Genomic DNA, 121,212 nt, shown 5'->3' with positions numbered 1-121,212 from the left:
CCACTGGAATGTGTTGGAGGGGCATTTGGTTGGTGATGACACACCCACTTGGCCCATGGACTGCTGACCCGTGGAAGGGAGCAACTGGAACAGGGTTGGACACCTCTCAAGTGGGGGCCATAGCAAGGGTCCGAAGGCTTGCTGAGCCTGAGGCAGCACAAACAGGGGAGCGGGGGAAGCAAGGAGGACTGAGAGAGATCAACATCAAACTACAAATGGCAGGGCTGCAGATGGAGCTCAGTGCTAGAACACATGCCCTGGGTTCCTTCCTCACTGCCCAAAAAATACATGAGAAGAAAACCAGGTGCACTGGAACATGCCTGTAATACCAGCTACTTGGAAGACTGAGTAGGAGGATCTCAAGTTCAAGACCCTTGGCAATTTAGCAAGACACTGTCTCAAAATATTTATTTTTTCTTTTTTTGGTGCTGGAGATCAAACCCAGGGCCTTGCACATGGAAGGCAAGCACTCTACCAACTGAGCTGTGTCCCCAGATATCAAAATATAATTTTAAAAAGGGCCAGGGGTTGGGCTGGGGATGCATGCTGCCTGGGTTCAATCCTCAGCACCACATACAAACAAAGATGTTGTGTCTGCCAAAAACTAAAAAATAAATATTAAAATATTAAAATTCTCTCTCTCTCTAAAAAAAAAAAAAGGAGGCCAGGGGTTAGCTCAGTAAATTCAATCTGCAGCACCACAAAAACAAAAACAATTTAAAAAACAATGAAATGGAACCAAAAGAAAACTTGTTCTCCCAAAACACACCTTTCAGAATCCAAATAAAATGTGAAATAAGATCATTCTCCTCAGGAGTACATCTTAGACAATGTGTCTTTTCATGGTGTTTTTCCATACATTAGACAGATAATATCATCATGGTTTGGAAAGAAAGAAAACAATGAATTAATACTTAGTTTCCTGTTCCATGAAGTGGCTCAACTATTTCCAACCTAGTCCTTTAGCTGCTGTAACAAGTCCAGGTGTCCATGTAGTGGTGATTCCCACAGGAGCACTCAGGCATCCACCATGCACCATGCCGAGTGGCCTCTCTCGGGTCCCTGCCTGCATGGTTCTTATGGTGGCTGCAAAAGGAAATGTTGGGGACCTCACCCCCAGAACTGTATCCAAAGACAAGATCATCTTGGCATAGCTTAAGAGTTTTCTAACAGATGCCAGCCAGCATCCTTTGTGATTGGATCTCAGAGATGGAAAACAATAGATGCCAGATTCATTATCCACAGGACTAGAGGAAAATATTCCAGGAAAACAGTTTAGTATGATTAAGATGATTGTGGTTTGGGGACATAGCTCAGTGGTAGAGGATTTGCTTAGCCTTTACAAGGCCCTGAGTTCAATTTCCCAACACCACACACACACACACACACACACACACAATTGCTTGTAGAAAATATATCTTTCACCAATGTCTTAATAATGTATCTCAATGGACTGCACCTATTTATACAAATTTCACTCAACACCCAACAAATATTTATTGAAATTACTTTTTGTGTTAGATGCTGGGGGACAGCTATAAATAAGATTTATAAGCCCCTTTCTTGAATAGTCCTTAGGCAGGTTGGGGGAGGAGACAATAAATAAAGGGACAATTAATTTCAGAGAGTGAAAAGTACCATGAAGAAAATACAATGATGTAATGTAGCCATCCTGCTTACCTGCTAGATAAGTATAGGATGTCCTATCTAATGTGAATTTCAGATAAATAAAAAATAATAAAATACCATATACATTCATAACCTCTTCACTCAAGCTAAGCAACATTTTACAGTTTTATTCAGATATTGGATTTATGTTTTTGTAATCAGGGTACCAATATACCTTTGTGTTCTTGTACTATTTATTTTATCAAATATGACCAAACAGGTGCCTTTCAGTCTCTGGAGTAGCTGTTAGACCAGGATGCAAGAAAAGACCACTGACTCCAATTAAAATCAAATTAAAGCAAGCTTATTATTTCAACCGGCAGGGCTGCCTCTCCCTCCCAAAACGGCAGGAACAAGACAGCAGCCGCAGCTTTCCTGCAGCCCAGCTTTATAGCCCAGAAAGTTACACAAAGGGGGGTTACAGATAACAGAACTCTGAGGAGCATAACACAAATGGTAGTTTACATTTTTGCTGGCCCCGACATCAGAATTTATGAAGGTCATTAGAGCCTCAGAAAGGGTTGTTATCTGGCCAGGGAAGGCCAAGATTTGTGAGGCGTCACTAGTTTTAGAGGGCTGCTATCTGGTCAGAGAGCCAGGCATGGGTGAGTTCAAGGCACGGGCAGGCATTCCAGGCAGGTTCAGAATTTGCAGTAGTTTATAGTAAAGCCAAAATTAGCTTTTCATGGTTTGTGGCGAGATGGCTCCCAATTTTAAGAAAAGATCAGGTTGGGTCTATCAGTAGTAAGCTAATAATTCCAAAGGATGGGCTCTGAGTGGAGGCAGCTGGGTCTGCTGAGGGAGGAAGGAGAGGTAGGCAAACTGAGGACTGGTTCCTGCCCCCCACCCCCACCCCATGCACACTCTCCGTGTTATCACTGGATCCTCCTGGGCTCCATCTCTAAAACCCAACCTAAGATTATTTCCTATGCACCATTACTCACCCTAATCCTGGCCATCCTATTGCTCTCCTGGATGCCTCCAACAGCCTCCTTACTGGCCTCTCTGCTTCAAGCCTTTCCCCATGCAGTTCATTCTCCTACGCAGCAATGTCAGGCCTTTAAAAATATAAATGTGGTCCTTGTTCTGTAATAGATACACTTAAGACCTGGTCTTATCAGACCTACATCACCTGGCCCCTGCTGGCTTCTCTATCTCCATTAAGGCCCTCCCAGCCTAGGTCATTCTGCCTCAGAGCCTCTGTTCTCATCCTCCTGGAAGTTCAAGTTTGCCAGGCTGACCTTGGAGCCTGTCTCCTTGTTGAAAGTCAGGTCAATTTCTTTTGTTGGGGGAGAGGGGCTTCTCTGATCGTCCCAATTATCTTTCAAGTCACTGCTTGTCATACCATCATACCATCTGGTTTTCTAAAATTTCTCCTTATAGCACTTACTAAGCTACGGAATTCTTAATGGATTTGTTTGTTACATTTCTCCCTTTAAAACAGAAGCCCCACGAGGGGCGGGGAGTTCCTCCGTCCGCTTCGTGCACGAACGTGGCAGTTATCCGAGCTCTACTACGTGTCCAGTCTGACATCGAAGTAGGTCACACAGTCCAGCAACCACTCGCTGAATCTGAATCTGCTTTCGTTTCATAAAACAGAGACTGGGAAGTCAATTAGAGCGGTCACGGCCAAAGGGCAATGTCACCTGTGACGTCAGCGCAAAAAACAGAGCCACATAGCGATTGGCCTTTGGCGCACAGGAGGGGCCGGCGCACTCTTAGCCTCGCCCCCTGTCTGGGCGCCGCTCGCGCATGCGCTTGGGGTACCGCTTCGCCGCCGCGCCATTTTGCCAGGGTTTGAATGTGAGGCGGAGCAGCGGCGGGAGTGGGTATTGCCGGCTACAGTCCGCGGCTGGGATTCCCTCCTGTGTCACTGTATCCCTACGAGGTGAGGCGCGAGACCTGCATGGCATAGCAGGGTGGCTCTGGGAGCCCGCTGAGGGAGGGATGAGGCGCTCCCGGCACTTCCTGAGCCCTGGGAACTGGGGTCTGTGCCTTGGGCCGAGAGCGGAATGGAGGCCTGTGCCTCGGGCCGCGCACTCAGGCCAGGGCTGCGCCTGCCTAGACGGGCTTCGTAGCATCCCGAGGCTTCTAGTCTCCAGCCAGGTCCGGCGGGCGCGGGGCCTGAGAGGGGCGAGGGCGGCTGAGGCGCGGCCTAACGTGGGCCGCCGGAGTGCCCGCCCCTTCCCCTCTGGCACCGCGCTGATTGGTTGCCCCGCCGCCTCGCCGCACGGGAAGGCCGCCCCTGATTGGTGGCGCCAGCGCGTCGGTTCTCGGCGCGCCGGCCCGCAGCGTGAGGGGGATCTGCGCGGAGAGGCCTGCCCGGCCCGGGTTGAGTGTGGGTTCCGGCGCTGCTCGGTCGTCCCTTCCGGGCGCTGCAGCGGCCCCGAGCTCACCCTTCTTTAGTCACGCTGTGCTTCGTTCTTCCCGGCAGTGGACGGGGCATTGCGATGTCCCTTCGCTGAGTTGTTTGTGAGGATTAAACTCTAGTCCTTGCGCTTGGAGCAGCACATAACTGCTCAGTAACATGGCATTCCCGCGTCTTGTGGAGCCTGGGCTCACTCCATCTTAGCCTCTCCCTTGGAGTGTAACTTGGTCACTTCATCTCCCGAACCTCCGTTTCCTTACCTGCAAAGTGGTGTGGATAACATGTACTTTGAAGGAACCGCTATTATTTACGCGGTTTATTCGGGTGCTGCCTGAGCTCTCCGTGGTCCACCGCTACCCCCGTCTCTTTTTCTCTTCCTTAGCAATTGGAGCTACACTGACCTGACTTTTCTAAACTATTCCCACCTCATCCCAACCTTAGAAGATTTGCATGTGCTTTCAATTGCTTGGAAATTGCCAACATCAGATCTTGCAAGGCAGGTTCCCCTTCCTTTACGTTTCCTTCACCCTAGGCCTCCCCTGATCCACTTACATAAGAATCTTTTTCCTCGACTATCCATCAACATTATCCCAGTTTTATTTACTTCACTGCATTTACTTTATCTACATTTGGTTATTATTTACTTGTTTCCTGTCTTAATTGCTAGGATGTAAGCTCTTTGGTGGTCTTGTCTCGTCGTGCTTACTGCTGAGTCCCACGTATGCTTGCCACAAGGAAGATGCAGAGGCATCATTCTTCCGTGGATGAACAAAAGGAGACCCTTGACTCTTTTTCTCATCTTTGACTTTTTTTGGTGCCCCCCCCCCCACGTGTTTTTTCTCCCCATAATTCCTGAGGCTCTTGAGTAAATCTTTACTGCTAATGACCTTTTATCTTTCCCTTCTTTTCGTCAATACAAGGGAATTCTTTTGTGTTTATTGTAATTTGTATCAGCTGGGGTCCGGGACAGAGAAACCATTTCCTATTCTGAATTGGATGAATGGGAGAGCATTTCTTTACTCATTTTATAACTTTATTAAACAACCACTTAGTCTCTGGGAATACAAATACAGAGGAAAAAACAAAAATGAACACCCATCTCTTGGAGCTTTTATGTGGAGGGGACAGGAATAAATTAGGTGATTTCAGATAGTGACAAGTGACAGAATGATGTGATAGGTAAAGAAGGCCTCTCTGAGGAGGTGACATTTGGAATGGAGATCATTCAGGGAAAGGTGAGGGAACTGAACTTTCCAGGCAGGGAATACAAAGTGCAAAAGCTCAAGGATGGAAATGGGCTTGGAATATTGGGATTTTTTTAGGAACATTCAGGTGCTATAGTGCTGTGTCAAAAATGGAGAATTATCCAGGAACCACATTATATAGGACTTTGTAGGCAGTTTAAGAAGTTTAGAATTGATTTTCACATGGTGGATTATAGTGATTTATTTATATATTTTTAAAGAGAGAGAATTTTAATATTTGCTTTTCTTAGTTTTCCGCGGACACAACATCTTTGTTTGTATGTGGTGCTGGGGATCAAACCTGGGCTTCTCTCAAGATGTAAGGCCTCAGGAATTATTCTCTGGTGTGAAGGAAATAATTCAAGGGAAGGGCACACATCTTGGTCAACTTTTTTGTGAGATGGATACCAAGACTTTTTCTTTTATTCACAAAATCTTTATAATTGTGGGCCTGTAGGAAGAGGCCTAACCATTCATTCAACAAGAAGAATTTGGGATTTAGATAAATTTATCATAATGAAATTGTTATGGTAACTTTTTTTAAAATTTTTTAATTGGTAGGGATTTCCAAAGATCCATGGAGAAAGTAAACTATCATGTTCTGATGAAATGAGTTTTTACATTTCTAATATGAGTGGGGTTTTTTGTTTTGTTTGGGGGGAGGGGTTGTTACCAGGGATTGAACTCAGGGTCACTCAACCACTGAGCCACATCCCCAGCCCTATTTTGTATTTTATTTGGTTGAAAGGTCTCACTGAGTTGCTTCGCACCTCACTTTTGCTGAGGCTGACTCTGAACTCACGATCCTCCTGCCTCAGCCTCCCAAGCCGCTGGGATTCTAGGCATGCACCCCCACTCCCCATATGAGTATTTTTATATCAACACTATATATTGCTAATATTTTGAAGTGTCAAAGTACCTTCACCTGTGGATAAATAGGATTAACTTAATTAAATCTTGGTCTTGCTGATATATTGTGAATAACTGAAGTGCTCCCTAAAATTCTCTTGATTTGTCATACTTTCTTAAATCAGAACTAAGCTAACTACAGATTTAGCATCCTTATCTGAAATACTTGGAACAAGAAATGTCTCCAGTTTCAGAATTTTTTTGGATTTTGGAATATTTGCATAGGCTTCACCAAGTTGAGCATCCCTGTCTAAAAATCCAAAATCCGATCTGCTCAAGATATGAAACAGATTTTAGAGCCTTTTCGATTTCAGAATTTTCCATAGGGATGCTCAACCTATGTTTGATTTTATGTACTTAACCACTGAGCTACATCTCTAGGTGCCCCCCCCCCTTTTTTTAAATTGAGACAGGGTCTCATTAAGTTCCTTAGGAGTTTTCATAGAAAGGGTTTGTTGACAAATATTTAGTCCTTTAACATGATTCTAGAACCTATGTAGTACTTTAACTTTTAGTGGTTGTAGCATTCATATTTACATTATACCCCAGGTGGGGTTTTTTTGTTTAGTCATCTGCATCTCCCCCACCCCTTACCCCCCCTGCCCCCCACAGAACCCAAGGCCTTCTACATGTGAGGCAAGAGCTACTTCCCAGCCCATGCCCCAGTTTTTTAAAATAGGCCCACCTTTATACCTCAAAATTTGTCATTTTAGGTGTTATTCTGTTGGATGGTTTTAGAATCACTGTTTTTACCCCTTGTCAGTTGACCAGAATAAATATGAAGATTAATGATACTTTGATGGGAAAGTCAGTCAAGGGTATCTAGATTTTTAAAATAGTAGAGCAAATAAGTGGTAGGCGCCCATCACTGTTGTAAGCTCCCTAGAGAGAACAGTGAGCAAACACAAAAAAAGTCCTTTCTGTCATGGAGTTATAGTCTAGTGGAGGGAGAAGCATGGTATGTAAGAAAACAAAATATATCCAGTAAAATTTACCTGGGAAATAAGCCAGGCTTGGTAGCATACACCTGTAATCCCAGCAGCTCCAGAGGCTGAGGCAGGAGGATTGTGAGTTCAAAGCCAGCCTCAGCAAAGCAAGGTGCTTTTTTTTTGAGACCCTGTCGCTAAATAAAAATACAAAATAGGGTTGGAGATGTAGCTCAGCGGTTGAGTGCCCCTGAGTTCAATCCCTGGCACACCCTCTTCCCACCCCCCACCCTGCCCAAATATTTACCTGGGAAATAGAGTAGGAGATGGAGAGTGACTAAGGTGGATGATCCGGAGAGGCATCTCAGAAAAGAGATGGCTTTCGAAAAGAGACCTGAATAAAGTGGATGGTGAGCCATGTAGTTTTTTAGGGGCAGAGCTCCCTGAGAGGGTCTAGTGAGTACAGAGCCTGAAACAAAAGAGTGTGAACAGTAATAAGGAAAAATCTCAGAATTCACTTCTGGAAGCACTTTTGAATGAATAGAAATAATCACTGAAGATAAGGTAGTTACCTGTTCATCTGGCAGGTGTAACTGAGTTTCTATATTATGCTGAGGCTGCTAATAATTGATTGTCAGAGACTTTGTAGGCAGTTTAAGAAGTTTGGAATTCATTTGATTGGGAACTCAGGTTTTAGTTGGGTGCCTTGACAATCGATTCATCCATTAGTTCATGTGACAAAGGCTCACCAAGTATCCGCTGCTTACTAGGTAATGCAAAGGACATGGGTGAACGGAGACAAAAAGCATGCCAAGCCCTGCCTATGGCATTTGTTTATAGTCTGGTGTGTGCAAGAGATAACAAGTCAATGATGATTTCAAGTGGGAATGAAGTGAGAAGGCCTTTTTGAAGAGTTGGTAGTGAGATGTGAGCTAAATGGTGCCCACTGTCAAGTAGAAACAGCATTATTAGAGATAAGAACTGTTTGGGCTGATTTGAGAGGCTGTTGTGATTGGAACATAGCAAAAACTAGGAAGAAGGTAAAAGAAGTTGACGTCGGATTGCATAGACATTGCCATAGAATGGAGTTGGGATTTTTAATACAAGTAATTATGAGTTATCTAAGAAATTTTAATTGGGAAATGTACAAGTGCTAGAACATAATTAGGAAAGTTAAAGAAATGCAGGTTTACTGAGGACCATATTTAAAAACTCAGATCTAATTAATCTGTACATGCTCTTCCCACCCGAGGCCTTTTTTGTTGTTGTTGATGGTGGTTTTTTGGTACGAGGGATTGAACCCAGGTATGCTCAAACATTGAGCTACATCCCTAGACCTTTTTTTAATTTTGTATTTTGAGACAGGGTCTGGCCAAGTTTTTTAGGGCCTCACTAAGTTGATGAGGCTGGCTTTGAATTTGTAATCCTCCTGCATCAGCTTCCCAAGCCATTGGGATTGTAGGCATACAGCACCATGTGTGCCCTACCCCCTCTCCCCCATTTCTATCATGCTTCCTTGCATGAATCCCAAAGGTAGAATAAATTTATGTAAGGCAAGGCAAAGAAAGGCCAGAAGTTTTTTTAAAGCACCCAGGCACACTGTTGTAGATGATTTTGCTTGGCAACGGCAAATTTTCATGATTTCATAACAGATTCAGCATTTCAATGCCAAAAAAAAAAAAAAATGGGATCGTGCAGTTGTGAGACTACATTCATCTAATCTCAGTTACTAGAGAGGCTGAGGCAGGAGGATCAAAACTTTAAGGCCAGACTCAGCAATGTAATGAGACACTCTCAAAATAAAATTTAGAAAGGTCACGTAGCTCAGTTTTACAGTGCCTTCCTAGTATGTGTAAAGCCCTGGGTTCGTTCCCCGTGGCCGCAAAAAAAAAAAAAAAAAAAAAAATGGAAAATGGATTCACTAAATCATTATTTTCCGAAGTTTGTTCCATAGGAAAGGGATTGTATGGCCAAGAAACCGGGGAAACTGGATTAAATAATGTAAATTGTACCTTACTGAGTTCTTGAATCCTTTAAAGTGCTTTTTAAAAAATATTTATTTTTTAATTTTTGGCGGACACAACATCTTTGTTTATATGTGGTGCTGGGGATCCAACTGGCCGCACGCATGCCAGGCGAGTGCACTACCTACTGCTTGAGCCACATCCCCAGCCCCTTTAAAGTGCTTTGTGTTGTGAATATCCAGAGGGTGACAGGATATAATAGGTAGCATTTTCCAAACTTTTGATATAAAAAACAAGAAAAGGTAATCTCAAAAATTGTATGTGTGGTTGATTGGGACTTGATGCTTACACTGAGAGGGTTTGCTCTGAGTCAAGCAGAGGGAACAGCTAGGTGGTGGAATCCTTTTGTGTGTATGTGGGAGGATTATATCGGGTTGAACCCAGGGGTGCTTAACCACTGAGCTACATCCCTAGGTGCCCCCCCCCCCCTTTTAAATTGAGACAGGGTCTCACTAAGTTGCTTAGGGCATTGCTAAATTGCTGAGGTTGGGCTCAAACTTGTGATCCTCCTGGAGGCCTGAGCTGCCTGAATGTCTGAGATTAAAGGCGTGGACTACTGTACTCAGCTTGATGGAGCCATCACTCAATCTTCTTGGTTTCCCTTGTGATTAAAAAAAAATTGTAATTAGGGAAAGGACTGAAGTAAAGAGAATAGGGATAGTTTCAAATAGATAATTGTCCTTAGAAGGTCTTGATTTCTGGCTGCTGAACAACCTGCATTGTGCATGCTCATGCACTGCATTATATATGATCCTTTCCTTATTTTTATTTTATTTTTTTTAGCTTTTTTGTTTGTTTCGAGATGAAGTCCCCCAACCTTGTAACAGTACTATTCAAAACAGTACTGTCCAAAATCCGAGTCATCTTTGACTACTTGTTTCCCTCTTCTCTGGCTGCCCTCTTTTCACATCAGCCTTTCTATTGTTTTCTCTGAGCTTCCACCCTCATTCAGTCCTCTCATTATTTCCACTTAAAGAGGTAGCTTTGGGTAGTAGACAGAGGGAAAACATTTAGAGTCAGACTGATTTACATCTGGATTTTGTTGTTGTTGTTTTGTTTTGTTACTATGGATTGAATCCTGGTGCCCTTAACCACTGAGCGGCAACCCCAGCTCTTTTTATTTTTTAATTTGAGACCGGCTTTCCCTAAGTTGCTGAGGCTGACCTCAAATTTGTGATCAACTCAGCCTCCTGGGATTACAGGTGTGTGCCACCATGTCTGACTATTAACTGTATGACTTGGGGGCAAGTAAGTTAAACCTGAGTTTCATTTTATGTTATATAAAGTGATTATGTGAAGTAAATGATGAAAAACATATTATAAAGCCTCCCTGCTTTATAATATTCTCTTATTCCCTTCCTTTGACTCCATCCTGTAGACCATTACCAGCCCAGAGTTCCTATGCTACACTTTCTTTAAAAAAAAAAACTTCAGTGGGGGGACTGGGGTTGTGGCTTAGCGGTAGAGCGCTTGCCTAGCATGTGCGAAGCCCTGGGTTCAATCACCAGCACCACATTTAAATAAATAAATAAATGGTATTGTGTTCAATTATAACTAAAAAAACAATCTTTTTTAAAAAAATATTTTAATATTTATTTTTTAGTTATTGGCGAACACAACATCTTTGTTTGTATGTGGTGCTGAGCATCGAACCCGGGCCGCACGCATGCCAGGCGAGTGCGCTACCGCTTGCGCCACATCCCCAGCCCTATAAAAAACAAATCTTAAAAAAAAAAACCTTCAGTGGCTTCCTGTTGTATATTGTCCTGAAACTCTTCATCCAAGTATTGAGAACCCTCCATGATCTGATCTTATTCTCCTTGTCCACTATTCCTCTCTTCCTGTTTCTTCCTTTACACTATTTCTTTTGTGAGATGGGTCCTCTTTCTGTTTTGCTTCTCTAAATCTGAAGATCTTCAAGATTCAGCTCAAGACTTAGATCCTGGATAGCCTCACTCCAGTGACTTTCTTCTTCATTTCCTAGTACTTGAGATGCTGTCTGTGGGATTCATTTGACACTTCAGGGGACAGATATGTCCCATAATTAATAATTTTTTTGTATGCACATGGTGTAGATTGTATGACATCCCTAGTGGAGCTTAGGACAATACCTTGTAATCAGACACAAATAGTTGTTTTTTTATTTTTTATTGTAATGCTGGGGGATGGAACCCAGGGCCTTGTACATGGCAGGAAAGGGGTCTACCATTGACTTACACCCCTACCCCTTGTTAGTATTTCTTTAGTAAAACAAATTTACATGATAAGTGAGATAAACAAAATTTGTAGTTTCAGGCAGTTTAGGCCAGGTTATGCTGGCAAATGAGTTTGCCAAATACTTGTAAAAAAGAAACAAAACTTTCCAATTTATTGATTTTTTTTTTTTTTTTTTTTTTTTTTTGCACGTCAAGATTGTAAAAAAAGGGGGTCTGGGGTTGTGGCGCAGTGGTAGAGCGCTTGCCTAGCATATGTGAGGCACTGGGTTCAGTTCTCAGCACCACATATAAATAAAATGAAGGTCCACTGATAACTAAAAAAAAAAAAAATAAAAAAAAAAAGATTGCAAAAAGGGATCATAGACCTATACTTGGCATTTCAGTTGTGTCTTGTCTTCCCAGCTAGTATGGAGGGTAGGAATTTAAATGACTTTTGTTATAGACATTTGAAAACTAAAATAAAATTTTTAAACTTTGTGACTATAAATATATAATACATATAGGTAATTGTAGGACATTAGAGGAGAAAATATGAAGAGAATAAAAATTTCCTGTATCCATCACATACGTGTTCAAACTGTTTACATTTGAAAGTGTAGGTTTGTTTTTGTTGTTGTTGTTTTGGTACATTTTTTATATATGTAATTGGGGGGGTACCTGGGATTGAACTCAGGGGCACTCCACCACTGAGCCACATCCCTACCCCTATTTTGTATTTTATTTAGAGACAGAGTTGCTTGGTGCCTTGCTTTTGCAGAGGCTGGCTTTGAACTTGAGATCCTCCTGTCTCAGCCTCCAGAGCCACTGGGATTATAGGTGTGCACCATTGCAGCTGGCTGACATAATTTGAATGATGGCACCCTTGACTTTTTTCCATTTTACATAAATTATGTATTTTTTTTTCTTTGTCATAGAAGCCTCAGGTTGTTTTGGTACTTGGTTTCCCTGAAAAAGCTACATTTTCCCAGTTCTCTTGCCAGCTACATGTAGCTGTGTGTCTGAAAGCTGCCTAATGGGATTTAAACATACATTGTAAATAGTTTTATTGCATTTATTTATAATTTACATTCTGTAAACTTTTTTAAGTATACCATTTAATGAGTTTAGCAAATTTTTTAGTTGTGTACTACAGACCAATTTTAGAACATTGCCTTGTCTAAAAGTCCCTAGTTTTGCACTTTAATTCTCACCAACAACTCAAAGACCACAAAGCTCTGATGCAAACATTTCCAAGATTTTTGGTTAGTATGTAATAATGTGCATGGCACAAATGACGCTTGTAATCTGTGTGGATGGTTCTTTTCTACGTGTATTTTTCTCTTTTTAATTGACAAAATTATAGATATTATGGTGTGTAACAGAATATTTTGAAATGTATATACATTTATAGAATGCCTCAATCAAGCTCATTAATAGATGGTACCCCACCCTACCCCACCCTTTCTGGTGCTGTGAATCAAACCCAAGACCTCATGTGTCCTCAGGAAACCTTTACCCAGTCCCATCTGTATGTGTGATAAGAATGCTTGAAACCTACTCAGTAATTTTCCAGTATACAGTGTATTACTATTAATTATAGTCTTCATGTTGTATGATCAATCTCTTGATTTATGTGGGTATTTCTATCCTATTTTATCACTTATAGTTACATAGGCCATTTATTTAGCTTAAAATTAGTAAGATTATTTGTGAAAATTTTGGTCAATCATAAGCTTATTTTGTGATTTTTGTTTTAAGCTTTAAGAAAAAAACATTTTTCTAATTTTTAAAATCATGATCACAACTTGTCATTTTCTGGGCTCTAGAATTATCTCCCTAAATGTAAATTTTTGGCATGTAGTTTGCAGTGAGTACTTGTCATTGCATATTGTACATAAAGGAATGTATTCTACCTTCTTTAATCTCAGAACTTTTTATCAGATCTTTATTCACTGCCTTTTTTGTTTGTTTAGAACCCAGGGTCTCACTAAGTTGGCCAAGGCCTTGAACCTGAAACCCTCCTGCCTCATCTTCCTGAGTAGCTGGGTTTACAACTATGCACCTGGTTTCTGCTTAAAATTTTAATTTTGCAACTGGGGATGAAGGTGTGCTTATAGCCCCAGCTATTTGGGAGGCTGAAGTAGAAGAATCACTTGAGTTCAGAAGTTTAGTACCAGCCTGGGCAACAAAGCAGAACTGTCTCAAACTAAAGAAAAATGTTAATTTCTTGCTGTGGGACTTATTAAAGCCATTGCTTGAGAGTAATTTTTCACCCTTTACTGGACTTTTTAAATTGTGTTAAATCATGTAAACTTATTGGTTATGGAATGTTTGTTCTCACTTATCTCAGAATTTTATCACTTTTTTTTTAAGAGCCCATCTTCTGAATTTTTGTCTTGGTTGAGTCAGGCTTATTTATAGCCCTTATTGAAAACAAATGCATGACTTTCAGAGAGAAAATCCATATATGAAAAGCTTCATATATGTAAATCACTATGTCCCCAAGTACTTCATTTTTTTATTTTTATTTTTTTTTTAGATTCTATAGCAATGGAGCTCAGTGATGCAAATCTGCAAACACTAACAGAATATTTAAAAAAGACCCTTGATCCTGATCCTGCCATCAGACGTCCAGGTAAAGAGAATAAATGTTGCTTTCTGGTTGAGTAATTCTTTTTTTTTTTTAAGTTGTTGATGGACCTTTATTTATTTATTTTTTTATTTCTTTGTATGCGGTGCTGAGAATCGAACCCAGTGCCTCACACATGGCTAGATAAATGCTTTACCACTGAGCTACAATTGCAGCCCCTGATTAATTCTTTAAAGGGAGTTGAGGGTAATCTTTATCTGATTGGTTGTAAATTCAGAAGATGAAAGTTTTGCACTTGGATGCTTTTGCTTAGTTTATTGTGTGTAGTGAGTGGCTGCTTATAACTGCTATTTCGTGGTGTTTTCATGATTTCTTTGTTTTTGAGTAAAATCACTTTTGCTTGTCATTTTCTGGGATAAATGGTACTATCTTAGAATGCTTAGAAAAGTATTTGTTCAGAATGCTTTGTCCCTTAGCTTTCCTGAAAAGCCTTGCTTAAAACCTGCCTACCTTATAGGTAAAATAATTAGGCATAGAGATAAGAGTAATTCTTAAAAAGTGATTAAGTGAATAGAGCCAAATAATCAGATCTTGTCTCTTTATCCTCCTGTGCATTTTGACTTAATTAGTATCTTTTCTAAGACCTAGATTTTTTTTCCCTTCCTGAGTTTGACCAGTTCCATTACACACTCCATATAAGCTTAGAATTTCAACTACAGATGTTCAATAGGAGTCAGATGTGAAGATAAATGAGGGAGATCAGCCAAGTTGGGACTGGTAACATCTTATCAGTACATGCCCTGGTTAAGGGACAAATATTATTTGGAACCAGCTAAATCTGGAGATTCAAGCCAATTTTATAAGATCACATTTCCAACTTTGCTTGAAAATTAAGGATATTTATATGAAGTATCCTCATATTTTGATGAAGGGTACTGGGGATTGAACCCAAATGTGCTTTATCAGTGAGCTACGTACATCCCCTGCCCTTTTTTCTTTCTATTTTGAGACAAGGTCTTGCTAAGTTGCTTAGGGCTCTGCTGAGTTGCTGAGGCTGATCTTGAACTTGAAATCCTCCTGCCTCAGCCTCCCAAGTCACTGGGGTTACAGGCATGCCCCATCCCATCTAGCTCTCATTTAAGTGATAGCAACTAACTTCAGGGGAAAAAAAACCCAGAAACAGGCCAGGAATGGTGGTGTGCTCCCAGTGACTCAGGAGGCTGTGGCAGGAAGGTAACAAGTTCAGGGTCAACTTACAGCAACTTAGACCCTGTCAAAAATTTTAAAAGGAGGGACTGGGATTGTGGCTCAGGTAGAGTGCCCTCTAGCGCATGTGAAGCACCGGGTTCAATCCTCAGCACCTCATATGAATAAATAAAATAAAGGTATTGTGTCCACCTATAACTAAAAAAATTATTTTAAAAAAACTTAGGAAGGAGTACTATGGATATAACTCAGGGGTAAAGTGCCCCTGGATATGTGTGTGTGTGTGTGTGTGTGTGTGTGTGTGTGTGTATGTGTATGTATACATACACACATATTTTTATTTATTTTTAATTAATAATTTGAGACAGTGAAAACTAAATACACTGCTTCTGGAGAACAGATAGGTGTTATGAGCAGTCAGTTGGTGGTCCTTGATGTAAGACATTTTAACCAGAAATACTCCTAACTTGCTTATTTAGAACTTTCTCTCTCTTTTTTTTTTTTTTTAACATTTTTAATATCTTTATTTTATTTATTTATTTTATGTGGTGCTGAGAATCGAACCCAGGGTCTCCCATGTGCTAGGCGAGTGCTCTACCACTGAGCCACAATCCCAGCCCCAGAACTCATGCTCATAAAGAAGACTTTGTGCCTTTCTTTTTTGAAGGGGTACTGGGGATTTAACTCAGGGGCACTGGACCACTGAGCCATATCCCCCCAGCCCTATTTTTTGTATTTTATTTAGAGATAGGGTCTTACTGAGTTGCTTAGGGTCTTAGTTGTTGAAGCTGGCTTTGAATTTGTGATCCTTCTGACAAGGCATCCCTCCACACCTGCCCTCTTACCCACAGCCACTGGGATTATAGGTGCATACCACCACCTCTGGCATGTGGGTGATTTCTGAGAAGGCAAATTGATTTTCTTATTAGTGCTTAAAGAAGTAATGTGTCCCTCCCTGGCCTGGGGTTGTGGCCTAATGGTAGAGTGCTTGCCTAGCATGCGTGAGGCACTGGGTTCAATCCTCAGCACCACATAAAAATAAAATAAAGCTATTTTATTTGTCCACCTACAATTAAAAAATAAACATTAAAAAAAAAGGAAGAAGAAATAATGTGTTTCTGAATAAAGGTAAGTTAATGACTTTAATCTTCTTAGAATTTCTTGGAAAACTTTTGTCAACACTGCCTATTAAAAAATATTTTTAGGGAACTGGGGGTGTAGCTCTGTGGTATAGCACTTGCCTAGAACATGCAAGGCTGAACAAATTTTTTTTTTTTTTTTTAAACAACCAGAGATGTAGTTCTGGTAGAGTGCTTACCTAGCATGCTTGAGGCTGTGGTTTCAACCCCTGGCACTATAAAAATAAAATAAATGGATGTAAATGTATGTGTTTATACATGTGTATACACAACACAAACACACAGAGTTATGTATGTATATCTTTGAAAGGTTAGGGTACTATGCTTTATGAATCCAGGACAAAGTGTAGAAATAATCCCCCCCCCCCCTTCATTTTGGTGGTGCTGAGGATCAAACCCAGGGCCTTACATGTGCTAGGCAATCAAAATCTTTATAGAGTGTTCTGGAAATGGAAATGTGTATGGATCCTAGTTTATAGGTACTTCAACTGAATGTGACAGTTGCATGGATGAACTGGAAGACCTATTGAGGCTTCTTGAATATGGGGAAACATGTCAGTAGAGTATTCTATAAGTTGAAGAAAATGGAAACGGAAAGGACTAGAAAACTTGTGAGAAGATTGCTTCCACAGTATTGATCGCAATTAGTAAAGAGATTTGGGCTTTTCCCCAAATCATAAATAAAGTGTGTTGGCCCTATATGAAATGCTGACCCTTAAAAAGGTAGTCAGACAACCAAAACCTGTACTCATACAAAATCACAGTAATATTTCCTCCCGAAAACATTTTCACATCACCAATCCTCATTCTTCAAGAAGGGCATAATATACACAAATAGGGAAGGGTTTGAGGATGTTTGTTAAACTCTTGGAACTCCATCCAGAAAAAGGGAAGATGTTAAATGGTGCTATTAAATTCTGAAAAATAAAAGATTAAGGGTGGCGATTTTCAAAAATTTTTGGAATTTGGGAATGGTTATTCCTTATGAAACAGTAGGAAAAATTAAAACAAATACTGTCTTTCACTGAGATAAATAAATCTTGGAAATTTATCCCAGAGTGTTAAATGGTTTGAAAATATCTGGGTAAAATCTTGGTGTAAGTTCATTTCTAATACTCAGGACTAAGTTTAGGGCTAGTATGATAGAATTAAGATTAGACTAAAACTTTTTCAGTGAAGAAAGCTTCTTAGCTCAAACTTTCAATGGCTTGACTGCAAAATGAGGATATCAGGGCATTGGTGGTGTACGCCTGTGATCCCAGTGACTCAGGAGGCTGAGGACCGAGGATTAAATGTCCATGGCCATCTTCAGCCACTTAGCAAGACCCTGCTTCAAAAATAAATAAATAAATAAGTAAAATGAAGATGCTACCACCTTTCTGGGTAATAGTGATAACTTAATGAAATAATGTATATGGGTAAAGCACCACACCAGAACCACATGGCTAAAAATAAATTTTAGCATGAATTAACTCAAAATATTTGATTTTCATCCCAGTCCTATAAAAGAAATGTTAGTATTAATATTACTAATAATAATCCTTTCTAGAACAAGACAGAATATGTGGCTTTCACCTTAAAGTTATTTAATCTCTTTGGGAAGCAGTTTCTTCGCATGAAGTGGTCATCCAGTGGGACATTTCATAGTTGTGTGAGAATCAGATTAATTAATGGATGATAAATTGATTTGGAAATTGAAGCGTTATATAATGCCATATAAACATTGTAGTAGATAAGAAACATGAGGCCCTATAGACCTTCAGTGGATTCTAAGGGACAATATCCTAATATTTAAATTTTTTGATCCTTTTACTTAAAGATATACATAGTTCATATGAATATAAAGTGCAAAGATTTTGATTATTACAAGTCTTCTAACATGAAAATTCTTTTACAGCTGAGAAATTTCTTGAATCTGTAGAAGGAAATCAGAATTATCCACTGTTGCTTTTAACATTATTGGAGAAGTCCCAAGATAATGTCATCAAAGTTTGTGCTTCAGTAACATTCAAAAACTATATTAAAAGGAACTGGAGAATTGTACGTATTTTGTGGATGTGTGTTTTTTAAGATTTATAAAAACCAGTGCTCTTAAGAGATTGAGACACAGATTAAAATTAAATAGGATCTGTTCCCCAAAATTTAAATTACTTCATTTGAATTTTTACTGATTCTTTCAACTCATAACAGGTTGCTGAAGTGTGTGACTTGATTTAAATCTCCTTTATGATTGAAATTTAACTCTAGGTCACTTCCTATTGAAGAGATGATATGTGAGAAGAGAGTCTAAATGAATAATTGAAGTAACTGATGTTGTGAACTGGGAAAATTAAAACTGAAAAAAATCACATATTGGAATTTTAAGCTGAGTATAGTGGTATGTTTCTGTAATACCAGCTATTTAGGAGACAGAGGCAGAAGGACAGGATCAGCCTAAGAACACTGTGAGACCTCCATCTTAAAAAAAAAAAAAAAAGCCCCCCCCAATAGAATGCAAAATAATTTAGATTTTTAATTTTTTGTGCGGGGGGTGGGGGGCGGTGCTAGGGATTGAATTCGGAGGCACTCGACCACTGAGCCACATTCCCAGCCCTATTTTGTATTTTATTTAGAGACAGGGTCTCACTGAGTTGCTTTAAGCACCTTGCCATTGCTGAGGCTGTCTTTGAACTCTATTTATCTATCTATCTATTTATTTATTTATTTATAGAGAGGAAGATTTTAATATTTACTTTTTAGTTATTGGCGGACACAACATATTTGTTTGTATGTGGTGCTGAGGATCGAACCTGGGGCTTCACGCATGCCAGGCGAGCGCGCTACCGCTTGAGCCACTTCCCCAGCCCCTGGCTTTGAACTCTTGATCCTCCTGTCTCAGCTTCCTGAGCTGCTGGGATTACAGGCATGCACCACCATGCCCAGCTAGATTTTTAATTTTTGGTAAAAGATTTTGATTGCCCCCTGTCTTGTAGGATATGGAGATATGTTCTAATTTATTACGGGGAAACTTTCTTGTGCTACCAGTTTAACAGTTTATGTGAAATTATGAATAAAGAAATAGGGAAATAATAAATTTTCCCTACCTTCACACACAACAATGATTCCCAAATGAGAGGGTAGTTTTGCCCACTAGGAGGCATTTGGCAATATCTGGAGATGTCATAGTTGTGGGCCAGTACTAGCCTGTGGTGAGTAGAGGCCAAAGCCTGCTTCTGTTCATCCTGCAGTGTACAAGGTAGCTCCTCACAACAAAGAGTTATCTGGTCCAAGATATCAATGTGCGTGGCCTGCCTCTCGTCCAGCGAGGAGGTCCACGGAACAGGGTAGAGGAGAGTGTGGCTACAGAGTCGCTATCAAGACCTCCCGAGGCCAAGCAGGAAGCAGGTCTGATTTTATTGCACAGTTACCATGTAAATATACTCAGGTAGCAGCTAACCAGGTTACAGGCAGCCACCAATAGAATTTCTGGCCAACTGTTCCTACAGCGACCAATCGAAGAGCGAAGAGCAGGCCATGGAGGAAGTGCAGGGAATACAACGTGCAATCTCTGCCCCAGGGGTTAAGGGCTAGTGGTTTGTCGCTCACATGCCTAGCACTGGGTAGTGGTTTGCCACTCCCTTAACATATACCATATGCGCAGTACTCCATGCACTTGTCCCCACATCAATAATTCTGGATTTGAGAAACCATTAAAATTGACAAAAATTCTCAGTTCTAAAAGTCAGCTTTAAACTTGCTTAAATATTTAGGATCTTTTTTCTTGATCCTATAGATTTCACAAAACAATTATAGTCAGTCAACTATTACCACATAGGTGAAATGATTTGGTAACTCTTAAAATGTGTGCTTAAAAGTCCATTCCTCTACTCTTAGGCATGCTAGTCTCTCTGTCTTGGTTTATAAAACTAGAGAATTCTAGACCTCTTTGTGTGATACAGTCTAAGAAGAATTTTAACCAGGGCTAGGGTTGTAGCTCAATGGTAGAGCGCTTGCCTGGTAAATGGGAGGCACTGGGTTCAATCCTCAGCACCACATAAAAACAAATAAAATAAAGGTATTGTGTTCATCTACAACTAAAAAAATATTAAAAAAGAATCTTAACCATGTGTTTTGCTGGTTAGTTTATATATAGAACTGAATTGTTTTTGTCTTGGTAGTGCTGGGGCTTGAATCCAGGGCCTCTTTCATTCCCGCCACTGAGCTAACCTCCTTCCCAGAACTAAAATTCTTAACTGGCATTAGGCAGTCAGAGAATCTCATTATTTATATTTGAAATATTTAAATTTGGGAAGGGGAGTGTACATTTTAGGGAGGAGAAGGTTCATGTTTTCATCAGATTATCAAAGGAATTTGTGACCCATTTATGTAGAGGGAAACTAAGGAAAACAGCCTACCTTTTTTTTTTTTTCCCCTGGAAAACTGAGAAATTAAAAGTGTTCTGTTTTTTACCTACAGACTTATATATATGAATATGGATTTCATGGTACTCATTGATGTTTTCTTTTAGGTTGAAGATGAGCTGAACAAAATTTGTGATGCTGATCGAGTAGCCATTAAAGCCAACATCGTGCACCTGATGCTGAGCAGCCCAGAGCAAATTCAGAAGCAGGTAATGTGTCTCTGCTTTCTAGGTAGGCTCCTGGGTACGACAGTCATCTGATTCATCTGTTCCTTCCCCAGTTGAGTGATGCTATTAGTATTATTGGCAGAGAAGATTTCCCTCAGAAATGGCCCGACTTGTTGACAGAAATGGTGAATCGCTTTCAGAGTGGAGATTTCCATGTTATTAATGGAGTCCTTCGTACTGCACATTCATTATTTAAAAGGTATTAATGTAGAAATTCATTTTCTTTATATGCTTTTTCTATGATATTTGCTATATAGTTATATTTTTGTGACTGTTCTTACTCCTTTGAGTAATACCATTCTAAATTAAGAGCATAAATCTTTTGGTTCATTATTATGTTTGTTTCTTCTCAAGTAACATGTTTATTTTATATTAGGCTATTGCCTGTGAAATAATTAGTTTTGATTCCTTTAAAAAGAAAACCAAGAATTCCCTTTGAATTTCAGGAAACCATCTAGTCATAGATGTCTGTCTACTCAAATGTTTAATGAACATCCGTCTTTGAAGACCTAAAGTGAGTAAACAAAATTTGTAAATTTATCTACTTTACCTTAATTTTCTAGATATCGTCATGAATTTAAGTCAAATGAGTTATGGACTGAAATTAAGCTTGTTCTGGATGCCTTTGCCTTGCCTTTGACTAATCTCTTTAAGGTATGGAATAATATCTTAGAGATATTTTTAAATAACTTAGTATTTTAAAATTGCTTAAATTTTTGTGTAAATTTTGAAATGCTTGAAAGGTTATTTAGTAGAGTGGTTTTTCTTATGGAGGCAACATTTATTTTGAAAACTTTCAAACCATTCAGAAGTAGAGAAGATGATGTAATGAACTCCTATTATGTAAGTATAACAATTACCCAATATTTTGGGTTTTTTACCTATTCCCCTACTTTTGTAGGAATATTTAAAAGCAGGTCCTAGGCATCAAATTATTTCACCCAAGTAATTATGTATCTCTAAAGAAAGAGATCCACATTTTGATTTGAATAGGTATTAAATTAATTATTTCATTTTTCAGTGCATAAGCTACTTTCCTAAACATGTTTTTGGTTTTTGTATAAGATTTGAAAAAGATGTTAATTCCTTTTTTACAGGAAAGAGGGTTTACACAGCTAATAGGGGCTGATCTTAAACCTAGTTGTTAGGGTTTTTTTATTTTATTTTTTATTTTGTTATGTTTTTGTGGTACTAGTCATTTAACTCAGGAGTGCTCTACCACTGAGCAATATCCCGTAGCATTTTATATTTTCTATTTTCAGACAAGGTCTTGCTAGGTTTCCCAGGCTGGCCTCTTACTTGCAGTCTCCTGCTGTAGACTCCCAAGTCAGGGAGTTATAGGTGTGCACCACTGCACCTGGCTCAACCCTAGCTTTGTTTGTTTATTTGTACCAAGGACTGAACCCACAGGTGTTTTACCAGGAGTTATAGCCCCCTACCTTTTGAATTTCTTTATTGATTTTTATTTTTTAAATGTCTTTATTTTATTTGTTTATTTTTATGTGGTGCTGAGGATTCAACCCAGTGTCTCACGTGTGCAAGGCAAGTGCTCTACCACTGAGCTGCAGCCCCAGCCCTATTTTTTTTATTTTGAGACAGGGTCTCGCTATGTTGCTTAGGGTCTTGCTAAATTACTGAGGCTGGCCTCTTAATTTTGATCCTCCTGCCTCAGCCTCCTGAACTACTGGGATTACAGGCATGCACCTGACTCATACCAAGTCTTGCGCTAACTCCAGAAAAGCTGTTCATTTCTTACTTTCAAAGGAAAGGTTAGCTGGATGTTTGGCACTTCCCTGTAATCCCAGTGACTTGGGAGACTAAGGCAGAAGTATAGCAAATTCAAGGCCAGCTTTAGCAACTTTATAAGACCCCATCTCAAAATATTAAAAGGACTAGTGATTTCTTTGGTGGGGGGGTGACTCAGGGGCACTCAACCTCTGAGCCACATCCCCAGTCTTATTTTGTATTTTATTTAGAGATAGGATCTCACTGAGCTGCTTAGGGCCTTGCTAATTTGCTGAAGTTGCCTTTGAACTTGCAGTCCTCCTATCTGAGCCACTGGGATTATAGGTGTGTGCCACCACACCTGGAATTTAAAAGGACTAGTGATGTAGCGCAGTGGTAAAGCAGCCTCGGTGCCATCCTCAGTAAAGCAAAAAAGGAAAGAAAAAACATATATAAGAAGGTTATGTAATATTCAGTAATGTAGAGTATACACAGGGTTTCATAGTACATTTTTAATAACTATAATAAAATTAAGCAAAGTGGGATAATTGATTCTCCCCTATTAGATTGGTGAAGATGTTTATTTCTTTTTCATGATGTCAAAAATCTTAGCCAGCTGGGCTTACTGGTCTGTGATCCCTGCAACTTGGGAGGCTGAGGCAGGAGGACTGCCAGTCTGCAATTTAGTGAGGCCCTAAGCCACTTAGCAAGCTCTGTCTTGAAATAAGAAAAAAAAGAGCTGGGGACATAGTAGCCAAGGAATAAAGTAACCCCAGTACCCTACACATACACATACCCCACCCCCTGCAAAAAAAAAAAAAAGTCTTAACCATATTACAGTGAAATATTCTGTGCCAAGTTCATTTGGTATAGAAATTGTACTACTTTTCCAGAGAGGGATATTTTGTTGAGAAAAGCTTTTTTTTTTCTTCCTTTTTTTGGTTAATTTTGCTTGGGATTTTATCAATTCTGTAGATCAATTTGGGAAAGATATTAGATCTGTAGAGTATTTAATTTTTAATGACTGGGTACACCCGTTTATTTAGTTCTTAATTTTTCTCAACATTGGGTTATAGTTTTCTTAGTAGAGGATGCCGTATGTCTTTTGTTGGATTTATTTTGGAGCATTTTATTTTTTTTTTTCCCAGATAGTGTTTAAATGGTGTTTTAAATTTTACTCTTGTGATACATAGGGTATATACATAATTTTATCATTTTGTAGAAGAATGTGGGTTTTTTGATTAAGTTTTGCGTATTGACTTTATGTTTAGTTACCTTTCTAGGTTAACTCATTGGGTATAACTGTTTAGCTGAAGGTTCTTGTGGATTTTTTGTGAACACATTTGCATTATCTGCAAATAATGATGGTTTTATTTTTTCTTTTCCAATGCTTGCATACTTCTTTTACTTTGTTTTAGTACATTATCTATGACCTTCAGCACAATGCTTTTTGAATTAAAGTGGTAATAGAAGGCATCTTTGTATTAGTCCTGATCTCAAGAGAAGGCTTCAATATTTCACCATTAAGAATGATATATGCTGTAGTTTCATTGAGAAACTCTTAGTGTTACATCCCCTAACTCAAGAATATAGGAAGTGATATTTGTTGAGTGTCTTTTACATAGTAGGTGTACACAGAGTAGGACTTCTTATGTATCTTTTCTCATTTGATTCTCATACTTTCTATAAGATAGGCATTATTCACATGTAATGGTAAGGATATTAGGGCTCCTAGTAAAATAACCTAGTTTCTTCAAATAACACTCCTTATGAGTAATAGAATCTGGATTGTATGCAGATCTATCTTTCAAAACCTGTGCTTTTATATAGTGCTGTCTTGGTGTTAACTTTTATTAGAGTCTTGCACTGTGGAAGTAGCCAAAAATTTTGTAGATAAGCCTATTATAGTTAGAATAATGAGCAAAATTAGAAACAACATGTCAGGTGGCAGAGAAATTATTTAATGAGCATAAAAATGATTTTGTGTAATATATTTATATATATGTACATAGGTGATTGGACTGGTATAATTCAGAATATTAGCATTAGATTTTTCCGAATGATGTTATGGATAAGTAAAAAATGTATACTTGTTTTTCAGTTACTTAATCATAAACTGTGATTTAAAGCAACATTTTAGAGAAGAAATAGGAGTAGTGTCAGCAGAAAACAAGGGTATTTCACTAAGATGAGTGTGTGGGGTTTAACACTAAAACCATGTTCCTAAATTCCTTTCCAAGGCCACCATTGAACTGTGCAGTACCCATGCAAATGATGCCTCTGCCTTGAGGATTCTTTTTTCTTCCTTGATTCTAATCTCAAAATTGTTCTACAGTTTAAACTTTCAGGTAAGTTTCATTTAATTTCTTTCTTTCTTTTTTTTTTTTTTTTTTTTTGTGATGCTGGTGATTGAACCCAGGGCCTTGTGCATGTGAGGCAAGCACTCTACCAATTGAGCTATGTCCCCAGCCCTCATTTAATTTCTTGTTTTTTATTTTCTTTTTCTTTCTTTCTTTTTTAATATTTACTTTTTAGTTGTAGTTGGACACAATACCTTTATATTTATTTATTTATTTATTTATAAATGTTTTATTAGTTATTGATGGACCTTTATTTATTTGTTTGTTGATATGTAGTGCTGAGAATCGAACTCAGTGCCTCACACTTGCAAGGAAAGTGCTCTACCACTGAGCCACAACCCCAGCCCCTTTCTTTCTGTTTTTGATGTCAAACATAATCCAGTGGATAAAGACTTCTTTGCCAGTATGAATTTTTCTGAAGGAAAACTTTTTCTGGCTCTCCTTTTTCTCTCTCCTTCCTTCTTTCCTTTCTTTTCCTTCCCTCCCTCTTTTCCTTCCATCCTGCCTTCTTTCTTTATTTCATGAGATTATGTCTTGCTGTGTTGTCCAGGCTGGCCCCAAACTCCTGGACTCAAGAAATCTTCCTGCCTCAGCCTCCCAAGTAGCAGGAAGTAAAATATGCACCACCATGCCACGCTCTTCCTATTTGTCATGAACTTTATGCAGTTTTGTTTGGTTCAATACTGGGAATTGAACCCGTGCCTTTCACAAGCTAAGCAAGCACTCAACTAATGAGCTCTTTTTATTTTGAGAGAGGATCTCACCAAGTTGCCCAGGCTGGACTTGAAATTGTGATCCTTCTACCTCAACCTCCTTAGTAGTTGAGATTATAGGTGTGCACCACTGTGCCTGATTCAGTATTTTATTTTATACAGTATTCCCTAAATAGTCTAATGGATGTTTCATGGGAGAAAATAACTTTCTTATTTTTTTTTTTTTTTAAAGAGGGAGTGAGAGAGGAGAGAGAGAGAGAGAGAGAATTTTAATATTTATTTTTTAGTTATCAGCGGACACAACATCTTTGTACGTGGTGCTGAGAATCCAACCCGGGCCGCACGCATGCCAGGCAAGCGAGCTACCACTTGAGCCACATCCCCAGCCCCAAATAACTTTCTTTTGGATCCAGTAAATTAAGGGAGCCCCACATCCCATGTCACCCTTTTAGAGTATACTATTTGATTGAAGGCACTGAGAAATTAGACCTCTAAGGTTTCCTCTTTTGTTCATTTGCATGGACATTAACATTAGAGCAACAGTATTTTGGCTAGGGATCCCTGGCTAGCTTGTACAAAAGGGCTTTTATTGGAAGATATGGGGGAGATAGAAGACTGAAGTACCAGGCTTCAAAGAGGATAAGAACCTTTGTTAATAGCAAGAAAGGCCTGGAGTTGTTCTGTGCTGAAGCGCTTGCCTTGCAAGTTTGAGGCACTGGGTTTGATCCTCAGCACCACATACATATAAATAGATAAAGGTATTGTATCCATATACAACTCAAAAAAAAAAAAGGCCTGGTTACTGTGTTGTTATTGAGATTATAGCCTCCAATCATTTTTTTCTTTTTGAGATTCATTAATTTTAAGATTTAGAGCTCCAGGACCAAGCTAAGGGTGCTAACTGACACAGGGTGCTGTATATTAAGAAAAAGAAGGATTTGGTCTTTTTTTCTTTTTTGACTATCGTGATTGAGCCCAGAGGTGCTTTACCACTGAGCTACATCCCCAGGTTCTTGATAAATTGCCTAGTATGGCCTGAAGCTTGAGGTTCTCCTGCCTCAGTTACTATGCACAGCTAGGATTTGGCCTTTTTATTATTTATAGGCAGTAATGAACTTATCCTCACATCATGACTACGCTCATAGTGGTAATGCGTTACCCAGAAGAAAATTGTATTCTCTTGGGTACAGTAGAAGAAAACAGCCCAAGTGATATGCCCCACATACGTGTTTAGCTACATGGCAGTCTGAATTTTACTTAAATGAATACTGTTTTATATTATACCTTCTTTTGAGTTCTGTTTCTTTTTTAATAGAATTGGATCTTTATTTGTTTACATGTGGTACTGAGAATTGAACCTAGTGCCTCACACATGCTAGGCAAGTGCTCTGCCACTGAGCCATAACCCCAGCCCCTGAGTTCTGTTTCTTAAAAGTCAGGAGAAATGAAGCTTGGGAAACACAAGGAACCCAAAGGAGGCATCATCTCTCTTAGGGGGTTGTTCCTAAGAAGGGAGTATCGTACTGTGCCCCAGGAAATCAGCAACTATATCAGATAGTGTGTTTGAGTCTGAATTGCTCATCATCTTACAGTAAGTGCAGTAGTTCAGAAAGAAAAGGGGCATATTGGTAAGCACTGGGCTTTTTTTTTTTTTTTTTTGTACTGGAGATTGAACTTAGGGGTGCTTAACCACTGAACTGCATTACCATTCCATTTTATATTTTATTTAGAGGCAGGGTCTCACTGAGTTGCTTAGTGCCTCAATTTTGCTGAGGCTGGCTTTCAATTCTCCTGCCAAAGCCTCCTGAGCTGCTGGGATTATAGGCGTGCACCACTGCCCCCAGCAAACACTGTCATTTAAGGAAAGGCACTGTATAGTGTGGCTAGACCTTGAAGAAGTAAATAGATTGGGATTGGGTAGAGGGTATCAGCATTTGTGATGAAAATACACAAAAAGAGGAAAAGAGTGGTTTATTCAGCTGCCACAGACCTAGCTGGAGCAGAGAATTCTTGTTACAATAAATAACGTTTTTCAACAGCAGTTTGGACTTAAGCCCATAGGCATGCATAAAATGTTTGTTGTGATAGAGAAATTTATTGAATAGTATACTTATTAATTTTTAAATTGAAAGTTTCAAGTCAATATAATTATTCTTTAGGATCTTCCTGAATTTTTTGAAGATAATATGGAAACTTGGATGAACCATTTTCATACCCTGTTGACACTGGATAATAAGCTTCTACAAACTGATGTAAGTATTTAAATTGTTGCATAAATAGCATTTTTCTTTCATTAAGAGTTGTTTGGGTACCCTCTGAAAACCTGTTTGCTCCAGAATGTTAATAGATAGAATTCTACAAGTGCAAGTAATTTCTTCTGTTTCATAGTCCATATTTGGTTATGTATGTTTAAAAAAAAAAGTCATATTTTGGACCTGGCTTAAGTTACAGTGTACAGATAAGGCTATTTTATTACATTATTGAAAGTAAAGCTTTAAAGTAGTCACAAATATTCTATGAAATAAGTTACTTGTCTTTGAATATTCTTACAAAAATTTAGACCTATAATGTTAGCCTCTTTTTAAAAAAAATCATAGGTTGGGCAACGGGGAAAATTGCAAACGTTCATAATATGTAAAGTTTTCTGATCTGGGTTTTGTAGTATGTACTTTTCAACATATAGTGCTTATTTTGTGCTGCCCATTTGCTCATGTATTAATATATTCCAGATCTACTTCTGCTGGGCCTGGTGGTGCATGCATGTAATTCCACCTACTTGGGAGGGGAAGGCAAGAAGAGTGCAAGTCAGAGGCCAGCCTGAGCAATTTAGTGAGACCTTATCTAAAAAAATGAAAAGGGTTTGGTATATAGCTCAGTGACAGAGCACCCCTGTGTTCACCCCTAATACCTTTAAAGCAAACAAACAAACTTTTAGGGGCTGGATTGTGGCTCAGCGGTGGAGCACTTGCCTACCACGTGTGAGGCATGGTTTCCATCCTCAGCACCACATAAAAATAAATAAAGATACCGTGTCCATTTAAAAAAAATAAAATAAAATATTTAGAATGTATAGCAAACCAGATAAAACAAATCAGAATTAGCAGTTCAGATTTTGAAGGTGGGATACACAAAGGAAAACAGACCATTGCTGTATTAAAAAAAAGTCTGCATTTGAGTAAGTTAAAAGAAACAAAAAAGATGTACTCTTGTAAAATAATTATGTTGGTCCACTAAGAACATTGTTGAAAAAAAAAAAAATTCCACTCCTTCAAAAAACAAAGATTTTCTTCACACTTGTATCTGAAATAAATTTAGGTTTTAAGGAACAAACTGTGATGTCTGGCCCAAATCACTGTCACAGTTAGGTTAGGGTGAAGACATTTTCCATAACTGGCCAGCTAGTAAACATTTTCTGCTTGGTGCAGCCAGATGGTTTGTGTTGCTGTGACTCTGCAGTTGTGTGAAAGCAGCCAGAAACAGTGCTATAAGGTATTCGAATGAGCATGGCTGTTTCTTAATGGTGGTTTACTATTTTATAATCAAACACTGTGTGTGAGAATCCTGTAGCATTAGCTTTTTTGTGGGTAGGGACAAAAGATGTGCAAATGCACATGTTAATATATTTGAAATGATAAACCTTTTTTGGGAGAAGGCAACAAGGATGTATCTTAACTATTACAGAGAGTGTGATGTGCTCTTTATCATTCAGGTTTCTATAATAGGCTTTTTTTTCAGTGTGATATGGAAATATTTTGTAATTCTGCAATCAGAAAAAAAAGGATTTATTTAATTTGAAAACTTTGAGGCTACTTGTTGTGATTAATAAGAAATATTTCACTGGATTTTTTTTTTTTTTTTTTTTTTTTTTTTTTTTTTTTTGATACTAGGAATTGAATTTAGGAACATTCTCCTACTGAGATATATCCCTACCTTCTCCAGTCCTGGGTTTTTGTTTTGTTTTGTTTTTAATTTTTTTTTTTTTTTTTTTTTTATGTTTTAGTTCTCGGCAGACACAACATCTTTGTATGTGGTGCTGAGGATCGAACCCGGGCCACATGCGTGCCAGGCGAGCACACTACCGCTTGAGCCACATCCCCAGCCCCTTAATACTTATTTTTTAGTTTGACACAATATCTTTATTTTTTTATGTGGTGCTGAGAATCGAATCCAGTGCCTCACGCTTGCTAGGCGAGCGCACTACCACTTGAGCCACATCCCTAGCCCTTTTTTTTTTTTTTTTTTTTAATTTTGAGACAGAGTCTTACCAAGTTTTCCTGAGGCAGGGCTGAAACCTGTGATCCTCCTGCCTTACCCTCTCCCGGGTTGCTGGGATTACAGGTGTGAGCCAATATACCCATCAGATTGTTGGCATAGATGTAGTTTACTATAATTGATTTAAATTTAAATTTTAAAAGTCTCATTCAGGGCAGGGGTTTGGCTCAATGGTAGAGCGCTCATCTAGCATGTGCAAGACACTAGGTTTGATCCCCAGTACCACATAAAAATAAATAGGAGTCTCACTCAGAAATTACTCCCCTTATTTATGGTAGAGAATATGGAAACTTGAATAAACTTTTTGTAAACCATTAAAGTCACATGTTTTGAGTTTTATCTCTTCTTTTATGTGAGGATGAAGAGGAAGCAGGCTTATTGGAGCTTTTAAAATCACAGATCTGTGATAATGCTGCTCTCTATGCACAAAAGTATGATGAAGAATTTCAGCGGTACCTGCCTCGTTTTGTCACAGCCATCTGGAATTTACTAGTTACAACAGGTCAAGAGGTTAAATATGATTTGGTAAGATGGTGGTGGAGAGAAATGAAAGATATTTCCTTTCCCCCCTACCCTTCCTCAAAAATGAACTGTTTGGTTTTGTTTTTAAAATATTCTTATTTTTTTTGCTTTGTTTCAGTTGGTGAGTAACGCAATTCAATTTCTGGCTTCAGTTTGTGAAAGACCTCATTATAAGAATCTGTTTGAGGACCAGAACACACTGACAAGTATCTGTGAAAAGGTTATTGTGCCTAACATGGAATTTAGAGGTAATTAAAGTGTGTTAGCATAAACTTCAAAAGTCTTCCCTTCATTTTTTTGAAACATTCAGTCTAATTGATTACAAGATGATATTTTCAAATAAAACTCCTTTCAGGTTATTTATTGCCTATTTTCTAAACCAATGCAGAAAATGGGGCATCTGTGACATAAGTCTTGCTGTAATGGGCTTGCTGTAATGTAAGGTTTGTTTTTGTTTTCTTTTTTTTTTTTCATAAAAATATTAAGTCTTTGAATATCTTACACAGAAGAAATATTAGGTTCTCAATTTATGGAAAAAATTCGGTTTTGTTGATTTAGTGCTTCACCAAGGCAATACCTGTTTTTCAAAGAGTGGAAAAGTGATTTAACTAATTATATACAGATCAAAACCCACTTAGTTTGTGTTTAAAGTTAAATAGTTCTAAGAGCCTCTATTTGTATGTATGCCTCTTCTCATAATTGTAAAGAAAAGTAGTAAAGATGGAAGGAATTAGGTTTTATATTACAGTAAGTGATTACTTATCAGTCTGGAACAAAATGGTAAATTAAAGACAGTAGGTGTGAGGTTTTATTTCCTTCTGTGTTTTCTTAAAACTACATTTAAAGGACAGATCTTTAGTCTGATATTGTCTGCTATTCTGCAACTTGTTTAAATGACTTATCAAAAATGGTGAGTATGATTATTTTCGTTTTTGTTTGTTTGTTTTAATGTCCTTATCTGGAACAATATAAAGTCAACATTCCTGGATTGATCTCCAACACCCACTTTTGAAAGTTCTTTTTTTTTTTTTTTTTTTTTTTCTCCTTTTTAATTTTTAGTTGTGGGTGGGCACAGTATCTTTATTTTATTTTTACGTGGTGCTGAGGATCGAACCCAGTGCCTCACTTGTGCTAGGCAAGCGTGTACCTACCACTGAGCCACAACCCAGCCCCCCCACTTTTGAAAGTTATTAGTGAAAGTCAATTGAAGGGACACTCAGTGTCTCAAAGCTGTGGAGATTACCTAATACTAGTTTTCATTGTGATGGTTTCTACTCAAGGTGATGATGTAAAGAGTATTTGAAGAAGTCATTAGATAGGAAAGTGTGCTTCGCTGTATCTTCTGGAAATGATTGTAAATTTCAACTTTCTTTGTAGCTGCTGATGAAGAAGCATTTGAAGATAATTCTGAAGAGTATATAAGAAGAGATTTGGAAGGCTCTGGTGTGTATTTTTTTTTTTTTCCACTATAAATCGTTTAGGACCACTTTTAAGTCTATTTTCCATAGGGAAGAGTAGGAGCTAGGATAAGGATTTGTACTAACAACGGTATTCCTCCTTTAACTTGAACAGCTTTAAAAAGCAGCACTTACATGCTCTGCCCAAAAGTATCAAATTGAATCATTTGCCCTATTTTATATTCTAGGTAATGTTTATGATAATTCTATGAACTCCTTGGTTTTATTCTCATTTTGTGTTTCTTATGGAGGGAGACAATATTCTTTTTATGATTAGCATTGTTGACAGTTATTGGGTGGCAATTTCTTTTTTATATAAGCTGGATCACTTGTTTGCTGGTGCTTTCTTTCTCCCAAGATATATTTCCTTTTGATTTTGTAGATATTGATACTAGACGAAGGGCTGCATGTGATCTGGTGCGAGGATTATGCAAGTTTTTTGAGGGACCTGTGACAGGAATCTTCTCTGGTTATGTTAATTCCATGCTCCAGGAATATGCAAAAAATCCATCTGTCAACTGGAAGCACAAAGATGCTGCCATTTACCTGGTGACATCTTTGGCATCAAAAGCCCAAACACAGAAGGTAAATCTTTTCAGTGTAGTTATCTTTCTGTAACAGAGGTCAGTAACCACAGAATTAAAAAAGAAATAATCTCTCTCTCATAATACAGTTTGTTTCACAAGATAACCTATTGGTTCTGATAAAAAAATATCAGAGAAAGATAGCTTTCTCTTGATGTATTAAGCACTTAAGTTTCTTTTTTTTTTTTAAACATTTATTCATTCATTTATTTATTTTTATGTGATGCTGAGGATGGAACCCAGTGCCTCACATGTGCAAGGCGAGCGATCTACCTTTGAGCCACAACCTCAGCCCCAAGCACTTAAGTTTCTTTACAGATGCCACATTTGTTATTGTTATGTTTATACACTGACACTCACTGTATAAACATGATTAATTTGAACTTAGCTATTCAGTTTAGACAAGTTTCTTTGTTGTCTGTTAAGATAATCTTGTTTTATATATAAACTGTATTTTGAAGTGTTCATCTGCTTTTTTATTGTGCTTTTCAAAAATTGATTAAATATCTGTTTTGGTTATATATGCAGGCATTTAGTGTTATTTTACCCTGTTACAAATTTCCTTTTCAGCATGGAATTACTCAAGCTAATGAACTAGTAAACCTGACTGAGTTCTTTGTGAATCATATCCTCCCTGATTTAAAATCAGCTAATGGTGAGTTTTGTGGAATGTTTTGTTTCTTACAACTTGTACTATACCTGAAATTTTTGTTTGTATCAGTATACTATGAAGTTATGACATAATAAGAATTCTTTGTGTTACCATGATACTCAAAAAAAATTTAAATTTGTTGTTGTTGTTGTTGTAGATGGACATGATACCTTTATTAATTTATTTTTATGTGGTGCTGAAGATCAAACCCAGCGCTTCATATATGTGAGGCAGGTGCTCTACCACTGAGCCACAATCCCAGCCCTGAAATTGACTTTTTAATACTTTTTAATGTGTGTAGTACTCAATATTGAACCCAGGACTTAGTGCTTACTAGGGAAACCTCTACCTCTGAGCTATATCACCAGCCCATTTGAAAAAAATAAAATAAATTTAAATTTACATTTCTTGCTAAGTTATCCAAGCTGACCTTAAATTCATAATCTTTTGTTTTGGGAGGGACTACAGATATATACCACCTTGCCTGGCTCTGAAATTAACTTTTCTACTTCTTCTCTTCCCCACCCCCATTTTTTGTACCAGAGATTAAATCCAGAGACACTTAACAACTGAGCCATGTCCCTGGGCCTTTTTTTCTTTTCTTTTGTTTTTTTTCTCCTTTCTTTAGAGAAACAGGGTCTCACTGCTGAATTGCTTGGGGCCTTGCTAAGTTGCTGAGGCTGGCTTTGAACTCAAGATCCTCCTGCCTTAGCTTCCTGAGCTGCTAGGATTTTAGATGTGCCCGACTTGAAATGAACTTTTTTTATTTTTATTTTTTTTATTTTTTAGTTGTTGATAGACCTTTATTTTATTTACTTATTTATATGCGGTGCTGAGAATCAAACCCAGTGCCTCACATGTGCAAGGCAAGCACTCTACCACTAAGTTACAACTCCAGGCCCTTGAAATTAACTTTTTTTTTTTTTTTTTTTTTTAAATGAGTTGTAGATGAACAGACAGTATCTTTTCACACAGGATCGAATCTACTGCCTCACACATTTGAGGCAAGCACTTTACCACTGAGCTATAGCCCCAGCCCTTGAAATGAACTTTTGATAGAGAGTATGTTGTTTATTTGGAAGGAAGATAGGGCTAAGTGGACTGAATCTTAATTTGTTATCATGTATCAACAGGAATTATTCTGTGGTTTCCTTTTCCTTACATTTGAAAAATGAACTCTTTCCAGGCGCGGTGGCACACACATGTAATCCAAGTGGCTCAGGAGGCTGAGGCAGGAGGATCCTGAGTTCAAAGCCCGTCTCTGCAACGGCGAGGCTCTAAGCAACTCAGTAAGACCCTGTCTCTAAATAAAATACAAAATAGGACTGGGGATGTGGCTCAGTGATCGAGTGCCCCCAAGTTCAATCCCTGGTACCAAAAAAAAGAAAAAAAAAAAAAGAATTCTTAAAACTTGAAGTACAATTTCAAAGTGCTTGTAGCTGATAAATAAAAAATATATGATATATTATTATTATTAATACCTTTATTTTATTTGTTTATTTTTATGTGGTTCCCAGGATTGACCCAGTGCCTCACGCATGCTGGGCAAGCGCTCTACCATTGAGCCACAACCCCGGCCCAAAACAGATAAATTAACAACAGTTTTCCTATTTTTATGAGTGTGTATTATTCTAGATTAAGATAATCCCCCCCCCTTTTAAAATACTTTTTTAGTTGTAGTTGGACACAATATCTTTATTTCATTAATTTATTTTTATGTGATACTGAGGATCAAGCCCAGAGCCTCACATGAGCTAGGCGAGTACTCTACCGCTGAACCACAACCCCAGCACCCCACTCCTTTTTATTCCCCCAATATTGGAGATTTATACTGAGATATATTTCCAGCCCTTTTTATTTTTTTATTTTGAAACAGGGTCTCAGTTGTCGGGCTGGTCTCGAACTTATTATCCTCTTGCTTCAGCCTCCTGCGTCCCCGGGGGATTATAGGCATGCACCACGGTGCCTGGCAAAATAATTCCTTTTTCAAAAAAAAATTTTTGGAAAATTTACATGTACCTAGATGTAGACAGGGTATTATAATGAGCTTCTGTGTGATCATCATCCCTCTTTAATAACTGGCCAGTGTTTTATACCTTTCATGATTTATTTTCCCACCACTAGAGTAATTTAAAGCAAATCTCAGAAAGAATGATCTGGATTCAGTATAGCTGGTATTCTGGGAATGTATTTGCACATGGCCCAAATGACTTTTTTTTTTTTTTTTTTTTTTTAAGTTGTTGATGGACCTTTATTTTTTTAAAAATTTACTTATATGTAGTGCTGAGTATTGATCTCAGTGCCTCAATTGTGCTAGACAAGCACTCTACCACTGAGCTATAGCACCATTCATTTTAATGATTGTACAAGTAATATGTGTTCTTCTGTTTAGAAGCTTAAAGGCAAGGGGAAGATAAAATTGTTTATAATCCTGCCTGAATTAGTGGCTACATAGTAGGTCATGATATAATTAAGTATATTTTAATTACTTGACATTTTAGTTATTTTTTAAAATTCATTGTTGTCACTCATTTGGAGAGTAACTATCCTTATCACTTACGTAACTTTAACTTATTTTTTTTTAATAGTGAATGAATTTCCTGTTCTTAAAGCTGATGGTATCAAATATATTATGATTTTTAGGAATCAAGTAAGTGCCTTTTTATTTGTTATGCCACTTAGGAGTTTTATCACAAATACCAGCTTCTCTAATCTGTGCCATTACATTTGATATCTACACCTAACCAATCCAACCTTAACTCTTTAATAACTTAGGATTTCAGATGATGCTTGATTTTCCTTTGGCATCTTGCCTTTTTATAATGGCTTCGTTAAAAATTGGAATACAAACAGTGTTCTCACTTTACTTATGATTATGTCTCAAATCTCTTAATTTAAAGAGATCCTTTCCCCTCCCCCTTGTATGCCTGTTACTTGTCAGTCATTCATCTGGAACGTCTCCTGCACTCTGCTGATGGTTGATTGCACCCCCATGGTACTCTAGCTTGTTCCTCTGTTTCCCTGCATGCTTATGTATTGGCAGAGTTGGAGATTTGGGAGGAATGTGAATGTATTATAAGTACCCTTTGTTTTCATGAGGACATATACAGTGACTTATGTTTACTTTTAGAGTGATTGGTGGATTCAGGTGAAGAATTTTCCATTATCAGTTTTTAATTTCATTTTAAAAATCAAGGTATACTTTGTATAATATGAAATTCACTATCTTAACATTTATGTACTTCAGTGGTATAGTCATTATGTTGTACAACCACCACTTCTATGTTGTAGTAGATATTAATTACCAGTTCGAACAGGAAACTGGTAATTAAATAAATTTTTACCTGCCTTTTCCCTCCCCCATTAGTTTTCGTAGTAATGAGCTGGTGCCTTAGCAACCCCAAAGGATGACAGGTGAAGGTTTTAAGGGTATTGCAGTTGTCCATTTTGGGCCTCTTCACATAGGTTTCTGTGTCTTGTCCTCAACCCAGGAGCTTTTAGTAGCCTCTATTCTTTTGTATATAACAAGATATTCCAGGCTCTTGTACATTTCATGGCCAAACCTAAATTAGCTTGAGGCAGGGGCGTGTAATGGTCAAAGATATCTGTGAAAATTTCATTAGTAGTCAGAAAAATAAATGTGTACTTTTAATTCATTTATATTTTGTCTTTTTTTAAAAGGTGGGAGTTTTTATTTAGAGATCATTATGTCTGAGTACTAGGCACATTACTAAAGAATTACCACTGGTTCTAGGCTTTTTCATAGAGGAGAGCCCGAAAATACATTGACAATGAAATAAAATTGTTCCTGATTCAATTTAAGATTATATAAGGTATTTTAAAACTGTTAAAAAAGTTACATTTATGTCTAAATTACTTATTTGCCTATCCTAAAATGCATAAGTAATTTCAAAATAATTACCAATATTTTCACTATACTAAGACTATTGAATGCAATTTGATTTTTTTTTTTTTTTTTGTGGTCCTTTATATCCTTGGGATATTAGCCAATATACATATAGTCCCCCCCCAAAAAAAATAAAAAGAGGATTAAATTATCTTGAAATTATTCAATAAATATGACTCTTAATATTAGTGAAATCTTAGTCTGCTTCTCCATGATCTTGCCCTTCTATGGCATGTTCACTTCTCTATAAGATTTTGCTCTGATGACACTTTTGTGCTCAGAGAAAGAATTGGAAGATAAAGAAGGCCAATGGAGTCCTGATGTGGAGGTAGAAATTCTGACTTCTCTAAATTGTCACCTCCCATTATAACAGAGCTAGAAGAAGAGAAGAAAAGACTTGTTTCTAATATCAGTAAATCCTTGTCTTCAGATGATCTTTTACTCAAAGATAGCACTCTTGGATTTAGAGCATGTTTATTATCTTTTAGGTACCAAAAGAGCATCTATTAGTCTCTGTTCCTCTCTTAATCAATCATCTTCAAGCTGAGAGCATTGTCGTTCACACCTACGCAGCCCATGCCCTCGAAAGGCTGTTCACTATGCGTGGACCTAACAACGCCACTCTGTGAGTTCTGAATTCTAAGTGGGTTAGATATTTTTAGCTTGGGGCAGGGGTGTGTAATGGTCGAAGATAGCTGTGAAAATTTCTTTAGTAGTTAGACGAATGTGTACTTTGTCTTATTCCAATAGGATTTGAAGCAGCTTACCAAATAGATACCTGCTTGCTTTATTTATTGTTTATTTAAGTGCTGGGGGTTGAAACCAGAAATGCTTTTCCACTGAGCTACATTCCTAGAACTTTTTATTTATTTCGAGACAGGGTTTCACTAAGTTGCTGAGGCTGGCCTTTGAATTTTGTGTTCCTCCTATCTTAGCCTCCCAAGTCTCTAGGAACATAGGCATAAAATAGGTGCATTCTGACAATAAAGTTAAATAAAGTAGAATAAAGAAAAATAATGGTGGTAAGATTAATAAATAGAACTGTGTATCTGAAGATCCTATATAGTAAAAGAAATTCCCAATTTTACCTGGAGTCTTCTAGCAGCCAAGGGAAAGAGGGGAAACAGGGACCTAAAATACTCACAGTGTCTATGCGATTCAGATGAAAACAGTTCCTCAGAAGCCTTTCAAAAGGAGGTCTTCAGTTAAGAGTGCAGTGAGTTAGTGGTACTCTCAGTTCTGAAAACTCAAACGTTGAGTCAAAGTGATTCTCTGGAGACCAAGAAAGGCGCTCTTCTGGCCTGATCCAAGGATGGGATGTGGACGAGCGCCTGTGATCCCAGCGACACACCGAGCCCAGACAGGAGGATCACAAGCTCCAGGCCTGCCTGGGTAATGAAGCAAGATGCTATCTTAAAAAGATTTAAAAGAACAAAAATAACGACGACGAAAGAAAAAGGGGGGGTGCCACTGGGGGTGTATATCATTGGTGGAAAGCCCAAGGTTCAGTCCCCCTGTACTTCCCACCTAGTCCCCCAAAAAAGGCTGAGGAATGGTGGGCTGCTCGTGTTGTGGCCATTCTGCACAGTGTGTTCATTGAGATTGAGCTCTGGGCAGGAGACGGAAGACAGTTGCAATTCTACCAAGAACTTGGTGTAGACGCTCTTTGGTCACTTGAAGGGTTGAAAGCACATCCTTTTGAGAGAGTCAAGCCATTAACCTGTCTTCGGGCCCAGAACTGATGCAAAAAATATCTGTTCCACCCCCAGGAATAAACAGACACAGATCCCTGAAATTTGAGGGATCTGCTGAGGAAATTTGCTGTTCGTGTTCATTGAACAATGATCCAACGATGCCCTTTGCAGTTTTAGATGGTTTTGGGTTCACCTGGTTTCTTGGTTTGATCAATTGTGTTTCATCCCACATGTGCCCAATTTGGAGCTTAACATAAGTACATGTAAAAAATTCTTCCAAAGCTGTCTACCAACTGTTGGTGGTGGGAGATGGCTCAGTTTTCTGCCAAGAAGTATGATTTAGTAGTTGCCAGGGGTATTCCTGTGATGAGCTCAAGAGTTTGTAGTGACTGAAAGCTGTTTTTTCATCTATAGTTTTACAGCTGCAGAAATCGCACCGTTTGTTGAGATTCTGCTAACAAACCTTTTCAAAGCTCTCACACTTCCTGGCTCTTCAGAAAATGAATATATTATGAAAGGTAGGCCTTCTCCCTGGTGTACAGATGTGACTAGTGTCTGACCTCAGAGCACAAGGGTAAACCCTCAATATTGTTTACCTAGATATAGGTAGGTTTAAATATTTTAAAGTAAAAACAATGGTTTGTTTATTAATAACTGTTCTCAGAACCATTTTGCCTACGCTTAATACTGACTCCCTTACAGAAAACATAGCAAACTGTTTTTTCTTTCCTATGTTGAGTTTGTGAGGGCAAATATCAGATCATATGGCAACTTTGCCTGTGTGCTGCGCTAGGGCTCCGTGAAGCACGGGTGCGCATGACAGGCTCCCAGGGGTCCCTTAGGAGAGCGCCCTGGTGCCAGCTCTAGCTCAGGGATAAGCTTCATTCTCTTCACTGTTGCATCCCAAAAACAGAGTATCTGGGTCACGGGAAATGCTTTCCAAAGAAACTGGCCCTGATCCTTCCTGCTTGGGTCATGACTCCTAGAGAGTCTATTTGTGCATCTCAGGGTGTTTGTGGGTTTCCAGCGCCTTGAGCATCTATGGTCTTCGTCACTGTGTTTCCCCGGGGGACCTGGGAATGTGCAGTGTGACGCCTGCTCTACCGCACAGCTGTGTGGGTGAAGCAGGACTCTGCCAGCCCAGGGCAGGCAGGCTCACCCGTCCTGCAGCCCTCTAACCCATCAGGGAACCATACAAGCAGTGAGAAGATGAGATTATTTATAATCATGCCTAAGTTGGTGGCTACACAGTAGCTCATTTCTCCCGGAAGTGCTGTCCAAGGTGAGGTGTCGGCGGGAGGCAGAGGTGTGCGTCTTCAGCTCAGCCTGAGGAATCAAGCCTGTGTGCATTTAGAGGCGAGAGATTGCTCTCTGCCCCTTAACCTGGCACATGCTAGGTGCCTGGCCATCAACATTTATTCTGGAAGTGACATTTGTGGAAAGAGAACTGTCACACACAGTTAGCTTACAGATACATTTCTCTCCCATGCCAAATTGTTTTAGGCATCTGTTAATGAGCAGCATTTTTGTAGTATGGACTCTGGCTTTATATGTATTTTCAGATTTTTTTTCTTGGATTCCTAATCTCTTTTTGAGGGAAACAGGCGCTTTCGCTCTCCATCTGCTCCGGGCCAAGGTCCTTCAAGCTAGGGCTAGCCATTTCTGCCCGTGGTGCAAAGTGAGAGGCCTGAGACAGTTCCTGCCGACACCTGGCGGCTGGTCCTTCCCTCTCTTTGTCCGCCTCTTGAGTCATCTAGTTATTTTTTATTGTTGCTTTTAAAAATCTTTACGTTTTCGGCCTTCTGGAAGTACTCAGTATTCCCCAGCTAAATTTTGTTGTCAACCCCTGTCCTAATAACAGGAGGGGAAATTTACTTTTAAATGCAGAGAGCTGTTTTGGGGGGTATTTGAGGAGTTAGTGGCTTTCCCCCTCCAGTCAATGTTTTACCCTAAGGTTTAACTAGACTCTTTGTTTTGCTCTTTTTGTATTTCACAGCTATCATGAGAAGTTTCTCCCTCCTGCAAGAAGCCATAATCCCCTATATCCCTACTCTCATCACTCAGCTTACCCAGAAGCTGTTAGCTGTTAGTAAGGTAATGGCCGATTTTGAAAGTGAGGTGGTTTTTCCCTTACTCCAAACTGTTGGGGCCCTTGAACTCAGGCCTAGGTGAAGTGTGGGGGAGGGTCTGTGCCTTCTACCAACCAGCAGCTGATGTGCTTTTCTGAAAGCCAAGGATAGAACAGGTTGTCTTTTAAGTATAGACTCAGATTTTGTTCTCATTGTAACACCTTTGTGTAAAAAATCAAGAAAGTACAAATGAACTAAAATTTAGATGGGAGAAGGTAAGCTTTGTATGGGCGTAAAAGAGAGTATTTATCTATAAAATGACAAACCAGAGTCTCTTGTTCCTTGCTCTTACATCCCCAAAATGAAGTTCACTCTTTTGGCCAAAATTTTACATATTTTGATTCATGTGTAAATATTAAAACTAAATTTTAAAAATAAAAAATGATTTTGAGGTGGACAATTTTTACAGATGCTAATTTCTAGCTACGCTATGACAAGATAAATTCGTATGAAGTGTGGGAGGGACTTGAGAAATGAGTAGTTATTTTTCAACTGAGTTTTAGGTAAAGAAACTACTTGGGCCTGGGGGCATGGAGGGAGAAGAGAATAGATTCCCTGTCTCTGCCCGAGCCCGAGTACACTCTGGTCTTTGGCTTAATGTGCTTGGTATGCGCTCCTTACAAGGTGAATTTTCTTTGGAGGAAAATAATTTCCTTGCTTAAAAAGAAAACTGAAAACTGCTGGGTATGGAGGTCATCCCTTTGTGACACGGCATGAGACCCACTGGTTGTAAGATTGGTGCGGAGCAGGATTTGGTATCCCAGCTCTGCTCGGGTCCTACATACACTACTGTCTCCAAGAGCACACAGGCGTAAGACATGTCTTCAGGGTAGGGACTGAGGCTTCTGTAATCACTTCTCTTACAGTGGACTTTTGACCATTAAAGAAAAAATCCAGACAGGGCTGGGGGTGTAGCTTAGTGGGAGCGAGTTTGTCTAACATGCTTGAGGTCCTGGCTTCCATCCCCGGTGCTAACAAGAAGAAAGAAACTAATCCAAACAAATAAGTATTAATTTAGTGGACTTTCTTTCCCTTAATACTCATTTTTTAAGAGATGTTTTAGAAAGGTTAGGTGTGTTTTATGTTTAATGATATTTATTATAGTCACTTGGATTATGAGAGTAATAATTAGGTTTGGGGGATTCTCTTGGGTTTTTCTGATTTCAGAATCCGAGCAAGCCTCACTTCAATCACTACATGTTCGAGGCTATCTGCTTGGCCATAAGAATAACCTGCAAAGCCAACCCTGCTGCGGTGGTGAACTTTGAGGAGGCTTTATTTCTGGTGTTTACCGAAATTTTACAAAATGATGTACAAGGTAGGAAACCTGTGTTTTTGGTGATGGGTGGAAGCCAGATAGTGGCACTTTGCGGCTCTGCTAGGTGCGCCTGCGCCCTGGAGCCACTGCCTCTGGGGCTAACGGCTGCTTCTACTTTGTTTGACAGAGTTTATTCCATACGTCTTTCAAGTGATGTCTTTGCTTCTGGAAACGCACAAAAATGACATCCCGTCTTCCTACATGGCCTTATTTCCTCACCTACTACAGCCAGTGCTTTGGGAAAGAACAGGGAACATCCCTGCCCTGGTGCGGCTGCTCCAGGCGTTCCTAGAGCGCGGCTCCAACACTATAGCCAGCGCCGCGGCCGACAGGATTGTGAGTTGGGCGTGTTTATAATTCCAGTTTTCAAAGGTAGCTTGAAGAAGCTAGGAATGGCAGGATTTTAGTTTTTCTTTGTTTAAAATAATTAAACATTATAAAATGGAAGTAATAAGTAGAAAATGTTAATGTATGGTTTAATCCTTGAGTTATTACTTACGAGTATTAATGGCGGGGAGAAAAAAGGCAGAAAGATTAATTTCAAGAACTTAACTTAGGGGCTTTTTACAGTGGGATTTCCCCCCTACCTTTCAGAAGAACTAAAGAGAAAAGGAAAAGTAGAATATTCAGTGTGAACCCTTTTCAAAGTATGTATCGCCTGTTTGGGAATAATTAATCTTTACCTCTTAAATTGTTTATCTTTTGATCTGTTGTAGCCCGGGTTACTGGGTGTCTTCCAGAAGTTGATTGCATCAAAAGCAAATGACCACCAAGGTTTCTATCTTCTAAATAGTATAATAGAACACATGCCTCCGTGAGTACGACTGCATGACCTTGTGCATTTCATCAGGCTTTTGTTAGGTGCTCAGAAAAATGCTGGATTTTCATTGTTGTTTATTCAATTCTTTAGTGAATCTGTTGACCAGTACCGGAAACAAATTTTCCTTCTACTGTTCCAAAGACTTCAGAATTCCAAAACAACAAAGTTTATCAAGAGTAAGTAAATTATTTTGGGTGATTTACAGCAGCAGATGGAAATTAGCCTAAAACCCTTAAACTTTGCGATTAGATAATGTACTTTTTATCCTTTGTAAGCTTTGCATAGAAAATACCTTGAAAATGTGTTTTGCTAACTGTAGTTTCAAACGGGTTATTATGCTCCATAGTTTGCTTTATATTAAGTTTAGGTATTAAAACCCTTTTCCAGTAGAAATAGTGTAAAGAAATACAAATCAGAGATTGCACATAAAGGTTTAATAACATAAAGACAGAAATCTCTAGGTTAAATGGCCTCAGAAGATAAATGCAATGCCAAGGGTAGTTGCTGGTTTAATGATTCCGCATGGGTGGCGAGTCCTTCTCCTGACATTCTGCATTTTCTCTTAACAGGTTTCTTAGTTTTTATTAATTTGTATTGCATAAAATATGGGGCGCTAGCATTACAAGAAATATTTGATGGTATACAACCAAAGTAAGTTGGGTTTTTATTAAATTTTGTTTTTTAAAAGAGTATGGTTTGACCAGTATCTATTTAAGGGGTGATTTCATGGTTCTTGGTGTGGGGGGTAGTTAGTATCTTTGTTGTTTCTAAAATATTCTTAGGTGTGGGATTGTAAAGAAAAAACCCTGTGATCATTTTCCTAATTCTCAAAAGATCCCTAACCTCTGGTATTCTCTCTGCTATGTCAGATAACACAAAGTACTGTTATCTTTATCTCATTTTTTTAGTTGTAGTTGGACACAATAAATACCTTAATTTTATTTATTTATATGTGGTGCTGAGGATTGAACCCAGGGCCTCTCACGGGCTAGGCGAATGGTGTACCACTGAGCCCCAGCCCCTCATAGAATTTATTAAAGCATAAAGTGTGAAGGATTTTGCATCATTTAGAATTGTTGAAAACGATTACTTCCAGTGTGTTTTATGTATAATGATTGGCCAAGTCATTTTTAAAAAAATAATGGGGCTGGGGATTTGGCTCAAGTGGTAGCTCGCTCTCCTGGCATGCATGCGGCCTGGGTTCAATCCTTAGCACCACATACAAAGAAAGATGTTGTGTCCGCCAAAAACTAAAAAATAAATATTAAAAAATGCTCTCTCTCTCTCTCTTTTTAAAAAAAAAAATAATAAGTCATTAACATGGACACTTAAAGTTATATAAGCAAACAAATTTGTGAAGTTTATGATCCAGAAATGTTTTAAAACCAGTCACTGCTGATGGTGGAATGATGGGGTCATTTGTTTTGGGTTTTGTTGGTTTCGTTTGTTTTCAGCACAGGGGATTGAACCCAGGGTGCTCTACCACTGAACTGGGTATTCCCAGCTCTTATAATTCTTTATTTTGAGACACAGCTAATTTGCCTGGGCAGGCCTTGAACTTGCCATCTTCCTACCTTAGCCTTCAGAGTCACTGGGATAGATTCCAGGCATCACTGTGCTTGACTGATTGGGTGGATGTTTGTTTTTGGTACCAGGCATTGAACCCAAGGCACTTAACCACTGAACCACCTCCCCACCCCACCCCCTCCTTTTTTTCCCTTCTTCTTTTTTTTTTTTTTTAATATCTTGCTATGTTGCTGAGGCTGGCTTTGAACTTGTGAACCTCCTGCCTCAGCCCCCCACAAGCCACTGGGATTGTAGGCTTGAACCACTGTGCCAGGCTCTGATGCTGTAATTTAAAAGCATAAAAGACCAGAACCAAACAAAGCTGCAAAGCTTCTCCTTTGTAATCGTGTAGGTGATGTTTATTTACAAAAGATGATGGCAGTTGGCCATAGGGTAGAGGTTGATAGGGAGGTTTTTGATTCAGCTAACCAATAATAGGAGTCTTTTTATTTAGCAGTTTACTCACTTCATAAGGAGTCACTGAGTACAAATAAGAAATATTCAACTCTATTTATAGTGGTAATATTACTTAACGTTGAGTGTTTATTTTGCTATTGGTTAACAGAATGTTTGGAATGGTTTTGGAAAAAATCATAATTCCTGAAATTCAGAAAGTATCTGGAAATGTAGAGAAAAAGATCTGTGCTGTTGGTATAACCAAATTACTAACAGAATGTCCCCCAATGATGGATACCGAATATACCAAGCTGTGGTAAGTGCTCCATGCCGGTGTCTTTGTGAGATTACAGCCCCTTTCCTGTGACTGCAGAATCAACCAAGCCTGTTCCCACAGGGCAAGACAGTTGGGTTCTGATCTTAGCTTTTCCCCTGGTACTGTCAGGTCTAAGCCATGGGTTGTGCATCCCTCTGAGCCTAGAAGGGTCCTGTTCTATGGTTATTCATTGGTGGTGGTTCACGGGCCTTCTTCAAGATGATTTCCAAGGCTGTTTTGTGACAGCCTTAACCAAGAAAGCCCCACCAAGTCGGCTTTTGAATTTAGAAGTAGGAACCTTGGGGGCAGGAGAGGCGCCTGCCTGTCAGCACAGGTGTCTCGGCGGCTTTCCTCTTCTTGACCTCTCACCTCTGCTTCTTCCTTTTGGATCCACGCAGGCAGCTCTTCCCCAGAGTGATCTGGCAGCTGGGTGCTCACTTTTCTAACTAACCTCCTATCATTCAAGCTCCTTGGATTGGTTTAACATTGAGTTGTTTCTTAAAAATAAATTGAGGTGCTCTTGCCAAAGGAGTTGAAGGTTTCTGGATAGGAGTAAGCACTGTGGCCATCTTACTTTCAAAATTCCCTTCCTGCTCCTCAGACTAGGGAGTCTAGTTTTATTTCTTGGAGGAGTTGTTGCTTTTAAGTCTTTGAAGTGTTTTCTCGAGCTTTTGTCTCGTTTTCTTCCACACTAGGACTCCTTTATTACAGTCTCTGATTGGCCTTTTTGAGTTACCCGAGGATGACACCATTCCAGATGAAGAGCATTTCATTGACATCGAAGACACCCCAGGTTACCAGACTGCCTTCTCACAGTTGGCATTTGCTGGGAAAAAAGAGCATGACCCTGTAGGTCAGATGGTGAACAACCCCAAAATTCACCTGGCACAGTCACTTCACAAGCTGTCTACCGCCTGTCCGGGAAGGGTAGGTGTCTCTGTGTCACAGAGCTTTGGCTGGTGGAAGCGAGAGGATAGTAGAGTGGTTGGGTGTCTGTTTCCACTGGGCAGGTGATCACACTGCAGCCCACCGAGTTTAGATCTGAAGTATATTTTTTAATTTAAATGATGAGCCCTTTTTCCGTATTATATACAGCAAGTATATTCTAAATGAAGGTTTTAGGAGTGAAAATAAAAGGTGAAAAAATCCTTGAATGGAAATGTGTTTCTCAGTATGAAATGATCCTGTTCTAAACTGTGGCACTTGTAGACTTTTTTACATTAAATGGTGGATCGTGGTGTAAATCTCATGCAGCTGTGTAGCTGTACTATGTGTGACCTGATTTTGTTTTGTTAGGGAGGTCTTCAAACATAGAAACAGTTCAATAACCTGTCACAGACTCGGCTGTGATGGTCACCAGGACTTGGCCATCTCCTCTCATTTTTTTTTTTTTTTTTTTTTTCTTTGTAGAGAATTTTAGAGCAAGTGTTAGACATCATGTCATTTCACCCTGAGTACTTCATTGTGCCTCGTGAACCAATAAGGACTTTTCCAGCATGTGGTTTCCCTCTCTTGCAGGTTCCATCCATGGTGAGCACCAGCCTCAATGCGGAAGCGCTCCAGTACCTCCAAGGCTACCTCCAGGCAGCCAGTGTGACACTGATGTGAGCTGCGTTTTCCTAACTGGCTAAGCCCAGCACGGTTTCTTAGGAAATCACAGACTTCTGAGCACGGTTGCATTTAAACAAAAATGCAAGTTTTCCTTTTGAACGTGTCATAGATTCCATCTTGTAAAGGACATTAAATGTTGCTTTAAGCTGAACCTTGAGCAAATTAGGTGGTTTGTGTGACCCTGAATGTAAGTGGGTGGCTTTTTTAGTTCTCAGCTTCGAGGGATAAGTATTAATAGTTCAGTGTCTGACATTGATTTGAATATCTGCATGAGTTGGATAATTTTAAGTTTTTGTAGACACCAACTGTGGAGGCTTCTTCTGTTACTAAATCCTTTATTTTGAAGCTGTTGCCATTCGTGTTTCTCTCACCCTTTGTAGTTTTTTGTCTGTTTTTCTTTAAGCTTTTATTGGAAATGTAAGAATCACTTGTGTAACTTGCCAGGCAGCACACATTTAATAGTTACAAGTCTGTAATCAGCAATAAAGTGAACCCTAAGACATGCATCTAAGAACATCACAAGGGTAGGTTCTGGGTGCTGTCTGATACTTTTATAATGAACTTCTTCAGATTCTCCCCCCTCCCCTCTAGACTCCACAAAATCCTGATTTCTAAACCAGTTCAATCCCAATTAATCTTTTTTTTTAATGTCTGTATACACACAAACACACACACAGGGAACGGAGGCATGTAAATTTAGGACTGAACCCTGGGCAACAGCATGAGTTTAGGACAGGCACTTCCTGCTGTGGGGGACGTCCTCTGCTGGCTCCACAGGTGGGCACCTGAGGGTGCCTGAGACAGTGGGATGGTGAGATCTTGCCCAGTCCCCTTCCTTCTGAAGGTCAAAGGTGTCTTGACTTCCGCTTCATGGAACCTGAGGTCTAGGGCAGCCAGGCTGCACTGGCTCTCTGGTGGCCTGGCGTGCAGAGTTCTGTAGCGTCTGTTTTTAAGGAGTGGAGAGTCAGAATATCTAAATTTGGTGAGGCAGTTTACTTGGGCTGGATTGGCCACTTCTCCATTCATCGTAGTGGATTTATCGGAGAAGGTATTGATTCCTTTTTTCTTTCTTTTCAATCTCATGCACCTGGCTTGAATGTTTTTATGTATTGTTTTTGTAGTGCTGCTGGAGAAATTTCTAGTAATCAAAGTGTATTTCCACCATCAGATCGCTCTGGTGGTTTTCACACAGCAGTGGATATAGTCCTGTTTGGGTTTACGTGCTCATTGGAAGGATATTGAGGTGTTATTGGAGTCTATTTTTTAAATACAAAGAATTTTTAAAGAAAGCCTTTAAAAAGCTGGAAAAGAAAATCGACGGTGATAGCTCGTTTTCTCGGCCTGGCTCTTGCTGACACTGTGGGGCAGTTAAAGTGCGCAGTGGGGACTGTTATGGAGGGCGCGGGCTCAGCATCTGGAACTCGGGATGGATCAGTTTCTCCGCATTTTCCTTCCTCGGGTTGAAAGATTGAGTAGACGGTTTAAAATGCTTTCTGTTGAGGCTTCTCATCCCATCATCTGAGGCAGCTTTCCCAGTTGGCTTTTAAAGGTCACGATGCCACACGGCAGATGGCAGTGTTGGAGGGGCATTTTGCACAGTGATTCTAGTTCAGTGGTGATGCTCAAGCTCTAGCCATGAGGAGCTGGACTCCAACAGCAGGTCTGTTACTGTGACCTGGAGCAGATGACTGGACCCTCTTCTGAAAGGTGAGTGGATACTGTCCACCTTTAGAGTGGTTGCCTGGCTTGGTGGCACACACCTGTAATCCCAGTGGCTTGGTAAACTGAGGCAGGAGGCTCGGGAATTCGAAGCCAGCCCCAGCATCTTAGCAAGACTGTCTTTAACTAAATATAAAAAGGCCTGGGCAGTGGCTCAATGGTTACGTGCCCCTGAGTTCAAACCCCAGTACCATTAACAGGAGAAAAAAAAAAAAAGGAATTTAACCTTTTCAGGATAAGCACTAGACGACATTAAAGCTGGGGCTGAGGCCGGGACCAGGCTGGGTGGGGGTTTTCTCCTGAACAGCGCTGACACCGCCTCATCCTGCTGGTGATGCCACAGCCCTGGCAGGTGAGAAACTGCAGAACGCATCTGGGGCCTGGACGAGCCCCACACAGGGCCTTTGTACACTGAAGGGGAGCCACTGTCAATTTTCAAGCTACTGCTGGGTCCACTGGTTCTCCCTGCTATCTGATCATCTTTTCACAAACTTTTTTTTTCCTTCTAGACAAAACTTATTTTAAATGTATCTGTCTTTGAAAACTTGGATGGTACAGAAAAATATTTAAAAATTAAAGATCATTCAAATTCCTGTTTGAAACCTTGATTCGTTTTGTTTTTTCCCCTTAACAGTTGATATTTTGCCTACAGTTCTGTTTAACTTTCTTAAACATTCAATGTTCCTTGGTGGATACAGCCATCAGTGGGTGTGCTGTGTCGTTTGATCCGTCTACAGTGACAGCCCTCATTGGGCACCTTGGGAGGGGTACTTGATGACCAGCTTTGGAGGTGAGCATCCTGTTTGCTCGTGTCTGTGTCCTACCCACTGCCAGCCGTTGGGCCAGCACCATGTGCATCACGGGAGACTGCACAGCGCACCCCTATTCACGTGGGCCTTTTGCTGCCATTTTGGGGAGTGAAAATAGCATTTCTTTACCACGGGGTTAACCACCCTGGCATTTAAACCCGTGGCGTACACATAGTGAGCCAGACCAGTAAAGAGCCTTGGAGCTGAGCCGAGGCTGCTCGGCTGCTCCTCGAGGCCACATCCTCAGCCTGGCCACCTTTTCAGTTTGTATGTCCTGCCTTCACTTTCCCATGTTGACATCAGTGGCATTTCACTGTTACAGCTATTTCCTGTGCTTTGCCTGCACTTCCCTTTTAAAAGCTGAGAGCAAGCACAGTGCCCGAGTTGGTGTGACTGCACCGTGTGTGTGCTGTCACATCTTCCTCCCTACACCATCAAGAGAGCATGTGACAGGCCACATGGACCATAGGCCTGTGTCCAGTGCTCAGAGGCCATCTCCATTTCACCTTGTCACCTTCAAATTGTTTGTAGTCTTCCTGGAAAGCACAGCGTCCTCTCAGATCTGAGTGTGTGGTACATGGGGCCGCTGTCCCTGCTCTGTGGGCAGATGGGTGCCAAGCCTCACTGACCTGTGACAGCCAATTCCTGGGCCCTGGCTTCCTGGAGGGTCAACAGGATACACCCTTTATTGTTTGCTGATGGCCCCCTTTCCCATGCCCCTTGCTGTTCATGTCTGTTCATGTCGGCCTAAAGCTGGAACCCCATGTGTCCCCCCTGCTCTTCTCCTTTGGTTTTACTTTTTTTTTTCCGTCCCCAAATTGAACCCAGGGGTGATTAACCACTGAGCCATGTCCTTAGCCCCTCCACCCCACCCTCCAAAGTTGTCAGTGGACTGTATACAGTGTTGAGAATGGAACCCAGTGCTCTACCACCTACCATGGAGCCAGGCCCCAGCCCTTTTTAAATATTTGAGAGAAAGGGTGTCCCTTAATTGCTGAGGCTGACTTTAAACTTGTGATCCTCTGGCTTCAGCCTCCCTAGCCACTGGGTTGGCTGTTGTTTGGTTTTAAGGTGTGTTTTGGTTTGACAATCTTCACAGGTCAACATCCTTAGTCCTGAGGTACAAGAACTTGCCTGGTCTCCCCAGAGTGAGCTGGGATTAAAACCCACCTTAGCCACCTTTGGTTTGGCAGAAGTCAGGGACAATCCCTTGATAAGGGCATGTAAGAACCCCGGATGCTCCTTAGTGTACTATCAGCTGCCCTGTTGACTGGGAGCCCCGCCCACATCCCCAGCAGCAGTCCAAAAAGTTGAATATTTGTTCTGAAATCCAAATCCTTGTTTCTTTAAAAAATACAAATACAGTGGCTCAGGTATGTGACTCTAAGGCAAGACTTGTTCTTCATGAACCCTTTGAAAATAACTTGTGGCTTGAGCAACACTGGCCATAGGCTAATGGACACCCCCACCCAGGGTGCCACCACAGTTTGGGATTATTGTTTGGTGCTGGGGACTGAATCCAAGGGCACTTTACCACTGAGGTATATCCACAGTCTCCAAGATGTCACTGGGATCACAGGAGTGCACCCAGCATGAGAGCTGTTTTTTGTATGAAGCCATTTACCTCTTGTGCTTTCTAAAAGGGAAAGACTTGAGTGTCTGAAGTCTAAATGGGCAACGTGAAAGGCACTTTCCATGGAAGGAGGGGAGCATCTCAGACATGATGGTAAAGGAGACAGACAAAATGGGAAGGGGTTTATCATGCAGACAGAGCCACTCTTTTTGAGTCTGGAGCGGGATTGATGTACCTGGGTTTCTGCAGCAAATAGCAGCTGAGAAAACATCCGGCCCAGCCCAAGATGAAGCAGACAAGCAGACATGGTGTTGTAGGGAGGCCAGGCAGAGCCCCCAACCCCCAAGGCATCTCGCCCTCCTGCTGTGAGCTAGCGTGCCCCCGCCCCCAGTCCTCCCCTAATGATGTTAAGGAAGCCCAAGTACCTGTGTTCAGAATCAGGTGTAGTGCTTCTGGAATCCAGATGCCCAGGCCACCCTCCATTTTGCCAGAGCAAGAGGATTTACAGGGCAGGTGCCACCCAAAGGAGCACTAGTCATACTAGAATAGTAGTGGGAACTAAACGCATGTTCCTGTCCCTCTCCAGACCTGCTGCGCCAAAAGCTCTGGGAACACGACCCAGCGATCTTTTGAGCTGTCTTCCAGCTGACAAGGTGCACGCTCAATGTGGGCAAATTATGACCTAGCAAAAACAAGTTCACTTTTGAAAGATACAGTGGCCAAAATTTTGAAAGTAGAATGTGTGGTCACAAAACGGGAGGGGCTCATTTTAAAGGTGAAGTTAGCAGTTTCAGTTTTGCCTGAGGGGTCAGTCCTGGAGACAAAACTGCATTGCTGCTCACCTGTAGTCCCTGTCCCGCCAGGCTGGCAAAGGTCTGATGACTGCCTGTGTTCTTGTCTGTCATCTGCTGCAGCCTTTGACCACATTTACATTGTTGTCCATAAATTCAAGGAACCGAAACAACTTATTAGAACCCAGAGAATTTGGGGGCATGCATTTCAAACTGGCCCTCATATTGCCCACAGGATCTGCTGGGCAAGCCCCCACACAGGATAAGGTGTGGACACCAGGGAGCCAGACCCCTAGGGAATATCTGCACAGAAACAAAGGCCCAAGGGATTTGCAAACCAGAGCATCTCAAGCCAACCTGGGTCCCCTAGCAGCCAGAAAGAAGCAGATGCCAAGTCCTTAGGGCGCGCTGCCGCCTACCAATCCATCAGAACACAGTGATGACCCAGGGTGGGGGTGGGTAGGCTGCTAGCCCTGCCTAAGTAACAGGGACCCATGCACTGGAGCTGTGAAGTCTGCTGACGCCATATGGCCGCGCAGGTGCTGCCTTCCATTTAAACAATTGGCTGTGGCTGCACAGACTGCCCCACTGCTGCTGTTGCAGTCTTCCTGGGCGCATGGTCGAAGCAGTTTGTGGGGTTTTTTGGTTCTGGTTTGGTCTGCAGTGCCTGGGACTGGACCCACGGTCTCACAAATGCTGGACAGGCAATCAGCTCCAGCATGGTTTTAAGTGTTTATGAAAGAATATACAACGGATTTTAAAAATTTGAAATGGGGTTAATAAGCACATAATAAAGTACACATTTCTAACAGTGGGATGCCAATTAAATGATGGTGAATTAGAATAGTTTCACACATACATTCTATATTTGTATATTTTGTATACATGCATTAAAACAAAATCAGCACAAATACACAGTAGCAAAGAACTCCCAAGAAAAAAGTTGTGCTGCTTCATTAATCATTAGGCTTCTAACTGTATGGAACAGGTGAGCTCCAGCGCCACATCCACAGCCTCAGGTTTCTTTCCAAGTGCTGTAGCCCACATGCCTTTGTGGGGGTTTAAGATAAAGCACCCAGTGAATGTCTGGGCTTGGCATTAGAATATTCCAGGAACAAAAGGGCAGGAGAACAGGACGGGGCTGGGCTGGGGCTGTAGCTCAGTAGTGGAGCGCCCGCCTTGCACGTGTGAGGCCCTGGGTTTGATCCTCAGTACCACAGGTAAACACAAATGCGTGTGACACCCACACAGACCGCTGGGCCCAGGCCCTCTAACACGTCAGTAGCACTGGTTGCTCTTTGTTTTTTAAATATTTATTTTTTAGTTTTCGGCAGACACAACATCTTTCTTTGTATGTGGTGCTGAGGATCGAACCCGGGCCACACGCATGCCAGACGAGCGCACTACCGCTTGAGCCACATCCCCAGCCCACACTGGTTGCTCTTGAATGCACAGATTCTGTCACTACAGTAGACCAGGGTCCTTGGAGAAATGGCTAAACCAGAACTGAGGACCGGAAAAGGACAAGATGAATCCCAGGCATCCTAACATGTTGAAATTCAGTAAGTCCACTCACAGCGTGGCAAATTGCAGCTGTGCAGGAACAGAAAAGCCCATCCAAAAATTCAAATAGAAATGTCAAGGCACCCTGATTAACAAAAGACAACCCGATTTCAAATCTTGCTAAAAAGACAAAACAGATCAAGGAATAGACTTATAGAACCCATAAACAGTCCCTCACAAATATGGTCAAGTGACTTTCCTTTACACTGCGGAGGCCTGAGCCCAGCCTGTGTATACACTACACAAGCAAATTTTTATTTTGAGACATTGCCCAAGAACGTGTAATCCTTCTGCCTTTGCCTCCCAAGTAGCAGGGATTATAGGTGTTAAACAAAGGCACAAGACCATTCAACAGGAAAAGAACAAAGGTTGCTGAGAAAATGCCCACCAGGAAGGTAAAACACGTTGGATTAGGAGCCTTAATGTAAGGCTTAAAACTATAAAACTCTTAGAGGAAAACAGAGCAAATGCTTCTTTCACAGCACTGGATTTGGCAGCCATTTCTTGGATGTGATACTAATGGCACAGGCAACTTCATGAAATTTGTCCATCAAAGGGGCACACGAACCAGACATAGTGGCACACACCCAAGGGGCTCGGGAGGCTGAGGTAGGAGGAATGTAGTTCTGAGGTCAGCCTCAGCAAGGCCCTAAGCAGCTTACAAAATAAAAAGGGCTTAGGGATGTGGCTCAGTGGTAGAGCACCCCTGGTTTAAATTCTCACCACCAAAAACACACACCTACAGGCTCCAGGTGAGGCAGCTCAGTGTTGAAGAGCTTACCTAGCAGGCACAAGGCTCTGGGTTCCATCCCCAGTGCTGAAAAAAATGTGTGTGTGTAAAGGCAACTCATGGAATGGGAGGAAAAAATTCACAAATCGTGTATCTGATAAAGGACTGGCTCCTAGAATATCCAGCCCATTCCTGATCTCACCAACCAACCCAATTTAAAAATGGACAGATGGTCTGAACACTGTTCTCCAGAGAGGATCCACAAATAGGCTACACACTGTGCACTCACAGAGAAGGCCAGTCAAAACTACGGCGGAATCACCTGCGCCAAGGAGGGCTCCCTCAACACCACAGAGCACTGTGGGAACAGGTCCTAGAGAACAGCCTTGCCACAGCGTGCGGCAGCGCCCCCTGTAGTCCATGTTCCAAAGAACTGAAAGCCAGGCCTCAGAGGGGTACCTAGCCTATGTCCCCAGCAGCATTACTTCAAATAGCCAAGCGTGGATGAGCCCAGGGCCCAGGGACAGTGCAAACCACGAAATGAAAGTAACACAAGCCAGTCTTAAAGAAGGCCACAGGAGTTCCACTCACACTTAGATGATCACGACCACAGGTGCCTGCCAGGGGCTGGGGGAAGGAGGCACGGGGAGTCACGGGCCAACGGGGACAGCCTCAGTTTTACAGCCCCGACATGGAGGCACGGACGACAGAATGTTATGGAAATAATATACCAAGCCGTACACTTAAACAACACGGTGAAGGTGATAAAGTATGCATGCTTTCCCACAGCTAAAAGGACACCTTGAACAGACATCTGGTGGCCAATTTTGGGAAAGATGAAGGCATCAAAACAGGTGGTGGTAATGGGTTCTTACCATGGGGACCTAGGACTGCATCAGCTGCCGATACTCAGAATCAATGGGAAATAAGAGCCCTCGGGAGTGCAGCGCTCAGACCGATGGCAGCGTGGGCTCAGTGGGAGTTGCCAGTGGAGGGCAAGGAAGGAGGAAGCGCGGCAGGAACTAGCCTCCCACAACACCCTGCGGTTACCAAGGGAAGCGTGACCCACAGTGGAGCAACCTGACACGAGTGGGTGACCAAGGCTGATGGACACCTACGCCTCAACCCTGGTGTGACACACAGCAGAGAGTCATTTCTGTGGCTTTCCCTTCAAAAGTACTGCCAAGTCTGGTCATCATCAGCCAGACGCGGGCTGAGGGTCAATCACAGAGAAGTCCCAAGGACAGCCAGGCGGCCGAGCAACCAGACGGCCCGGAAGGTCAAGGCAACGTGCGTTGCTCGACAAGCCCAGAACTGAGGTCCCCAGACGGGGTGGTGGTGCTGACTTCCTGACTTGGTGGAATATCTGGATTGGGGGGACAGGGAGAGTACACATGCAATTTCAGTGAAATTCAACTTTTCTGTTTGAAGTAACTTCAAAACAAGTTCATTTTTTAAAGGTTAAAAAAAAAAAGTTAGACGGTTATGTTTATGGAATGTGCACAGAGAGGAGGGGGCGGAAAGCTTGCCAGTGTGCTCTTCTTGAACTATCCTGGTTTTCACTGTGATGCTTTTAGCACTTAACGCTCACGTCAACAGGTCTGAGTGGACCCAAGTTCGCCCAGGCCACTGCTGCTTCTGTGGAGTGCCCGGAACAGGCCAGAAACGCAGACCCCAAGATGGACACCTTCCAAGTGCCACTGTCCACTCAGCATCCAGCTACATGAGGAACACTGGTTGCTGCAGGCCACACCCGGCTCTCCTGAGGGCTTCTGAACCTACAGGGGCACCTGCCTCAATGGGAGTCACTGTCCCACTAGTCTATTCTTTTTTTTTAATATATTTTTTTTAGATGTTGATAAACCTTTATTTTACTCATTTATTTATATGCAGTGCTGAGAATCGAACCCAGTGTCTCACACATTGCTAGGCAAGCGCTCTGCCACTGAGCCCCAGCCCCAGCCCATGTCTAGTTATTTTGAAAGACATAAAATGCCTTCAGATCACTTTTGGTTAAGTCAGGTGGTCACTTCATAGACAACCGCCATTATAATCTTATAGTTCTTAAAAAAAATTTATCAGACGGTAATCCCAGGTACTCAGGACGCTGAGGCAGGAGGATTACAAGTTTTAAGACCGGCCTTAGCAACTTAGCAAGACACTGTCTCAAAATAAAAAGGGCTGGGGACATAACTCAGTGGTAGAGCACCCCTGGGTTCAATACCCAGCCCCACAAAAATGAATGAATGTCAACAGAACCACCAGTTGCCCCTTACCAGGTTGGAGAGCACCTGCACCAAGTGTTCCCACGTGCTCCCCGGCTGGCCCTGTCCCCCACCTCACTTCCCTCTCCTCAGTCACAGCTTCCCTGGCTTCTTCAGTTACTGCTCAACAGGACCAGAAACTTCATTAGTAGCTGTTTATTGATCAATGGTTTGATATAAAGTTATCTCAGATCTTCAGATTTTGCCCAGAGGGAATCACAAGCATTACAAATCATTTTTTTCTTAAAAATAAAAAAGGGGAGGGATGTCTTGGAAGGAGACCAACCTAACATACTGGCATTTGAAAATAAATTAAAAAAAATTTAGTATTACCATTTATTGGTGAAAAACACTAAGTTTTACTTACATTCCATGGGGAGAAAGTTCCAGCGTGAACAACGGGTGGAAGCAGTACTGAGCCGGCAGGGCTACGTGCTCTTCACCAGGACAGAGCAGACCTCTGTGCACACGTCTGTGTGTACAACAGCACAGCATCAAAAGCAACAGCTGTATATACAAACGGTCGTTCTTCTCAGCCCAACACGGAGATGGCATTAATAGTATCAAGCGCTCAAGGAGAGTCAGCTGCGGGCCCGTGTGCGCGACCCCGCAGTGTGGTGAAAGCTAAACGTCCTCAAGAGCCAGATGGATAGACACAATTTTTTTATAATCTTTAAAACAAAGATCAAAGTTCATTTATTTAAGTCCTGTTGCATTAACAAAAATAAAAATAAAATAGAAAAGGACCAAATGATCATCTAAAGTTTAAAATTCCTAAATTGTCCAATTTATACAACTGTGGGAGACTTCATCAAGTTTTCTGAGAAGTCCAGGACTTTTTCAGCTAAACCAGAGGGCCACAACCTGCAACTACTGAAAGGGTCCTGGGTTAGTCCAATGAAATAGGAACGCATAACCACACACATGGATATGATCTTTGCCGGTTAGGTACTGATAGAGTCAGTCTCAGACAAGTTTCTAAACTGTGCTATATAACTAGATACAATTGAGAAACTCTCAAATGAAAACTTTATATAGTGTCATATCAATCAAAAGAAAATAATGAAACGAAGAAGAGTACGCCTCACTGGGGAGGAAGTGGTGTTCAGGGTGGGCACGACGTAGGCGGTGGGTGGCTGGCCCGCTAGGAAGGTAGGTCAGCTGAGGAGGAAGCATTGGATTTTCTCTGGTGCTGTTAGCTCTGAGGCCGGTCTAGGGCCTCTCTCCAGCGTGGCTGTCCAGGGTTGTCCCGAAGTGTCTGAGTCACCAGGACAAGAACGTTCATGTTTTGTTTCTTTCTTACACAGCAAAGAGAGACAAAAAGGGAAAAAAAAAAAAAAAAAAAAGCCGAGCACCGAGCCGCCACTGGATGCCCACGAGCCTCTCCCCCAGCAGCTGCCTCATCCGCTGGCCACCTCGGGTCGCTGTGGTCTCCATGCTGCCGCCCGCCTCTGACCCACCACATCTCTCAGCCCACTGGACGTATCAGAAATTCCAAATTTTCAAAGCAGTTTCAGTGTGTTCAGTATATATGTTGGGTTTCAAAATGGTTCACGGCCAGAAAATGTTCAGCACCTCCCACACCTTTAAGGAAGGAAAAATGAAAATGACACCAGTTTTGAAATGAAAGCCCTATGCTGAGGGGACACTGCTCTCAGCAAACCCCCAGGGCCACCAGGGCAGGCCCCGCTGGCGATGCCAGGCTAGAGCAGAGCTTCCCAGCAACCCCGTGAGTGAAGGAAGCAGGGGGGACAGAGGACGCTCGCCTCAGGGCGGTGAGAGCGCGAGCTACACAACTAGTGAACACGTGAGCCCTGGGGGAGGAGGAAAGCGGGGGACGGGGCAGGGCCAGGTCTGCCACTGTGCACCCTTAGGAACACTTCAGCTTTGAGCCATGGGAATATGGCAAACCCAGAACAAGCAGCACTCCGCCTAAAGAAGGTGGGTGGGAGAGGACACTCCGGGCAGGGGCAGCTTCCCAGCCAGCAGCCGGGGGCGCAGATGCAGGTGGGGGCCAGGCGGCTCACTCACATGGACGCTGGCCCGTTGCCTGTTCTTGGCGTCTCTGTACTTTGTTGGTCCAACTCAGACAGCAACTTTAAAATATTCAGCGCAGCCTAAGGGGGAGAGAAGGGAGAGTGAAACCACAGCCATGGCGGGCAGCTCCAGCAGGACACCCCAGCAGGGAAGGAGGGGTCTCCTGCTGCCCCAGCAAACATGAGGCAACTTCGTAAACTGGACCCACCAAAGAAAATGTTTGGATTTTTAATTTGAAACACACATTTAATAAAATAGATTAGTCACAGTTACCTCACTGAATCACAACCTCTGTTTATTTTATGAAATAATTCCTTAGTATTTTAAAGTATTTTAGTTGCCAATGCATCTTTATTTTATTTATTTATATGCGGTGCTAAGGATAAAACCCAGGGCCTCACACATGCAGGCAACTGCTCTACCACTGAGCCCAGCCTCCAGACATCTGCTTAGGAGTTTTAACACCTTACTGTAACCAGACTACATGAATTTTCTATACTACTTTCAAACAAAAGTCTAACGTACAATTTCTTTTTTATTACATGATCTTCAGACATTAATTTGATGCATGCATTATATTCCATTAAGTGAACTGCCACAGCTTCGATTTGTTAGCCAATCCCTTTTCTCAGTTTTAGTGTTTCTCATTAACAAATTCATCTAAACAGAACACCAGAACAAGGGGCTTAACCCAGCGGCCTGGACATGGACCCTGATTCCCAGTGCCGATGAGAAATGAAGTGAATACAGTCAGTCTCTGGAGGAGCCCCAGGGTCCCAGTCAACCCTCAGGTCAGCCTGGGAGAGCGAAGGACGAGGCCACCTAACAGGTAAGACAGAGTAAGAGACCCGCCTGGCCAGCCAAGTCGGTCTTCACAGACAGGTACTGTCCAGCAGCTGCTCACGAGGTCTATGGAAGAGTGGCTTCCCCTCTCCCCGAGGCCAGGACAAGCTCCACATAACCACCCAGCTTCACTCACCAACCCTTCGGTCAGGGGTGACGTACCATATCATGGCAGGACTCCACGTCCTTGCCGATACCGTGGCTGATCAGAGGTGGCTGAGAGGAGCAATTGATGAGAGATACAAATTCGTTCTTGTTGTTTTTGGGGAAGTCTTTGTATTCAACCTGGAGGGGGAAAGAGAACTAAGGCCAGGGCAAGGAGGTGGCAAGCATGAATGAGTGGAGGGTGGCAGCTCCTGGCCAGCGTCTGGGACGCACCCTACCTACTATGACCACCACCACCCACCCGGATGCTCAGGGACCAGCCCAGAATTTTACAGGAACCTAGAAGATACCAACTAAGGATGCCTGGCATGGAAGAGGCTGTGACCTTCCCAAATGGTCAAGGGGTCAGCTCAGGTGATCTGTTGCAACTACCACTAAAGGTTAAAGGCTTTGTTTTTAGGATTGCTTAGATCTTGAAAATGGTATTATGAAAGGACAAGGCCCTTCTTTTTCCCTATAGGCCTGTGACTCTGGCTGTACCTCCTTCCCTGTCCAGGATCACCCTTCTGCCAAGCCACTGCTTGCCCACCCCCCAACCTCCCACCCCCGGGGCACAGAACTTCATTTTACTCTTCCTTCTGTGTTTTCCCCAGTGCATGGAGATGAAGCCAGGGACTCACACACACTAGGCCGGCGCTCTAGTACTGAGCTCACTCCCAGCAAGAGTCTGATTTTGCGTAGAGTGCGAAGCTCAATTTCTGAGAGGAGCCCAGCCCTCCCACCTCAGGCCTACCAGTTACCTGGAATCCCTGGGCTCTGGAAAGATAGTCTAGTTGCTCAGAGGGTCTTGTGAGAGGTCCATGGGGTACGTGGCCTGAAGAGATGTTATTCTTTAAAATGGTCTCGGCTGTGGGTGAAGTGCCCCCGTACAACAATTCTCGGGCTATCATGGCAGTTACCGTGGCCTTGGCAGGATTTGGAGCTGCCCTGGTGAAATCTTTGGTGTGATGTCCTTGACTAACTCCTACGGCCTGGGCGACCTCGGGCACCATGGGAAGAATCCCAGCAGGCAGCTGCTGATGACTGAGATAAGGCATCCTAAATTCGTCCTCTTTATTACCTGAGGAGGGACACACAGATAAACACAAACCCACGTACACCGCCAGAGGACGCCCCACACTGCACCCACTGCCCGCCGCCCCAGCTCCAAGGGGGCCACAGCTTCTGATACTGCGAGTCATACCGCTCACTCAGGAAGCATGCAATCCCCAGGTTCACACAAAGATCACACTTACTAGTCCCATTTTCGTCCCCAGAGCCAGGTTCAAAAAAGGTTACTTTTCTTCCATCCCCTGGTTTCTTTATTGGTGTCTTAAATGGGAGGGGGGGAAGAAGGACAGGTATGAGTATAAATGAAGCCATTGACATCGCAGTTCCTGCTACCCAGAACTACAAACCCAACTGGCTCAAACGAGGTCTTCAGTGGGAAAACCCTGCCCTACCCGACACCTGCCCATCCACAGAACACTGAGGGTGGCGACAGCCCCGCACAGGCAGAGCCACTCTCCCTCGGAGCATGGGGTAGGGGTGGAGGTGGGGGGCTTGACCAGAAGAAGGTGCTAGTATGTAGGAGCAGATCCAAGTGGGAAAGGAGCTCTTAGATGAAAGCTGACCATGTATCAAGACTGTTTCCTGGAGCCGATTCCCAATCTAGGAATCAGATGACACTTCTTAAGGTAACACTTCACGGGTGGGGGATGTTGCTATCTAAAATTTGATCCGTTTCTGAAAACTAACAAGATAAGGATGCTAATGAATGCTCTGCAAGATTTTTGAAATGAAAAACCCAAATACCAACTCTATGACAAATGTTCGGGGTCCCAATGATGAACTGTGTGGCCTTTATCAATACAACTGGCAGGATGAGTGGCCACTCCTGATTTCAGGTTTATCCCAACAGGTTGTCAGTGACTGGAAATAAGAGGGCATCCAAGGCTGTGTTGGCAAAAGTGATTTTCCAATATGGAATCACTTTCATCTTTTGTTCTATTAAAAGAAAAGAATTCCCAATCCCACAGATTTGGCCTAATATCACACCAGCTCACTGGCCCAAAAAACCAAAGCCTTCTCCACAACAAAAGTGTAAGCATTATCAATCTTTCCTGTAGGCATCACTTTCAAAGCTCAAATGACAGAATCACCCTCCTTAAAGTCAGGCCCCATCATCCTACAAACTTTGACAGGAACAAGCTGCCCTCCAGTGAAGTCTCCACAGACCGCAAGGACACTGACACAGAAGTGCTTGGCCCCAAGCCTTGTCTGGAGCCCCTGGGTAGGAAATCCCCGAGTGCACTATCTGGTCCAAACTGTTCAGAGGCTGCTGGCAGAGCGGCTCCGCTGCAGGGAGGAGGAGGACACCTCCCCCTGGGCCTGCCCCGCAGATGCCGGGGTTCCCAGGGCTGGGGAGGAAGCCATGCTGTAAGCAGGACCCTGAGCGCTTACCTTCTCCTCTGACTTGAGTGCAGGTTTAGTGGGCTGGGCCTGTGGGACTTTAAAACCAAGGATCTCCAGCATGTTCTCAGCTGCGTTGCGTTTGGCCACCTTCTTATTGGTGCCCGTTCCTTCTGCAGTGTGGTTTCCCACCTTCACCTGAACAAGGCAGTCAGAACAGGCAGTGCTTACCCTCAGCAACAAGCAGGCATGGGCTGGCATGCTGGCCAAGGAACCTGGCAATGGGCAAAGCTGGATGGCAGAGTTGACAGGCTGCTCTGCAGCTTGCCTGCCCCACTCCATGGGAGCCAGTTACTGAATATCTGGGAATTTGGAGAGCTGGCTGTTAAAAGTGGCCTTTATGAAACCGTAGATGACATAAGCGTATACTTCACAGAGACATTGAATACTCAAAACTCAGCACTTCCCACTTGACCACATTTCAGCCATCTCTGCTCCTGAGGGGCTGCCCATCATCATATCAACGTGAGGAAGTCGGATATGACAGTGCGCCTGTCTGCCACTGCACATCTCTCTTCCCGACTCTAAGACCAGAGGTGCTAAAAACTTGAATCAGCTGTTGTGGGAATATATGCACCACAGACATCCACCAGTTTTCCTATTTGATATTAAGTTATTTACTGACAAATTCTGAACTTAAAAGTGTTGGAGAAAAGGTTATTAATGCAGATTACGTTTAAAAGTATGTGAAGTCTGCAGCCATTAAACTCTACAAGAAACTGAAGCCTTTGCCAGGCTGTAAAAGTTATCCAGTTCAGCAGAGAAAGCACTGATCATTTATAAGTAGGCAAAGTTACATTATCATGGCTTTCCTTTCATCTTATTTGTTAAAGTAAACAAAACCATCAACCAATATTCATGCTAGAATTAAAATCTAAATTATGGATTTGTCAATAACATAAGCAACCTCTTTGCTAAACTGGATACTGTTTTTTCTTTTCCCCCTTAGTACTGAGGACTAAACTCAGGGGCACTCTACCACTGAGCTATATCTCCAGCCCTTTTTTTATTATTTTAAATTTTGAAACAGGGTCTTGCTAAGTTGCCCAGGCTGGCTTTGAATTTGTGATGCTCCCAAGTAGCTGAGATCAATCACAGGTGCACCCAGCTAAACCGGATCTTGTAATAAAGCATTAAGTGCTGATTCTGTTACACTGGTGTTGGTGATTTTCACAGTGAAGTTCTAGGTGTATGAAATTTATGATAAAGAGAATTATATGTGAGGGAGGGGGAATGGGTCTTCCGTAACTTCCCTATGTTCATATATGAACACACAACAATATAACTTTCACAAGAATGGGAAGTTATACTCTATGTATGTGTGATACATAGAGTATAATACATTCTACCGTTATGTATAAAAAAAACAAACAAACAAACAAATAAAAGAGAATCCTATCCAAGCTGTGTGCCACACCCCTTTCCATCAATGGAATCTAGAGTATGTCCAAATGTACGTGCATGTGCTTCTAAAGACATCTACCTGGGCACCTCCTTCCAGCCATGCCACCTTTCCCTAAAAGCTGATTGCTAAACATATCCTGGCACACCTGCTTACACCCTCTTCCTAAATTGGTCCTGACCAAGGTACCTGGCTGCTAAAACCAAAAGCACAATGTCACAAGAACAGGATCAAGGAAACCCTTCTCTGGTTGAAGAGGGTCCTAGGATGATTCCCATCTAGCTGTCTCCCAGCCACCTGTCTCGGGCAAACCGATTCTCTCCATAAAGTGTGGTTTCCTCTTAGAGAATGTGAGGCTCATTTCCTCTTGTCTCCTGACACGGCAGAAGAAACACCAGGACGACAGACAGTTCATGAGTCGCAAATTGCCACACAAGAGTCAAATGCAGCAGGTCCTTTTTCTGAGAAGGCATATTCCAACCCCTCAGTGGACACCCAACACTGCACTCACCAGGCCCTGACACCATTGCAGTCCATCTAGTAATCAAGGTGGCTACTACATAGTGAATGAGCAGGTGGAGTATACACCATGTGTACACTGGACAAAAGAATTTTCTGGGATGGAGCAGAATGGCTCAAGGTACCCTGCTACTCAGAATGGTGAGCAACTTAAAACTTACAAATTGTTGGGCTGGGATTGTGGCTCAGCGGTAGAGCGCTCGCCTAGCACGGGTGGGACCTGGGTTTGATTCTCAGCACCACATAAAGAAAAATAAATAAAGGTATTGTATTGTGTCCATCTACAAAGAAGATTCCATCTCTCTCTCGCTCTCTCTCTTCTCTTAAAAAAAAAAAAACAAACTTATAAATTGTTTATTTCTGGAATTTTCCATTTAATATTTTTAGACCCAGGGTGACCATGGTAAAACTCCAGAAAGTAAAACCTCAGAATAGGGAAAGACTGCTGTATTCTGTTTTTCATTAGAAAATAATTAAATTCAGGTTGCAAGTAAGTTAAGGTGCCCATAAGAAGTAACTGCTTAATAAACCCAGCACAAGGAGAAACCCTCCGTGCCCCTGTGAGCTTCACCCTAGTCTAAGGAAGAGCCAACCCCATGGTCCAGGCCCTGCACACGGAGCAGGAACAGATCAGTTGATAGTACTTGTATTATTTATCTTCTGCAAAGATCATCATAAACCTCCAAGGAGATGAGGAAGAAAGACTCGCCCAGAACCCACCAGCCTAGCACTCTCTCCACCTTCCGCCCGTGAACATGGCAGCACCTGAGGTAAGCGGCCAGTGGGCATCTCTAAACTGCCACATCACTGCAAGCAGCACATTCTTCGTGATGGCAGAGTGGACTGGCCTCCTCAGGAAAGCTCCCAGCCCCTGGACTGGACTTATACAAGGTCTGGTTGTGGTCAGAGAAGGACGACCCAGCCACGCCACCCACCTGCATCACGAACTCCCTGCGACGGGGGAGGCCTCGCTCGGTAAGCAGCGTGTACTCCGGCTCCTTCTCCTTCTTGGCCTGCTGGATCTGGGCCAGTCTGCTGATGGGATTCATCCCTTGGCCATACTCTGGGCTTGTCTGTAGCTGAGGAAGAAACGCTATATGGAGAAACTGTGCGCCACGTTGCTCCCAAGAAAGACCCGGCTGGTTCAGAGTCAGCATGTGACGGGAGCTATGAGACCTTACACTGACTTAATGGCTCAGAATTCATCACATGTTTATGACTTTCTGATCATCCTGAGGTGAGGTCTTTCCAAAACAACATCAATATTTCACTGAACAGGTGAGCATCACTGCAATAGTGGCTTTCTTTCTTTTTTCCACTGTGTTGCCCAGGCTGGCCTTAAACGATCCCCTGCCTTAGCCTACAGAGGAGCTGGGATACAGGCATGAGCCACTACACCAAGCTGAGTGCTGCTCTTTAAAAAGTTTCCTTATATGACAGTAAATGAAGAGGTAGAAAAATTTAAAACTCCCATTTCTAAAACTCCCCAGAAATCTGTACAGTTGTCCCTCAGTATCTGCAGGGGATTGTTCCCGGATCCTACAAGGACACCAAAAACTCCAACTGCACGCGTCCCTTATGTAAAATGGTGCATTGTGCACATGAGCTTCTGTACATCCTCCCGAACTTTAGATCATTGCTAGACAGTTTATAACAATGCAAATACCATGTAAAGAGGTGCTATGCTGTATTGTTTAGGGAAGACTGACAAGGGAAAAGGCTCTGTATAATGCCACCAGACATTTTTTTCCCAAGTATTTTTATTCCAAGATTGAGGGACTCCATGGATGGGAAACACAGATGTGGAGGACAGACCACCACACTATGATGGTTTCCAGCCTCCCTAACAATGACTTAAAATCCAGAAACCATTACACCAAGTTTTTTTTGTTTTTTTGTTTTAAGCCTAGCATGTGCTTTTAATCCTGCCCCTTTAAAAAAAAAAAAAAAAAAAAAAAAAAAACTCCAACTGATGGGAAGAAGCTAAGAATCCTACTTCTTGCCTGTTGGCCTGCTTCTGTGCCAAGTACTGCTCATCCATTCCACTACCAGGAGCATTTCCAGGACCCCTTAAGCACAAAGGAAAGAGTGTAATGCTAATGTTTAAGGAAGAAAATCCTAGCACTCACACACGTCCCCCAGTGGAACCCTGCCCCTCTTCTGGCTGTAAGGAGGGATCAATATGTTCTGACAGGTCCATTAGTAGAGCTCAAAATCCAAAAGGAAGCAGCATTCAGTAAACTCCTTCCCCACCTGCCTCACATGTCCCTCCCACCACCTCAGGACCCGAGGTGGTCACTGCACAGAGGTTCCACTCTCACCATATGCCCCACAGGCATGAGGTCCTGAACCCACTCAGTGGCCTTGTCTTTACCTGACTGTGGCTCCTGTGTGGCATCTGTAAAGTGTCTATCATGCCTAGCATGTGCTTTTAGTCCTGCCCCTTTAGTTCTGGAGAAGCCACCACCAGGATTCTAACCCTCCACCCCGTGGGGCAATGATGGTGGCCCTTTGTTCAGAAAGGGTCGCACCTTGCCTGTGGGCTTGGTTTTCCTTTTGATCCTGGGCTTCACACGCTCCATGGCAGGCAGAGGGGGCAGCTTCCTGAGCTCCTCGAGCACAGCACGGGCCGCGTTCTTCTTGGAAATCTTCTTGCTCTTCCCTTCCCCTTCCCCCACGAACTCCCCAACAGAAACCCTGGTCACGAAGCTCTTCATGTGGGGCGGGCCACTCTCCCGGGCCACCTGTGTCAGAGGGAAAGACTGAGTGAAAGTGTGACAGACGCTCGCTAGAAGCTGTGGGGCACACTGGTTGGCACACTCTCTCCTGGTGAAGCACACAGATCAAGGGCACTGGGACAGGGACCACGAAACGAAGGCACATCTACAGCAGGACAGTAAGCCTGGGGTCTGAAAGCCTCTCCTTCCCTTTCTTCCTACTTTTCAAACTGGTTTATTTCTTGAGCCTGAAACAGGCCTGAAAGGGGGACTTTTTCACTCCACCCCATCAGAATGGCTCACGTCTTCCCCAAGGTCCTGAGTTCAGTGTGAGCCACTACAACCAGCAGAAGCTGGCCCAGAAAAGCCCAGAAATCACTGCAGCACAGAGTTCAAGTTTATTATTTGCTCGGAGTCTCCAGCCAAGACAGAGCTTGCTAAATACTGGCTGCTAAGCAACCGTAAAAAAGAATTTTAAAAATCTCTAAGCCCTGATAGAAGGTGAATTCCAGCATATATTAAGTGGAAAAAAGGAACAGTCAGAGAGTATACGGTCTAGTAATTTAACTCTAAGAAAAAAGGTTTATAAATGTATTCACAAATACATAAAAATTATATATATAGACACACGTGTTTATATGCTTATTTTTGCAAAAAGACACACAGGAGGGATAAAGCAGAAATCGACAATAAGCTACCACAGGTGGGAGGGTCAGAATGGAGACACACTGCAGGAGACATCTTTTGTGTAGTTTTGAAATTTTGGAACCATTTGTGTTTAACACTTGTTTTTAAGCTAGGTAAACAAATTTTAGGAGACCTAAAATTGAGTATCAACAGAAATGACTATATACTGAAGCGATCACATAATCACATGGAAGGAAAATAAAAATCAAATCCAATGTACATTAGCCACGACACTTAAAAGAGCAACAACATTAGAAGACTTACACTACCAGATTCCAAGAATTCCTCTAAAGTTACAGCAGCTATACTGTCATAATATTGAGTAAGGATACACAAACAAATCCACAGAACAAAGTACAGGAACAGACTGCACAGAGATAGTCACTTGACTTTCAGCAAACACAAAAAAACAATCAAAAAGTTTAAAAGAGGTACTAGATTTCCACACGGCAAGGTGCTGGGGAGACTGAGCCGTGATCACTGATTTATAAACAAAAATTAACTGAACTCAGGTAGGTGCAGCAGCACACATTGGTAACCCCAATGACCTGGGAGGCTGAGGCAGGAGGATGGCAAGTTCAAGGCCAACCTGGGTGATTCAGTGAGACTCTGTCCTGTAATTTTAAAAAAGAAAAAACTTTACTTGGATCATAGACCCAGATCACAGACCTAAATGTGAAAGCTAAAACCATAAAGGTCTCAGAAGAAAACCTGATGTCCACAAAGTTAGCAGATACATATTCAGATATGTATCTAATAAAATTTTTTAAAGACCAGTGATACAGCTCAGTGCTACAGAGCACTTGCCTACCATGCTGGGGATGGAGAGGGGGATTTACAATATTAAGTGTTAGAATGCAAATCGGTACAGTCATTTTGGGAAACTGGCAATTTTTTATTAAAATTAAAATATCTACCCTATAACTGAGTGATTCTGAGTGCACATGTACACAAGAAAACTTACAGAAGAATATCAGCAGCTTTATTCTTAACAGTCCCCAAAAGGAACCTGTTCAAATGCCCCTCTCCTGGACAATGCTTAGGCTGTTTCACACTCATACACAAGACTACTACTCAGGAATAAATTACCAATGCACACATCTGGAGGGAACTCAAAAACATGGCATGCATGTGAAACCAAAATCATACATTATCCATAATATTCTAAAAAAGGCAAAATTATGGGGAGAGAATTCAGATTAGCAGCCACCAGAGGCTGACAGGGTAAGAGATGTCCTGCATCCTGATGGACATGTGCCCACAGCTATGTACACGTGTCCTAACACACCACGCTAGAAAAGGGTGACTTCATATAAACTACCTCAAGAAACCTGACCCTCCACACACCAAACAAGGTGATGGAGCAAGTCAAAGGACACAGGAGCCAGCCTGAGGGGCACTCTGGACATCAAAATGAATGATTATGACAAGGAGAAATACCCCAAATAAAATAAAAAGAAACACATCTATTCAGCTACAATGCAAGAGAGGGTGAAGAAGTTCTCTTGACAGTGGAACGCCAATGCATAAATGCAGATCATCCTCCTGAACACAGTGATGGGTGACGCTTCCAGGATCCTCACTGCCTGGAGCTATAGAGGAAGCTGGGAGGGCATAGCCTCCAGAGTCCCCACATCTGGTGTAGAGCCCTGAAACCAACAGACAACATGTGACCCCTGAGAAGGACCAACATCACTCCTGAGGTGTCCTGCCAAAGCACACATAATGCATGAGCAATCAGATGTGCCCCAAATGAGGACCATTTTACAAGTGACCTCTACACATGTTCAAGTCATCAAATACTGAGGAGCTGACAGAGGTTAAAGGAGAGCAAACAGACTTTGACTAAATTCGAGGTGAGGCGCTGTGCTGAACACTAGAGGCAGCAAAGATTTCTATCCAGGACACCACTGGGACAAGTGGCCACACGTGAACACACGATGTGTGGGTGATGGTAGTGCAGAGTGCTGAATTTACTCTATTAGGCAACTAACTGTGTTTCTTTAAAATAATATTCTTACTCTTAAAATATACATGCTGAAATATTGGAAATAAAGAGCATCATATCTGACAATTACTCTCAAATGATTCAGCAAAAATAAAAATGGAAACTAAAACAATATTACAGAAAAAGAAAAGGAGATGTGGTAAAATGTTCACAGTTGCTGAATCTAAGTGAAGGACACATTCACTATGCTGTTCTTGCAACTTTTCCATAGGTTTGAAATTTTTTTAAATAAAAGGTTGAAAAACTGTCCAGGAAAGAGCTTGAGCCCAAGAATTGGCTGTGCAGGGCTAAAGGGGGTCAAGAGGCACCACAGCCCCAAAGTCTGTCCCCTTCAAAGCCCATTCCCTTCAGGGAGAAGGAGGTGTTGCAAAGAACCAAACTACACAGGCACCTGCAGGGGTTGCCAAAAAACTTCCTCAGGAGCCCCTTACGCCGACACCTAGATTCTGGAATATTCCTTCCCAGAACAATGCTTTCCACATCCTCAGACCAGACTTGAAATCACAGGGTAGCCTATGGCTCACTTCAAATCACAGCCCCTGTCCCCCAGGGAGTGTGTTCACCATCTCCTAGGGACCATCGCCTAGGGCCTGTGAGGTCTGCACAGCTTCCGTAAGCCAAGCCGTTCCATCAAAGGCAGGCTGCATTTTTCAAAAACGCTGTTCGATGGCTCCTGCCTTCTCCTATCAACACCTATCCTATCTTCCTACATGACAGACTTTACAACCAAAATCTTTTCAAAAATTGACTACTATGTTAATTTATTCAGGAAACAGTTCCTAAGCATCTGATATATGCACCAGGCAATCTTCTAGATGCAAAACAGAGTCCTTGCTCAATGTAATGAAGAATATGAACCTCCTGACATAGGAGTTACACAATGAAAAGTACTCATATTACAAACTCTGTGCCACCAACAAACTGTTTTAAAAGTATTAATTAAGAAGATATTAATCTGGGCTGTGGCTTTTGCTCAGTGGCAAAGCACTTGCCTAGCACATGTGAGGCACTGGGTTCGATCCTCAGCACCATATTAAAATAAATAAATAATAAAGGCATGCTCTCCATCTACAATTACCAAAAAAAAAAAAAAAAATTAAAAAAGATATTAACCACCAGAGGGCACTCCTACAATGTGTCTTATGGGCCGACTACTTAAACGCTACACATTCCTTAACACAGGTTTCAAAGACAAATCTGAAAGATAAAGAAAAATGGAGGTGAGAAGCAATCTGGTCCCCACCCCAGACTCCACAGAGAAAATGCATAAAGTTCCAGAAAGTTCTACAACTCTCAGGCAGGGCAGCAACTCTTGTGAGCAGGTGACTCACAAGAGTTGCTGCTGACTTCACAGAAATCCAGGCCCTCCCCACAAGCAGTCAACTCTAACCCTGAGATGATGTGAGGGGCCAGGCATCTCCACTCTCCACACCTCCCTCCAATCTTTAAAAAAAACATTTTCCTGTCATATTAACCCTAAGCAAGGGAGAAAAGGAATACTTCTTCCCTCTCTTACAACAGGTGCCTAAGGAGGTCTTATGAATACTTTGGGGTGCAGGTCCCAACTAGTCCCTACTCAAAAACCAGTTGTCCCGTATCCCCTCTTCCCCAACCCCGTCTCTGCTGCCCCAACATAAGGAGAAAGGTGGCAAGGCCTGCAGGAGCAGGAGGCTCTTACCCCAGGAGGGAGGCAACAGAGCCAGAGGGTGGTGTTGGGGCAATGGAGGGGACAAGGAAGATCCCCGCACACAGACCAGTCCTGCTTGGCAAACAGAAAGCACCCAAGGCTGTAGGTCAGAAATTGGCCTCACTCAGGGGCAGGTGAGGGAATAAATATGGGGTGAGTTCAGGGCACTAGCACATGAGAGGAGAAGGTGCAGAGTTGAAGACAGGCAATGAAATCTGAGGGTCACCTGTAACTGCAAAAGAGGCTACAAAGCTGAAGTATTTTACAGGATAATAAACTTCACATAGGCTTTGCAAAAATAAGTCCATGATAAAGTATGGGATCAAGAAGAATAAATTTGCCATGCATCAAACCATAAGGGAAAATTCAAAAGAGAAAAAAAAATTCCTCCTTTACCTTCCCAGTCTATGGACAGACTATGTTGTTTCTGAAGAAAACATTAAATGAATTCTGTTTTCAATTTTGAACAAGGAACCCTTAAAATTGCTTTTATTTATTTTAATCAGACACTTTTTTTTTTTTTTTTTAATTTGCAGCTGGACACAATACCTTTATTTATTTTTATGTGGTGCTGAGGATCGAACTCAGGGTCTTTCATCACATGCTAGGCGAGCGCTTTACCGCTGAGCCACAGTCCCAGTCCCTAAAATTGCTTTTAGATTACAAAATCCCCAACAACCAATGAAAGTGATTAAACAGATGGATCAGGGGGCAGACATGGACAATGACAAAACCAGTATCTTTTTCAAAGTTACTGATAAGGTTGTCTGGAACACTAAAAGAAATTCTCAATATTTTGGAGGAAAAGACGCTTTTAAGACTTATGAATGCAAGGAACCCTCTGTCCTAAAGAGTATGTGAGTAAAGAGACCAGTATTCTGCCAGCCACCTCAGGACGTTCACAGACGAACTGAGGCCACGCATGGCCAGGCTACAGAGCCAAGGACACCCCTAGGTTAGACTCCAGGAGAAATTAATAACACTGCTTTGCTGAACAGAAACTCTGAATCTTAAATGTGAAGGTTCACATTTTATATTATTCAAATGATACTTGGGGGGGAATCACGCCTATGAGGAATTCTACATATTTTATAATACAAAGTCCTACATGAAAAATAAACTTACCTCGAAATTCACAGGCAAGTTCCGTTTGAGTGCAATCTCAAACACTTGACTTATTTCAGATTTATTGAGATTTTCTTCTTCTGATTCTCTTCCATTCATCTAAAAGAAGAATAACTGTTTAGTAGTTACCTTTTATCAAAAGCATTAACATTCCAGCCTCAATAAACCTTAAAGGCACTGAACCTTGTCTTTATGGACTTAACAGTAAACCAGTGACCAAGGTCACATGTGTACCATGTGTTTCTGAATTTTAAAGGTTAAAAAAAGGACTCTGTCCAACATGGGTCAGAAAGTACCTTAGAGATCCACCATAACGAGGTGCACACAGCAGACCTGTGGTATCAATCAGCCAACCGCGCTGCCGTGAGACACCTGCGCTACCTAAGAGGTGACCTCCAATGTGCTCGAGCACCGAGGCCACTACTGGGGAGAGTCGAACACACAGGCCTGTGTGGAATGTGAACATGGGGCTTTTTGTTTGGCCATAAAATCCCATAAAGTTATAACTGCCATGTTATACTCAGGCACTGGCAAAATTCAAGATGCAAACTAATGAAATCTTGTCCTCAACATAGGGCAGAGAGTCTATCTTTATAACAAGGTGTTTTTACAGCCCTGCAGCCAGAAACAGGACCAGAGAGGAGCAGGGAGGGACATCCCCTCTGCGAGGTGATCCCAGGTTTTACACTGCACTGCAGCGATGGCACCAGAAACTAGATGAGCTTGGCGACAGCAAAGAGTCCAAACATGCAGAGGAACGGCTGCCCTTCACATTACTGCTTCTGAGTTTCTGTCAGAGAATCTGTAAAGTCCTGTTTCCAACATCAGGATTCCCAGGCAGGACTCCCAGCTGAAAGCGCTACATCAACGAGGGCAAGACTATCCAAGGTGACAGTTCCTTAATTTTATCAGGTAGATTCCCAACCACACTGGATGAACACATCCAGCTGTGATAAAAAAAAGTAAAACAGGAGAGAGAGAGAGAGAGAGAGAGAGAGAGAGAGAGAGAGAGAGAGAGAGAGAGAGAAAACAAACCTAGGTTCAAAAAAAAATTGCTACAATCTAGAGTATAATTCCAGACAAAATGAACTGATCCCCTATGCCATTCACGAGTCCTTCTCTCCTTCCCGGTGGTGCTTTCCTTCCCAGCCTGGGCTCACTACTCTGAGCTTCTTCACTATTCCCGTAACATTCTGATGGTCCACTAACCCTAAGCAGGAAGATGCCTTTTTTTCTTTCTAACAAGATCTCACTATGTTGTGCAGAGCAGCCTTAAACTCCTGGGCTTAAGCCATCTTCCTGTGTCAGACTTCTGAGGAGCTGGCTCTATAGGCACCCAGGACACAACCAAGAGTCTTCACACAAGGAGCCTCAGGAGGCTGCAGTTCCACAGAAGACGGGATTGAAATTCATTCATTTATCTGTTTGTTTGTTTGGTATTGGAGATTAAACCCAGGGGTGCTCCACCCCCGACCTACATCCCCAGGCCATTTTATTTTGAGGCAGGACATTGCTAAATTACTTAGGGCCTCACTAAATTGCTGAGGCTGGCCTCGAACATGTAATCCTCCTACCTCAGACTCCTGAGTTGCTGGGATTATATGTGTGCATCACCACACCAGCTAAAGTTTGTTTTTTAAATAGATTTTAAACTTTAAAAAAAAAAGCAAAGTGGGCTGGGGTTGTGGCTCAGAGGTAGAGTGCTTGCCTAGCATGCGTGAGGCACTGGGTTTGATCCTCTGCACCATATAAGGTAAAATAAAGACATTGTGTCCATCTATAACTAAAATATAAATATTTGGGGGAAAAAAAAGCAATGTATTTTAAAAATTATGTTCATGGGCTGGGGTTGTAGTACAGTGCCTAGCATGTGTAAGTGACTGGGTTCATTCCTCAGCACCACATAAAAATAAATAAAAATAAAGGTTAAAAAAATTATGTTCAATAAATGGTACTGGAAAAAAACAGATATCTAGGTGTAAAAGCACAGTGATGCACACCTATAATCTCAGTGACTAGGAAACTGAGGCAGGAGAACTGCAAGTTCAAAGACAGCCTCAGCAATTTAGCAAGACCCTGTCTCAAAATTAAAAAATAGGGGGCTGGGGTTGTAGCTCAATGGTAGAGCACTTGCCTAGATGTGTGAGCCCCTGGGTTCAATTTTCAACACCGCATATAAATAAATTAATAAAATAAAGGTTCATTAACACCTAAAAAAAAATTTTTTAATTATAAAAACCTAAATAAACAAAATAAAGGTATTGTGTCCATCTACAACTAAAAACTTTTTTTAGGGCTGGGGATGTGGCTCAAGCGGTAGTGCACTCGCCTGGCATGCATGCGGCCCGGGTTCGATCCTCAGCATCACATACAAACAAAGATGTTGTGTCCTCCGAAAACTAAAACATAAATATTAAAAAAAAAAAAAAATTATCTCTCTAAAAAAAAAAAAAATAGGAATGATTAAGAACTGTTCAGCAGGAAATTTAAAAAAAAAAAAAACTTTTTAAAAAATAAATACATAAATAGAAAGGGCTGGGGTATGTGGCTGAATGGTTAAGTGCCCCTGGGCTCAATCCCTGGTACCAAAGGTTGGGGCGGTAATTAAGTAGAATCTTTACCTCACATCATATTTAAAAATGAAATCAAAGTTGATAAGCTTCAATGAAAAAGCTAGAGCTGTGACGCTGTTAGAAGAAAGCAGAGGGGAAAAGCTTCATGACAGTGGACTTGGCAAGATTTTTTAAATGTAACACCAAAACCACAAGCAAAATCAAAAAATAGATTAATTATAGTCCATCAAAATTAAAAGTTTATGGGCTGGGGAGGTAGCTCAAGCGGTAGCACGCTCGCCTGGCATGCGTGCAGCCCAGGTTCGATCCTCAGCACCACATACAAACAAAGATGTTGTGTCTGCCGAGAACTTAAAAAATAAATTAATTAATTAAAAAAAAAATTAAAAGTTTTGTGCATCAAAGGACACTACTAAGAGGGAAGGAGGCAAGCTGGGCTAGTGTGCACACCTGTAGCCCTGTTTACTCAGGAAGTGGAAGCGGGAGATCACTTGAGCCCAGGAGTTCAACAGTAGCCTGGCCAATAGAGTGAGAGCCCATCTCAAAGGAGAAAAAGACCACAGTGAGGACAATCTGCAGGATGGGATTCGCAAGTCAAATTTCTGATAAAGGGTTCACAAGAAGAATACACAAAGAACTACAACTCAAAAAACCAATAAAACAAACCAATTCAAAAATGTGAATTTCTCCAAAGATACATAAATGACCGACAGTACATGAAACAGTACAAGCCAAAAAACAGTACATACAAGCTCAACGTCGGGGCTGGAGTTGTGGCTCAGCGGTGGAGCACTTGCCTCGCACATGCAAGGCGCTGGGTTCGATCCTTAGCACCACATAAAAATAAATAAACAAAATAAAGGTATTGTGTCCACCTACAGCTAAAAAAGACATAAATTTTAAAACATGCTCAACGTCACTAGAAAAATGCAAAACAAAATGATAAAACGCCATTTCATGCCCACAGGAATGGCTACTATCAAAAATGCAGAAAAGAGCAAATGCTGGTGGACACGAAGGGGCAGCACACAGTGCAGCTGCTGTGGAGCAGCTGGGTGCTCCATCCAAAAGTGAAGCCCAGCCGGGCACAGTGGCACACGCCTATAATCCCAGTGGCCTGGAAGGCTGAGGCCTGAGGATCAGAGTTCAAAGCCAGCCTCAGCACAGCAAGGCAATAAGCAACTCAGTGAGACGCTGTCTCTAATAAAATACAAAATAGGGCTGGGGATGGCTCACTGGTCAAGTGCCCCAGAGTTCGATCCCTGGTACTCCTCCCCTCCCCTCCGCTAGGTGTACACCAGGAACCTGAGCAGAGCCCTGAACAGAATCTGTACCGCTGTTCACTGCAGCGTCGTTCACCACAACTGAAAGGTAAAAACCCGGTGTGTCCACTGGCACTCGAAGAGACAGACAAAATAGAGAATATTCATGATTAAATACAAAATGCAGCCTTCACAGGGAACAAAACTTGGAACTTGCACAACATGAATGAACCTTAAAAACATGATTAGTAAGTGAAAAAAGCCAAGACAAATGTCCACTGGAGGCACTTAGATCAGGCAGATGCACAGACAGAACAGCGGACGCCAGGGACGGGGGAAGGGCAGTGGGAACTTGCTGTTTCAGGGGTACAGTGTCTATTTGGGATGATGAAAAAGTTCTGAAAATAGACAGTTATGATTGCACAACCCTGAGAATCTATTTAATGCCCCAGAACTGTACACTGAAAAAATTTCCATGTGTACACTTCACCTCAATTTTTAAAAAAGCAACTATCAAAAAGGTATGTGCTTCCTAACAAATATTAACACACTAGAGACTGTCAAAACATTAACTTATGCCAACTTAATTCATAAGAAAGCCTTTTGACAGCTATTTCAAGAGTGTCCAAAGATTTTTTTAAAATAAGCTGTTAGAAAAAAAAGAAAAAGGGGCTGGGGATGTGGCTCAAGCGGTAGCGCGCTCGCCTGGCATGCGTGTGGCCCGGGTTCGGTCCTCAGCACCACATACAGACAAAGATGTTGTGTCCGCCGAAAACTAAAAAAATAAATAAATAAATATTTTTAAAATATTATCTCTCTCTCTCACTCTCTCTTTAAAAAAAAAGAAAAGAAAAAGTTTGCTCATCCTAAGTAGCTGTGTCAAAACAAACGTTCCCCTTATGTGCAACCAGAACAAAATGTGGAAATAAAGGGGCTGAAGCTGACAGAAGACCTCAAGAGCCATGCATATATCCCAATTTTCAAATGTGTTGCTCATTCTGCAGTCCAATTAGTAGTTTTTTGCTGTTATGGTTGTGTAGCTGTTTGTTTGTTTACAGTCCTAGGAATGGAACCAGGGCTTTGCGTATGCTAGGCAAGCACTCCACAATGAGGTAGGCCCCCAGTGTTCCCCAGCCCCCCTTTTTTGAGACAGAGTTTAGTTGCTCAAACTGGCCTCAAACTTGCCATCCTCCTGCCTCAGCCTCCTGAGTAGTTGGGATCATGCAATTTGTTTTAACTTTTTTTTAAATTTATTTTTTAGTTGTAGTTGGACACAATACCTTTATTTTGTTTACTTATTTTTATGTGGTGCTGTGAATTGAACCCAGAACCTCGCATGTGCTAGGCAAGCGTGCTACTGCTGAGCCACAATGCCAGCCCTTAACTTTTATTTTTAGTTCTAAACTATTTCAAGCACACAGAAGGATACAGATATCAATGTAACAGAAAATCCCCGATTTAACAAATACCCACATTAAGTACTCGTGACATCAATTTTTTAAAATGTTACTGTATTTTTTATACCTTTTAGTTATTTATTTATATGCAGCCCTGAGGATCACATCCTGTGCCTCACACACGGTGAGCAAGTGCTCTACCACTGAGTTACAGCCCCAGCTCATTTTTTAAGAAAAGCAGTGAAGCCTTCTCACCAGCCTTCCCATGGCAGTTAACACCCCACCACGTGGGACTGTAGCCTTCCCAGCCATGTTCTTTTAATGGATAAACTCTCTATAGTATGAATTTATGTTTTGAATGTTCACATAAATCATTCTCCTGCCTGCCTTTATCAACATCGTATATTCAAAGTTCTCAGCTTTATATTAACGTAATGCTACTTTTCTACTGAGGTTCCACAAGACTGACAAAAATAATGGATCTAGTGCCAAGTTTTAACCTTAAAGCCAGTCATTCTCAACCAGAGCAGTGCCAGAGTCACTTTGGAGTTTCCAAGGGACTGGCGGAGAGGCCACCACCAGACAAATGAATTCAAGTTCCTGTGGGTTGGACATCCACTTTATAGTATTTATTTATGAGTTTCCAGGTGATTTTACTAGCAACCAGACTTAAGATTCACTGCTCTAAGCCATTGCTTCTAGCGGAATGTCAACAGGGACAAAGCAGCCAGTGAAATAAAAATGCAAAACAGGAAATGACATACACATTTATTTGAAAGTGAGATTATATTATTTTATATATAAAATAAGTATACAAACTATGTTTACATGGTTTATATATAAAATTATTTTTTATATAGCCAGGCACGGTGGCGCATGCCTATAACCCCAGTGGCTTAGAAGGCTGAGGTGGGAGGATTCTGAGTTCAAAGTCAGCCTCAGCAAAAGTGAGGTGCTAAGGAATTCAGTGAGACCCTGACTCTAAATAATATACAAAATAGAGCTGGTGATGTGGCTCAGGAGTCAAGTGCCCCTGAATTCAATCTCCAATACTCAAATTACACAAACACACACACACACACACACACATACACACACATATATATGTATGTATGTTTTTTCACATCATCTGGGTTGGACCAAATACTGCAAGTGGGGAGGCAGCAAATGACTCATATCTACAATATCCTCCCCAGTAAGATGAAGAACCTTTAGCAGGCCCTTAGTCTTCCCTTCACGAGGTGGGAAGTACTGTTAACATCAATTCCCTAGTGTACGGTCCAGTATTAAAATCTAAGCAACACTAGGAAAAAGAAAAAGCACTCTGAACTATGCTTGACCCTCAATATGCCAGGAAAAATATTCACCACCATTTATTATCTGGCGCCAATAAACCCTTTATTTTTCTATATTTAGTCACTTTTACAAATAACAGGCATAATAAACAGATAAGTCATTTCATTTGATATTTTAACAAGAATTTTTTTTAACAGTTTTTTTTAATTTTTTAATATTTATTTATTTTAGTTCTCGGCGGACACAACATCTTTGTTTGTATGTGGTGCTGAGGATCGAACCCTGGCCGCACGCATGCCAGGCGAGCGCGCTACCGCTTGAGCCACATCCCCAGCCCTTTTAACAAGAATTTTAAAACAGCAAATCCTAAACTTTTTCCTCAAACTTCTGGTCTGAAAGGCATTCATTCATTCCTAGTATAGGCACTCCATATGCAACTCCCCACCTATCTCCTGTCCTGCCTGAGCCAAGTGCCACCCACTACAGAACACCAGAGGCTCTCGCTTATCAGGACTTCTGATCCTTCCTGTGTGGTCCTGTCTATTTCTCAAACAGATGCAAACTGCTGCTGAAGAAAGAACAACCATCTTTTTTTGCTCCTCAGCTGCAAAATGTTTTCACTTGTATTTATAGACACCAAAAAAGATCAATCTAATGATTTTTTGTTGTTTTTATATGATCTACTCCCTTCCAATCACCTTTGCACACATTTGTCCACTTACTTTGTAGATAAGTGTTAAGAAATAAATGTTGGAGTCAAACATCATAAAAGATGAAAAAATGTTTTTACACATGCTTTTGTTTTTTTAATCTAAACGAGATGGCCCAGGTTCTTATTGATAACTGTTGTTTAGGAAGTCCTTCCTGACAGACTAAATGAGTATTCCACATTTCCTTTTCTTCTGCCACAGAAATATATTGTTTGCTCACCAGTCCTTGGGTTTGAGGACATTTAACTAAGCCATCATCTGCAATCTGCAGGCTCAGTCTGAGACCTCACTTAGCTGCTCCAAGTGCCCTCTAAGACTACCTGTGGAAGGCCGCCATCAGCCTCTGTGTTTTTCTTCCAACCAGACTAAAAACTGAAAAAGACCTCCTCTGTCAATCTTCTCTTTCCACTATGGATGGGAAAATGAAAATCCTGACTTCTCACCTGGGTTCAGTGAAAGGCAAAAGAGGAGACTCAATGGATGGTGTCTCCAGTCTTTTTTTTTTTTTTTTTTTTTTTTTTGGTATCAGGGATTGAACCCAGGGGTGCTTAACCACTTAGCTATATCCTCAGCCCTTTTTATTTTGAGACAGAGTCTCCCTAAGTTGCTTAGGGCCTCACTAAGTTGGTGCAGGTGGCTTTGAACTTGCGATCCTCCTGCTCAGCCTTCTAAACTGCTGGGATTACAGGAGTGCACCACCTAGCCTGGCTACATTTTCTTGCAATACATTGGGCAAGGCCCTGAGAATGTTAAAGGATGATGCAATAATGACCATTATTTGATTTACCATATCGTCTGCTAGGGATTTCATAATTCCTCCATTTTCTGGTGATTTTTGCCTTATTTAGAACTTAGAAACAAATGATGAACAGTGTTGAAATAATATGTAGGATAAGTAATGGCAAAATGTTCCAAAACATAGGGAAATTAAGATTCTGAAGATGCTATAATATAAAAATGGACAAAAAGATCCAAAGGGACATGTGCTAATTTTAAGAGAGAGTGACTTTTTACTTTATTTTATAAAATGTTTTCCCTTAGTTCTTTATAAGATCTCAGAAAAAGAGTAAGAGTCATGTGATATCATTCCATAAAGGGCTTGAAGAAGAGCTCAAAAGTGAAAACTGGATCCACTGGATACTGGCAGCATGAGGGTGAAGACATTCCATTTTAGTTTTAGTCTTACTTAAATGTAGCCCTGTCCCAAGAGAAGATAAGGACTCAAGACCAGCAAAGTTCCATTCATTTATTTTGACAAAAATAAAGAAAGTATTAAAAAAATTTTAATAAAAAATCTTCCATTTCTATCACCAGGATCAAACTATATCTAAAGTCTGCTATAACCTTCAAAATATTCCCTTTGCACATGCACACATACATATACACCCACCTAGGGAGTTCTCTGCTTGCTTGAGCATAAGCAGGATCACACTGTAGGCATAACAACCCTGTATCCTGCCTACCACTGTAGATTCTGGCCCCCTTACATGCCCACTTATGCAGATCTACCACACCCTGGTACTCCCAGGAATAAATGTTTCCATTTACTTAACCATTTCCCTAGTAATGAACACTGAAGATAGCTCCTGGGTTTTTCTACTGCAGATATTACAGCCATGACTGTCCTGCTCATAACAGCTCAGACATGCTGAATAAGTCATCCTTTATCAACACAAACTTTATATCTAAAACAAAACAAAACTTCATGAGCCTTCTCAGCTCAGGACCTTTGTACCCACTGCTCCCTCTCTGGGAATGTGCTGCACCTCTGCTTGTCTTGGTCTCAGCTGAAATGACTTTCCCGGGGAGACCTCAGGACACAGCACTAGTGCCCTTCTGATCCTGCCACTCCTCCCTCCTAGCACTCACTGTGCTTTTTGACGATACCCGCTGCGATACCCGCTGCGTTAATGTCTGATGGCTCCGCTGCACTAGGCTCTAGAGGGCAGGGCCCATGCAGGACACTGGAGTTTTCACTGCAAGCCTTGCATAACGTGGAGGAGGGACCTGACCAACCTGCAGTGGACAAAGAATGCTACTCTGCCAGCTATCTCCTGAAGAGGAGCAAATGACCACTGGGCAATCACATGCTCTACAAGTTTTCAACAGCAAAACTGACTATACATGTAACATGATCATTTCCTACAAGGGAAAACAGGCTGCTTACACCCTATTGGCAGGGTATGAAGCCACATATCACCATGCCTTTGGTTAAGAATTCTGTTCCTCTGATTATGGCTCACAGAAATACCATGGACACAAAGATTTCACTACAGCAATATTCTTCACTACCCATTTCATCATAAGGAAAACTGCAAATAATCTAGCTTTTCAATCAAGGGCCTCCTGAAAAAATGCACTGCTATATTTACACAATGGAACAATTTACAGCCATTAAAAATTTCTTAGCGGGGCTTGAGGTTATGGCTTACTGCTTGCCTAGCACGTCTGAGGTACTGGGCTCAATCCTCAGGACCACATAAATTAATTAATTAAAGGTATTGTGTCCATCTATAACTAAAAATATGTATTTTTTAAATTTCTTAGGTATGTGTTAAAGGAGTTCCTCAGGAAATTATAAGTGACATAATAACATTTTCATGATAAACACTTTAGTGGAAAAGGTGTTACTGTACCATATCATCCCATTTTCATGAAATAACACAGGTGCGTATATTTACTTATGTGGGTACTAACATCCACCAAAACGTGTAGAGTGATTAACTACAAGTAGCAAATTTATAAATTCTTTATTTTTCTTTTTTTATTTCAAAAATTTTTATAATTCATATGTACTTCTTTTTTCCCTCTGTACTAGGGTTTGAACCCAGGCTGGGCCTCATGCATTTAGGCAAAGGCTGTACCACTGAGCTAAATCCACAACCTTGTTCTTCACTTTATTTAGGGTCTCACTAAATTGCCCAGGTAGCCTCAAGCTTGCAATCCTCTTACTTCAGAAATTCTGAGCAGCTGGGATTACAGGAGTGTGTACCATGACCTGGCTCACATGCATTACTTTTAAAAAAATAAAATTGTATTTTTAAAAGGTTATCTTGGGCTGGAGATGTGGCTCAAGCGGTAGCGCACTCACCTGGCATGTGCGGGGCGCTGGGTTTGATCCTCAGCACCACATAAAAATAAAATAAACACGTTGTGTCCACCGAAAACTAAAAAATAAATATTTAAAAAAAAAAAAAAAAAAGGCTATATTTACTCCCTGCTCCCCACCAACAAGATGGCCTGGCAAAATCAAGGGGGCAGCACATTTAGGTGATTTATTACTTCTAAGAAAAACTCTCATCCCAGTTTCTGATTCCTTGTTTCTCAATCACTGTCTTCCAGACACTTCCGAAAGGCATTGTCTCTACTTCAAACCATACAGAGCTGCTCAGGAGCAAAGAGAAGGGAAGCCAAGGTTCATGAGTAGACTGAAACATCACTCCAGCAAAGCTCCTCAAGGAACTTGCCCTGGAAAGCGTCTGCTACAGCCACTGCCCCAGCTCACGCATCAGACTCCAAGACACCCACCCACAGGTACGTTCCCTTTGTAGCAATGATGTGAACACTCCCAAGCAGGACTCGAAGGGCAACTGTGAAGCACTGACAATACTCAGGAGCTATGGTTCTCAGCTCCTGCTTTAGATTGACCCCAAGAGCAAGTAAACAACAAAAGCGAAAGCCAGACTGCTGGGTTTTACCCAAGCCCTGCTGCTTTAGAATAGAGTAGGGTAGGCCTAGGAATTTTTTCTTTGACTTCAAGTGATTTTGATGCAGGCAACCCACACACCACCATTCAGCAATCATCTATCAACTGTTGGCTAGAAGGAACTGAGAAATACCTACTCCATCTGACTGCAATTACATGAGCATCAAAGTCAAGTGAAAAGAATGAAAGGTCTCCAACATAACCCAGACCACACTACCCTTTTGGTATTTTCTCTCATCACTGAGAGACTCTTCTTTTTAACTTCATTAAATCATCTTTTCTTAAGTTACCATCCGATTCTTTTATTTGATCTTTTGTGACCCCTGAACTTAGGATATGTGATGAAGATGGAAAACGGGAAAACTGCAAACAAAAGAAACACCAAGTGCTCCTGTGTGGCTAGCCACGAAGCCACAGAGCACCCTCCTGCGCTGGGCTGTCACACTGCCACCAGCTGGGTATAGGTCAGACCTCAGCAAGACGCTGCCCAGGGTCTATGTGCGTCCCCACCTGGCATCACACACTTAGCCCTATGCTCTGGGCAAGACTATCTTCTATGTGACTTTGCTACCTGGGGAGGAAAAGTGGAATGCCACCCATGGGCATTTTTAGATGACAATCCCTACTGGATTACACAGAACCATGACCTCAACATTCTCAACTCACTAGCTTTCTTTCTAGACCTTTGGTGACTGAATTTGTGATAAAACTCTACCTCACCATAGAAAGTCACTAAAGCTTTGGCCTGTCACCTCAGTAGCAATAGAGTCACTGATTTCCTAAAAATTATATTCCTACTTAGTCACAAAAAGTTAGAATCATTTTCCTGTCATGGTGGTTTTAAAACATGGTCCCAAATTCTTTGATATGCCTCTCATCCAGAAGTAGGATTCTACACATTGTGAATGTCCTATAAGCCACTGAATTGTACATTTAAGATAGTTAAAATGGTGGACTTATATAAATTGAGTGGGGTGGGGTGAAGTACTGGGAATTGAACCCAGGGATTTGAACCCCAAGCTATACCCCAAAGTTCCTCTTTTCTTTAAGACAGGATCTAAGTTGCCCAGGCTGGCCTTGAACTTGCAATTCTCCTGTCTCAGATTTCCAAAGAGCTGGGATTACAGGTGTTACACCATTTTACTTCTAGGTAAGCAAAATTAAATGTAAGCTTCCATTATCTCCTTCCTTTGAATGAGAGCTGTGCCTAGCTTGCCCTGTAAAATAACAGAAGTGATACTGGCACTGGCATTAAGAAACTGAAAGGTGTTTCCATTTCCCATCTTCTAGGATGCTCCTTCTTAGAACCCAGCTATCATACCCTGAGAAAGTGTAAGCATTTCTTACAGATTCACTAAGAGAAGAACTGAGGTTCCCAGGACAAAAAGCCAGCTTAGCTTCCCGCTGATAGCCAGCACTGAATTATCAGCCACGTGAGCCATTTTGAAAGTGGGTCCCCAAAGCTACATGGAGCAAAGGTAAACCAACCCTGCCAAGTCCTAACTCAATCACAGATTCATGAGCAAAATAAATGCCTAGTGATGTTCAAACCACCATTAAGTTTTGTGATAGTTTGTTACACAAAAATGAATAGCAACCACTTCTACAAAATAAAAAGTGACCTTGTAAAACAGGTCAAAAATTCTGACCTGGTACCTCGTTGGCAGACTCTGGCAAGCCTAACAGTCAGCACTCGTCCAGTCTTTCTAATGTGTTTACCCCACACTCACATCACTCAACCATGTCAGGAGTGAACCAGAAGACATCTGATTTTCTTGCTAAGTATTGAAAAAGGAAAGGTGGGGTGGGGCAAGAAGATATAGGATACAAAATCATGTAGACTATCAAATAATAAAAATTACAGGCAGCTGTCAATGAACCTTAGAAAAAGGACCTTGACAGGCTCCTTCCCGGCCCTCCAGCTCTGCTACTCCTCACCTCCAGTCTCTCAGGCGGAGGCTCGTTCTGCAGGATCCTCAAGGCTTTAGCAGCAGCATCGTGTTTCGCAGCCTGTCTCGTCTTTCCTTTCCCATTGAATTGCTGTCCTCCCACAGAAAGTTCAACTTGATAAAGTAAGGGTGGAACTGGAAATGGGTAAAAGTACCTAAAAATAAAAGGGAGTTAAGAAGATTAGTTTTGAGTTGTTGATAAGTCACCCATACGTTCTCTGGCAAATTCCAAATATTTCCTTCATTATGACCTAATCACATTAACATTTGCTTGCTACAACAAAAAATAATGTATCAATATGTCCAGAAATTTTGTTAAAGTTTTAAAATGAATTCCAATTATTATATAACTAAATACTGGGTGGTAATTCACACTTCATTTAATACACAAGGGCTTATAAATTACATTAGTTTAATTTATAATGCTAGCCTATTCTGTCAAAATCTAAAACGGATTAGACTTTGGCTGAAACAGAAAGTTAATTTGCTTTGCTTCTGCTTAGATTTTCTCTTGCTTTTCTCCATAGGACGTCTTTTAGAAAGGACCCTCATTGTGAGATGAAGTGGCTCAGTGGGAGAGCATTCGCTTCACATGCTGAAGGCCCTGGGTTCCATCCCCAGCACAGAAAAAGAAAGGAAGGATTCTCATTTCTAGAAGCCCCACCTGTCCATAACCTTGCAGAGTTTGCTTTCTTGCACTTCAAACTTCTATTTCTAAAATGCAGAAGTAAGGCAGAGAAAGAAATACTTCCATTTTGATCTTCAATGTCTTATGTCTTATTACTTCCAGCAGGTTTTCAACATGGGACATTTTCAAGTGTCAATATTTTAGTTCACCAAAGCCATTTACAAAACATACAAGTTCAAAAGTCAAAAGATACCAAATAAACAATAATTAAGAAATCTACAAATGCTGAGAATCATGGTGTTGTAGGAATCATGTTCAAATACGATTCAGTTACACAAAGTAGCTACGAGGGTGCTCTCCAGCTAGACTACTGGGGGCCCAAGAACAGTGCTCATGAGGAATATGATTGGGTTCTTTCCAAAAACAGAAGTTAAAAGAGCACTAAAACAGTTCCAAAGGCACAAGTACAAAATTTATTCTCCACTTGGCAGGCCCAAAGAAGACAAAGTCATTATTCATTTAATTCACAGATAATAGTCTGTATAAGAGATCAGATATTTTTACCTGTATTTTACAAAAGGCCAAACATACGTACCTCGGGGGATAAGCACCTCCTCTCATGTTGTAGTTGTAGGTGGACTGCATCCGAGAGTAAGGGTCAACAGGCTTATACATTGGTTTTTTTCCAAGTTTCATGCACAGTGCATTTAGTTGAACAGTAGGAGTTATGCTTTCTGCAACACAGAATCAACACAAAGAACTGTTTTTTTTTTTCCTGACATAAGAATGATGTTCACTAAAATAAAAAAGAACAGCATACCTTCTACTAATTATATTCATGATGCATTACAAAAAGGGCCTGAGTACTTCACTGCTAGAATCAGGTCAGGAAATCCAAGAATCTGCTGTGACTTCTCAAGATTAATACACAGGCAACAGCATAAAATATATTTAAAGAGCTATCAGAGAGCACAACAATTTAACCCACTACCAGTAAAGGCCCTACTGTACAGTTGTCAGAAATAAGTTACAATACGCATCAGTTTTCCCACTTTAAAAACCCTGCTTGGGCTGGGGATACTTGACTCATATGCACAAGGCCCTGGGTTCAATCCCCAGCACTACCCCCCCCCCCAAAAAAAAAAAAAAACCTGCTTCACTGTCCAAATTACTTTATAGTTTGAGAATGCTTTACCAATATAAATTTGCTTATTCTGATTTACTAGTATTGGCTTACATGCAGAAGTATGTTTGTTCATACCACTTATTTGAATAATACATTTATTAAATACTAACTGTATGTAAAGCACTGTGCTGAGCTTGAGACACACACAGGAGAAGGACAATGCTATGGGCAGGCGCCCCAGGTCAAGATCACTGAGGCAACAGCAAGTAAGTTCATCTGGAGAAGCCAGCTTGGGTCCAGACAATATTCAGATGACCTCCATCCTTTATATCACAAAGGGGTTTGACTAGTGATCATATTTGTTAGCAAAATGAGTTCCACTCTCATTCACCACAGAGCAAGTCTTTACCTCAGAATTTTCATATTTGTCTTTAGAAAATATACACTATTAATTTTTTAATTTGTTCTCTCTGTTCAGGCAATTCATAAACTTTCATAAACCATTTAAAAAGAAAATCAGTGGGGTGCAGCGGCATACGCCTGTAATCCCAGCAGCTTGGAGGGTGAGGCAGGAGGATCCTTAAGTTCAAAGCCAGCCTTAGCAACTTAGCGAGGCCCTGTCTCAAAATAAAAAGGTCTGTGGATGTGCCTCAGGGATATAAGCATCCTAGGCTAAATCCCCATTCAAAAAAAAAAAAAAGAAAGAAAGAAAGAAAACCAGCCTGAAAAGGTCAATGACAGTGCATAAGCACATTTTAAAATAATCCTTCAAAAAATAAAAACAAGGCCAGGCACAGTGGTACATGCCAATAATCCCAGCAACTCAGGAGGCTGAGGCAGAAGGATCAAGAGTTCAAAGCCAGCCTCAGCAAAAGCAAGGTACTGAGCAACTCAGTGAGACCCTGTCTCTAATAAAATACAAAACAGAACTGAGGATGCGACTCAAGGGTCAAGTGCCCTTGACTTCAATCTCTGGTATTTAAAAAAAAAAAAAAATTTCTTTATGGGGCAGGGATTTGTGGCTCAGTAGTAGAGAGTTTGCCTAGTATTCATGAGGCCCTAGGTTAGAATCCCAGCCCCCCCCCCGCCCCCCCGCACAGGAAAACAAAGAAAAAACAGGCTATTTTGACCAAACTCAGTACATTAATCAAATTTCTTTGAGGGGGTGGTGCTGTGGTGGGTACTGGGAATTGAACTCAAGGGCACTCAACCACTGAGTAACATCCCCAGCCCTACTTAGTATTTTATCAGAGACAGGGTCTTAATGAGTTGCTTAGAGCCTCGCTGCTGCAGAGAATAGCTTTAAACTTGCACTCCTCCTGCCAATGCCTCCCAAGCAGTTGGGATTAAAGGCATGAGCCACTGCACCTGGCTTCCAATTTCTAAGAATATCCTTGGCTTCTATACAACCAGAGGGTCACAGTAGTCACCAGCCTTTCGTTCTTGTGTTAGAATTCTACTTTATACAAAATCTATATAGTTGCATCTTAAGTACAGCCTAAATCATTTTAAGAACAGCACAACCCAGAGAATTTACCTGCAGTAGAGAATGAATTCGGAGACTACCATAAAGAAATTAAAGGCAGCCAGGTGCAGTGGTGCACACCTGTAGTCCCAGTGACTTGGGAGGCTGGGGCAAGAGGGTTGAGAGTTCAAAGCCAGTCTCAGCAACTTAGCAAGGCCCTAAGCAACTTAGCGAGACCCTGTTTCTTTCTTTCTTTTTTTGTGGTGCTAGGGATTGAACCCAAGGCCTTGTGCATTCGAGGCAGGCACTCTACCAACTGTTTCGAAAGGGCTAGGATGTGGCTCAGTGGTTAAGCCTCCCTGGGTTCAATCCCTGGTACCAAAAAAAAGGAAAGAAATCAAAGGCAAAAAGAAAGGTCTGACTGAGACTTTCCAGACTAGTCCCTGCCTGCCCCCAGTCTGGGGAGACTTCATTCATGGGAGGGGACTTTGCCAAAACAACCACTTCAACCACAGCCTTTGGGTCAGTAGTTCCCAACTTTCCAGACATAGCTCTTGATTTGTATTGTCCCTGCTTGAGGCCCTTGTTTAAAGAGCTATGACCTACTACTTATATATAAGTAAAAATGTAAGTTATTTTCAGTTCCTTTTGAACCATCAGGAAACATTACTGACATCAGCGCTTCTGATCAACAGATTATATCAGTATTACACACTGACCTCACATGATCCCACCTAAAATCCATGTTCTTAATAATCTGTACAACCTTATCAAAGAAAAAAATGTACATTCCTTATGCTTTTCTGAAATCTTAGAAATGATTTGGGGAAGCCTCCTGCCCATGACCAGCTTAGCAGATCATCAGAAGAGAGACTGTAGACTAAGAAGTGCTGCTTTAGGGGCTGGGGTTGTAGCTCAGTGGCAGAGCACTTGCCTAACATGTGTGAAGCACTAGGTTCAATCCTTAGCACCATATAAAAATAAAACAAATAAAATAAAGACATGTTGTTTACCTACAACTACAAAATAACAAATAAATAAATAATTAAAAGAACTACTACTTTAGGGTCAGGATAAGAATTCCTGGGCTGGGGTTGTGGCTCAGTGTTAGAGCACTTGCCAACCACATTTGAGGCCCTGGGTTCAATTCTCAGCACCACATAAAAATAAATGAACAAAATGAAGCAACAGATGGGTGTATGCCACAGTGTAGGATCTGTGCTTTCAAAACCTATTAGTTAGTTAAGAAACTATCCACATGCATACCAAAAGGTACTTCCAGACACACTTTGGGAAAGGAACCTGTCTTGGCCCACACATAATACCTATTTTCTTCCTTTGCTATAAAAAGGGCAGGCTATGGGTTTAGAAAAAAATATTTCTTTCAAAGTTCTGACAGCAACTCCAGTTCAAGCTTGTCTTTTCTTTTTGTATTGGAGATTGAACCCAGAAGTGTCTAACCACTGAGATATATCCCCAGCTCATTTTATTTTTTATTTTGAAGGGTCTCATTAAGTTGCTTAGGACCTCACTACTGCTGAGGCTAGTCTCAAAACTTTCAAGCCTCCCCTGCCTCAGCCTCCTAAATTGCTGGGATTACAGGTATGCGCACCACGCCCTGCTGTGTTGGGCTTTTTTTTTAATACTATTTTCTTCAGTTTCCCAGTGCTGATCTCCAAACATTAGCGGTACTAAGATACCAACAAATAAAAAGTATAAGGTCTCAATTCAAGAAATCTGATGTCAGCTGTAACATGTCACTTGGACCTTGAACACATTTTATGGTCATGGCTACAAGGCCTGGTCATTGCCTTAGTAATTTATTCTTTTACCCTATTTTCCTTCCTATTGTTTTTATAAGTAGAAAAGGTTTTTCTAGTATCCACTGACTAGAATTGAATAGCACTCCATGAAAATATTATTCTTTAAAAGATGGAGTTAAGCAGAGAGTCCAAAGACTATTTTCTTAAATGTTAATAAACTTTGAACAATTCAGCAAGACCTGTTTCAAAACCTAAAAAAAAAAAAAAAAAAAAAAAAAAAAGGACTGGGGAAGTAGCTCAACAGTAAAGCACCCCTGGGTTCAATCTCCAGTATCATAAACAAACAACTAACTATTTGGGAGACATCCAAATAGTATCTTCCAATTACTTCTCATAGAAGAGATATTGCAAAGTTGATTTAAACATATTAGTATCATACAAATTAAGACAATGTAATGTGTTTGAGGACTCGTCTAAAATGTAAACCCATTAGACAAAAACCTGAAAAAAATCTGGGAATGCCGACAAGGTTCTAAATTGCTGTCCTCTACTCTCCTAAGATTATACTATTCAGACATTGCCTCCACTTTCAGAAGAAAATCAGTCCCATAGCAAGCAAAGACCTGAAAATGTTTCTGAACCCAAATCTAAGGTAAGGCCTTCAAAACAGTTCAATCTGACCTCAATACAGGCCGAGGAAGGCAAGGCTTTCTTCCTTTTAAAGGTGCTCCAAATGCACATCTCCATTCTTAAAATTAGGTTCTATCAATCCCATCACTATTAAACTAATACTCTGTCAAAAAATATCACTGTTGGGGCTGGGATTGTGGCTCAGCGGTAGAGCGCTCGCCTAGCACAGGCGGGACCTGGGTTCGATCCTCAGTACCACATTAAAAAAAAAGGCATTGTGTTGTGTCCATCTACACTTACAAAAAATAATTTTTTTTTTTTAAATATTTATTTTTCAGTTTTCGACAGACACAACATCTTTGTTTGTATGTGGTGCTGAGGATCGATCCCGGGCCGCACGCATGCCAGGCGAGCGCGCTACCGCTTGAGCCACATCCCCAGCCCAAAAATAAATGTTTAAAAAAAAAAAAAAAAAATCACTGCATAGTAATTCCTTAACTGTGGCTTCATTTGAGGCAGCAGGGGGAAAGCCTGCAAAAGCACAGACATGGGGTCCCACTCCCAGGACTGGGACCAAACAGTAGGAGGGACATCTGGGCTGATATATTTTCAGTAGGCTCCCAAGTGATTCTGCCTGATACGCCCCAAAAAGGTTTGAGACACTACAAAATTTGGAACTTAAAAAAATCAACTGCAGCTTTTATTTTTCTGATTTCCTTTATCACCAGATATCACTTTTTCTCATTTATAAATAATTCACAGAGAAAACACCAGTTTGGCTGCGTCTACGACATTTAAACTTGGTGCCTAAGGCAATGGGGCTGACTTCACAGCAGATTTTTCTTGCAGGTCTTAACTTCAAGGTTCCCTCAGTGAATCTTGATTCTACTCATAGGAAAATTTAAAGAATTTTTATTTCCGTTGAAACATTAGGGGTCTCTCCATACTACAGTTCACACGGTTACTCACTGAAGTACCAAACAGCATAACTCAAAACCCCGGCTGGCCTAGAAATCCAATAGCAGACGCCCACAATGCAGTGTCATCCCTGCGTCATTTTGGTGATCATTTCATGAAAAGAAGCTGGGAGGGGAAAAATGCTAAAAAACAAAAGCAGTTGACCTCATGAACAGGGAGCTCTGCCAGTCCCCAGGACCCACCCTCCAGTGTGCTGCCACTCTGTGGCCTTCTATGCAGAAGTCTGGCGGCAAGGTTAGAATCTGGGTTTTGATAGTACATCAGATTTCTAATTTTTTAAACACTCTTAACCATCACCAAGGAGAGAAGAACTTCTTTTCTGAACAACTTGTGAATTAAAAAAAAAAAAAAAAATGCAGTTATAGACAAACATATAATATAGTGAAACTATTTAAGGGGCTAAAGTTCAAGTTAGAAAGTACATGTTCCAAAAAAAATACTAAAAATAGTTAGTAAAGGGAATCCCAAAGTTAAGGTCTGCAAAAGAAAAGGAAAAAAATCCTGTAGAAGAAACACAACAGTTACAGAAAATGACTAACTGTCCTCCAAATACAAAGGAACACTTCAAACATAATTCTATGCTTTAGAATAACATTTTAAAACTAGGTGAGTGTGAAACTTCTGTTTTTCTTAAATACATTACTGCTTAATAACGGTAGCTACTATTTACCAAGCATTTGCTAAGAACCAGGCATTGCACTCCATACTTGTTATTTTCACATGTAATTCTCACAACAGATCTAATTGGTAGATATTATCATCCCCATTTTATAGATGATACTGAGGTTCAAAAAAGTAGCAATGTGTTCAAGGTCACAGAGCTGGTGAGGGTTCAAACCCAGAGCCATCTGACTCCAAAGGCAACTCACCCAGGTATACTGTGGTGCCTATTTACTATGGAGCTTGATGTCACTTTCAATAAAATGAAATCTAACTTCATTCAAGGCCTGAGGTTTGCATGTGAAGAAAAATAAGGCATAATGAAGGAAGTAACTCAACCTTAATATTTTTGCTGCAAGGCCTGGATCAGAAACAGATGGCCCAATTCCTTACCCACACCATATCCTTTTGTACCACTTCCAAAAAAGATAAAGCCGGATATGCCAAAATTAAAGTCTAAAATGAACTTTAGCACAGGCAGCAAATTTTAAGAACCGAAAGCAATAATAGTTAGCAAAACTTAAAGCCATAACCAGTCCTTACTCTCTAAGATTAGGAAAGTGACAAGGATAACTGAAATTAAAGACAATCCAAAACACTGAGACCAATTTCTACCTTTCATCATCAAACCTTTGACCTAGATTGCTAACAAGTGGCACACTGCTTTCCCAGCAACACACACACTCACACACACACACACACACTCACACGAGCACACACGCACTACCTCTCCCTGTCTGTCTACGTGCAAACAAACAGGAAAGGAGCCAGAGGACAGCCACAGACAGGAGGCAACCAAGGGCCTGGATAACTCATGGGAAATCAATCACAGCACCTGGGAATGTCTATTCAGAATCCTAAACAACCACACACTATTTGGAGTTTTAAAAGCCAAATATCCCCAAAAGCAGCACATATTTTCTTTGAGTTAATCCACAAAGATGAAAAAAGAGCCAACTCTTCAAAAATCTACATATTTGCATCTGTTGCCTTAACAGTATGAAAACACATTTTAAATCACAGTGCCACTTTCAAAAGTAGTTAAAAAAAAAAAAAAAAAAAGAAAGAAAAAAGAAAATTTCCTGGTGGGTTACAAATGCATAAGCAGGTGGACAATATTTACCTTACAGTGAGCTGGACCTTGCTCACGCAAAAGCTTACACTCAGGCTGAATCTTGGAGAAACAGGCTAACTCATTCACAAGACACACTGGGGTTTTCTCTTTGGGGTTTGCCACGTCAGAAGGAACTGCAAAATAACGTAAGAGTGCTGAAATCTACTAGGAGTATTCAAGACTGCTATTCCCCCAGGGATATAAAAACAGAGGGAGAACAAACCAAAAGTCTAAGGACGTCAGCAGCAGTGATGCAAATCTGCAAACAATGCTGGGAGCTCAAACACAGAGAAGACACCACTGAGTTTTTTTCTGAACTAGTTAAAGCCATGTAACCAAGGAGCAGATATGTCTTCCAAAGAGAGAGAACAGCAGTCAGAGGAATTACCAAACCTCAGCAAGCAAGCAACATCTGGAATCTGATGGTGCACTGCTATTGCAACCCAAAAGACGGGTAGCAAGGAAGTCTTCTGAGCAGAGACAAATTGGTTACCGTGGCAGCTATCAGATGCAGCCTATCGGTATTTCACCAAATTCAACATGCCAATACCATCTATCAAACAGGTCTGTCATTTTCCACAGACCCAACTTCTCATTCCTGGAGCATCCCTAGTCCTTTCTCCAGAGTCTGCCAACCTCCAATGCTCTATTTCTGACAATTACACATATAAAATAAAATGGCCACAGTGGGTAGGAGTTTTACAAAGTCAATAAAATGTGGGTAAAAGAACACATGAAAAGAAAAAGCAATAAACTCCACAGGACTGAACTAGTCTGTGCCCCTTCCTTTTAAGACATATACACAGCAAATCTGGGGAAACAGAGTCTCTAGGGAATGGTGACAAGTCAAGAATGCCATCTGGGGAGGCAGTCCAAGGAATCCTGGAGGTTCTCTGAAAGATGCCATGCATCTGAGTAGGAGAAGCAAAGCTGGAGGAACAGATTTACAAAATAAAGAAAATGAGAGGATAAAGGAGGAAATTCAAGGAAAACTGCCAGGCAATGAGGCAGGGTTGAGGAGACTTTGCTGCAAGGTGACTCTGGTAAGGAGAGGCCCATACTAATACCTCACTTCTTTAATTGGTCTTGCCACTTTGCAGGGAAAGGGGAGACATAATGTCATTTTTAGGTTTTTTCCCCCCAAGTGTTGAGTCTTTTCTTTAGTTCATTTTCAATCTCCTAATAATCAGATTTAAATGCTTCTAAATATATATACATATATATACACATATTTGTATATATACAATGTATACATTTTTTTTTTAAATCTCTGCTTCTTTATTCCATTTCTAATTGGTCCAACTGTGGTTTCTGAACTACCTCTGGAACCTCCCAAATTTAAAGTCACTTGTTCAAAATAAAAATCAACAAATGCCAACGTAGTCTTTTGCCTTCCAGTGAATCTGGCTGCCCCTTCCTTGGGATAAAATCCTGTAGCCATACAGAAAGGCTTGCACAAACAAGAATCATCAGTTCTGGGAAATAATTTTAAAAGTAAAATTTCCCATAGAACAATAACTGTCCAAAGTGGTACTTACTGTTCAATTCTTTCTTTCAGCTACCACTTTATAACAGACCAGGCTTTACAGTGTAAGCAGCTTCCAATCATCTTTCTCACAAATTACAAATGGTCTGTCAACATGAGGTTCCATCAACCCCACAACCAGTATTCTAGATCTGGATACAGAAGCATGGTTAGTTATCTTCTCTTCTGCTCCTTGAAGGTAAATGTGAGCCCTACCTACACCTGCAACCTACTTGACAGATCAGAAAACAAGCTGAGAAAACATTTGAAACAGAAGACACTTGGATTCATAAGCTTACCTGCAGCTGCACTGGTGGATGTAATAGATGCAGAGGGTAAAGCAGAGTTTTGAATAGGTCTACCTGCATTTTCAGAGGGCAGAGAGCTAGTAGTAGAAGGAATACTCATCAAAGGCTGTGAGAGAAGAGACTGGTTCTTGTTCAGTATTTGGCTCCCTGAGAGAGCAGCGGATGGGTTCTGAACTTGCACTTGGACTTGAGACATGGTCACTTTCAACAAAAGTGAACAACTGCAGGTAAACAGCTTTCAGTGCAGGTTAATTCAGTGCTATGAAGTCTAAAGTTCTACCTAAAAGTTGTAAGGGAAAGAAAATAAAAAGGTAAATTATAGAGGAGATATGTAATTCAGTCAAAATCGGTGTTACCTATTTAATTATGAAAATAGTCCCATTTAGCATGTAGCTATGTCGATTTATTAGAAATGTTTCTCCATGGTATACAGCAAGTTGTCTCGCCTTATGTGTCCTACAGTGTTTTTAGAATGATTTCTAATACCCACATGTCCTGCATGTTCATTTCACAGAGAGGCAGTAGGATAGAGTACTTATTGTTGAATACTGGGAATTGCAAACTATAGCCTACACTCAAAAATACAAATTTAAAAGCATGGAGAGGTTTGTTTTGCTTTGTTTTTATAGTATATGGGTATAGTAAAGGTTTTTGGTCTCAAAATTATGGGAAACTGGAAGCAAGCTGGGTTAGTAACACCATCACCAGATTAATATAAACATTGCTTCCGTCTAAGGTCTGTAGGCTCAGACTGGTACTCTTGGAGCATTTCCTTTATTTGACTAAAAGAAGGAAGGAAGTTCTCACTTTTGCTGTTTCTTTTTTCTTATGATGATAGAAGACATATCTGTTTTCCTAATCTGTTTATATCAGGTGGTCTCATTTTATTATAGACCTTAAACCAGAAAACTGCTGCACCCACAAGGAATGATTAGAATAGCAAAGACCATTCCATAATATTTGAAGAGTTACAGGTGAAAGTGAAGAAGAGGCAGAGGAGAGGGGTGGACTTCAGACTGCTGGTGCTGCTCCTGGGGCCAGGGGTGGCGCACATAGGAGACTGTTCACTTTGTGTTTTTAAGTTAGAAGGGCTGCAAAGGCCTCATTACACGTGCATGTAAATTTCTTCACAAATCAAAAACAGGAACAGTCTCCTTACAGTCACCTCCATCCTTCAAAAAGCTGAAAACTGTTTTAAGCAAGTCACAAATAACCAGTGTAGCAACGAAGACTAGAAATGACAGGTCTCTCAGGAAAACAGCCAACCAAAGCCAAGCCAACACACTAACTAGAAGTTCTATTACAACATAATTGCTTGTTAACTTTTTAAAAAGTTTCAAAATGATTTTTAAAGCCAGACACCTAGAAAAAGATCAATGAGCAGAGCAAATAAGTTACTACAGGAGTCCTGCCAGATATTCTCTTGCCCAGGAACAAAAAAGACTACAAAACCCAAAAGAAACTCAGCTGCAATGTGACTTGGGATGGCAAGGCAAAGCACTACCTCATTTACCAAAATCCCCAGCAGTGCTGCTGTTTCAAAAGTTCCTTACTTTTGGAATCAGAACAAAACAACAGAGGTGGTCCATTGACGATCTAGATAACAGTCTTAATAGACAAGCTGCCAGTGTCAAGAAACAAGTCCAGAATGGTTTTTAAGAAAGCCATGATCTTGTTTCATTTTTTTCCTTCAGCTGCCAAAATAAGAAATACCTCACTTCCCCACTCAATCTCCCTCCCCACTGTCTAGAGAGCACTGTTTAACAACAAGAACAACAAAATCACTTACAGTGTACTCACAACTTCATGGTACTGAGAATAAGTCACAAGGTCAGAAAATAAGCCAAGAATCTACCCCCATCCCAGAAGGAGCAACAACTTTGCCCTGGGTCTAAGACTCTGAATGAACACCTAAAATTAGAAAGGGTGGGGCCCAAAGGGATCCTTTCTGGCTAAAGCTGTCTAAAGCAGGCCCTGTGCCAGCATTTCCAGTTACAGTCATAAATACATGGGGTTTCCAGAAGTTAAGAAACTGCCCCCAAAATGTTCACCTCAAGTCACCTGGAGGAGATGGCTAACAACTGGTTGAAACAAGTAGTTAAAAACTACTAATAAAAAAATGCTTAAATTCTCCAATGAGATGGTACTTAATAAATTTTAAACTTCTAATAAGACCAACACTAAATTTTACCAAGCAGTAGGCTGAGCAGTAGGCTCAATGGAAGAGTGCTTGCCTAGCATGCGTGAGGCCCTGGATTCAATCCCTAACACTGCAAAAACTAGAGTAAAATTCACCAAGCACTACTCATTTGACAATAAAACTTTAGTCAATTGCTCATTTAACACTTAAATGTGACTCATTTAAGCCTGAAAAGAAAATGTAAAGCAGTGGTTCTCAAGGAGACAATCCTGTCCACTCAGGGGAACATCTGCCAATGTCTGAAAATCTTCTTTGGTTGTTACTATCTCTGTGTAAAGGGGCCAGAGACACCAGGATAAACCTTGTAGTTGTGAATGGGGAAAATAATAATAAATAAAGCTTACTTACGGTAATTCAAAGAACAAACAAAGCTTTAGCTATTGCTATTTATAAAGTTCACGGCAGCCTTCGGGGAATCATGGCTATTTGGGGCCACTGCTTCTGCATAACTGTGAACGGGTCCGAACTTTGTCCTGAGGATTACATCCTTAAATGAAAACGTCAATCTCTTCCTTTAAATGTCCATGAGGACTGTTTCCACCAGATAAATTAAAGACTCACTCAAAAGAGATCAAAATGCTTTATTAAAAGTCTTCTTAGAGCCAGGCTCAGCATTGTAATCTCAGCAGCTCAGGAGGCTGAGACAGGAGGATCGCAAATTCAAAACCAGCCTCAGCAATGGTGAGGTGCTAAGCAACTAAGTGAGACCCTGACTCTAATAAAATACAAAATAGGGCTTGGGATGTGGCTCAGTGGTCGAGTGCCCCCAAGTTCAATCCCCAGTACCCAAAATATAAAAATTAAAAAATAAATTACACATGATGTGCTTAGAAGGCACCAGAAGGCTCACTTAGCAGTAAATCCACAATCACTAGAACATATTGAGCACAAAGTCCTAGTGATTTAATACAGAAGTCAGAGCAGATCCATTTAGAAACAGTTTTTATAAAACTATCTGCAATAGTGCTTAGTCTTATTGTCAAGTAACAAACTATAAAATCTTCATAGTATAACTAATTATGCATTTCCATTAACCAGTTTTAACTGAATTAACATGACTTATAATGTTGTTGCTATACTTTTATGTAATCAACACGTCATTCTCCTTTATAATAAGTGATTTAAAAAAAAAATAGAGAAAGAAAAGGAACAAAAAAAGAAGGTATCTCAATTCTGGGCAAACTTCCTTTTAAGATTACCACAAACATTTCACCCGCTGCAAGTCCTTCAGTAAATCTCATGTAACATGAGACACAGATACAAAGGAGCGCTCCAGTTCTTTACCATGATGAAACATCAACAGGCTGGGGTGTAACTCAAAAGTGCTTGCCTGGCATGCACAGTTGACTCTCTGGACTCCAGCCCCAGTATGGGGGAGGATGAGAGCATTAATAATACCAATTGCAATTTTAGAACAAATTCATTCAATATTCAATAAAAAATTATTAACCATCTACTACATGTGAATCCATAAATGGCAAACTGAACATTCCCAAGTGCTGAAAAGAACCTATTTATAACTTTCTTGTAAAACGAAGAAATGCTTTCTCAATATCAACACAAAAAATATGGAATATCTCACAAATCTGTGTGTCATCCTTGTACAGGGCCATGTTAATCTCAGTATCACTCCAATGTTAGTATGTGTCACGGAAGTAAGCACTACTTGTTAAACTTTCTATTAAAGACACAAGAAGAGATCTTTAAAGAACCAAGTATAAATTCATTATTCTTTTTAGTGTTTTTTTGTTGTTGTTTGGGGGGGGAGGGGGTGCTGGGGATTGAACCCAGGGCTTTGTGCATGCAAGGCAAGCACTCTACTGACTGAGCTATATTCCCACGCCTTTAGTTTTTGAGAGGCTCCATCCCCAGAGAAATTTGGTCACTTTTCCTACAATATAAAATCCTTTTCAAAACCCTTGAAATACACCTAAAATGCCTAATCATTCCATACATCCAAGAGTTACTTCCAAGATCATTTTCAGACCCATTTTTCTAACCACAATGTGACTATGTAGGTTTTCTGTAAGTAAGCTCACTCCCCTCCACTGCTTCCCTCTATCCCACCCACCTCCCCAAGAAATATTCTTTCGCTCCAAACATTATCCAAACATCTACAGTGAGTACAGCCACAAGTATAAATACATGGCAGCCACTATCATCCTATATAATCATTTTCAAAATGACAGCTTTAAGGTCAATATCAAGCACATGAAATTACAAAATAATAAAAAGTTATTTAAAAGAAATATGACCAAACTATTAAAAAAAAAAAAAAGGGACCACTATATACTTGATGCTCAAGAGAAAGATACAGGAGAATTATTCCTGAGGAGTGACTCTCACTTGGAAGACAATAAAATTAACTGAAAATAATGACTTGGAAACAACCCAGACTGTTTAAGATGTCTGTCTTCAGTATAAGTGACTGAATGTGGCCCCTGTCTCACACTTGGCCCAATGCCAAGTAGGCAAAGGAAGATTTTCTTTCCATACAAATGTGACTGTTGGGTGGTCTGTTTAAAGAAACACTAAAAGAGAATGCATTATTAATTGTTCACCCTAGAAAAACCATAACACCATACTCAAGTTAAAAAAATTTACCTCTACAGTCTAACAAGCCATAAACCTTATTTTTCATTTCTAGCCCTAAAACCTTATCGAGCTCCCCTCACCCTCTTCCCAATAAGTCATTCTTAAAAATAACTAAATTCAAACACATTAATTTTGTAGATACAATCTTTTTAAAACTTTTTAAATTTTTTTTAACTTTATTGTTTTATGTGGTGCTGAGTATTAAACCAGTGCCTCACATGTGCTAGGCAAGCACTTTACCACTGAGCCACAACCCCAGCCCTGTAAATACAGTTTTTAATTCTAAAATTATGAAAAACACAGGAAAATGTTTTCAACCAGCCAAAATGAATACCTATCCCTTCAGAAAAGAAACATTTTATCTGTAACCATGTGCCATTTAACCTAGAAACATGAGTGTATTGACCAACATCTTCATACAAAACTCAGTTTCTCAGAAACCAGACTTGCTGCTGAACAGTAACCAACAATATTAAAGCATTACAAACCTGTAGTTGTGGCTCTCAGTGCACACCCAACTCAGATGGTAATTTTATGTCCAGCTCTTGGCGATCCACTTCCCTATGCCTCAGTTTCCCAGACAGCTTTGTAATAGGATATTTGACAAAGCCTCACTTAAAGCAATCAGAGAGCTAACATACTGAAGGAATCCTGAGACCTGGTAATACAATTTTTTGTATAGCATTATACAAATCCAGTGTGATGAGCGTAAATTCAGTCACTGAACTTTGTACAGTTTCTCTAATTTCCTTGTATTTAGTTCCCTCATTCCCCCAAGTAGGTTAACTTGTCTATGAATACTATCTCAAGACAGTTTGGTGATGTGCTTTCAGTTCTTAGAGGCAAAGTGCTAACACACACAAGCAGTGTTAACACATGCAGTGTGTTCTGCAGTACCCTGACTAGAGACTGCAAAATCCTGAACACTCTTTCAATAAAACTCTTTTTTTGTCTGGATGATCACAAGCTACCAGTGGTAAATGGAGCTTGATTTATAACCCTATCTCACAACAGAAAACAATGTTGAATTAGTTCCACAAGTTTGAAAACCAAGTTTAACCTAAACAACCTGAGAAATCAAAGGCTTTTTAAAAGAAAGCAAACCACAAAAGCTTCTATGGTCAAGATGCTGACTGAAGGAGTTATGTTTAATGACAACTTCAGTGGTCCCTTCTCAGTCTGGTAGGTAAGTTTAAAATATATGGCAATGCTGGCTGGAGGGTTTTACATTCTTGCCAACAATTTTTCCTGCTTTACTTTCTAATTAAATCAAAAAATTAAAATTAATATTATAGTCAGAAATTTCTAAAAAATCATTTTCCACACAGGCTAATGAAGATCTTATTCCAAAGTATCACCAACAAAAGACAAGCCTGAAATTATAAAGTCAAATTATGTGTACCTTAAAGAGGGCGTTCCAGGAACAATGTTGTTTTGCTCAGTTCTGAGAGGTTATGTGGTTAGGAAACTCCTGGAAAATAAGAAACAATAATTTACCAGGGGACATCTTTTTTTCTGAAAGTGAAGACACATATTGCTTGAGTTTGGGGAAAACCTAAAATTTACAAGCAAGAAAATTTCTGAAAGCATGATGTCATGGTCTGCAGCACATGGCAGACTCTACAAAAGACACAATGCCTGAGAAGAGGGTGAAGAGCATCTCTCGAACAGGGGAGACAGAACTCTCCCTTTTCAGTCTCAATTACTTCCTGATGAGAGTGCCCTGGCTACCTCATTGTTTGATTTTTGTTTTTTTTTTTTTAAAGAAATTGGATATCATATGCAATCCAATCACACAAGCCTGATTTTCAAACTTGTGAGGGCCCCCCAATAACTATCAGCTAAATATTTAATCGTGTCCTTGCCATATGTTTGATAATACAAATGCATTCATGTGGAAAAATTACCAAAAGGCATTGTGCACATAAGAATATTACATTAATATGCAAAACACAAGAAAAGCATTATCTTTAGTAAGTACAAATCACAATCAATTTTTTAGAACTGGATATGAAATGACAAAATTTAATTTTCAAACTCTCAGGTCTGATTTATCTAAAGGTTCCCCCTCCCCTTTAAATGGCAATAGTCCATAACTAATAGAATTCCGGACATGAGCTGCTTTGTGCATTTTTATCACAGAAAGCGTTTTTGCTCATTTTGGTTTCTCACTGTCACTCTGGCTTAACAGACAATAAAAAGTTGCTGCTCACTGTCTAAATTATTTCAGAAATAAAATCATGAGCTCTCATCTGTTCTCCAGTATCTTAATAGCTTAGATTCTTTTTATTGTAAACAGTATACAGGATGAGCGTCCCTAATCAAAATATCTAAAATGTCCTCAAAGTTTCAGATTTCAGAGCATTTCAGATTAGAAAGCTCAATCTGTAAGTCTATGAATAAGTTCCTAAAATCTGAAAAATTCTGAAATCTGAAAACATTTCTTCTCCCAAGCATATCAGACAAGGTATATCCAACCTGTACTAACAAATTTTCCAATCTAGACCTCACAGTTGTTCCATAACCTTTCTTATCCAAAACTGACATGAAGACAACCAAAAAGAGTCTTGGAGCCCAAACAAATACCTAAGACCACAAAACACAGTGAACGCAGGCCTTGCTCCACTAGGCCCAAAAATTATTTTAAGTTTGCATATCTAATTTTTTAGCCAAAAGCAGAAAAAAAAAATTAGAATAGAAAATGTAGTTGCTGCCAGGTGCAGTGGCACATGCCTTTAATCTCAGGGGCTCAGGAGGCTGAGGCAGGAGAATCACAATATCAAAGCCAGCCTCAGCAACTCAGCAAAGCCCCATGCAACTTAGTGAGACCCTGTCTCAAAATAAGATATAAAAAGGATTGGGGGCGGGGGTGGGGGCTCAGTGGTAGAGTGCTTGCCTAGCATGTTCAAGGCCCTGGGTTCAATCCTCATCACCACACTAAAAAATGAAGGTACTGCGTCCAACTATAACTAAAAAAAATCAATATTAAAAAAAATGGGGGATGTGGCTTGGTGGTTAAGGGGTTCAATCTCTGGTACCAAAAAGAATATGTAGCTGCTAGAGTCATACACAACATAATGACAGGGAGAAGAAACAACTGTCATCAATAACAGCAGAAGAGGATAAATACAGAAAGTCTACAACCATTTGAATCTCAAACATCTTTCCCCATAGCAGGGACTGATATATTACATTTGTGCTTCCGTGAGCAAACCCATTTTTAGAAATCTCCCAATCAATTTCAAAAGAAAATACAAACCACCATGATTATTAATAAAATACCTATGTAGCACTTACTTGAAGCAATGGCAGAGGTAAGAAAGACTACAGGGAAAGTCCAGTTCCCTTAGTTCCCATTCAAGAAGGCATACGAGAATGCAAGAGAGTGAATTAATTCACTGCTTTATTCACATCAACACCTGCTGTTTGCAGGCTCTACTCTAGGCTCTGGACAAAGACATGTGCACAAATAAGACACAGTCCCTGTCCTCGTGGAATCTGTATAAATAAAACCTTGAACCCAATACAAATTTTTAAAATAAGTAATCCCAGTAGCATTCTAATTAGTAACAAATACTTTATAATACATATCACCTCATAACTGAAAAAGACACCTAACACCATAAAAGCTCCCTGGCTGTGAACAGTAAGTTTAGAAGAAGAGAGAGCTGGCTGGCACGCACTTCGGGGCATGATGGAAGATGCCTGACAGGGATCTGAGTTGGCTTCCAACTCCACCACTCAGCTGAACATATCTCAGCAAGTTACATGTAGGCTCAACTTTTTAATATATAAAATGGAGCCAGCACCATCAATTTCATAAGATTACTAAAGTAGTAATCACATGATTCCTGAGTGGATTAACTGGTAATGTAGGTGAGATGCAACTATGACATACCACACTAAAGTCAGCTGTTACACATTACTTTATTAAGTTACACCATAACTGATATAAAATGTTACTAGTAAAGCACATTAAAGTACTCTATTAAGAAAAAATGTAGCAAATTTTAGAAAGGATCTCATACAAAAATATTATTTTACTTTACTATTTTTTATGGTTAGCGCTTAAATAAATTCTCAACAGAGAAATCACTAATCTCGCAGTAGTCACAGCTAAATATTACAGACTATACAGGTTTACCCTACTACAAACCAAAAGGACACTTTATTTACCTATCTCTATTTGATTGTCATCTAGGTAAAGGGTCAGAGAGCCTCAATGAGCAGGTTGGATAAATTGCACAACAAAGAATGTAAGCTTCCAAGCATAATCAAACTTATCATTGCATATAAATTATCCTCTTTGGGACAGCGGACTGCCTAGCATTCTGCATAAGATCACAATGGCATCAATAGACAATGGTCCTGTTTATATCAGGGTGGAATCTTCAAAAGTAGAAAACTCATGCCTTAATTAATTTTAATCTATAGAAAGCAGGACTTTGGAAAAAGGAAAGATGTGAGAGAATGACACAAGACCCAGTGAGGTCTTAAACTCATCCCTGAGTGAAGTCAATATTCTAACAACCTAAGCAGTATTATTTGTTTGCTTCATGACCAGGAAAGACACATTTCCAACACCTTTTTATAATTGAGACACATTTAGCTTCAATTGTGGTTAAACATAGAAGGGAATCTCATACACCATCTCCTAAAAGCACAAACCCAAAGGTAGATTTAATTTCATTGACCCAGACTTTCAAGAGTAGCCCTGAGGGACAACTGCCTGGTGAAGAACCAGAGGGACTGCTGGTTCAGGAGACCATCGCTTCAAAGAAAGTAAAAGAGAGACTGTTTAGGAAGCAATTCAATACTAAACAGGACGTTGCCTTAAGCACCATTAGCTGGGAGTTAGATCTTAGAAACAGCTGGGAAGTAAAGAGGGCAGCAAACACCTATCCTACAAAGTTAACTGGAAACTTAGTTAACTCTTTTCCAATAAAGCAAAGTATGATAATTCAAAAGAAACTCATTTCCTTAGCAGCAACCTTGACTATAGTCAATAATAATTTTCAACTAAGTTCAATGATGAGTTATAATAATTCAGGAGAGAGCATCCTTCAACCAAAGTTATTAAAATATCCTCCCTCCACACACAAACCTGTGAATCAGCTTTAAAGTTTTATCTTAAAATTTTCACACAACAAACAAAAGGGCCGATTTAAAATATTGAGTATTACCTAAGCAGACCTTCTTTCAAATGGACCTAAGGTTCCAATGAACAAAGTTCATCCTGGGAGGAAAAAAACTTTATCCCCAGGGCAGTCAGGGTTGCACTGGTGACAAGCAGAATCCATTATCCTAGACAAAAGGAGCCAAGCAAGATCAGAGAGGTAGCACAATTAGAGAGGTCGTCGCACGGCTACACAGAAAGGGCACTGGCTTTGAAGCTCGACCAACCTGTGCTCTGGCACTAACACCTGGTGGCGTAGGACCCTGCCCAGTGACTTGGCCACTCAAGGGCCTCAGTATCCTTACTCTGCTTGCAGAGTATTAGAAATACAACATAAGGGGTCTACTTCAATCCTTAGTACAAAAGAAGGCTTGATGAAATGCAGCTTTTATATTGGATAAATTCAACTTGATCTTTTAGATTCCTTTTCTGCATGGAATAACCCTCACCCTGTAATTCTAACTCTAACCTGGCACATGGTGAGAGCTCAATAAACAGTAGCAAATATTACCCATCAAATTCACAAATACTGTTCTCAATCACATAAACATCTGTAATATAAATTATAGCTACATACTACTTGTAAAAAAAAAATTTATTGGAACAGAGAACATGCTGACTAAAATCAACCCACTCAATGGGTGACCAATCCCACAGCTCATCAAATACAGAGACAACCTAGTGAGGGCTTAGTCCTTCACAGTCACTTTCATTTAGAGGCAAGACCCCAGGGGCCTTAAATAGATTTCATAGCCTTTATAGTCTGGCCTACGTGACCAAAAAAAAACTTCTATTGTCATATAACAAAATGGCCAGTTTTGCTTCCATTACTGTTATAATCCCACAGTTATTCATACTTCTTTCCCAAATTAGATCTTCGATTAAACAGAAGCCAGGTGGGTTACAGATTTAATATTTAGAAGTCTAATTTAATATTTAGAAGTCTAATTTGCTTTTAATCAAAAGCAAATACTTTCTTGGGTAGATTTTTCCACTTTTGTTTTCAGTTAATACACTTTGAGGGAGTCCCTTAACTATTGCACTTAACAAAAAAGTTGAATTTTACATTTAATCCCAGAAAATAGGTTATCGACAAAGATTTGGTTTCTACCTCCGATAACCTGGTGACATTACTTTTACATTAATCTGATTCACTACTAAGGGAATGTAAATATTCAAAAAATGTTATTTCCTATTTAGCTCTTTTTAAAAAATAGTTTTCTTTACAGTAAATTTTTAATTCAGAGCATTAAGTTGTTGACAAAAAAGATAACCAAGCCATCCACCCAGTGGCATTTGATAAGATCAACAGAGCTATATATTTGTAATCCTATTATCTCTTTAGTAGGTGAGAACAAAGGATTTGGTCAACAAGACTTAAGCTTTGTAATACATGATTTATAGATGAGTATCTTACTACAAAAGTTCAATAATAGGGGCTGGGGATGTGGCTAAAGCGGTGGCGCACTGGCCTGGCATGCGTGCGGCCCGGGTTCCATCCTCAGCACCACATACAAAACAAAGATGTTGTGTCCGCCAATAACTAAAAAATAAATATTAAAATTCTCTCACTCTCTCCCTCTCTCTTTAAAAAAAAAAAAAAGTTCAATAATAATTTGCTTTAAAAGCAGAAAGTTCTAGAGTTAAAGCAAAACTGGAAATAAAAATCAACAAATCTCTTGGCTTTTACAGTAACTTATAGAGCTATCTTAATTTAAAACTAAGTTGAATAGCTAGATAAGTAGCTCAGTGGTAGCACCACAAAAAAATAAGACGACATCAGGGTTGGGGATATAGCTCAGCTTGTAGAGCGCTTGCCTTGCATGGTTCAATCCCTAGCACCACAAAAATAAATAAGAATAAATATAAAATGACCACAAAAACTGAAATAAATATTCATGCTGAAGTATTTCATGTGCTGTCACAATTTACTTTGAAATGTATCAAAAAAAAAAAAAAAAAAAACCGGCAAGGCCCTGGGTTCCATCCTCAACATCGCATAAACTTTCGTATATGTTTGAAATTTTTCGTAATAAAATCTTGGGGGGGGGGGGGTGGATACAGCAACAAACATGTCTTCTTATGACCCAATCTCTAACTTATATTTTCTGAAATATATAAATGCTAGTTTTGATTCTGATAAAGTTTTTATTAAAAAAAAAGTTCACATAGGAAACGATTTCAGAAGTATTCCAACCACAAAGATCTCTACCAGAAATCAATTTAAACAACTTATTTTAGATCAAGTGTCAAACAAATCTGTAATAAAATTTCTGTAAACATTTTTAAAGTCTCTAAAACTCCAATCTAAAACAAAAGAAAGCAAATCCAAAAGCTCTCATCTGAGAAGGAAGAATTTATATATCCTCAAATTGAGCAATTTTGTTTCCCCAAGTATCACAACAAATAAGAACATCTAGTTTGGAGGCTCATAAAAATAAACCCTCTGGGACTAGAACATCCCTCAAGATACATTTTTCATGTGACTTTGGTCTTCCAACTGGTGAATTTCACTCTTATCCTCCCAGTAAAGGGCCTCAAAGAAAGCTGCCTTCAAACTGGATTCCTGTTGTGCCACCTGTGTTAAAAATCCACCTGTAGGGACTGGGGTTGTGGCTCAGTGACCAGAGTGCTTGCCTAGCATGTGTGAGGCACTGGGTTTGATTCTCAGCACCACATATAAATAAATAAAATAAAGGTTAAAAAAAAAAATACACACTGTCTTATTGGGGACAACTCCGGATAAAGAAGCAGTTTTGTGATTAAACCCGGAATAACTGATGGTTCCTTCAAAAATGAGGGAAAACGTTCCATGAGTCATGTTCACGTCTAAACTTAAAATAATTTGTATATAAATGGGCTTTCTGGCTGAATCTTAAAAAGAGAGCAATTTATTCTGAAGACACTATATTTATAGTAACAATTCTAAACACTTAAAAATTTTACTTCAAGTCTTAGCTTAAACAAGTTTTTAAAATGTTTATGTCCTTTCTGGATATTAAATTTGGGCTTTTTTTCCTAAATTAATTTTAAGAGTCATATTCCTCCCCACCTCCCAGGTTGTAATAACTAAAACATAATGTATAACATTTCCACTGTAATTGATCAAGCTCAAAAGTAAATCTACAGAGCTGAAATAACAATGTTACAGGTTTAAATGCTAGAAACTTTTAATGACTAGAAATTTAAAAATTAAGTAACAATGGCAAACATTTATAGTATTCCTGTTAATTACCATTCTAAAAGGTATTTCTTCTCAGACAAGAAAGAAAATATGAACACCTATGTTTGTGATTTCATACTATTGACAAAAATTAACATTTATACTTAGTAAATTTGTTGTTTGTAAATTATACAGATGGGGAATCTTTGGGAAAAGTTCTACAACAAAAAAAAATTTTAAATCAACTATTCTTTGCTAAACACTTAATCTAAGGTAAAAGCAATATATTTACACAACTACTACAAAGAAACTGCAAGTTTTCATTATGAATTATTAATTGTAGTTTAACTATGACAAAACTACTTTTTAAAGTGGCTTAACACATAGGTCTCCACCAAAACAAAATTAGGGGAATCTATTTCTGATTGCTTTTCAACTGGTCATACATAGCTCAAGAAGTGCTGTTTTTGTGCACAAATAAGCAAGATCAAATTCTGGATGACTGAAGAGAGGAAAGCACTGAATCAAGAGCCAATTCAACTACATAACGCCCCCCCCCCCAAAGTAATTACATATAAACTGAGATGAGAATTCCAGCAAAATAAATAAATAAACACCACCAGAATACTAATTTTTGTAAAAGGTTAACAGCCTGGAGCAATTTGGTAAAAGTCAAAATCCTTAATATTGTAACATGGTATTTAGGATGTTTCAAAATAATCCAGTTTAGGGGAAGGAGCACAACAGGAAATAAGACTCATTAGCTATGAGTTAATAATTGTCAAGTTGAGTGACCAATACATAAGGTCCTCCATACTATTTGACTTTTGTATATTTTCCATAATAAAAAAGTTTTGAAAAAACTTTTATGTTATATAGTGTATCAACACCAGTTCCCTGGCACCACTATAATTCGTAAATATGGTAGGCTTCCCATTGTCTGTTTAAGTGTTTAAGTTTTTCAAGCAAAGGAGAAGCATCACATGGATGTACTCTCAGCCAGTCACAGGCTAAGGCAAGACCATGGCAAGCTCAAAGCCAGTTTGGTCAATTTAGCAGGACTCTGTCTCAGAATAAAATGGGGGGGAAAAAAAGGTTATGGATATTAGTTCTGCACCAGTGGGTATAATCCCCAGTAATAAGATGGGGGCCGGGGGAGTCATTTATTTATTTTTTTTAAACACTTTTTTTTTTTTTTTTTTTTTTTTTAAGAAAGAGAGAGAGAGAGAGAGAATTTTTCTTAATATTTGTTTTTTAGTTCTTGGCGGACACAACATCTTTGTTTGTATGTGGTGCTGAGGATCGAACCCGGCGACCACTTGAGCCACATCCCCAGCCTAGGGGGAGTCATTTAAACAAAGATTTTAGACTAGAAAAATGATTTTAAACTAGAAACTATTTCCTGACTCTATCAGAAAATTCTAGGAAAGTGTCAAAAAAAGGATTATAGATAAGTGGTAGAGCACTTGCCTAGCATGTGAGAGGCACTGCAAATAAATAAATAAAAATAAAGGTCCATCAATAACTTAAAAAGAAAAAAAAAAAAAAAGAGGACACAGCATCATTGAGAGATGGCTGTAAAAACCAATCTGAGTTCACTAAGGAAATTTACTGCCTAAAAGGATCCTAAGGTATAGGAGAATCACTCGACAGTGCACACAGTTACATTCTGGTAAACCTTAACACCTATCAGTTGCGTTTCCTCAAAGATGGGTATACCTATGCAACTCTGTGCATATCCCACCTGTCACTGTGATGACCAAACTCCTCTCCCTGCACTCCAGCTGAATTTTTAGTTTTTACTTCAACAAGCAGCAATGTCATCTACATTTGGTAAACACACGATTCTTCAAAGATCAAAATCAAACAAAACTTCGTCTAAGTCTTTTTCCTCCATCCTATCAACAATTAAAGCTATGAGCAGAAGGGAAGAGTGGCCTTAGGAAGGTCCCCAACAACAGGGGCAGAGCAAACTGAAACGCGCATCTCGGCCGGAACAGAAGAAAACTTCCACACAAGCAATACTGCAACAGGCAGAAGGGGCCAGGGCTTCAAAGGGAAGTCTGCATGCAGGAACGGAGCAGGAATCAAAGCGAAGTCGTGGCTGATAAAGTGAGAAGTCAGGTAGTGCGTGAAAGGACATTTTTCTAACATGGTACACTCCCCTCCAGAGCCTGACACGCAGCGAGTGCTTCAGAAAGGTCTGCTGAACTCAAGGGAAGCTTCTGCCAGCAACTTCCCCAGAAATGGAATGACAACGAGAAGCTGGCTGATGGCAGAAACGGGGACAGGTCGCTCACACGGCGGGAGCCGAATACCTGCAGCTGGTCAAACAGAGACGATGTATTTCGAAATAGCAGCGTCTACCTTTTACCGCCCGCCTGCTACGGAGCGTCCCGGTGGAGCCGGAGCCCTTTCGGCTGCGAGCACAACACAAAGCCGGCGCGGGCGGTGGGCGGCGGGCGAGAGCGTTCCCCCAGGAGCCCACCGCGCAGGTAGGTCCGCTGCCGTCCGCGCGGCCCCCGCCGCACACCTTCGTATCGCTCGCAAACCCCACGGGCGGTTTGCCGGGAAGCGCAGGGGTCTGGCGCTCCGATAAGCGCTCCACACGCCCCACGTCGCTGGACCCAACAGCCTGAAGAGGCAGCCGCGGCGCGAGCCCTCTTCCGACGCGGCACAAAGAGTTCTCGGTGGCCGCATCTGCACCCCGCTGGACACCTGGAGCGCGCACCCACCGCGCCGCCGGCCCGGGCCAGGAGGTCTGCGCGGCGGGGACCCCGCCCGGAGCAACTTCGCCGCGGCGCGCGGGCCGAAGGGGCCGAGGCGGCCGCGGCACCTGTTTCTGGTCCGAGCCGGAGAGGAGGAAAGAGGGCGCCGGGCAGGGGGCGCAGCAGGACCCGCCTCCTCCGGGAAGGCCCCGCGGGCGGGGACGCGCCTGGGGAGCCGGGCGCGCGCCCGCCGAGGCCTAGCCCACCCGCCGCCCACCGCCCCGCGGCCGCGGCACCCGCGCGGGCCCCACCAGGCCCGGCCGGGCCCGGCCCGCCGCCTCACCTGGCTGCTGCCCCGAGCTCGTCCCCCGGCCGGCGGTCCTGGGCGGCGGCGGCGAGGAGGGGAAGGAGGAAGGAAGAGGGAGAGGAGGAAGGGACGGAGGGAGGGAAGAGGCGGAGTGGCCGCGGAGGAGGCGGGCGCCGCCGGGCCGGGGGTCAAAGGAAGGGGGAGCCGAGAGAGACGCAGCGGCCGCCGGCGCAAACGCTGAAGAGTCGCTCGGGCGCCCGCAGCCCGGCAGGAAGTGACGGGGGAGGGGCCGGCGCACGCCCCCGGCCCCCGCCCGCCTCCATGCCCGGCCCCACCCCCCACCCTTGGCGGAGACCACAAGTCCCGGCGGGCACTGCGCGGAGCCTGCGTTCGCAAGGCACGCTGGGAGCCGCGGAGGGGCGGGCCGCGAAGCCTGCTGGGAGTTGTAGTCCCGCTAGGAGTCGCGCGCTGCTTGTGGGACCCAAAGCGCGGGCCTCCCCGCCCTCCTTGACGCTTCCTGCTTCCTTCCGTCCGTCAGCCCTTTTCTCCTTTCTCAGCCGCTACTTTCTCCCCGCTCCCAATCCCTCTTTCCGCCTTCTATACAGTTTGTTAAACGCCTGTTATGTGTAAGGATGGTGCTGCTCGAAGAACTGAGACTGAAGAGACAAAAATCCCTGCCCTGGTGGAGCTTCCGTTCTAGTGGGGGAAACTTGGCAAATAAAATCAACTGCTATGTGAGACAGAAAGCGGAAGTGCCATCTTTTAGCAGCTCTCTTGCCCCAGGCCGGTGGAGGGGGCGCTCGTGGAGCTCTAGGAAGACGCACGGTCGGAGGGAGGTCGGGAAACTGAATGAGGAACTCTGCGACTCCCTAGGGCCTGTTTCTTCACTCTTAAATAAAATCGACGGCTCCTCCGTGGCAGAGCGTGCTCGGCATGTGCAAGGCCCCAAGTTCCATCTCTTTCAATCTCTCTCAATCTATTGCTCAATCTTCCTTGCCAAATAAATGTAATTGGCTTTGTAAAATTTACAACATGAGATACTGTGGCTGAAGCCCTCTAAAAAATCTTCTGAAGGCTGCCCAAGCCTTAGAGAACGCCTCTGCGCCTGGCCTCTTACTTTACTTGGTGTAAAATACAATGACACTGAATTTCATGACACCCAAAACAGTCACAGGTCAGTCCCTTTAGTGCCCATCCAAGACAGTACTAAGCAAATTCAGTTAAACTGAATTTCAGTCCTCTCCTGAAAGGGATTTTTTTTTTTCTTTCAAAATTTAACTTCCAAGCAGAATGGATCCTTTAACTCACCAGTAAAGATGCAGATGCTCAAGGGTTTCCCTAAACCAAATTTGGGGTCATGGGCGCAATCAGTCTCTTCGAAGGTGATTGTTTACATTGAAAGAAATGGGAAAATCCTTTGCTTTTCGATTTTTAGTAGGAACGCTAAAAAATAAGAAAGGTAATTTATTGATTAAAAAAAAATCAGGACTGGGGATGTGGCTCAAGCGGTGGCGCGCTCGCCTGGCATGCGTGCGGCCCGGGTTCGATCCTCAGCACCACATACAAACAGAGATGTTGTGTCCGCCGATAACTAAAAAATAGATATTAAAAAATTCTCTCTCCCCCTCTCTCACTCTCTTTAAAAAAAAAAAAAAATCAACTTCTCCTTGGGTTTTCATGAGCTTTGCTTATTCCCGTTTCTTCTTAAAAATATTTCTAGGGCTGGGGATGTGGCTCAAGTGGTAGTGTGCTTGCCTAGCATGGTTGAGGCACTGGGTTCGATTCTCAGCACCACATAAAAATAAAATAAAGATATTGTGTCCACCTTAAAAAAAAAACTAAAAAATAAATATTAAATATATATATATATATTTCTAGTTTATCTTGGAAGGATCACAGGATTTAGAGTAACATATTTTATAGTCACTATTTCTTATTTCCATCTTTCCAAGAAAAAGGAAAGCAGTCTGGGGTTGTAGCTCAGTGGTAGAGAACTTGCATAGCACTGTGAAGCACCAAGTTCAATCCTCAATACCACATAAAAATAAATAAGTATTGTGTCCATCTACAACTGGAAAAAAAAATGATTCCTAAATTACTTGGCAGTAACCAAGAGGTCAACTGGACCTTGGAAGAGAACTTGACTCTCAGCCTTTAGGTCCAAATAGAAAAATACAAGCCTAAGAAACCCTATTATATAATTCCTTGGTTACACAAAGCCAAAATTCAGAGTAGTTCTCAAAACGGGGAGTGTTATATCTTGAGGTTGTCATGGGAGGGACTCTTTTTCTTTTTTGTTTTTAGTTTAAATTACTTGCTATCACTCTAACACATAATCATCTAGTTCTCTATCATCTCTGGACTAAGGAGGCCCATGTGGCTGTGCAGAGCGTACTGGGAAGCACTGCACTCTTACAGGTGGACGTGTCCTTTTCATTGCACCACAGTCTCTGGCCTGCCCGTGCCTCAGTGATGTTACTTTCCTGTTTCTGTTGACATCTGCATTTGCAATGCCTGCTCTTCTGTGTAAATGCACGAACCCGGGGCAGGTTTAGAGCACAGAGGGCTCATTGGCCCTGGTCAGATAAGCTCATGTTTTCAGAGGTCTCAGTCCATAGACGACAGGCTGCATAGCTCTTGGCCCAAGGTGAAACAGAAGGTCATGGCAGGAGGGCAGAGGAAAGCAGCAGCTCAGAACAGGGCAATTAGGAAGCATAGAGTGCTCTGCTCACCAGGGACAAAATATAAACCCCAAAGGCTGGTGACCCACCACCTCCAGCTGCTCCCCACCTGCCTACAGTTACCACCCAGTAATCCATATCTGTGGATTAACTTATTGATTAGGTTAAATATTATAATCTAGTCATTTCACCTCTGAACTATCTTGAATTATCTCACATATAAGCTTTTGGGGAACACTTCAAATCCAAACCATAACAGGGGTTCAGGGAACAAATGCCCTGAAGCATTACAGCTTTGGCAAAGCTCCGAAGGATAAGTAAGTGGTAACTAGGCAGAAAGGACCCAGAGAGTGTTTCCAGCGGGGCAAGGCACGCACGCCCTGGGGAGGGACAGCATGTAGCCCGGGTTCTGGTTACTATTGCTCCAACCCAAATCACTCCCAAACTCCGTGGCTTAGAGGAATAGCGATCATTTTGCTTTCTCTCATAGGCCTAGTAAGACATGAGTCTGACCAAGCCCTCAACGTCTGCTACAATGTGAACACTGAAACTCATGGTGGAACTCATGATGGAAACTCCTGGTCTGAAACCCATGATGGAACTTCACTGTCGATAGAGCAGTGTTGGGAGGAGGGGCCTGTTGGGAGGCGGGGCCTAGTGCAAGGCAGTCAGGTCAAGGGGTGGGGCCCTCAGAGATGGATTCGTACCTTTCTCCCATGAGCGAATTTGTGCAGCTTGTGGAACTGGATTTACTGAGAGAACTATTTGGTTCAAAGCAAGTCCATCCTGGTATCCTCCCTTTTCCTCATGAGCCACTGGCCCTCCCACTTTCCACCAAGCACTGAAAAAGCACCTTCTCCACCAGAGGCTGAACAGATGCTGCTGCCTGATAATGGGCTTCCCAGACTGGGAGTGAGGGAAAATAAACCTCTTTTCTCTCTCTTTTGTTTTAAAGAGAGAGAGAGAAGAGAGAAAATTTATTATTATTATTATTATTATTATTTTAATGTGGTGCTGATAATCCAAGTCAGCACCCCCTACATGCCAGGTGAGTGCGTTACCACCTGGGCCACGTCCCCAGCCCCTTCTCCCCCGCCCCTTTTCTAATTTTATTGCAATACCTGAGATTAAGCCCAGGCATGCTCTACTACTAAACTACATCCCAAGCCTTTGTTTTTTTTTTGTTGTTGTTGTTGTTTTTGTTTTGAGACATGGTCTAGCCAAGTTGCCCAAGCTGATCTTGAACTTGCAATCCTCCTGCCTGGGTCTCTGGTGTAGCTGAAATTCTAGTCGTGTGCCTCTGCATGTGCCCAGCTCCAGCCTCCTCTGTGTAAATCACCAGGTCTCCAGTGTTTTGTTATTAGCAACCAGCAACAAACTACAACAGAGTCAACCTATCTCATCTTTCCATAGGAGTGAATTTGAGCTTCCTCACAGTATGGTGGCTTCAGTGTTGACCAGTTGTTCACATGGCAGCTGAAAGCTTTAAGGGTAAACATTTCACCCATCAAGTAGAGCCACGTTGCTCAGGTGATCTGACCTTGGACATCACAGAGAGCAAAATCCAAGAGGATTCCAAAATCCAGGAGGATTCCAAGTTCGGGACCAATCTCAGCAAGTTAGTGAGGCCCTAAGGACTTAGCAAGACACTGTCTCAAAATAAAAAATAAAAAGGGCTAGGGATGTGGCTCAGTGTCAGAGCACCTCTGGATTCAATCCCCAGTACCAATAAACAAACAAACAAACAAACGAATACTGATTATAAGGCATTTAAAAAAATAATGACTGCTGGATTTCTGGAGGGTAAGGATTTTCTTTTTCCAGGTTTCATGCTTGGCATGCCTGTGGACAGTCAGGTGGAAGTGGCCAGCAAGCAGGCAGGTCTGGAACTCACAGGAGAGTTGGCCAGGTTTACAGACTCGTGAGTCAGTGAGTTTGGGTGGAAACTGGAGCCCTGGGTGAGGATGTTACCAGATGTTAACACCTGACAGATTTGCTCTGCCACCACCCCTAACCTCTTAAGAGAACTTTGCACCCTTATAATTATTCAGTTACTTGCCAACTATCACCGTTTGGGTAGGACTAGCCAGATGACTCCCAGGCGAGAAGGGACTCAGATTATCACCATGGTGTCCCTGGCCCCTAATGTAGCACTAGGTAGACAGTAGGTGCATGATAGATTCTCATCCACTGATGAAAAACTATAGCCTCACTGATCTTTGAAAGCTCAGGGAGTCAATAATTAGAAGACACAATGGAAGACCCCATTTCAAAAGCAATGAAAAAAAAAATATACCTAGGAATAAACTTAACAAGAATTGTACACAACCCACATAAAGAAAAATATTAAATTCTACAGAAGGACCCAAAAAGGACTTGAGAAAAGAGAAATGTAAGCTATATTCTTGGTTAGATATCCTCTGACTAGTTTTAAGATATCTGTTAATATAGATATGTAAGAGGTCCCAGTGAAAACGCAAACAGGATTGTAAATCCTGTTTTTTTTTATTTTTTAGTTATCGGCGAGCACAACATCTTTGTTTGTATGTGGTGCTGAGGATCGAACTAGGCCGCACGCATGCCAGGCAAGCTCGCTACCACTTGAGCCACATCCCCAGCCCCCTTATGGAAAAATTAATAAGAAAAACTAAAAAAAAAAATCTGAAAATGTCTGAGCAAATGGCAAACAATATAAAGCATTACTAATTTTTCTTTTTTCTTTCGAAGTGCAGGGGATTGAACCCAGGGCCTTGTGCATGTAAGACAAGCACTCTACCAACTGAGCTACACCCCCAGCCCAGCCCAGGCACCACTAATTAAACAATTAATTGCCTGATTAGTTCCACAAGTTGGTAGAAGAGAAGTTCCCAGATAGACCATAACATGTATATGAATTTAATATTTCAGTAAAAGTGGTATTTCGAGGCCAGGTGTAATGGCGCCACCTGTAATCCCATGAACTCATGAGGCTGAGGGAGGAGAATTGCAAGTTCAAGGCCAGCCTCAGCAATTTAGCAAGAACCTGACTCAAAACAAAATTAAAAGGGATGGAACTCTCTGCGGTAGAGTGTCCCTAGGTTCAATTCCCAGTATAGGGGGATGGGGAGGTGTTATTTTGAATTGGTGAGGAAAAGATGGATTTCATTCACTAAATAGCTTGGGACTAAAAGGTAGCCTTCAGGAAGGGGGAGGTACTAAATCCTTACATCTTTCTTGTATACCAAGAAAGATGCTGAGTGAATAAAGGATTTAAATGGAAAAAAAAAAAAAAAAAAAGAATACTTAAAAGGCCAGGAGAATCTTGGAAGAGTTCTCCCCACCCCCACCCACACCCCACATTACTGGAGATTGAACTTAAGGGTGCGCTACCACTGAGCTACATCCAAAGGCCCTCTGGGTTTTTTATTTTATTTTGTTTTGAGATAGGGTCTGGCTGCATTACCCAGGCTGATCTTGAATTTGTGATCCTTCTGTCTCAGCCCCCGAGTAGCTGGGATTACAGGTGTGCACCACCAGGCCTGGCTGGAAGAATTCTTTCATGACTAAAGGGGGAAGAGACTTTATAATGACAAATTTAGGACCCTTAAATAAAAATATCTATGGCTCCTGAAAATTAAAGGGAGATCAGTAGAGTAGGAGAAAGGGACCCAGGGAAGGAGAAGGGGAGGGAAAGTGGAAATCCTGGGAAAAGATATGGGTCAAATTATCTTGTTATATTGTGTATATGTCCAAATAGGTAACAATGAATCTCCACCATTCTGTACAATTACAATGTGACAATATAAAATATGGAAAAAATAAGAGATCTGTGGATCTGGCTTAGATGTATACATTTGACTTCATTAAAAGAAAAATATAATCAGCAGTGAAAAAATAAATGACAGACTGGAAAAAAATTTACATTTCAATCACAGAAAAGCCAAACCTTATAACATATAGATTCTATGAATAATGAAAAGATTAACAACCCAATAGAAACAGGAATGAAACATAGTAACAGATGGCTCAGGGAAAGGAATAACACATTGTTCTTAGAAACAACAACAGGAGGGTTGGGATGTACTCAGTTGGTAGAGTGCCTGTCTTGCATGCAGAAACCCCTGGGTTCCATCCCCAACGCTGCCAAAAAGAAAAAGAAATAACAGCCTATACCTATAGAAGGTATAGGCTGGTAATCCCAGCAACTTGAGCAGCAAAGGCAGAAAGATGACAAGTTCCAGGCCAGCGTTCACAACTTAGCAAGACCCTGGGGCTCAATTCCCAGTACAGAACAACAATACTAAATGGGAGAATTCAGAGCAAGCACTTTTAGTTATTGTTCCCATGTCATTCATGAGAATATAAGATGGTACAGACTCTTAGAAAAACAGCTTGACAATTTCCTTTATTAAAAAAAAAATTTCTTTGTATAGATGGACACAATACCTTTATTTTGTTTATTTCTATGTGGTGATGAGGATTGAACCCAGTGCCTCACACGTGCTAGGCAAACACTCTACCACTGAGTCCCAGCCCCAAGCCTTGACAATTTCTTGAAAAGTTAAATACAGTTGCCATACAACCCAGCAATCCCAATGCTGGGCATTTACTCAAGAGAAATGAAAACACCTTCACACTAAAACCTTATACTAATATTTGCAGTAGCTTTATTTATAGCAGCCCAAACATGGAAACAACCAAAATGTCCTCCAACAGGTGAATGGATAAACAAACGTGGTACATCTGTACAATGATCTGCTTCTCCGTTGTAATGAGGAATAGAAGCTCTGCTCATGAAATAATGTGGATGCCTCTCTAGGTAGGAAAAGAAAAACCTAGGTCAAAAGCCTATGTATCATTTGCTTTAATTTATATGACAAAATTCTGGGGGGCAGGGATCATAAAGACAAACCAGAGATCAAAGATTGGGAAAGGGAAATGTCATTGACTTCAGCAAGGCTACCTTGAAGAATTTTTAGGTGTTTAGGTGATTGAAATATTCCATATGCTACTAAAGTGGTAGGTACATGATTCTGAATATTTCTGATCCTTGACAAAATAAACTTTGCTATCTGGAAGTGTGTGAAAGTCAACAAGAATGTACCAGGATCCAGGATGGAAAGAAGGCTGTGATAAATGGACCTCCCGGATGGGGGTGGGAAAATTAAGCTAACAATCAACCTGAGAAGGCGGCGTGCTGACTGGTTCTGAAGCCCCAGCAAAATGGACCGCCTGCTATACTCTAGTTGGTAAGTTTGTTTCTAGCACGGTTGAGAAATTTAAAAGTATTGTGATCTGAATTAAAATGAAATTACAACATATCAAAAATTTGGAATGTAGCTAAAGCAATATTTTGAGGAAAGGTTGGAACATTAAATATTTATAATAGAACAGAAAGTTGGACAAGGTGGTGCATGGCTGTAATCCCATCTACTTAGGAGGCTGAGGCAGGAGGATCTCCACATGGAGTCTGGCCTGGGAAACTTAGAGAGATGTCTCAAAATTTTTTTTTGTTTCAAATATTAAAAAGGGAGGATGTAACTCAATGGTAGAGTACCCCGGGTTCATTTCCTACAAAAGAGGGGGGGAGAGGGAAAGAGAGAGAAGGGAGGGAAGGAAGAAAGGAAGGAAGGAGGAGGGAGTAAAGTTAAAAAAGAAAAGAATCTCAAATCAGTCACCTAAGTTTCCACCCTGAGAAACTAGAGAAAGATAAATTAAATCCAAAGCAAGCAAAAAGAAAGAAAAATAAAGAGCAGACATTGATGAAATTGAAAGCAGGAAAATAGAGAAAATTCATTTTTAAAAATTCTCCTTCCTTGGAGGGATGGGGAAAATCAGTACAGCTGATAAGCCTCTAATCAAACTGATCAAGGGAGGAAAATTCAGAAATTTTTCCACAGGTATAAATCACATTTGTTAGTAATCCAGAGCACCTCTGGATTCCAGAGGTCTGGAATTATTCAAAAAAAAAAAAGTGATAAAAGCCAGACACATGACCCACACCTGTAATCCCAGTGACTTGGGAGGCTGAGGCAGGAGGATCCCAGTTCAAAAATAGCCTCTTCGATTTATCGAGGCTCTGAGCAATTTAGTGACACCCTGTCACAAAATAAAAAATAAACAGGGCTGGGGATGTGGCTCATTGGTTAGGTGCCCCTGGGTTCACTTCCTGGTATTAAAAAAAAAAAAAAAGTGATAACTGTATTTGCGTTTGAAGATAATTGAGTACGTGGGAAATGAAGTAAGAAAGTGATCTCTAATTGAGATATTGTATTAATCCATTTTCTGTTACTATAATGAAACATCTGAGGCATGCCGACTTTGGAAAAGAAAAGAGGTCTATTTAGCTCATAATTTTGGAAACCAAAAGTCTAAATAGCATAGTGCTTGCTTGTCCTGTGGCGTGGCAAAATTATATGCTTATACTTTAAATGAAGACTTCCTAAAACAATATTGTTTTATAATTTTAAGTGTTTATATTAGTGACCTCATACCACTTGAATTCTTGTATGACTTGCTCGTTATACTCAACACTGCATTCTGCAGGGTCTTGTCTATATTTATATACAAAGCTATAATTTGTTAATTTTCACTGCTGTCATAGTATGCCATCAAATGGATATGCCATCTTGTATCTACCCAGCCTTATACTGAGGGACATTTAGATTGATGTCATTTCTTACTGTTGTAAACAATCATCAACATTCTTGCATAACTCCTCAGGCAAATGGAAGATTTTATATTCACTGTATTTTTTTTTTAAACCAGGGATTAAACCCAGAGGTATTTAGCCACTAAGCCACATCCACATCTCTTTTTATTTTTTATTTTGAGATAGGGTCTTGCTAAGTTGCTTAGGACCTCAATAAGTTGCTGAGGCTGGCTTAAATTTATGATCCTCCCACATCAGCCTCCCTAGCTGCTGGGATTACAGGCTTGGGCCACAGTGCTCAGCTTAACATATCTGTTTGTTTCTACTGGTCTAGAAAAACCTGACAGGATTTGTACAGCAGTGTTATGGGTTTCAAGGGAAGTGAGGTGAGAAGTAAATACCGTGAGTTACTTCCAGATCAACAGGAAGAAGCCCCTGTTGGCTTCACTGAACTGGTTATTTCTCAAATTTAATATCAAATAACCCAATGTGGGGAGAAACAACTCCCTCACAATATAAGTTTAAAACAATCCTGTAGCAGAATCCATTGTTTATCTCAAGGTAATTTGTATACGGGAGGGTGAATTTCTGTGTGGCACAGGAGGGACCAAGCCAAAGGGATTCGTTCTTTCA

General features: G+C 41.2%; 2 protein-coding genes and 1 pseudogene across 8 annotated transcripts; 1 reads left to right on the top strand and 2 right to left on the bottom strand.

The window, feature by feature from the left end:
- The first annotated feature begins 3,438 nt into the window (after positions 1-3,438).
- Positions 3,439-49,259, top strand: Cse1l (chromosome segregation 1 like). Its single transcript, XM_076851978.1, has 25 exons — positions 3,439-3,556; positions 13,874-13,969; positions 18,167-18,309; positions 20,777-20,878; positions 20,950-21,095; positions 21,460-21,550; positions 24,862-24,969; positions 27,854-27,946; positions 30,324-30,491; positions 30,607-30,736; positions 31,866-31,931; positions 32,328-32,530; positions 33,100-33,184; positions 35,770-35,831; positions 37,577-37,713; positions 39,197-39,300; positions 40,779-40,876; positions 42,079-42,229; positions 42,357-42,565; positions 42,946-43,043; positions 43,140-43,225; positions 43,619-43,700; positions 45,181-45,327; positions 46,023-46,254; positions 46,846-49,259. Exons 2-25 carry the CDS (start codon positions 13,885-13,887, stop codon positions 46,933-46,935), a joined length of 2,916 nt encoding a protein of 971 aa, XP_076708093.1. The 5' UTR covers positions 3,439-3,556; positions 13,874-13,884; the 3' UTR covers positions 46,936-49,259.
- Positions 49,260-56,528: 7,269 nt separating this feature from the next.
- Stau1 (staufen double-stranded RNA binding protein 1) lies at positions 56,529-111,561 on the bottom strand. Of its 7 annotated transcripts, none has more exons than XM_076851968.1 (14): positions 111,304-111,393; positions 101,316-101,384; positions 95,110-95,398; positions 86,145-86,283; positions 84,911-85,076; positions 72,029-72,127; positions 66,336-66,566; positions 64,740-64,883; positions 61,875-62,021; positions 60,668-60,743; positions 60,173-60,492; positions 59,430-59,552; positions 58,419-58,504; positions 56,529-57,971 (listed from the first exon to the last, which is right to left on the bottom strand). In XM_076851968.1, exons 3-14 carry the CDS (start codon positions 95,312-95,314, stop codon positions 57,956-57,958), a joined length of 1,752 nt encoding a protein of 583 aa, XP_076708083.1. In that variant the 5' UTR covers positions 95,315-95,398; positions 101,316-101,384; positions 111,304-111,393; the 3' UTR covers positions 56,529-57,955. The 7 variants fall into 7 exon arrangements, with proteins under 7 accessions (XP_076708083.1, XP_076708086.1, XP_076708085.1 ...); XM_076851971.1 differs by having other exon boundaries at positions 60,332-60,492; XM_076851970.1 differs by having other exon boundaries at positions 66,336-66,548.
- Positions 98,881-98,978, bottom strand: LOC143396019 (U6 spliceosomal RNA; annotated as a pseudogene).
- Positions 111,562-121,212: the final 9,651 nt, after the last annotated feature.

This window comes from Callospermophilus lateralis, chromosome 3 (genome assembly GCF_048772815.1).
Source record: "Callospermophilus lateralis isolate mCalLat2 chromosome 3, mCalLat2.hap1, whole genome shotgun sequence".
Taxonomy (NCBI): Eukaryota; Metazoa; Chordata; class Mammalia; order Rodentia; family Sciuridae; genus Callospermophilus; species Callospermophilus lateralis.
The sequence above is the reverse complement of the archived record's forward strand: the minus strand, read 5'-3'. Positions and strand labels throughout refer to the sequence as shown.

Coding starts and splice junctions, on each gene's coding strand:
- Cse1l (XM_076851978.1), top strand. CDS start 13,885: ATGGAGCTCAGTGATGCAAATCTGCAAACACTAACAGAATATTTAAAA. Junction 21,551..24,861: donor CTTTGACTAATCTCTTTAAG/GTATGGAATAAT, acceptor TTCCTTTCCAAG/GCCACCATTGAACTGTGCAG. Junction 42,230..42,356: donor TTTACAAAATGATGTACAAG/GTAGGAAACCTG, acceptor TTTGTTTGACAG/AGTTTATTCCATACGTCTTT.
- Stau1 (XM_076851968.1), bottom strand. CDS start 95,314: ATGTCTCAAGTCCAAGTGCAAGTTCAGAACCCATCCGCTGCTCTCTCA. Junction 66,567..72,028: donor ACTTGCCTGTGAATTTCGAG/GTAAGTTTATTT, acceptor ACTTTCACTCAG/TCTTTCCCTCTGACACAGGT. Junction 64,884..66,335: donor AAACCAAGCCCACAGGCAAG/GTGCGACCCTTT, acceptor TTTCTTCCTCAG/CTACAGACAAGCCCAGAGTA.